This window comes from Polypterus senegalus, chromosome 1, assembly GCF_016835505.1.
Source record: "Polypterus senegalus isolate Bchr_013 chromosome 1, ASM1683550v1, whole genome shotgun sequence".
Classification (NCBI taxonomy): Eukaryota; Metazoa; Chordata; class Cladistia; order Polypteriformes; family Polypteridae; genus Polypterus; species Polypterus senegalus.
The window spans coordinates 77,444,779-77,566,674 of record NC_053154.1 but is presented as its reverse complement, the minus strand read 5'-3'; the positions used below and the strand labels follow the sequence as shown (position 1 = coordinate 77,566,674).

Here is a 121,896-nt window from a genome sequence, read left to right as displayed (position 1 = left end):
TTCTTTTTAGAACTTTCATGAATGCTTCATAAAATTGCCTACAACAAAAGCAATCAGTGTTCAGGTTAACAGTTTGTTTCTTAAGCAATCGGGAGCTTTTTGAAAGGAACCATCGTGTGTACTGCTACAGACATTTGAACTGAAAGGCCATGTCCAATAGGTATTCAGTCAGTCATTGTCCATCCCGTTATATCCTAACACAGGGTCACAGGGGTCTGCTGGAGCCAATCTCAGCCAGCACAGGGTGCAAGGCAGGAACAAACCTGGGCAGGGCATACACACACACACACACACCAAGCACACACTAGGGACAATTTAGGATCACCAATGCACCTAACCTGCATGTCTTTGGACCGTGGGAGGAAACCCACACAGACACGGGGAGAACATGCAAACTCCACGCAGGGAGGACCCGGTAAGCGAACCCAGGTATCCTTACTGTGAGGCAGCAGCACTACCACTGCGCCACCATGCCACCCCATGTCCAACAGGAAAATCATTAATCGTGTGTAATGGGAATCGCTAACAGGGCCTGGAGCACAAGAATAATTTTGTGTGCTTGGAAACCTGGCTAATGACAAGAGAGCTACATCTTGAAAAAAAAGATGAGGTTATTGCACTTTTATTGATTTTGCTTTTATGTCATATCTAAGAATGCATTTGACAACATGAGATGGAGACTGGTATATGTTCATTTAACTTGGACTCTAAGACCACCCAAACACCAGAATGGACATTGCTTATAAACTGCAGATTGTGCTTGCAGTAGTCCAGAGTTTTCAAATTAAATATATATTTTATAGGCTCTAGAATCAATTTACAATCAAATCATATTTTTCATAACTGCTGTAGTCTGGTTTGCAGTAGTGTTTTCTGTCACTCAATTTTTAAAATGTGGACAATGGACATATTAACTATAATACATAGCCTGGGTATGTATTCACTGTTGTCTAACCACCCCTGAACCACATCCCCAACTTAACCCCTTTAAATTGTTGCTGCATGAAACTGTACTGGGATGTGCATGTAAGAACTGCGGACACTAGAGGTCAATCTATACAGTAAAGCTGTTTCTAACATGAATTCCTGAATTGGAAGCTGAAATGAACAATTAGGAGTCTTGTGTTTACATCCCTGGCCTAGTTTCTTTTAAATATATATTTAAAGTATACAAAGTAAACTACAGTAATCCTGCCATTTTTATATTTTTTAGATGTGACCTAATCTATTAGATATTGAAAGACAACTTTCTTGGCTGGAGAGTTTAGTACACAATTTAGCATTCTCACTTCTTAAACTGTTTTAACATGTATCACTTGCATATGAACATCAAATAATAAGAGAATAGTTTGAAAGGCCATAAAGATAAAAAAACAATTTGTGGAATAGTCTTAAACTTACAGGCCAGTGACAGAACCTCATATGAAAATTAAGCGCACACTATAGTTGAAGTACCTCATAAGATAATGGAGCTTCCATGGTCCCTCATAAGACAGACCACTATTGCTAAAGGATCTAGAACTGGTTACAGATCATCCTCCAATGAGCACTGTTCAGTTTGTGTCATTTTCAAAGCTTAATTGCAATAAAGTGACTGAGATGTATGTTCAACATTATTCAAATGACACATTTCATCATGGTGTAGCTTTGGATCAATGGGCAGTATCCTACGTTAAGTACTGATGACCTGACAGACCACTTACTATAGTATCTGTAATGATTCTAAGACCTTCTCTGGTAGTGGCTTTATTGTATGAGGGTGTATTATTCTTTTGGCAAAAAATAACAACGTTTCTGATGTTTTTCATGAATAGGATGACATCATGGTTGTGTTAACAGTGCCTTCAGTCAGACTAGCCACTGACAACTAATGTAATTTAACAGACGTCTCTGGATCAGCCAATTCACCATGTCTACTGCAGAAAATATGTCAACAGAAACAGGACTAAAGATGAATTCCCTTTTAGTGGTGAAATTTTTTTATTTAGATTTCAAAAAGCAGAAACAGCAATTACAGAGAAGGAAATAAAAAGAAGAATCAGCGTTGCTTTTTTACCCAGCACAGCCATTCCTGACATTAGGCAAGTCTCCGTCTTGGACTTCTGTGTTGAGGTGTCAGAGGGAAACATCACATTGGAACTCTTGAGAGTAGGGTTGGTAGCTTATAGTCTGTCTTTTGATAGCTGATCATTTTACAAAATGAATGTATGCTGTTTGCAATATGTAATTGTCATTTGGATATTGTTGATCTTCCCTCTCTGCTGTCTTTCTGGATTGTTCTATACCTATGACTGTGCTTCCATTCATCTACCAAGTGGTGCCCCAAGTGGTGCTCACTGGAACCAGTATTGTTTGGTTGCTGATTAAGGAAAAATCAAACACAGTTCTGAAGCTTAAAAAACAAATCAATTAAAATGAAGGAATAATAATTTTGTTCCATTACCACTAGTAATTGGTTACTAACTAACAAATTGACTGGAAAGAAAACCTGTGACCACTGTGGTACTGCAAGATCAGAGTTTGGCTTCCTTGGTCCAGGCAGTGAAGGTGTATGCAATCCAGATGGAATTTCAGGATTGTCTTCTAACTTTGTGGCTTAGATAGGGTCACTCACAACTTGGCGCATCCAGCAACTCATCTGGGCCTGCACTTTCACACCATTTCACCCAAGATTAGTATTGGGTTCTCTTGATTTTGCTTTCTTAAGTTTGGGGGTTTCCTTGGTATTATGCTTTAACATGATGTACAGAAGCTGTAAGTGATTGCTCCTAGTACTTGCTCCCACAAAGTTCAGCTGTTAGTATTTTCAGATCATTGAAAATCAAAAAATGTCAGGGACAGAGACTGTTCTACATCTAACAACAACATCAATTTTTTTAATCCATCCCTTCTCCAATGGCTTCACAATTTATTTGTATTGTTAGGCACTTGTTAAGTTTTTTTTTGGCTTGAGGAGATTTAAATCAGGAATAACCACTCAGCTGTATTTTCCATTATTGCGTTGAGATGAAACATTGAACAACTATTAAACTCAGACCAGCAGAAGTTTGCTTAGAACATGGTAATTGCAACATGATTAATATCATGACTTTAATATCATGACTTTTACTCAAAAACAGAATTCAGCTTCATTGACACCACCGTTCAACTGAAAGACAACACCCTTGTAACTTCTGTTTTTCACAAACCAACAGACATGTGGACCTACCTGAGAAGTGATAGTTTCCACCAAAAGCATATAATGTGTTCCATTATTTTCAGCCAAGCAATACGATACAACCGTATTTGCTCAGACCTGATAGACCGGGATAAACAACTGCAGGAGCTTAGACAAGATTTCATCAGACAAGGTTATACTCCCAAAACAACAGACACTGAAATAAGAAGAGCTACTGCCATACCCAGAGACAACCTTCTGGAATATAAAAACAAAGACAACAAGAACTGCATCCCCCTTGTTGTTACCTACAACCCACATCTTGAAGCACTTTGCAAAATTCTAAAAGAAATTCAGCCAATGCTAAACAATGATGAAATGCTGAAAAATGTATTTCCAGAAATTCCCCTCCTGGCATACAGAAAAAGGCCAAACCTTCAGCAACTAATTGTCCAAAGCTCCCTAAGTGAACCAACAGAAAATGGCACATCTATCTGCCTACAGAAAAGATGTAAAACATGTGCTTACATTTATAATACAGACCGTATAGTTATACCATACTGCTGACTAGGACATCGCATAAAGAGATCATTTTCCTGCAGATCATCTAATGTGGTCTACCTAATTCTCTGTATGAAATGTCGTGACACTGCACTTTGTGTGGGAGAAACTGGACAAACACTCCACCAAAGAATGAATTTACAGAGGTTCCACATCAAGCATGGTAACACAGATGTTCCTGTAGCAGCCCACTTCAACAGCCATGGACACTGTGAAAGGGACTTCAAAGTCACAGTGCTTATAGTAATAGTAGTAACTGTAGTACTATTATATGTATGGAGTACAGTGAAGTTCTCTTACTAACACATTGCCACTCTCTGTTGCCATGATAAAGAAGAATGTAGTAAAATACAGAACTTAATTTGATGTATCAGAAAACACATAGAAACTTACTTAACATGCTCCTTAACTCGGTTTCCATACCACTTGTGTGAGTATGCTCACTGCTCCAGAAAACTTATGGAAAAAATCCTGTACAGTTATAGGTACAATCCATGAATTTATGCTACTAAGCTACAATTACCTACTAAATTAATACAGAAAGGAAACAAAGGAATCAAAAAATGAAACAAAAAATGAAACAAAAAATTAACTAAGTACTAATAAATACAGCTGTCAATAATATAAAGAACAAGATAAATAACAAACATCAAAAAACAAACCTAATACAGTAGATATAGTTGTATCATGGCCCTCAGGGACCTTGGGAGGTGCAACATAAACTAAAAGTGTGTCCAATAATATAGGTGTCACTGGACAGTGTGGCCTAGGGGTTTAGGTGTTTAGCAGTACACCTCAAATTTTCCAGCTCAGTCCCAACCAGCAGATGACCCTGAACAAATCACCTAACCTAAAAATATTGTGAATGCAATGATCAGGAAGAAACTGAAATCTGAACTTGTCATTTATAAGTCACTTTTGGGTAAAAAAACTGATGTGTCCAGCACATGATAATCCCCTACATAAATCAGTGATTTTGAAGTTCAGATCCCATTACATACGTACACGCATGCAGTGTATGCAATAATGTCTATAAGGGGCTTGGGAATATAAAAGACATCAGCAAAACCTTACATTTAAAATTCCAGAAATTTGACACAAAACATTTTTCTTCATATTTAGGGTTTATTGCATTAGACATAAAAAGAAGATTACTTTAATAGTAAAATGCCAAAAATTACTCATATCAAATATATATTTGTCATGTAGAAAAATACAAAGAAAATTAACACACATGAATTAAAACAAAATGCAATAAAAGTGTTTGGGATACACACCTATAGATGAGGTCATAAACAACAAGTTATAAATCAGTTTTAGTGCTGCATCGAACACTGTGCAATGCACTTTTCAATTCTCCTTTGCATAATGTACATAAGAAAACACAAAAACACAACATTGATTCTATTTTGTTAGTACTTTGCAACTACTCATTTAGAAACTAAAAATATAAAAAAGGCAATTTACTAGAAAGACTTTAAAAAGTATATTAGTGCTGCTTTGCTTCTGTCAGGTTTCATTCAATTCACAATATGGAATTATCTAAACCATAACTGTCTGTTTTGTCGGCAGGCTTAATATGTCCACTCGTGCATCGAGAATTGTTTTCAAAAAGTAAGCAACTGTAAACAAGATTTTAAAATTAAAAAGAAACTGTACACATTACAAAAGGTTCATCTGCATGGTTCTAGAAATATGAAAATAATAATGCAGATTACATTCTAGTGGTTATCAGAAACTTCTGGATGCCACAGCACATTGGGTTTGTGTTTTTATGGCTGAAGTTGAGACATGGGTTTCATTATTTTTACCTTGGTGTTGTAAGGCTTACAGATAGCCATGAATCATTGTTACTAAATGAAATATTCTTTGTAACTGTACCAATACCAAAACTTCAAAATCTGTGCACTATCAATAAATGTGGTAAACAAAATTTATAAACATTTACATAATTTATGGTTCCAATGATATATATTAGTTCTATTATTTGTGCCATTGCACCTAGGCTGAATGACACTAGATTACACACGGTTTGTTTTCTGCAGTGTTTATTTATGTGTATGGTTCAATTGTGTGTGTGAGGGTTATCAGTGATGAACTGTCGCCCTGCCAAGGTTGGTTCTTGTCTTGCACCCAATGCTGCCAGAACAGGCACTGGCTCCTCTCAACAGTTAGATGTATAAACAGGCTAGTATATAGACTGTTGAGCATAAGTTGGGTACCATATATGTATAATACTGAACTAGAAAATGGATAGGTGGATGTTCCATATAACGTTCTTGGTCACAAAAGTTTCCATAGGATACTCTACTTCTTCCCCATACTACGAACTACTGTAAAAAACGTAAATGTGTATTGCTGTTTACTCTACATTAGACTGATTATCTTTCAAAATTAATTTCTCTTAAATGAGCTGTGATGTCAGGAAAAGGTTTGAGATCAAGCAGCTATGAATTGTGTAAGTAGGAGAATCTTCAACCCACTAAACTTTAACTTTGTAAACTGCATCATTTTTACCCACAATTTCTCCTTGCTTGTTCTTATTTTTCCTACAGTTAAGTCATCAGATATGCATGAGGAAGTGGAATTCCAATAGCACAAAGACATTAGAGCTACTAGTGACATTATTAAAATGTATATGTGTAATTAAAAATGGTGTCACTGGAGTATATATAGGCATTGTCTCAAAAAGAAGTAAAAAATTCAACATAAATGAAGAGCCTACTTTAATATGTTATGATAGTTGTGACTGCAGAGTATATAGCATTTTCAGTTCCTGCAGTCAATATAAGTAGAAAAACTCACTGGGATAAAAACTCCAGTAAGGATTTTACACAATATACCACTCCTTTGATGAATTTGACCTGAAACTTCTCATTGTAATTAAATTAATCATTTAATAAATGTTCTAATGACCGCCACTATTCTCTGACTTTCATCCCAGCTACTCTTATTATCACTGATTAATTACTTCAATTGAAACTGTTGTAATTATAGTACTGAGATGTGAGTGACTATGATGTCCGCTCATTGTAAAATGTGGACAAGAGTAGGAAATGGCACAGAGGACTGCTGGAATGTAGATACACACATTCAGATGACTGTTTACTCAAAAACATCATTGTGTAATTAAAAAGACACCTCTCTTTTCTATATTAACTGAATCATTAAAACATAGTTAGGAGTTATTCTACAATGACAAACAGTAGTCACCACAAGCCTGGTTAGACACAGTTGCTTACCTCTTCACAATGATTTAAGTAACAATGCATTCTAGATGTTACAGGTTAGATCATTACATTTTGCATAGTATAATTTTTGAAGTATATAAAAATAAGGCAATAACCCTTTGTAAATATAAAACAACAACTCAATTCACTGTCTGGCAAAATATACATGATGTGCTCTTTGATCCACATCTGGATAAGTCTTTGCAGGTTTGACTAAACTACAACTGTCAGAGAAGCTAATTGGAAATAAAATATCTCAGAAGCCAGCAGCTGCTGAGGTTATGTTTCCTACAAGCTGCAGTACAAACAATTACAACTGCATGTGACATCATTTTTATGAAAAAGATACTATCATGAAATCCTCCAGATAACCTATTACTCACTCATATGTCAAATGTACATAGATTCACTGGCTAATATGTATGATATGTATGACTAGGGTGACTTTTATAGGCCCAACTGCAAACACATATGGAGTGCAAACAGTCATGCTTAAACTAAAATACATGTTAAGCACACTTTAAAGTAAAATGTTAAGAAAATTACAAGATAGCACAGCTACTCAAAAAGTAATCTTAATTTATTTTAAAGACACCCTAGTAAACTTGGCAAAATAGCAGAAGGCATTGTGAAAGTGACCCAGTGCTTTGCTAAATGTTAACAGATTTGCACAGCACAAAACACTAAGAATATATACAGCATGTATATATTGTAGCAGATTGCTGGGTTGGCAAGGCTGTGCCATGTTATAACGTAATGGAGACAAGTAGACAAAACAGTGACCAGGTTAGAGGTAATATAGACCTGAAACCACTAGAAGGCTGTCTAATTCGGAAAAATGTGGCAAGGAGAATCCATTGCACGTAGGCAGCACTTCTGATGAGTGCATGCCCTAAAAGCTTATTCAGACCCCTGGAAATAACTTCACTGTGGGTGCAGGATTCACATAAGTTATGAGAATACATTATGAAGCCTAGGGAAGTTTTCCAAACCACCAAATAACAACACAGGGTCCTTTTGATGCTACAATAGATGGAATAAGCAACAACAAATGAATACTGGAACTTTAACTATGATTTGGGGTTCAGGGATACAATCAAACTGGGAGTTGCCAGAGGTAGATTTGGTGACACAACCCAAGAACCTTCACAGGGTGTATCTGACACTAGAAGAAGATTAAGGGACTGTCCTATTATGAACTCCAGGTTGGGTTTGAAAGGCTGCTTCCTGCCAGTGATTCATTGAGCTTGGACTTGGAAGGTGGCAAAGGTAATGTGGCTAGACTATAGTGAGATAACTGGTAAGCAAGAGGATGAGACAGGACTTAGTGGTGTTTATTCATATCCAGGGACAAACAGGGTCTGTTTTTTCCTTTTTACTTTCTCATATATGAAGTATTGGGAAAGTATTGTAATCGTCCAAAAATTTGATGTCGAGATTTTGATGAATCTCAACATTTTAAACCTCCCTGACTTTCTCGTATAAATACCTTTTTTGGAATTGTGTCTGTCTGTCTGTGTGTGTGTTTGTATGTAAACACAATAACTTGAGTACGCTTTCACTTAGGTCAACCACATTTTGCATACAAGTATTAAGTACAAAATGTTGATTTCTATTAACTTTTGGGCTATTTTTGCTAAACGAGGTGGTACTTTACCTTTTATTCATGCAGCTGCAGAGTCCGATTTATTCAACTTTACTTTTATAATAATTGTTCAATATATTACTAATTTGATTTGATTTGTTGTTGATGGTTCTTTAATGTACATAATATAAAAATATAATCATTGTCTTGCTTTTTACTCCTCAAATATCTATCCCCATATCTGAGTATACGAGAAAGTCTAGGGGAGACCACTCCCGATTTTTATTTGACTCTTTAGTGTTGTTCCTTTGAAAATCTCTACCTATAGTGTTTAATATTAATATAAAATTATTTTTCATAATGTTTTCATTTTGGCACACTTTTTCTAAGGTTAGTGTATATATGTACTTTGTAAACTGCACTTTATTTATAGTCATTTTTATAGTTATATTAAAATTGCAGGGTAATCAACAATGACAGATCATATTATGTACAAAAATTATAAGTGCAGTCTAACACTTATCAGTTAAAATTTTGCAGGATAAAACTTACTGGGTTATAATCTGGGTTATAATAATTGAAAATCTGTGATTAATTAATCAGTTTACTCCACTTATGAATGGTTACAGTGGTGCCATCACTGAGTGAAACAACACTGTAGTCTTTGCCCTCCAAATGAATTGGAGGGGTGGGGGGGTGTTGTACTGTGACCAAGAATGCTGTTCTATGCCCTAGATTTTTTGAAAAATCAGAGCCTTTTACCAATTACTCATAGTCTGGTAATACCAGATGCTGGTCCCTAGCAGTTGGCTGGCAGAGTGTTTGCATTAGAATTGCCCAGCTGCCCAACAGCCAACATAAGGATGTCCTTTTTTTCCTTGTGAAAACGCAGCTCACGGCCTGCCAGTCTGGCTTCTTCCAACTCTCTTTCAGCAGCCCCAAGCTCCCGTGCAATAGTGCCTGGCACGGTCTGCTCCCTGTTCACCCAGTCCGCTGCCATCTGTGTACGCATGTCATCATCCAGCGCACGATGAGAATAGTGTGCCAGCACCTCCTGCAGATTGAACAAAATAAAAAATGACCTGGGGTGTAAAGGAATGCTCAGTATACTGAACGTAAGAAATATGTATGAAAAAGCAAGAGTATCTAAATTAGGTACTAAATTGGCAACATACTTAATAACTTCCTTAATAGCATTATTAAACTACTTAGAGAATCAGGAAGATTTATGAGAAATTATATTGTAAAACCTACTTTGTATATATATTACTTAAACAAAACAATAATGTATCCAAATCATGCAACTATAGAATCAATATTTGCTGTTTGTGTAGAATACTCAACACCCTCTGGTTTTGCTCCCACATCCCAAAGACGTGCTTGTTAGGGTACCTGGTGACTCTAAATTGATCCAGTGAGTGATTGTGGGTGACCTGTGGTGATTGGTAGCCTGTGCAGAGTTGGTTCCTGCCTTGTGCTTGATGCTGCCTGGATAGGCCCCATATCCCTGGGTTTAGTAGGTTTGAGACTATCAGTATTTGTTATGTTATTTGAACCAGCATGAAATATGTATTTCTTTTGTTTTTGTAATTTTATTTTATTAAATTGAACAAAAAGAAAAAAGTTACAATTACAACTAACTTTGAATAAGCAATGGATAAATCAGAGAAACAATCTCTTTCTCTCTCTCTCCAGTCCCACCTAAATAAACACACAGCAGAGGGAGGACAGCAGCCAAAACACTAGACCAAAACTGAAAGGACAATAGGGAGACTAAGCAAAGAAATTGAGATCTCCACCTAGCTTCTCATCGGTCAATCGAGAGACACCCTCTTCTTAATGTTGGAGGTGGACCCATTAATCTGCAACACCAGGAGTTTGAGAAGTACCAGGTTGTAAAAAGAAGACTTCCAGAAACTGGTAGAAAGACATTTTGTGAGAGCTAACCCAAGGAAAAGATCACTTACTGTATAGAAATAAGAGTAAGAACAGAGAGGTTAAGTAGAAGAAATATGCGTGATGAGGGAGTAAAATCAATAGAGGAGATTGAGAAAAGAAAATTAGAGATGAAGGCTCAAAAGGAAAAGATAGAACATGTAGAGCAGTGTGCCAGTTGTAATTAGAGAACAAAGGCAGTATAGCTTATAGGACAGATCCATGGGAAATCACTTATGGAACATAATATTTAAACGATACAGAAATCTGAACTGAATAAGTTTATACTCTCCTACAAAAAGGAGCACATTTTTGACATTTTGATTATAGAACTTCAGCGGTTCTTAATTGATTTAAATTGGTTGCCAGTGAATTAAATTTGCAATACTGGAGCAAGAGTATTTTTATTCTTGAAGAGGAGCTACATTCACTTTTAGTTACAGCTAGAAGTGACTTGCTTTTTAAAAGCTTGTTGATAAAAATTACAAATCAATATCAAACAAACAGGCTAGACAACTGCAATTTACCTAAAGAACCAATAGTAATATTGATAAATCTGATCAATTCTGCAGCCACACTCTGAGTACAAATACAAGACAAATGTTAGCTAAGTAGAAAAATCTGCAGCCACTAAGGCACTCTGGAATTGAGACTCAACAAAAGACCATTTGAGCAATTTTGATAAGAACAGTCCAAAATAACATCAATTCAAGTTTTGATGATTCCTAAAGTCTTACTCCATACCACACTACACGGTAATTTATTCCACCCATCATTCTCTGTGTGATGAAAAAACTTTCTGAAGTTTCTGTGAACTTTACCCATAAGTTTCCAAATTGTCCCCATGTTTTAAAATAATACCTGGGAGCAGCAGCAATGGTTATTACTTAAGTTCCTAGGAAAATAACCTGCACCCACTGCAGCACTTCAGGATCTGAGTTTGACACCCCAGTTTTATACAGTTGCTTCTTTCTTTGCAGCTTCTTTGTAACTATTTAATTAAAAACAATAATTTTTTTACTACTTCTAAATTTTGGGATTAAATTTTCCTAAGTTATAAGTAAAATGCTTTTAACCTTCTCCACTATTCCTTGATTGTTGCCACACTTAAAAGCTTATCCTAGTTTAGAATCTTTAGACATTGCATATCTGCTTAGAACTTGCCTTACTAAAGTTAAACCTCACAGTTTTAATTTTTCCAAAACAATGTCAAATGTATTATATTATGGCCATTAGATCCTAATGGCTCAATCACCTTTACTCCCTGAATTCTATCTTGACTACTATGAAATACTAAATACAGACAGACTTCCCCTCTCACTGGTGTTTTAAAATACTGCATTGACATACAGTGATAGTGTTTTAAATTATTCACAACTAGCTGAAATATCCAGGAAAATAAAGTGTTTTTTTATTTGTTTGAGAAAAACATAATTAAAAAAACACAACTTTAAAAATAACTCACCAATGTGTTTGTTTTGCGGTCTTGTCTGTATGTTATGATCTTGTTGACGCTCGGAACTGGCCAACTCTATTTAATTTGAAAAGCAACAGGGGCACGGTGCTGCTCAAAAATAAAGAATGCTAGCAGTCTCCTGGTATATACTAACTGTGTAAGCCCTTGCTGTTAAGAGCACAGGATCGTAGAAAGTATTTAAATAGTTAGAACTACTCTGGGCAACTCTCTGCTAAAAGGATTCATGTTGCCGAAGTGCTCGCATCATTTGTGCATTAGCAGCTAAGCGACTGTCCTTCTTCAGAGGTTTCCTTTTGCCGGTGTACTGGCCTCACTTGTGTATCCTAGGAGCTGGAGCCCTCACCCTGACCCTACGTCTCACTACTGGGCCAGACAGACACACACACTTCCATGCATAGAACTCTATTTAATTTCAAAAGCAACAGTGGCGCGGTGGTGCTCAAACATAAAGAATGCTGGCAGTCGCCTCCAGTTCGCCCTCTGGTGGTCGTTCCGAGTGTCAACTGGATGATAACATGCATACAAGACCGCAAGATCACCCCCCACCCTACCCAGAAGGGGGTGGGTTAGGGCTGAATTCACCTTACAGTATTTTTAGTTGACCAATCCGGAACATGTGTACCAAGTTTCATGAAAATCGCTCCAGCCATTCAGACGTGATGCTGGAACATAGATACACACATTGACACATTGACTATATATATATATCAGGCCTCCATCCAGTAATGCTTCCTAGCTGGATCCAGATATCCTTACTATAATATCCAACTGAAAAAGAGAACACTTTAAATAAAATGCAGAAGCTAGTAAACAAGAATATACTCAGACCTGGAATTCAATAATGCACAAGATAGTTCCAGCCACAGCAAGAAAAACTAAGACTTGTGTAACTGTATAATTCTGTGTAACTCTTTATGCAGCTACACAAGCCTACAGAATATTGGGTTATATAGTGCTTGACATGATTTTAGGGTTTAGAACAGTTCTATTTCTGTAATTATTTTTTATACATTGGGATTCTCAATGATATTTGCATAATTTTATTTTTATTTTCTCTGATATTGCCATGGGCATTTTGTGCATATATGGTGGGGATGGCCATATTATTATTATACCTATTACCAGTTACGTGACATATTATGTCATCGATCCACACCTATATAAGATAGGCTAGGACAAAGCAAGCCAAATGGACAAAGATATGGGTCAGAAGATGAAACAAAAGCCTTTCCAAAATCAAAGTCCTTTAAAACTCATCATCAGTAACACTGTTGCAAGTTCTAAACATAAAATTTATATAGAATCCCATGGGATCCTTAAAACAATCCTTTAAAACTGAGGTTAAAACACAATGAAGGAAGCAGTCTTTAAAAACCAATAAGCCCTGTGCCTCTGTTTCATTACCGTCTCACCTGCTTCACCAATGCAGGCCCTGCAACAGTCGAGACGCTCTCTCAGCAGCTGACCTTCTCTGTGCCTGACTGGCTCACACAGAGGCACCACAAGACGCGGCAGGACTATTTAAGAAGAGGCATGTTTGTCACGGATGTAAATCGCTGTATGCGGCGTGTAAAACAGTTTGTTTGTTGCGGATGTGAATCGTTGTATGCAGCGTGTAAAACAGTTTCCAAGGGGTTTCCCATGGTCTTAGACTTGGTGGCCGGGTCTCTGTCACTTGCGATTGCGATCGGGCACATGACCAGGCAGTGTGTATGCGAGGGTGGATGCGACAGGACCATCTAAGAAAAATCATGTAGCAGATGCGAATCACTGTATGCAGTGTGTAAAACAGTTTGTTTGTCACAGATGTGAATTGCTGTATGCGGCGTGTAGAGCAGTTTGCGAGGGGTGTCCCATGGTCTTACAGTTGGTGGGCGGGTCTCTGTTAGTTGCTCTTGCGAGCGGGCACATGACCAGGCAGTGTGTGGGCTTCGAGAGTGTGGGTGGACGTGACAGCACCATCTAAGAAGATTCATATTTGTCGTGGATGTGAATCGCTGTATGCAGCGTGTAAAACGCTGTATTATATGTTGCCCTCTCCAGAGTTACATCTTTTCATTCACCTACAGTCGTATACACAATGAAGTAAGCAGTCTTTAAAAAAACTTTTAAAAAGTTTTCGGTTACGACGCACGACTGCGTGAACCATAGCAAACTGTTTTACACGCTACATACAGCAATTCGCATCCGCGACAAACATGCGTCTTCTTAGATGGTCCTGCACTTTGTACACACCCCCCTCCCACCTCGCTGCTACTGTGGTCGGGTGTCTTGGTGGATTATTATAGAAAGGCAGCCAAGACCACACAGAGCAATGAAAAGTCTACGTGAGTCACAGGTGCATCTGGACTGTGCAAAGATGACAACGACTCGAGTGACGAGTTGGAGGTGGGCACATGAGCAGGCAGTGCATATTGGACGAGAAATCAGCAGACTAGCATGACGGAGGGAGCGGAGTGGATGTCCTTCTCCTCTCCTCCCGTTTCACCCTCCGCGCCTGAGCGCCGCACGGACGATTGTGTGTTGGTTCGTTCCGTGCATTGTTACAATGTTGCTTTTCTTGCTGATTTATTACATTAACGATTTTTCAAATGTTAATTTTCTCCCTGTGCTTAAAAATCATTAAAAAAACGGCCTGATTATGCGGCGTATAGTACGCCGCGGGTTGGCTAGTATTTAATAAAAATCTAGAAGCATTTGGCAGAATTTATTGCTGATTTCTACAAGGCATGTCATGTCATAAGTTACAGTAGGTTTACTATATATCGTGAGATTTGTGTGACCCTGACAACCCCCCCAACTGCTCTGTGTGACAAAACTCTGTTGATGCAGGAAGGCATTGCTTGTTCGCCTCCAGTGTAACTGCAAGTTCACAGGCTCACTGCTGACTTGGCCGTGTGCTTATTGCCTGTCTTCTCCCTTGTGCTGGAAGTCTGTTTACTCTTTTAATATAAGAAGGGAGAGAATACAAGATGACATCAGCATCACTGCATGCGGGCTGGGTTTTTGTGAGTGCTGAAGAGACAGTTCCCATTTGGATAATTTTAAGACAACAATAAAGTTGATTTTGCCAGAAACCTGAACTCATCTCCTTCACTCTTATGCAAGTCTGTGACCCACACATCACAAGTATGTATATAAAATGTAAAGTTGACTCACTCACTGCATGCAACATTATTTTTCACTTACTTAAAAATTACAAATTTGGCAGACTTGTACATCTAGGCCACTAGGTATTCACTAAGAAAGGACATTCAGATATATCAATATTTTGGGGGGTAAAAACCTCCTTACAACAGGAAAACTAAATACCTCAAAATCTCAAAAATGCTTTGACCAATTTGATTAAAATTTGGTGATGAAAAAAGAAAATTAGCTGACATATGATATTTTACTTTGTCTATATTTATTATTATGTTAACTTACATGATCTGAATGGCTCTGACAGGGAGCTTTATAGAAATTAAGGATGCTACAAAAGAGATTGATAACAGCACTAGCCAATAGGATGTAAAGTACAGGAAAAAACAGATGCATTCATGTTTGTCATGTACAGTGAGGTGTAAAATGGAAAAAAGAAAGTTTGGTGATGCTCAATAGTTAGAAAATGCTATAAAGCTCAAGTGGTGGCACCAAACACTGTGGCAGTGAGTGTTGGCATTGCTTTACCAGAAACAAAAAGGCAGGGAGAGAGAAGTAGAGGCAGAAGAGCCATCCTTGGATCCAAGAAAAATGTTAAAGATCTTGTAAGTTTAAACTTAACAGTCCCCCATAGGCTATTCCACTGTAATATACATTCACATCTACAGAATTTAAAAGGGGACCTCCACCCTACCCTCCAAAATCATTTACATTTACATGCACGTCTGATCCCACCCCACCCTGCTTTACAAACTTCTTTACATATACTTTCTCATTTGCGGCCTTTAAACGGGAACCGATGATCATTTAAGAAATCTCCAAAACATAGTACTGGCAGCACAGTTATTTTCTTACTATTCAAGCACTAGAGAAACACAGAAGTGAAAACATTCAATTCATTACATGAACTGCCTAAATGTTGCTGCTCGCAAAAAGTTAAATTAAAATGTGATGTGCTGCAACTTTATTGTCTGCCTATGGTAAAGAATATACAAGATGGAACATGCAACTGATTAAAAACACAAAAAGGAATACTCGAGTGAACAACGTAAACAAGTGAAAATCATAAACATATAATAATGATAACAATATACACATACTAAGATTTCACATTATTCCTAATGATGATCCGTCCATTTCAGTTCAAATAAATACACTTTCCTGAAAATGTGTGCAGTGAAATTGGCCATTAACAAAAGCCAAGTCACACGGAAAACCGGGAATTGATCTAATGCAGGAATGTTTTACTGATGCACAGTGGTATATAGCATGAGAAACAGCTCCAGTGTCCTAATAATATTTTTACTTATTATTTGACTGACACTTTCATCCAAGGTGATTTGCAACTTTTGAGATATAACCGTTTACATTTCATTTGTTCTTCTAATTAGAGCACGGGCAGGTGAAGTGACATGCTCATGGTCACACAGTGTCAGTAGCAGGACTTTAACCCACAAATTCGGGATATGAATTCCTAGGTCCAAAGCCTTAACCATTACACCACCTTGCTTGCCAATAATATATTAAAATAGTATTGCTATATTAAAATAGTATATATTGTAAAAATGGATACAAAAAGTACTTAGTTACATATTATAGTACTTCTGATATATATGATTAACTGAAGGCACTATACAGTAACTGAGGTCTATTGTCAGAAAACACAGTTAATTTACAGTAACACTGGTTTTGGGTCACTTTCTCAAATTAACATGAGATGCCATCACAAAAAGACTGGATCTAAGCAATGACTTGAGATTGAGCACCAATGCCTGCATTGTGAAGAAATTTAAATTTTACACCAGTATGAAACTAAAGATCCAAAAATATCAGAGAACAAGCAATCAGTTAATAATAAGGAGATACAAGAATACTTAAGGAAATAATTAAAAATAGTTAACTTGGCTAATCTTACTGTATCATTTTCATTATGATAATTACTTTTCTTTGATAATTTATGCAAAGAAACAAAGACACATGGAATAAATTACTGAAACGTCTGGTGCAGAGTAGAACTGTAGGGACCTTCAAATCTTAAATGTAATGTTATTTTGGACAATCTTGGTGAATTGGATGGATGAGCTTTTTGGGCTGGCCTGTTCTCATCACAATTGTTACAATGTACTAATTTACTTTAAATAAAATCTGACATCATTATAATTACCCATAAAATCAAGGTTGTTAATTCATTATAATGTGCAATGTATGTACTTATGAGGGAATCATATAAAATGGGAACCAGGTTGTATTGGCATTTACTACTCACCTGTCTAGAGCACTGCCTCTCACGCATCGCTTTTAGGCTGCCATTCCAATGCAACAACTGAAAGACTGTCATCAGCTCCTGGAAAGAAAACTGACAAATCTGAGCTCATGCTGAATTAGTAGAATTACACACCTTTCATAGTTATTTTTCATTACAAAACTATTGTACTTTATGATCTTAAAGAAATTTACCTGAAATTCCAACATTGATTTGCCTTTATTGGATTCTAGCATGAAGCGGAAAGCTCCTATACCAGTGTTAGGATTGTCTGCTTCCTCCCTGTTTCCCTGAAATTATAAAGGCCGATATTGGTAACAAAATTAATTGTAAGCAAAAAGAGTCAGCCATCCTGTGTAGCATCAAGAGTCAACTTACATTGAATGAAGCTAGGGCTTCACAGACACTTCGTTCGATGAACTCATCAGTAATGCGTCGTGAAGGGTGTTCATTAAAGACTGAGTTCATTAAGGCAATCTTGGCAGCACTGCGACGGGCTTCAGCCTTTGTGGGGCAGAACTGTAAAAAAGTAAAATTAAAAAAAATAATGCATTCAGACTAGTTCCTTATGGCTCATTGCAAAAATAAGTAGTCCAGTTATACTAAAACCTCTTTAATAAAAGTGTACTGTCTAGCATACTGAATAAGATCAAGTATTGATTTTTAAAATACTCTTAAAATTATTTATTAATACTACAGGCAGTTATCTTTGAAATGCAGGACTCTGGCATCTGTCCACTGAACTTTCTTTCTTGAGTGTTGAATCATTTAGGAAAAAATAGTCAAGACACCTAGGAGTATATGGAAATAATGTTTGTGATGCTGCTACTCAACAAGAACATAACAGATATAATACATGTGTGTTCCTTGCATATTGGATAAGCCCAATGCCAGAGTTAGTGACATCAGTCATTACTCCTGCATAGATAAACCTTCTACAAATGATGTTTGAAAAACCAAAAGCTAAGCTGCATTGGTATGTTATAATACTTACAGTATGTAAGATACTGAGTGCTTAATGACTGCTGAAAGTCTCTGTATTCATGTGATATAATTTCTAATTTTATCTAATTTCATTAAAGTACTTAACTAAACTTTACTATTCAAAAGAGTTTAGAATCATTATATAATGTACTAGCTGTCTCCTGTGGCTCCACCCACGTAGTAGTGAAACAGGACAAGCTTAAAAAATCAATAAACAAACAGGTATCGCTAGCTAAGCCAGAGGTAGACCAATTTGAACGGAGGCTGGTGCGTGAGTGAGGAGGGCCATGCCCGCTCCCTACTCCTGATGTCACGCTTCCCCCTCCACTTGGCCTGCAGCCTGTGTCTCGGATTAGTGTGAATATATCGCTCTTGCAAGTGAACTATAATACTTAGCACAATGAGAGAAGTTGCAAAATCAACAAGAATGTACAAGCAAATTACAGAAAAAAACCTGATATAAATCCATTAAGTAGTTCTCTCATTCGCTAACTAAGAGAAGGCAAGGTACGCTCCGAGGCTGGTGCATGAGTGAGGAGGGCCCCACTCAGCTCTCCATTCCTGACATCACGCTTCCCCCTCCCCTCAGCCCGCAGCCTCTGTCTCGGATTAGTGCAAATAAATCGTTCCTGTATGCAAACTATGATAATAATCGCGATGACAGAAACTGCAAAATCAACCGGAATGTTCAAGCAAATTATAGATAAAAAAACAATCTAAATCTGTTAAATAGTTTTAAAATAAGTGTTACAAAAGTTGCATTTTATATATATTGACACTAGCATATTACCAGCACTTCGCAGTGTGTTAAAGAATTTATGAAAAAGAAAAGGAAACAATTTAAAAATAATGTAATATGATTATCAATGGAATTGTCGATGGGTTATTTTAGTATTGAGAGTGAATCTGATGATTGTCAGTCAGTCATTTTCCAACCTGCTATATCCTAACACAGGGGTCTGCTGGAGCCAATCCCAGCCAGCACAGGGCTCAAGGCAGGAACAAATCCCGGGTAGGGTGCCAGCCCACTGTAGGACAAACACACATACCAAGCACACACTAGGGACAATTTAGGATCACCAGTGCACCTAACCTGCATGTCTTTGGACTGTGGGAGGAAACCGGAGCACTCGGAGGAAACCCATGTAGACATGGGGAGAACATGCAAACTCCACGCAGGGAGTACCCAGGAAGCGAAACCACTGCGCCACCGTGCCGCCCAATTTGATGATTGTAAAGAGTTTCATTTATAATTGTAAATGTTGTGTATGAGAAATGCACATTTTTAGGATGTAAGTTTCTCTTTGTAATTGCTGTTTGCAGTTCTGCCCTCAGGCTGTAAAATGACCAAGCTGTCTGCAAAGCTTACTCTTGGCCATGTGAGAAGCAATCTTGTGTCAAGTCAATGCCGACCTTTTTTAGAGTCTGGCCCTGTGACTTATTTATTGTCATAGCAAAGTAGACACTGACTGGAACTGGAGGCATTTGAATTAGAATGGGAGGTCAGACAGTATGAGAGGGATGCGAGGAATAAATACAGTCTCTCCTGAGACAGTTCCAGTGAAGAAAGTTGCTTCAAAGAGGTTCTTGTGCAGAGATTTGATCTGAAGCCTGGTGCAGTTGCAAAGTTGGTTATAAGTTTCGTAGTAACATAATTGGTGTACCAACCTTCAAAGGTAGAGAATGTGGAGGCATTCCTGGATGATTAAGAGAGTGAAGAAAGTAAATGAAAAGGCAGGAGTCACCAGCAGGAAGACGTGAAGCAAGGCGAACAATAACAGGCTTGAAGGGGTGGAGTAAAGAAGAAAGGAGCAGTGAGCACGACAAACAGCTGAGGAAAGTAAGAAAGCAAGTGAGGAGGCACATGAGTGCGGGATGTCGTTAATGTATATAGGCAGGGAGCCAACTACGTGGTAGGTGCGCAGACAGCGGCTGTGCGGAAAAAGGTAGGGGGACCAGAGGCAGCTGTTGTGCGTCTCTGCCGTGAAATAAATCCTCTGTTAATGGAAATAAGGAATGAAACTGCCAAAAGGAGAGGTCAGCTCCAAAAGTTCCTTATGGCATAATGGTGAGAACCGCCAAAAAGAAGACATTTTCGAAAATCCGTTACAGGGCATGACGCAAAATGAAACATACTTAATGTTTGTAAGGACAGTGTAAAGGATGAACATGGGAAATTTGGGCTTCCTACATATATTGAAAGTCGCAGAAATAGTGAGAAGGGGTTTCCCCTATCTATATATACAGTTTAGGGGTACACACGTTTTTTCCACTTGGGTGTTGCAATAGGACATGAAACATACCTAACTTTTGTAAGTACACTGCAAGGAATGAGCACGCAAAATTTAAGCTTCCCAACTATATGGAAAGTGGGAGAATTAGTGATGAGTTAGTGAGGGCTTTGCCTTTTATTAGTATAGACTAGCAAAATACCCGCGCTTCGCAGCAGCTAGTACTGTTTTAAAATTTTTATTAAGAAGAAAATTAAACCTTTTTAAACTGAGGGAAAATATACCAATAATTATTTGTTAAGGATCTATTTGTATACAACATTGTGAGTTCGGCCCTCCGGTTGTAATATGACCAAGTTGTGCGCTGAGCTTACTCTTGAGCATGCAACATACAGTTGGCCATGTGAACAGTAAACTTGTTTCAGATCTTACAGCTTGGATTGCTGCTGTCATAATCGGTTTGAGTTTCATGGTTTGTTTCAATTACGACAGTATCTGTAGGACTTGTGTTGAAGAGACATTCGGCATCTGTCAAGCGTTGTAAGTATACAACCAGTTTCATCGATAACTTCACATCCAGCTTTTGAGAGTTTAAACATTCATAAACCTCAAAGTGTCTACTACTGAAATTGTCACCTGTCAGTGTAGGATGTTTAAGAGGCATTGGCGGTTGTCGAAAGGTGTAAAATATTTGGCCATTTCAGTACACTTGAAAGCGACAACCAAACAATTCAGCGGCAGCCATCAACTCACATGCAGATGCATAGGTGAAGGGCTTAAGCATTTCACTCTTATAGTGCTCCTGTGTAGTATAATTATCTCCTGTACCGTCATCAGTCCACCCCTTGAACCTGTCCCAGTCATTCAATGCATAAGACACAATGTTCCTCCGGATATCAAGAGTGAGCCAGATATGGCCGTGCAATATGTAATAAAGAGAATGGAAAAGGCAGGTGCCATCTCTGGGCATGGAAACCACTCGGTAAGTGACAGTTCTTTGATCGATGGTGATCACCTCGATAGACATGTTAATGGGGGTACGGTTGGAATGATAAAGGAAATGGGTACCTGAACAATGTAAAGTAAGTCTTAAATACCTGAACAATAACTATAATCGTAATAAATTAACAATAAAACAGCGGAGAAGCCGTGGATTAAATAAAAAGGCTGTAGTTATCAGCAGGGAGACGTGAATCCCGTGGCAAAGCAAGGAAGGGAATGTAGAGACTGGAGCAACAGACGGCCTTATATAGGCAGGTAGCCAACAATGTGGGAGGCGTTGGGATGGGGGACCCAACACCGCCTCACATGGTGACCGAGCTTCAAGCTATGGACGTATATATGTACGTAAGTAGGATTCAGTTAGCATTGGGAACCCGCGTGCCTAATTTCTTGAAATAAGTACGTACATCGGTTTCGGTTTGTGCAGGGAAGCCGCCTACCAAATTTCGTGAAGATGGGGCCATAAATAAGAAAGTTCAACATGGCGGATGTTGTCGACCGTTATCGACTGTTATGACCGTTAAGCGTAGAATTTCGAAATGAAACCCGCTTAACTTTTGTCAATATGCTGTAAGGAATAAGCCTGCCAAATTTCAGCCTTCTACCTACACGGGAAGTTGGAGAATTAGTGAAGAGTGAGTGAGTGAGTGAGGGCTTTGCCTTTTATTAGTATAGACTAGCAAAATAGCCGTGCTTCGCAGTGGCGAAGTACTGTCTTAAAATTTTTATTAAGAAGAAAATTAAACCTTTTTAAACTGAGGGAAAAGATACCAATAATTATTTGTGAAGGATCTCTTTGTATACCACATTGTGAGTTCGGCCCTCCGGTTGTAGGCTATGGACGTATATATGTACATAAGTAGGATTCAGTTAGCGTTGGGAACCTGCGTACCAAATTTCTTGAAGATGGGCCCATAAGTAACAAAGACCGTTGAAAAGTTCAATATGGCGGCCGACAGTGGCATCATACCACCGAAATAAGTACCAAATTTCAGCCTTCTACTTACACGGGAAGTTGGAGAATTAGTGACGTTGGAAAGTTCAATATGGCGGCTGACAGTGGCGTCATACCACCGAAATAAGTACGTACATTGGTTTCGGTTAGTGCAGGGAAGCCGCCTACCAAATTTCGTGAAGATGGGGCCATGAATAAGAAAGTTCAACATGGCGGACGTTGTTGACCGTTATGACCGTTACGTGTAGAATTTCGAAATGAAACCTGCTTAACTTTTGTAATTAAGCTGTGAGGAATAAGCCTGCCAAATTTCAGCTTTCTACCTACACGGAAAGTTGGAGAATTAGTGACATTGTAAACTTCAATATGGCAGCCGACAGTGGCGTCATAAAACTGAAATAAGTATGTACATTGGTTATGGTTAGCGCAGGGAAGCCACCTACCAAATTTCGTGAAGATGGGGCCATAAATAAGAAAGTTCAACATGGCGAACGTTGTCAACCGTTATGCATAGAATTTTGAAATGAAACCTGCTTAACTTTTGTAAGTAAGCTGTAAGGAATGAGCCTGCCAAATTTCAGCCTTCTACCTACACAGGAAGTTGGAGAATTAGTGACATTGGAAAGTTCAATATGACGGCTGACAGTGGCGTCATACCACCGAAATAAGTACGGCGGCTGCGTACATTGGTTTCGGTTGGCGCAGGAAAGCCGCCTACCAAATTTCGTGAAGATGGGGCCATGAATAAGAAAGTTCAACATGGCGGACGCTGTTGACCGTTATGCGTAGAATTTCGAAATGAAACCTGCTTAACTTTTGTAAGTAAGCTGTAAAGAATGAGCCTGCCAAATTTCAGCCTTTTACCTACACGGGAAGTTGTAGAATTAGTGATGTTGGAAAGTTCAATATGGCGGCCGACTGTGGCGTCATACCACTGAAATAAGTACGTACATTGGTTTTGGTTAGCACAGGGAAGCCACATACCAAATTTCGTGAAGATGGGGTCAGCCTTCTACCTACATGGGAAGTTGGAAAATTAGTGATGTTGGAAAGTTCAATATGGCGGCGGACAGTGGCATCATACCATCGAAATAAGTACGTACATTAGTTTTGGTTAGCGCAGGAAAGCCGCCTACCAAATTTCTTGAAGATGGGGCCATAAATAAGAAAGTTCAACATGGCGGACGTTGTCGACCGTTATCGACCGTTATGACCGTTACGTGTAGAATTTCGAAATGAAACCTGCTTAACTTTTGTAAGTAAGCTGTAAGGAATAAGCCTGCCAAATTTCAGCCTTCTACCTACATGGGAATTTGGAGAATTAGTGAGTGAGTGAGTGAGGGTTTTGCCTTTTATTAGTATAGATTAATTACTTTAACTATGTAATCTCTTCTGAGGTACATATTCAATGCAGCTGTTGCACACTGCAAAGCTGACAGAAAGTAATTTAACACAGGCCTGCTAATACAGAGTCCATGTCCACCTTGACTGTGGATAATTGGGTACTAAAATGGCAGATATAAGAAAAAAGAGGTCCCAGAAGGCTCACATTTATTGAAAAGCCATGCTAAAGGGAACAGTGAGACTGCAGTACCTGTTGCAGTTGCCAGGGAATAGCACTGTATGATCGGTTTAATACTAGCTATCAGAAGCTTGTGCAAGACATATGAGTGATCATATGGTCCAAGGGCAGGGGCATACAAAGAGACCACATGCACTATTTTAGGGAGTCTAATATCTAGCGAAAATGAGCAGGAATTAATCCTATGTAGCAGCTGTTGTAATTCTTGTTTGTGAACCTGAATGTGATTTTTTCATAAATGTTTAATGTTCAGAATCACCTTTTGAGATGTTTGATACATTTTTCAATTACTTTAATGTCATCTCAACACCATTTTGTATTCTGTTTTTCTCATTTTCTGGTTGTTTTCCATGACTGTAGCCACATCGTTGATGACAATGATGTCCTTTGCTGGTGATTCATTACATCATGTCATATGATGTCATCACATTGCTGTTATATAAGACTGTATTGTAATATGCTACAATTTTTGTATCCAAGCTCTGGATAAAACTCAAAATCTAACACTGATTTTGGCTTTAGATAGGGAAAGTTTATTAGACAAGTTTGCATTTTTTTGGTTTTGTTTATCTCGACTTTGATTTTCTATTCAACTTTAAGAACTGGTTCTCTCCTGCTTATTTTTTATTGACATCACTTTGATCCCAGACCATTTTTTGAACTCCCGTTATAAAGGTCATTTTTGTTTTCTAGTCAATTCGAGTAGTCAAAGTAGTGAGATACTGCTATGACCGCAGAAGATGACAGAAGTTAAATGAAATGCTTTCAGGAATTATTTAAGAAAATTTCTGGGTTTTCTGAGGTGAGTAAGCAAACATGCCACTGAGATAAACAGAACAGTTCAAGTTGAAATCTAATTTGCTGTAACAATTATTTCATTTGTGTGTTTTCTAAACCTGTATACTAAACGAGTATGAATTAGACTTCTAACAGGTTCCATACTAAAAGGTCTAGCTGAGGTAGGCTGGGGATGAGTGTGCAGCACTGAGTTTAAACTCAAAGTAAATGATGTTTTGTTGACATCTCTCATCTACTGTTTTAAAAGTATACCCTATAATTTTCTTTATTCTGTTCTCTTCCTGTTATGTTTGTAACATGAGTAACATGAGTAATATGAGTAACATGATATTTTTTTCCCAATGGACGTTTTTCATATCGTTTGCATTTGTGCAGCATTGGTCACCATTGACTTATCTTACATCAAAAGCTTTTTTGAACATGAATTAAGATGATTCAGTAGATGGAAAAACATATTGTAAAGGTATGCATCACTAATGCTTGCTGAAGACACTTACAAAGAACCTGTAAAGTGGTTATTCATCAGCAATATGGCCTACTAAAATTTGGAATGGTCAGCGGAGGCTTAAGTGAGATATACATCTGTTGATATTGTATACCTCAATATAAGATTTGTGAATCCTTCATATTCACAAGTTATTTTATCAGCAGTAGTATTCCACACTGAACAGTGATGACTAACCACTGTACTAAGACCAAAAGAAGTTATTGTCTTCTTACATTAAGTTCTTACAGTAAGTGAGTAATAGATGCTTATCTGCAGTAGAAAAAAAGATGCTTATCTTTATTTGTATCATACCATTGCACCACCATTTTGTACTCTCTGTTTTCTTACAGATATTGCCATTTTCTGTTCCGTTTTTTGTGGGCTCCACAATGTTGTTGTCTGTAACTACCCCAGTCATCAGTCTTTCAACACAGTCGTGATGTGTGACGTAATTTAATCACTGCTAAAATACAGCTGTGTGCAGCAGCTGCATACAACTTTAAACTTCTCCCTAATAAATAAATACATTTTTGGACAGCAGTGAAGGAAAGACTTAACAGAGAGAATTAGGAAGTTTAGCTTTAATTTGTGGGTTAATGAATTTATCATTCCTATATATTCCTATATGTTTTAACTATAGGTTTCCTTGTCTTATCTAGTTATTGAACCCCCTGACTGCCTTAGACTACTGTTTTACTTTATGGAAAGATACCTGCTCCTTACCATCTCCATAATTAATTAAGTCAGTCCTCTGGACTTACCATAAGTCAGCTTGGCTTACATCCTGATTTTAAACTGAAAATGCACAGTAACTGAACGTTTTTAAAACTACATTGGTTACTGCCACCTATTCAAGATTTTAGAAAGATTTTGTTGCACGTTATGCTCTAGTAATGTTTTGGCAGCTGGGTAATACTCTATATATCCCACAATATTGAAAAAGTAAAATCATAAACAGCAGACATATGAACTGATGAAGTATTAAGCTCTTGAACTCTAACTAAAACCTTCAGACATATTTCTTTCATTTTCCACATTCACATTTTCACTTTGATGATAAAAGGTCCCATCTGTGAATTTTTTGGTGCAATTTTGTGGTTTGATGAGAAGAGTAATAATCTTTTGGTGAGATCATTTAGCTCATTTCCCATCTTAATTTGCAATGATATGTTGGTTATGAACTCATACCATGTACAATGTAAAGGGGGAGGTGACCCAGCCTTTGTTTTCTTTTTTAACAGAAATCTACATTAAAATATTTTTAGGATAATCTGTAACAAGTTTTGAGTGTCAATAATAAAACTGCACTTTTATCTCCTAACTCAGAGTATCTAAACTATAATTATGAAAAAGGTAAAAAATGTTGAATTTTAATTGACTATTATAAAACAGTGAATAAAAATATTTTTCTGATTTTGGTTGGGCCACTTGCCTTACATATAAATGTAATAATTGAAGACAAAAGTATGCATTTAAATAGTGTATTGCCTGGATTTTCCAGTTAAAGCATATAACCAAAAGGAAGAAAGTAGACCAAAGGCAAAAAATAAATCTCTGGCTGTATGTCTATAAGTGACATACAAAAAAAAATTCAATAACACTGTGGTTGGCTTGCTCTGCACTTGTCACAAGCTCAAATCCTGCTTGACTTACGCTTTATGTCCGCACATAGATCAGCCAAGACACAGAATGGAAAAAAGACAGATTTAGTCTGCTGAATTAAAGAAAAGAAACCTCTATTCATCTGGTTAGGTACAATAACTCTTCTATCATTCTGGTCTCTGCATCTCTCAGTTCAATAGGTTGACTCTTTGATAATTTAGCCCTCTATCGGGTCAGGGCAGGTTGGGGAGCAGGTACTGGTAGAACTTGCTGCCGCACCCACCACATAACGAAACAGCTCGGGATCCTGGTTGGCAACCCCCCAGGCAGACACGCGGTCCAGTCCCACCCTCAGGAAATGACCCTCTATCTGCCACAGCCAGGTGTTACGTGGTGTCCCCTTGGCCTGGTCCAGCCACTTGGGTCCTTAACAATGAGGATCCTGCAAGCCAGATCACCCTCGGGGAATCGCGCCACATGGCCATAGTGCTATGACCGGACGCTCCCTCACAATGCAGGTATTGTGCCTCATTTGGGATTCCGTGAGCAACCGCTCATTCGACACAAAGTCAAACCAGCAGTACCCAAGGATTCTCCAAAGAGTCACAGTACCGAATGACTCCAGACTTCGTCTCAGGTCAATGGATAGCATTCATGTCTCGCAACAATATAGGTAGACAGGAAGCACCAGGATTCTAAAGACTTGGACCTTCGTCGTTCTGCATAGATATCAGGAGCAGTACACACCCCTTTCCAGCAACCTCATGAACCACCATGCTCTCCCAATCCATCTATTGACTTTACAAGAAGAGTCACCAGAGACATGAATGTCACTGCCAAGGTAAGTAAACCTCTTGACATGGTCGACACTCTCTCCACAGACAGATACATCGCTGATGGCTGTGCCTAAGAGGGCATTAAAGGCCTGGATCTTGGTTTTTATCCAATATACTCACAAGCTCAGACACTCAGACTCCTCGCTCAGTTTCTCGAAAGCCCCGCTCACAGCCTCCATTGACTCCGCGAAGATCACAGCATCGTCAGCAAAGTCAAGATCATTGAATCTTTCTTCTTCAACAGATGCCCCATAGCCCTCTATATTATTTAATTTTGCAATCTTTAGAGAAGACCAGCAAACTTCCGATACCAGTATAACTAGTTTTTTTTATCACTGACACATCCTTCTTGAACTGAAACCTCCAATCTCCAGCCTAGACCAGAACAATGAGTCAAAGAAAGGTCCACTGGCCTAACAAACACATCCGAATTTCCTTTGAATAGTAGACCTTATTGCATAGTTCAACAATATATTCTCATTCCTTAACTCCGTTACACTACTTTCAAATTAAATTCATCATCAGTGTCATTATCTGCAAATTACTATGCCATATATAACATCTTACAGCTTTTACATTTTGAAAGCTGACCCCCTCCTGAACTTAAAACTATGAATTCAAGCTTAATAGAAAAATATCTGAATGGAAGAACAAGCAACTTAGTCTAATGTGCTTAAGTAATATTGAGTCCCACTTCTCCTGTCTTTAATATTCATGTTATTTAACATGCTACTTAACTCAATAGTTTCACTCATTAACTGTTACATTCTCCCACAATTACATTCATTAGTACCATAAAAGGGTAGCCATTTCTGCCTCCAAAGGAAAAGGTCTCTTCACTCTATACGCTGAACTATTTCTGCACTTGAACTTATGACATTTCACTTAAAAACTGTCACAGAGCAGAAAAAGCAAGAGTACTAACTTCACCCGATAAATAAACTTGAAATTTATTATTTCTTTATCAGTGCAGTCAGTCATGCTTCCTAAATAGTCGTGGTCAAAAGTTTGATGAATGACACAAGTATTAGTTTTCACAAAATGTGCTGCTTCCGTGATTTTAGATCTTTTTGTCAGATGTTTCTATGGTATACTGAAGTATAATTACAAGTATTTCATCCCTGCCATCCTCCATTCAACAGCTCACTCCTTTGTAGAGCAAAGGGCATAAAATAAACAAAAACAAAAGAATGTATTGTAAGAAAAAAAAACACAGAAGTGCACACAATACACAACATAATAATCAAAATAGATATATTCTCATCCACTTTATTCTACACTCCCTGCACTGGTTACCGGAAAGAGTTCTCAAGCCTAAATCAGATGCTACTTCTAAGGCAGGCAGTGAGATTTTTTTCTAAGATCACAAATTATGTTGCAAACTCCTTAGGCTGTTCTTCTAACATTCCTTTCTAATGGCCCCAGGTGTCTCTGCAATCTTGATCACCACATCTGATTTATAGAACTAGTCATATCCCAGGTCATTTCATCTTTTATGACCATGAACATGGTCTCATTTATATTGCACTTGGTCTTCTTCTTGTCACCAAACAGCAATACAGACTTTTGCAATAATTTCCATTGTACTCTACAGCTCAACACTCATATTGATATTTACTCCAGGAGTAACATGGCAAATTCCAACTGAAGATAATGTAGTGTCATGTATGGAACAGTGTAAGATCCTGGCTGCTGCATCTACTGTATGTCGAATGATGCCTTAAGAGCATGGTTGAATGAATTCCTAGACAAGTTTGGACATTACCTGGAAAAATAATACTACTTTTTCTTTATAAATGTATAAGCCTGCAAATAAATGCACAAGTGTATGCGGTCATGTATCCTTTGTTTTTGAAATACCCTTGTACAAAATGAAATATCAAAGGATAGTTAATAGGAGCCAAAATGGACAAAAGCACCAAAATACAAAGGATTATCGACAGCTCATTACAGCATTTCCAGAACTGACCAGCAATCAGAGCCATACAATAGCAAGTTCCTGGGTTTGATCAACTAGGACAGAAGACTAAATTATAAAATATGTTCAAGAAGGAAATTAATAGATTCAGCTATCTTAATTGTATGAATATTGTATGAATATGAGATATCCTTATTTTCCTTGTAATTTACTTCACTAAGGAGCTAAGTAGGCTGGTTTGTGTGGATGTTTTCTTCAGCACTAACAAAAAATATGGAAGATTTTTTTAATTGTATTTGCTTGATGCTATTTCAGTCGAATGTGTAGGCAACATAAACAATAGGCCACGCAAGTTATTCAGACACCTCCAGGCTTTGAGTAATTCTGACAGTCGTACACAAAACAGAAAACTACATAGAAATATGTAACTTGTGAAAATGAGACCTTATGCAGGTTAATTTTTATTACTATGGTATATGCATTTATACACAATATAATGTTATTTAAGTTATTGTAAATATGTTGGTATTTCACAGTGCCAATAAATATTTAAATAAGTTATTTAAATGATTCTTAATGTCCACAGTCCACATTCTTCTCAGTCACAAGTTGTGCCACTTCCGTTTTTTTTCCTGACACATCTATCCTCCTTTACACATGAACTTTCCTGGAAACTGCTCTAAGATTTTTTGTTTGTATTTCTGATTTCAGACAACAGATGATTTGAATAATTTAGATTATTTATATATGTCTAATATTCCCAAATCCACTCTCTCTTGGTACTTGTGCCCTATCATGTATTGTGAAAGTGCTAGGCTGTTCCTATATTGCTGGCTAAGGAAAGCCATGTAACCAATGCAACTGTGATTTTATGGAAGGCAATTTAATTTGATTCACATCGGGATTAAGAATATAAGAAAATAGACTGGTAGGCTGATTACTTTGTACTTAATTAGCAATTTATACAGTACATACTGTATCTATGCAGCTAACAATAATTTTTCACACACCCATTATTATACCTGATCAAACCAGTTCATGATTGTCAGGAGAAGAACTTATCCTGATCTAATCAAGACAAAGCAGGAACTATCTTAGGAAATTCTCACTCACACACCCACACTTTCTCACATCACATCAGTTTAGATCTGCCAATTAACCTCACCTTCATCTCTTGAGAATTTGGAGGAAACAAGTATATATTACAACACACACACACATTGCAAACAGACAATAACTTTGCCAGGGTTCAAACCCAGTTTTTTGGACCTTTGAGGTGATGGCATAACCAATGTGTTATATGAAAAAACGGGATGCTTTTAAATCCTGCACCAGATGAAGCATAAGCAGCACACTAGGGGCAGTAGTTAATTAATAGTGATTCACAAGTATTTTTTATCAACAGTACCTTTTTATAGTGATAGTAATAATTATAAAAATTAATAATTCTAATTTTAACTTGCAGGTAAGTTAAGTGTGTAGGCTGGAATTGGCTCCAGCAGACCCCCATGACCCTGTAGTTAGGATATAGTGGGTTGGATAATGGATGGATGGAAGGTAAGTTAAGTGATTTTTTGAGAGCTATGCAGTGAATCAGAGGTGGGGATCAAATAAATAGTAAACAAATTAAAACAAAGAGATTACTTCACAAATTCCCACTTCTACCAGACTTCAATTATGTAAATCCTTTACAAAATCACATAGTAAATATGGGTTTTTTTGAGTCCCCCTTTTTAAAAATATTAACTCAAAGAATCATGTTTTAAACAAAGTGACTCAGCAATCTGATTATTGTCTACAACATTATGGTTAACAATGTAATTTCCTACCCTGTATAAATTAAACATTTCAGTACAGCATTAACTTCGTTTTATATGTTGGATACCTTCCAAAGCAAGGAGACACATCCTCCATTAGGGGAGGGGGGTGTTTGGGAGTATGCTGTTGCAGTCAAACCTTAATGAATTGCTGCACTATAATAAATTCCAGATGAAAAATCCTACATTTTTCCAACCACAGCATTGGAAAGATCCATTACTGTAAAAAACAGGACTTCACCCTACTCTTTAAAGCAAGTAAAAAGATAGAAATCACTGAAATACACAAAGAATGAGCATTTTCCATACTAGGGATAATGTTTGGTTGTCTCTATAAACAATAAAATGGGCTTCCTGTTTTAGACGTTTGAAGATACAGCTTTATGGCAAATACCTTTTATAATTCTTTCTTATCTATAGCGGTACTGTATATAAGAAAATGGGAGAATTGCTGAGTTGGACTGTCTCTAAGCGTTTCTTACACAATATTTGTACAGCCAAGATAATAAACCATCTAAAGGCTGGTCAGCAAAATTCTGAAATGTCTCAAATGTCTTCTTTGAAAATGAAGTGGACAATTTTAATTACAGGGAGAGATTTCTTTGAAGATTCAAGTGCTTTATTGTATTCATAAAGTTTACAAGAAAAAGTGAAATGTTACATAAGCTAACAATACCCTGAAATACTTGTTGGAAAATGGAGGTTTGGGTAGTAGTAGTGCCTCTCTCAGATGCTAAAACTCAGATTAGCTTCCACTGTGACTGTCTCTGCTTCTTTCTCTCTATACACTGTCTGCCAGGAAGATTCAGCCACGACCACAAAGTGCTGAGAGATCACTGTGGTCTAAGGCTTACTTTTCTAAAATGAACAGTTTTATTTATGTTCTGTTGAGCAGTACTGGGTGAAGATGATTGCTTACTTTTCTTATCCTTGCAATTATCTCAGCAAGTCACAAAAAAATAAAAAAATCATGTGGATACTGTAATTGTTAAGTATAATATGATGCAATCAAAGCTAAATATGTAAAATAATGTAGGGGTGCAAAACCTTCCACACATTTCCAGCACCAACTTAATCCATTTTAGGGTTGCATACTGGCTCATTCAGGCACAAGGTAGGAAAGAACTCTGGACCAAATGCTAGTGTTTACGCACAGCAGCTCATATGGTCATTAATGAACTGCACGTTTTTGGGATATTACAGGAAAATCTGTATATCTAAAGAAAACCTGAAGAGATACAGGGTGTGTATGCAAACTTTACACAATGACCAGGTCAGGATTGACAGCCATTTTCCTAGAGCTACGTACTGTATGAAAAGCCAAAGCTGACTTGTGTACAACTATGCTGTCCTGGTGAAAACCAGCATTCCTTAAATATACAAATTGGGTTAGTAAGCAAGTGTGGCCACTCAGTCAATTTGAATAATAATTTATAATCATCACCTCTAACTTTACTCTTGAATGTTACTCTGCAATATGCACAATTAAATGTATTTTGTATAGCAAAGTAATGTAACACATTCTAAGTCAGGAGAATGCCACTCAGATCCTCAAGTGCTGCAGTGATTGTAGGCTTTTCCTCTGTCATTTTCTTAGCTAAAATCCAAATCTTCCCATTAATGCAGCATGTCACTTCATTAGTAGATTGATCCTACTTTTATTCTGAGAATTCTGCATTCCCCAAAAAAGTGCATTTAACTTAAAAAATGCCAAAATGTTCAGTGAGTTTTCTTCAATTTATTTCTAAATATTTACAAACATAAAACTGATGAAAAACATTCATAAGGCAGCACTAAATAGCACTAAATTAGGAGGTGACCCATTTTATATGTGATTCATTTGTAACTGTGGTTCTTCAGCACAGGTGTTCCCCACCCTTACTCTAAGGGTAAATGCAATTATTAATGTGACAAAAAATGTCCATTACATTGCATGGCAATATTAGTGTAATATAGTACTGTTTTAAATAATTTAATTCTTGTATAAAGTTGTCAAGTTTTGAACCCTTGAGTCACCTGTAAGTCAAGCATTTATTAAAGAAGTACTTAGAAAAGTGTGGCATGCTTTAATTATTCTTTATGCCCAACTACAGACTTGCATTCAAGAAAAAGTCAAAATTGGTCTGACTGAGATCATGCCAAAATTGGTATAGCAGCTTTAAGCTGTTCTGTTTTACTAAGGGTTGTGAAAGCACATACTGTATATTTTTTCTACGGGTGTCTTTTTTCTGTTAACCCTTTGCAGACTACCTGCATGGCAATACTAGGCACAGGCAGAAACCCAGGATTTGAACTTGGACCATGGTGCAATATATTGCCATGCCTCTGTATTATTCCTTATTTGTTTCATCTTCCAGTTAATTATTTTTCATTACACATTTTTTTTTCTGGATAGTGTCAAAGGGAGTCACATCCTAGCCAGCAGCATTGGATGTAAGGCAAAAAACTAGTCTTGCATAGGACAGCAGTCCCTCACACTTACACATACACAATAGACCTGTACTGAATCACTCCTGACCCCTCAACTTAACTTCATGTCTTTGAAATGTGGGAGAAAACAAGAGGAAGACAAATTATCGATCCATGCATCTATTTTGTGAATCTCCTTTTCAATATAAAGAACTGCAAAACAAACATGGTTATCTTGGTGGAATCCGACACAAGACAAGGTAAGAAACACAGGATGTATTGTGCATACTCATATTCACTTATGTCACATAAGTTTATAGATGCCAACTAAAATAATGTTCAGAATTTCAACATGAACAAAGAAACTAGAGTGGCAAGAGAAAAACTATAATACATAGGAAGAATAAGTGGTTTTCACACACACAGACTCCTGAAACTATGTAACATTAAGGTTAATCATTACACTACTGTATCATTATGAATTAAATAGATGTTGAAATCGCTATGGACCTCCTTATGTGTCCCAATATTCAGTTCATAATATGACAAAATTTAGATTTTGCATGTTTTAAAATATTAATTATTGAGATAAATTACGCTATATTTTCTGCAGTATATATTCTAATATATGATTGACTTTTTATTTGACTTAAGATAAAACTGAAATAATGTAACAATAGGCAAAAATCAGATAATCCTTTCTAATAAGAAAATCACTTGATTCCATCGCACTTACATCTTATTTTAGTTTTTTGGCAGTCTCAACAGTTACATTATATTGTAAAACACACACATTGGATCAAGATCTAAATTTAACTGAGACAGTTCATATACAACATGTTAAAATATGAATTTAAAACAGATGGTGCTACCTAAATATACATTGCTATAAAGTAACTAAAGACCTTTAATATGAAATTTTTTGAAGTAAATCATTAAACTTTCAAACACAAGCAAAACTATGCTATAATAAATAAATGTTTAATCTTAATTAGCCAGGGGAAAAGATTTCCTAATTCCCATCTCCATACTTTTATTTCAGAGACACTAGCGTTATTATCCTTTTGCCTGTACAGCTTTGATGAAGCTCATTCAACATTAACTTTAGAAAACATCCAGACAAGTCAGCAAACACTGCAGCTGTCAAAAGTTTAAAGCAATTTCACCTTAGGTCTCTTGATTCTCCTCTTTCTCCTTCATTACCTTAATTTAAAAATCTTCCTTCAAGCACACCATCAGCAAGTATTTGGGAAACAGACCTACTTTGTAGTGTGATGAACTACTTGATTTTAATAAGCCAGTGCTTGCAAACAGTGTGTTTCATATCAAGTTTTTTTCTTTACATTCTTTCTTTCAGCACTGTGAAAATGAAAGTAAAAAATGCTTGACTTAAAGGAATTGTCCACCCAAAAATGATATTTTTCCTATGTTTCTTACCCGTGTGAGTTATAGTGCTGGCTTAGAAAAAATTTTAAGCTTAGGTTGTCATGGAGAAAAGACATAATGAAGATTCAAACTGAACAGGTGACCAAATTCAGACAATCGCAAAATGTGTACAACGTCCATGGAAAAAAGAAAACAATTCTCACAGAACTTTTGTTGCACAATCCATGTGTTCATTATCCATTCTTTATTTCTCAGAATGTACAAAATACATGCATTTTTTGCTAAAATATTATAAATATGTACTTCCAGAAAACCCAGCATAAAAGATAAAACGGAAAGGCACATTCCCAAAACACTGTGTGCTTGAAATGAAGACAGGATTCGTGACTAATGAATGAGGGGGATCTTCAATTGGTCCCATACAATTTGATTCTTCTTTATGTCTTTTCTCCAGGAAAACATGAGGTAAGTAACACATAAAAAGAAAAATATCATTTTTGGGGATAGCGTTCCTTCAAACCTGGATAAACTACTTTGCACAGGAATTCCCACGACATTACTAATATTTGTGGTATGTTTGACTCTGTTGGAATGTTGAAGGAATAAATTTTGCTAAGCAAATGTCAATAAAAAATGTCTTCATCATTCCCAAAAATATATATTAGTAGTACTGACCAGATTTCTGTGCCTATACAAAAATACAAAAAAGAGCCCTGATATTTGTTCTCAGTGTAATAATGATATATTACGCTGAAAAACATTGCAATAAACAATCTTGATATATGTCCTGAGTGTATTGATAACATATTATATTATTTTTTTCCTAGTCCTCTCAACCTTCATTTTTAAACCATTTTTTCTACTACAAAGCATTATTGGATTGGTATGCTTTAAAATTTAAAAACTTCACCTTGATATGAAAACAAATCACCCTTAAATCACTGTTTCAGTTTATAAAACTGTTGTTATTATTAGAAGCACATGTTGATATATTTTTAAATATTACTAAACCTATGTATACATAGGACCTTTAAGCATGCAGGTAAAAATATTAATCTTTTGGTTAAATGCTGAGTGGTGTTGAGTTGGGTGGGGTCTTTGAATATTTTGCCGTTAAAATGGACGTGTCCTAAATTATATTAAGTACTTTTCAAACAACCAGGAGTGTCCCATCACAATTTTCCCATTGTGCATAAGACTATATACATTTGCTGTGAAATGTTTCATATTATATTCTACAAAATATAACTCTACCAATTTAACTATAATAACAAAACATTTCCATTTTGTATTAGAAAAATTGTAGAAAATTATACATTTGTAAATTCCTTACTTCTAAATTGTTGTTAAAAACTTTCTGAGTAGGAAAACAAAAAAGTTGCTCCTCAAATTAGAATATTTCAAATTATGAATCTAAGCATAGTCAAGTAAGGCTCTCACTGGTAACAAAAAACTATAAACAATGCTTTGTAAATTTCCCCTGGATCAAAATGTCAACAAAATCATGGAAACTAGTCCTAAATGATCACCCTTGAATTACAGTGCAGCACACCAGGCTATTTTATTTTCCTAACTATTTCATTCAGCAAAGACACATTCTGATTTCAGTATATGGAGTTCTAGGATATAAATATCTTGAGTACCTGGAAACTTCCAAAACAGCTGCCACCAGGAAGGCTTACATAGCAGACATATGGGGGGCTGCTTGACGGTACCATCTCATAAACCACCAGGGCACCATTCTTAAGGTCTGCTCCTCGTGTCTGCTTCATCTGCCAGAACTCTTGCAAGGCTTCAACCACATTTACTGTGCCAAAAAAGAGAAAAAATGTGTAAGTCTATACAATAGGTTCACTAAAATAAATGGTTATTGAAAGTATAACAAAATTACTTTAAAAATTGGAATAAACTTGGTTATCTGTTGTGCAAAATGTGCAGAAGTCTTTTAATGTCATACCTTAATGGGAGCTAGCATATTCATAAGAAGTGTGTTTGCTAGATATTTTACCTCATTGCTTGGTCTACTCCATAATCAAGGTGAAGAAAAAAACTGAAAATAGTGACAGACCGCCTACTGCTTACTCTGTGTACCAACACAAGTTCATCATAGGTGTGGTATGGTGGTTTCACATCTCCACACCAGAATATAACAGGGCTTTAAGCAGCCTTTAAGAGATGGGGTATACAGAGCAAAGTGCTCGGTTTACTTACTGGTTTAGTGTCAAATACTCAAATTGATTTATGAGTTAAAAGACTTTACTCTTCAGTTCAGCAGAAAAATAATTTTGATTCAATAATCTGTGTAACAGGAGGCACGGTGGCGCAGTTGAAGCGCTGTTGCCTCTCAATAAGGAGACCTGGGTTTGCTTCCTGGTACTGTCTGCATGGAGTTTGCATGTTCTCCCCTTGTCTGTGTGGGTTTCCTTCCATAGTCCAAAGACATGCAGGTTAGGTACATTGATGGTCCTAAAATGTCCTTGGTGTGTGTGTGTGCCCTGCGGTGGGCTGGTGCCCTGCCTGGGCTTTGTTCCCTGTGTTGGCTGGGATTGACTCCAGCAGACCCGTAACCCTGTGTTAGGGTATAGCGGGTTGGGAAATGACCGACTAACTGACTAATCTGTGTAACAATTGTAAAAGCTCCGCAATGGACAATTAAACTGAACACTTTAATGGAAATGTGTCACCTTTTTGATGTTTTCATGCTGCTTTCAAGTGGTATACATATGCCAAAGCATTCTCAATTGATTATCTTGCCTGAAGAAGGGGCCTTAGCTGACTTAAAAGATTGTATATTATAATCTTTAAAGTTAGCCAATAAAAGTTGTCATTTTGCTTGACTTCTCATTGCATCCATAACGGCTAACACGGTACAACAACCTACTATTACAACACATTCTCAGCATATCATCTGATGTCTTATCTTCAAAAACACTTGTGATATAGTGAATGGTTCCTTATGCCTTGTTCTTTAATACTGTTATGGCTTACAGCTCTACCTGTCTTAAGAGGATGGAATCTGCATCTTCTTCATGCTTACCTTCTAGGCTCTTAAATCTGATCTCTTCTTTGTAAAATTTGTTCACACATTCTTTACAATATGCTTGTATTCGTTTGTCTTCAAGCTACACCAAGCTACTGCTATGTCAGTCTAAAACTGCCAAATCTTTCTTGTCAGCTGCTTTTCACTCCACTGTTCTTTTGATGTTTCTACTAGTTTTTAAGCTTTTCAATTCTTTGTCTACGGAGTCTATGATTTGATCTTTACGTTTCCTCCTTTCCTTCATGTCCTCCGCCTTTTCAGGTGCTATTAACAGCCTACTTATGTTCTCCTTTTTTTCTATTTACTAACTCAGTTGCTTTCTCAATTAAGATTTTCTTCAGATGTTGACACTTTTGTTGACTTTTTCTCCTTTCCTATGCCCCACTTAACTTCAAACCTGTTGGAAAATTCCTGTCTCATTTCTAGCTAGTGCTCTTTATGGAATCTTTTCCTTCCATATTTCATTATTTTTAATTTGTATATTTAAATAAGCATTTAACTAACAAGTGAAATTTGGCCATGTTAATAAATTACAATGACTAACAAATTTGATGGAGATGGGCAAATAAACGGAGCCATTTTAGTAGAACGCAACATAATATTTTGCACATGGAAGGTAAAATATTAACCATGATTATACTATGAATGTGGAGTTTGGAGCAATAATGTTGAGTTTATTAAGAAGCATAGATTAAAAAAGGCATTAAGTGGCCAATAGACTGGGATTCCTCAAATTGCTGTATTCATAAATCTGCACTTAATCTCAACCTGTACACTTTCCAAGAACTTGACAAATTTTTTCCATCCTTTGATATTTTGGTAATGATGCACTTTTGCAAAGAAACATTTGAGTCTTTAAATAAATATATCAATCATATTTATTCTACATAGTGCCTATAATAATATAAATGACCAAATGTTTCCAATTGCCTGCATTTCTGAGATTCTAAATGTTATCAAGTGGTATTGTCCAATTTGATGTTCTGGTGATAAACGATGTGAATGCAATGGGCTGACAGACCCAATTGCTACAGCCAACTCGATGCTTTCTTAGAAGAAAATGCTGATCTGATTTTTAAGTTATTTGCTTACAATGTGAAACACTAGCACAGTGAAACACACTAACTGGGCTTAATGATAAATCCATCTGTTTAGATCATGTAATGCATTTATGAACCTCTGTTCACCAGGTATGCCTTACACTGTTTTTTCTTTTCCTTTGGACATGCTAGCCCTTACACTCCTCTTTCTTTGTGCTTCTTATTGCCTTTCTTCATCAGCCCTGTTTTGGATGATGTGATGAATGGACGTATGCCACATGGTTTACTCTCTTATACCAGCCACTTACCTTTGTTCATAGGACATTCCCTTCCCCATTCTCTTGTGGATGCTGGATACCATTATGCCCAAGCATGGGCACTGATGGCTGGCTGGATTCTTATCGCTTTATATATAGGGAGATTTTTATGAAAGGTTTCTTTGTATATATAGGTATCTGAACCCTTGACAGTCTGCATTTAGTTCTTTCAACTGTTACCTTTAGAAGAAGAAAATCTTTGGAAGTGTGTAGCTTCCATGTAACAAGTGATTTCTATATGCTTTTCACCTGAAACTAGTGAAAGATCAGTTCACCTTCCTTTTATTTGCTTGTTTGCTATACTGATTTGATTCCAAGTTCTGTGTCCCAGGCTTTTCAATTGTTTTCACATGTTCTTATTTACCTTCATATTCCAAAGGCATGTTGTTTCATTGTCTGGTAACTCTATACTGTCCTGGTTTAAGCATGTCTGACATTTTTTTTTGTGTGTAACCTGTATAATGGTGTCACCCAGGGTAGGTTTCTGCCTTATGCCTGCTTTTGGTTGGTTTCTGCTTTGCTGTGATACAGTTTGAAATGTAATGGATTATAAGGTAAGCCATGACATTCAGACATGTTGATAGGCTTTGTTATTTTTTTCTTCTATGTCATGTATATTCCATTATGCATTGCACTCTACAGTGTAGTGTTCCTATAACCCCAACTTGGATAATCAGTTTCAGAAAGTCTAAGGGTGCTTTCAAATACATAAACAAAATAAAACACCTGGTTCTCATAAAAACTTGTTGCGCCACAAGCAATGTTAGATTAATGGGGGTTGGCTGTTGTGGTACCTATTGGGAATAAGCCAGTTCAGAAGCATTTTCATCAAATTAATAACATTTCATTACATGCATGCATTTTCAAACCTAATGGATCCATTTTAGGGTTGAGATTCTCATGAGACAACCCTGTAGCTTCTCTCTCCTGCATTCTTCTAACTATAATTTGGTGAAAATATTTTGTTCAGTTAAGTTCATTATTTTTACATAATACTCTTGACCTTAGACAAGTTTAAAGCACAAGGTTACGTACTGACATACATACGAGACTTACATAACCATACACTTACATACTGTAAATAAGTACAGTTATTTAAATGAACAGTGATCAAAAAATTAATAAATGGTTGATCTGGTCCAGCTGGCTGCTCTCCCCATCTTTGGCATCATAAGTATGACACACCCTGGAGTGCAACTTGTCATCATTATTAGTAATGGTGCTTGAAAAACAACATGGACGCTGACTTGGTACTCAGTGTATGTGTAGCCATTAAAGTTTAGTGACAAAATGTTCAGAAAAAAATGTAAACACTTATTGTAACAATCCATAAAAGTATGCTCAAGTGTTAAGGCTAACAGTGATGATTTTGATGTGAAGCTTCTTGTAATTTCTCATGGAATTCATACAGAGCAAATATTAGATTTACATAGGCTCCCAAGCAGTCAAAATACTATAATCAAAGCACTGCTTCTCACCTATCAAATGTTTATACCACCATATCCTTAGAAGAAAATAGCTACATTTTCTGCCTTCTGTCTTACCCTTAAACTGACTCCACCTTGCTGATTATACAGTATTCTGTCTAGCCAACTGTTGAATGGAATACAACCAGACAACAACAGCAGCAGCGCAATTTGAAATAGCTTCCTCAGCAGATTGTAGCTATACAGTTTAGGCTGCTATATTTTGTTGCCCAATCAAGATTTCTTTGTAATATTTTTTAAATCACTCTGACATTCTGGTTTCTTCTCCATTGCTGCCAATTGGCATTCAGTTATGACATATCATGCTAATTTTTAGGTATTAACTGAATCTGTACAGCAATATGAGACAAACTGCTTTGAAGGATGCTTTATAAAATTGACCTGAAATACATTGTTATCTTCAAACCATTTTGACACATAATCCATATAAAATATTATTTGGTCCTGAATAGTTATTCCCAGTTTGCAAATTTTAGATTATCTTTCTTTAAAGCATTTCCTTAAAATGATTACATCCACATACTGATTTTGTTTTTGTGGCTCTATATGCAAACCACACTTGAATTTGAAAGCTAAACCAAACTTTTAGCTATTAAATTATTTCAAGATGACCCAAGCAGCTCTGAATCAAATAACAAAGAACAAACCATAATTATTAACAGTATTGGGAACAACTGCAAATAAATCAGTAGCATATATTTTTTAACTTATCAACTGTCCCTCCATTTGTTAAACACACTTTTAAAGTATAGTACCTCATCAACAGATTGACCCAACTCAGGAATTTGCTCTTGATGGGACCACCAGTATAGAACTAAGTAAAGAAATTCCAGAATTAGATGGGAAGCTTTCTTAAAACATTATAAGACTTTACTTTTTAATTTTCTTATAATTAAAAAAGTCATGTTTGAGTGTTTAAAATAATTATGCTTATTATCTCGGGCTGCACTCGAAGATCAACAGCTTTGGAGTATTTTGAATAGACAATTAACCAAAATAACTGAATGGTCTCACACTGCTGCAGTCTACTCTCTTCACTTTCTTTACATACTAATTTCTAAATAGTTTTAAAGAATATTTATTATGTTTTTGTCATATCTCCTATTCAGGATGAGCTAAACTTATGTGTAGCTTGAGGTAAAGAATAACCAAAAACCAATATATTACTGTGTTTTGCAAGTGTAATCAGCATACATGTAAAGTATGCTTGATTTACTTATATATACTTGACATACACTCATATATATATATACAGGTCAAATTTCGTTACAACAAATATCTTTACAACAAAATTTTCAAGTGTTTTTAGGATCCCGACAGTTTCCCCATAAGGCATAAGTCTATAAAAATTTTGTTACTACGAATTACATTCAGCAGATACTTTCATTACAATGAAGTGCCCAAAAGACCTTGAAATGCCTGAATGAATCACGCACAGAGCAGTTAGTTCTGTGGTCGCAGCTTAGTTGTGCTCAATGATCCCCAAACAGAAACACTGTAAATTTTTCTCTTTCTTCGAACTTTCCTTGTACTGTTTTTTTGCTGTGTTTGTTTTCCATGGTTGTCAGTGATACCTTTTGCTTATTGCTCGTCAACATTTGAAAAACATCCATTGGAATTTAACTTATTGTCACCCTCCTATAGAAATGGCAGACGTGAAAAGATGACAACAGTTCACAAGAAAAAAAAAAAATCTTGAAATTTTTGCAGCTCTTGATTCCGGCAAAAAGAAAAAAGATGTTGCTCGTGAATTTGGAATTTCGCCATCAACACTGTCAACTTTCTTGAAAGACTGAGCAAAAATAGAAGAAAAATCTTGTGTTACAAACCTTTGGACTCAGAGGAAAAGCAAGCAAACTTCTGCATTTGAAGACATTGAAAAACAGTTTTTATGTCGTTCAGTGATACTCATTACAGAAACATTCCTATTAGTGGGCCACTCATTCAAGAAAAAGCAAAGTCACTGTCTATCTCCTAGGGCCACGAAGATTTTACTGCCAGCTGTGGCTGGCTAATTCACATTTGGGATTGTTTTGGAATTGCAGCCAAAGCAATCAGTGGAGAAGAATCTGTAGTCCCAATTGAAAAAGCAAACAAATCGCATGCAGGTAAAATCAGGAAAATCATTTCAGCTTATGAGTCTGAAGACATCTACCAAGCTAATGAGACTAGAATTTTCTACCAGCTGCTACCGCATCGCACTTTAGCACTCAAAGGTGACCCATGCTAAGGAGGAAAAAAAATCTAAACAAAGGTTGACAGCTCTACTTTGCTGCACTTCAGCTGGCAGCCACAAAGTTATTCCTCTCATCATTGGTAAGTTGACCAATCCTTGATGTTTTAAGCGCATTACATTACTTCCTTGTGAGTATAAAGCAAACCAGCGAGTTTGGATGACTCAAGACATTTTGGGAAACTGGCTGCAACAATTTGACAAGGATATGAAGAAGAAGAAAAGGAAGATTCTGCTTCTGATTGATAACTGTGCTGCCCACAGCATGCTTCCCCATTTAGATAATGCTTGTGTTGAGCTTCTCCGACCCAAATGCACAGCAGTGCTTCAGCCATTGGATTCGGGCATCATTCGCACCCGGAAAGTGTATTATTGCAAGGAAATGCTGAGAAAAATTCTCATCAGCATAACTTGTAGACAGGAGGAGATGAACATTAACATGAAAGAAGTCATTGAAATGATTACAAATGCCTGGATACAAGTTAAAGAAAGCACTATAGCAACAAATGTAGAATCTCATTACTACAAAATATTTTTTAGGTCCCTGGCACTTTGTTGTAACAGAATTTGACTTGTGTATGTATATATATATATATATATATATATATATATATATATATATATATATATATATATATATACAGTAGTATATATAGTCACCCCATGAACTGTTTTTTTTTTCTTTTTTAACATATATATAGACATATCAACATTTGATCTGCATTTGAATAGTATCTACTGTATATATAAAGTGAGGGTGTAAATGCGAACATTAATTTTATTTTAATTCTTTTCATTTTTGTTACTATTTAATTTAATATTGTTTCTTTGTATCAGTATGCTGCTGCTGGATTATGTGAATTTCCCCTTGGGATTAATAAAGTATCTATCTATCTATCTATCTATCTATCTATCTATCTATCTATCTATCTATCTATCTATCTATCTATCTATCTATCTATATAATGTAACAAACTTCATGTCACATTTACATTTTGTTGCTCTTTGTTGTTGAAGTGTATATTGTTACAATTGGAAGAGGCCACACAAATTACATCTACATGGCATGTGTGCCAGGAGGAATTCTTTGCTGTCCAGAAAGAACACTGGGAGAAGGTGCCCAAGGTGCCATGAACACCTAGGCAAAGACCTGGACCTCTGGAACAATGTGCTCTGGACAGATGAGGCAAAGATAGAGTTACTTATCCACAGTAGCAGAAGACATGTTTGTCACAGAACCAAAGACAGTATTTGACCAGAAGAGAACGTGATAAAACTATAAAGCTTGGTGGTTGAAATATTATGGTTAGGGGCTTTGTTACTGCATCAGGGGCTGGGCTGCTCAATATCATAGAAATCACTAAGAATTCTTTATACTTGCACAGTCTGCTTGAGAATAATGTGAGACCTTCATTCATAAGGTTGAAGCTTAACCAAAAGTGGTCCTTGTAACATGACAATGACCCTAAATATACCAGTAAATCTTCTAAACAATCTTGGGAAAAAAAAAAGAATTTGAAGGTTTTGTAATGGCCAAGTCAAAGCGAGATCTAAAACTCACTGAGATTCTATGGGAGGATTTAAAATAAGCTGTGCAAGCAAGGCACTCCTCAAACACCGGACAGCTGAAAGAATTCTACATGGAGAAGTGGAAGAAAAGTTTCTCCCAGTCCATGTTAGAGACTGGTAGAGGAAATACCTACTTGAAGGGGCAATATCAGCTATTAGAGCCAAGGGTGGACTTACTTTTTTTCCACAGATAGAATACTGTTTAAATGACCAAGATCAAATCTTGGTAGGTTATATGTTAATAAAGAAAAATATTTCATGGGGTTTCCTTACTTTTTCAAATGATTGAGCACATACATATAAAATTTTTATACTGTGATGGTCTACCCTGGCAACAGATGGGCTTATGAATATTAAATTGTATAACTTAATAACCAAATAAATGGCAAACCAATCTAATGCATTCATGAAGATGATTGTGTTATACTGTTACTATTGCTTTTTAATGTTTAGCATGCATTGCTGACTTAGGAGAAAATAAAGAGAGAAAACACCTGTTTAGATCTCATATATAGTATTTATAGGCAAACAAATTCTTACTTGATTGGATAGATTTTTAAACAAAAAAATGTACTAATTTCTAAAATAGCTGCCATGCCTTAGTTTTTGAACTCAGCTGACAGACAAAGGAGTTCAGAGACTATATATTGCAATTTCTGAGCTGTAGCCTGCCTCCTACTTAGCTGAAGACAAAAACAACCAAACCACTGTGCTGTTTTCCAATAGCATTCTTTATCTCTTTATAAGAGCTTTTTAAGCCAGCATTAAATTAACAAAATTAAGTACACACTTCCCTGAAACGTTTTATTCCTTTCTCCAGCTTGGGCATTTGTGAAACGGATAACAAAGTAGTTAGCATTACTGCCTCACCCCTCCAAAATCCCAGCTTGAAAATTCAAATCCTGTGTTTGAATCCTAGCTTGAAATTTGGAATCCTGTTTTTGAACTCCAGCTTGCTCGTCTCTATGTAACAATTGAACGCTCTTCTATTGTCTGTGTGCATTTATTTCCAGGTACTGTGATTCTCCTCGCATAATCCAAAGAAATGTTTTGTGACTCTGTTTTTCATGAGTTTGACGTGTGCGTGAATGATGTTCTGGTATTAATTAGTGCAGGAGTCGCCAGCTCCGGTCCTGGAGGACCACCGTGGCTGCAGGTTTTCATTCTAACCCTTTTCTTAATTAGTGACCTGTTTTTGCTGCTAATTAACTTCTTTTAAACTAATTTGAATTGACTTGCTCTTGAAGACTCAGACCCCTTAATTGTTTCTTTTTCCTTAATCAGCAGCTAAACAGTAATGAGATACAAAATTAGCCAAAACAACTGGTATCCATCATATAATATCTGAAAATAAAGAAAGAAGAAGGTCTCAGGAATGTCAATCTGCTCAGGTCTCCAAAACATTTGGCCAATGCTCTTAGAAAAGACAAAATCAATAATTTCTGAAATGTCTGCTATTGCCCCACGAGAGCAGCAACAAGCCATGAAATTAAAGAACAGGTTTTATTAATGACAAGAATTGGCACCTCATTAAGCAACTGGTTGCAGTGAAATTGGTTGGAGTTTGAGGCCCTGAATTACTTGGTCTTCTGTTGACTCCATCACTTCACATTTCATTTCTGTTTGGGTGCCATTTAAGGAAAGAAATGAAGCAATTCAGAGGAATGATGAAGAAATTAAGGGGAGCAAATCTTAAAAAAGAAGTTAATTAGCAGCACAAACAGGGCACTCATTACAAACAGGGTTAGAATGAAAACCTGCAGCCATGGTGGTCCTCCAGGACAGGACTTGGCGAAACCCCTAAATTAGTATGTTATGCGGTGCTACTGCACATCATTAAGTGATGGTTCTTGTCTTGTACACTGCTGCCAGAATGTGGACCTCACAATTCAGAAATGAGCAAATGCAGGTTGGATAATTACAGGTTAGAATAAGTTATGTTCCCATGTGTGGGCCCATGACAGATACATTATGCATAAATGTCTCAGACCACTTATTCTAATACATGGCACGGAGGACAAGCAGTGTTTCTTGGCTGTATTGGGTGCAAGGCAGAAACCAGCCCTGCATGAAGTGCCAGATCACCACAGAACAGAGCCACTCACACACTAACACACATTGAAATAAAAGTCATTCAAACATCCGTATCCATACAGATCCAGTTTTGAGTCACTGTTCAGTCTCTTTGGAATGTGGGAGGAAAACCAGAGACCTGGAATGAAACTTACTGTACAAAAGGACAGTGTCCAGAACTGCATTCTAGCCACTGTACCATTGTGCCACTCAGACGGAGAATTTAGAATACAGTTAAAACGATGTGTTGTACACTGCTATGAAATGTTTTGTAATGATATAGTCAAAGAAGCGAAGACGTGGCAGACTGACCTAATGCATCCATGAGAAGGCTGCTGTGTTATACTGTAGCTCAGTGTAATTACATTCTACTGTTTAGCCTGCTTTACTGCTTGCCCTGTGTACTGCTCTCAAATCTATTTCTAAGGCAAGTGTGCCAAAATCGTCCACACTTGTGAGTACGCTTTTATAACTGGTTTCTACTTAAATCAGCATAAACGGCCTGTCAAATGAGAAATTACTTGTGCATTACAGTTGTGAAGAAACTTTGATAAGCATGCCCAAATAGTTCTCCTTATAATTTATTAAATTCAATGTAAGGAAAAACACCATTGAAGAATTTTGATCCAAAGATCCTGTTTCATTCAACATAAACACAAATTGCTACTGACGAGAAACTCTGTCTGGCATGAGCATTAATTGCAAAATGCACTTCAACAGTTGTGCCTCACATTTGGCTTCCATCATAAAATATAATCCTCATCTTCAAAACTCTTTCCGCTTCCTCTCACTTCTTAAATTGTTTGTTGGACGGCTTCCACTGGAATCTCTTTCTTTTTGTAAAAGGTCCCACAGGTCAATAAATCAGTCGTTTCCAGCATGGTGGTCTCTACACACTTATGTTGGGCATTCTTTTATAGTAGGCAGCTGGAAAATGGCCTTTACTGGAAGTTTTGAATGAACTGGTAAATATTTACAGTTTGAGAATAGCTGATAAAATGCTAATACTACTTTACAATATACATTAAACAATGAATAATAATGAATATTCAGGATATAATTTTATTATTAACTTATGTATTTTGATGTAATAAAGTATTCACATTTAAAGAATAATATGCAGTTGCCTTTACTCACTTTTAAAAGTTAAATGAAAATAGAATAATCCAGTATGAGTTTATCCTGCTTTGTGAACATAATACATTTAGGAAAAACCCTTCATAAGATGATTATTCATAATGAAAATGCATAATAAAAAATGAATTTAAATGGAAAACAATTATAAGTGTCCCCAGGTCCCAAACACTGACCCCCATTTTTGCTCAAATAGCATCAATTCACTGCGGTAGGCTGGCGCCCTGCCCGGGGTTTGTTTCCTACCTTGCACCCTTTGTTGGCTGGGATTGGCTCCAGTACATGAAGATTGCTGATGGGGGAAGAATGATGGCTTAAATTTAAGCACTGCAGCCTCAAGAATTAAGCATTCTGGGTTCGAATACTATGCCTGTATCATTGTCTGTGTGGAGTTTGCATGTTCTCCCTGTGTCTATATACTCTTTTCTCTGTGTACTCTAGGTTTTCCAAATTTATACCAAAGACATACTAGTTAAACTTAAACTTAAGCTATGTTAACATAAGTTTAGTTAAGTTTAACTAGCAACTCTAAATTGGTTCCATGTGAGTGTGAACACAGTGAATACAATAAGTATTCAGACCCCTTTAGTTTCTGCACACTGTATTGTGTGTGATTTTATTCTAAATGGATACATTTGCAATTTTTGCTCATCAATCTGCACTGAATAACCCATAATGCCAAAGTGAACACTTTTAAAAATCAAAACCTGAAATCCCTCATTTATATACTGTAAGTAAACAGACTCTTAATTCAGTACTTTGTAGAAGCCCGTCTGGCAGCAATTACAGCTTCAAATCTCTTGGGAACATCTACAGGTTTTGCACACCTGGCTTTGGGATCTTCCAGGCCGATCCACTCAAGCTCTCTTAGACTGAATGGGAAGTGTCTGTAAATGGACATCTTCAAATGTTCTATGGGGTTTTAGTCAGGACTTTTGCTTGGTCACTCAAAGACAGTCAGAGACATGTCCTTCAGTCTGAGGTCACATGCACTCTTCAGAAGGCTTTATTCAAAGACCCCTTTGTATTTGGCTGTATTCATCCTTCCCTCAATACTGACCAGACTCCCTGTCCCTACCAGTGAGAAGCACACCCATAGCATGATTCTGCCCCCATCAGGCTTCACTTTTGGCAATGTATTAGGCAGACGATGAACAATGCTAGGTCTTTGCTAGGTCATGCTTGGAGTTCTGCCCAAAGAGTTAATTTTTTGTCTTATAAGAACAGAGACTCTTTTCCTCAAGTTTTCACAGTCCTTTAAACTGTCATATGTCATTAACAAAAGAATGTCTCTGTCTACCCTCCATACCAAAAACCGCTGCTGAGATAGTGATCTTTTCAACAGGTTCTCCCATCTCAGCAAATGACTTTTGAAGTACTCTTAAGGTGACTGCTGGGTTCTTGGTCATTTCCCTGCCCAAGGCTCTTCTAGCCCAGTTGCTCAGTTTGGCCTGACGGCAAACTCTTGAAAGAGTCTTGGTGGTTTCCATCTTCTTCCTTTTCACAACTATTGAGGCAACTGTGCTCCTGGGAACACTCAAAACTTTAGAGATGGGAATATTCAAAGTTTTAGAAAATGTTTTATACCCTTGCCCTGATCTATGTCTCACTGAAATTTTATCACAGTGGTCTACAGAGAGTTTCTTGGATGTCATGGTTTAGTTTTTGTCCTGATGTGCAGTGTGAATTGTGGGACCTTATATTCAGGTGTGTACCTTTCTAAATTATGTCCTATCAATTCAGTTTGCCACAAGTGGGCTACAATCAAGTTGCAGACAAGGCACACATGTTTTAGAACTGGTCTGCCATCCGTTGTAATGGTCAATGTTTATTTGCTGTCATATAAGATGGATTAACTGTCTGCTTTTATAGCGGGGTCATGGAACATATAATAATGGTGGCGTTTTATATTTTATGGACAGCAGACTTAAATCTAATTTACCTGACACTGTGTTAATGCTGGACTGATTTTGTCTTATATGTGCAGACAGAGACCCAGTGCGGTGTTGAAAAAAGGCAGGAAGAGGACTGGTCATCATTGTGAATGAGGAATGGAGTAAAAGAAAGCATATTACAGTTAAAACTATAGTTTGTAATTCAGACATTGAAATTCTTGCTTTTGCAATTCATCTACATTATCTGCCCAGAGAGATAAATTACATCTTCCTTATTAATGTTTACCTTTCTCCGTCTACAAATGGAGATTCAGCAACACTTTAATGATGAATCAATCTGTCCCTGCTGTTATAACATGTGGTGACGTTTGACCATTTAAGAAGTAAAAATGTTAGGTTTAAATACGCAATGGGAGGTCTGACAATTGAAAAGTACACTTTATGATAGGTGTAGGCAATGTCAGTCCTGGAGGGCTGTTTTTGTTCCAGCCCTGTTTCATAATGAGAGGTCAATTATTGCTGATGAAGCACTTATTGCTTAAGTGACATTTTGATGCTTCATTTTAGTGGTCTCACTTGTTAAGGTTCCCCATCCTTAATTGCTTATTTCAGCCTTAAACAGCTGCATTCACCATTTTAATGGCTCCTTATTAGCAATAAGATGCCACTGACAAAGGAGCCAGCAGTTCTCCATCTAACTTGTTTCCATTTACAGCTGTGTGGATTCACCATGAACAATTTAGTTTACTAAAACATTTAAGATAAAAATGTGACAGACTGAAAATTATACATTTTAGGCTTCAAATCATTTAGATGATATCTATTGGAAAGGAAAAAAAGCTATGATATAAGAACCTAACATTGCACAGTAACAAGCCATAAAATAGCATAAGGTCTGAGATTGGCAAGGATTAGCAGTTGGGTTGGAACGAAAACCTGCAGCCACTGCGGCCCTCCAGGACCAATGTTGTCTAACCCTGCATTATGACAAGGATTTTGAAGTCACAGGGGACTCAACACTATCAACTTCCAGATCATGTTCAGAAGCCATTAAAGAGGCTAACAGAATGTTAGGTTATATAGCACAATGTGTAGAGTATGTCCAAAGAGGTTATGCTTAAGCTTTATAATGCATTGGTGAAGTGCGTGGTGATCTGAGTACAAAGATAGATAGATGGATAAAAGGAGACAAAAAGGACATAGCAGCACTAGAAAAAGTCCAGAGAAGAGTGACTAGGCTGATTTCAGGGCTACAGGGGATGAATTATGAAGAAAGACTAAAAGAGCAGAGCCTTTTCACTATAAGCAAAAGAAGATAAAGAGGAGACATGACTGAAATGTTTAAAATTATGAAGTGAATTAGTACAGTGGATTGAGACTGTTATTTTAAAATTAGTTCTTCAAGAAAACAGGGACACAGTTGGAAACTTGTTAAGCATAAATTTCACACAAACATTAGGAAATATTTTTTTACACAGAGAATCATAGACACTTGGAAAAAGCTACCAAGTTGTGTGGTTGACAGTAGGACTTTAGGGACTTTCAAAACTCGACTTGATATTTTTTGGAAGAATTAAGTGGATAGGATTGGTGAGCTTTTGTTTGGTTAAATGGCCTGTTCTCATCTAGATTGTTCTAATATAACAACTTTCTATCAGTTTGTGTCATGTTCCACTTTAGGAAATAACAAACTGGACAAGTTATATTCAAATGTTCACGAAGCCTTTAAATGTAAACTACTGGCACCTTTAGGCAGATCTGACCACAGCCTGATTAATTTTATTTCTAGCTACAAGCTTGTTATTAGATGGAGAAATTGGAGCATGCTGGCTGAAATTTTTCTGAATGGCTGCTTCCAAATGACAGACTGGGAAATGATGTGCAAGTCACATGGGGATAAAATTGAGGAACTCAGCCTCTGCATCACAGAATATATTTACTTTTGCGTTGACAATGTGGTACCCTCAAAGACAGTGAGTTGCTTTCCAAACAACAAGCCCTGGATTAGTAAGGACCTAAAAGATCTCCCGAATGAGAAAAAGACAGCATTTAAATCCAGTGGCAAACAGGCACTGAAGAAGATGCAGCAAGTGTGGAAGAAAAAGCTTAGTGAAGAGAAGAGAGTTAACAAAGCTAAAATAGAAAACAAACTCGCTCAGAATAATATGAAAGATGTCTGGAAATGATTGGGTATAATTATTGGATTCAAGCAATCTAGGGTCCTAGTGCAAGAAGAGGATGTGGACAGAGCTAATGCCCGGAACCATTTTATTAAGATTTTCCCTCCCAATGCCACCTTCTTCTAATGACCAGACTCCTCATGCCATCCCTACTACATCAAAAATTCCCACCACTGAAAACTCCAGGATGAGTCCACCTCTGACAAACAGTATGGACTGTCCATAACTGAAGACCAAGTAAGGTGACAACTAAGAAAGCCAATCACAGGAAAAACCACGGGACCAGATGGAGTTAGTCCTCAAGTTTTTAAGGCTTGTGCTAACTAAATTTGTGGTATTCACTGTCACCTGCTCAGTCTGTCTCTAAGACTCCAGAAGGTGTCACTGCTGTTGAATCCTGCATTGACCCTGTTCCAAGGAAAGCACGTTTCTCTTTACCTAATGATTACAGAATAGTGGCACTTATGTCTCACATTGAGAGGCTGGTCCTGGGCTCTATGAGTTCCAGTTGTGGTAGACCAGCTAGACTCGCTGCAGCCTATCAGACAAAGATTGGAGCGGAGGTTGCTTTATCTATCTACTCTGCAAGGCATATTTTCACCTGAACAATGCTGACAATGCTGTGAGGATTATGTTTTTTGATTTCTCCAGTGCCTTCAGTACCATCCAGCCATCCCTGTTAGGGGGTAAACTCAGAGAAATGCATGTGGATTATCTATTGTGTCCTGGATAATGGACTATGTGTTAAGAGGCCCACAGTTTATGACACTCAAGGACTGTGTTTCTGATAGGGATGTGAGCAGCACTGGAGGACCACAAGGAACAGTTGTGTCTCCTTTTCTCTTCACTCTCTACACCTCAAATTATAAACCTGGTCACGTCACTTGCAGAAATTCTCAGATGACTGCACTTATCGGGTGTATTGATAAAGGGGGTAAAATAGGGTATAGGAGTCAAGTGAAAAACTTTGTTTTTTAGTACAGAAAAAATTGCCTGCAACTTAACATCAGCAAAAACAAGGAATTGGTATTGTCTTTCGCCACACCAAAAATCCTCTCTGTCCAGTCTCAATTTAGGAAGTGGATGTAGAGGTGTTACACTCCTACAAGTACTTGGGGCTTTACATCAATGACAGGTTGGACTGGTCTTGGAACAAAGAGGAACCATACAAGAAAGGGCAGAGCAGGTTCTTTTTTATTAGGATACTGTGCTCCTTTTATGTGGGTTGTGACATCCTTCACATCTTCTACAACTCTGTGATGGCCAGTGTGATTTTTTTGCATTGTGGTTTGCTGGGCTGTTAACATCACTTCAAGAGAGGCCCACTGAATCAACACACCAATTAAAAGTGCAGGCTGAGCTATAGGATACACTCAGGACTCCCAGGAGGTAGTAGCAAATGTGAGAATTAACATAAAACTGAGTGCTATTCTGAACAATTGGAAAAAAAACAAACATTCTCTCTGTGACACACTAACACTTTTAGCCAATGAATCATTCAGCAGAAGTGAGTCATGAAACTTTACTGGGGCTGCAATATACCAATATCAGTACAAATGCATTATGCCTCAGTGTGACTGCCAAGTTAGTTTTCTTTCTTTTTAATTTTTTTCCTTTTTAGTCAATCTGGTTTGTGCTCAGACCATAATGTGTGTGTACAGTATATACAGTATATTTCTCCCTGGGGACAAATAAAGTTCTATCTATCTATCTATCTATCTATCTATCTATCTATCTATCTATCTATCTATCTATCTATCTATCTATAGGATAATTAAGTCAAACAAGATGCACAAGGCCACAATTCAGAGTACCACAGCAAACAAGTACAAATACTTAGATAAATGAGAGGTATCAGTTTTTCATTTTGTAAACCTTTCTGAAAACATATTTTCATTTTCTCATTATGGGTTAGTGAGTGTAGATTAATGGGCATTTCATTTAAAATGAAATCTAAAGAACAATAAATTGTGCAGAAGGTGAAGGCCTTTAATGACCTCTTAGGCACAGCCATCATCATTGTGTCTGTCTGCAGAGAGAATGTCAACTGCTTCGAGAGGTTTATTACATCGACAGCAACAATCATGTCTCTGGTGACTTTTTCCATGAAGTTAGTAGATGGATTGGGAGAGCATGGGGGGTCATGAGGTCGCTGGAAAAAGGGTGTGTGGTGTTCACGATATCTCTGCAAAAGGATGAAGGTCCAATTCTTTAGAGTCCTGGTGCTTCCTGTTTACTACATAGATGCGAGACATGGATGCTGTCCAGTGACCTGAGATGAAGACACCTTCAGTACTGTGTGTCTTCTGTGTGGGTACTGCTGGTCTGACTGTGTGTCAAAGAAGCGGTTGCTCACGGAGTCAAGAATAAGGAACATTACCTGCATTGTAAAGGGAGCATCAGTTACGGCACTATGCCCATGTGGTGTAATTCTCTGAGGGTAATCTGGCTTACAGGATCCTCGTTGTTGAGGACCCGAGCAGCTGGACCAAGCCAAGGGGATGCCCACGTAACACCTGCTCTGGCAGATAGATGGTCATTTTTCGGAGGGTGGAACTAGACCGTGTGATTGCTTAGGGGTTTGCCAACAGGGATCTCAAGCTGTTTCGTCATATGGTGGGTGCAGCAATGCGCTGTACAAGTGCATGCTCCCCAACCTGACCTGATCTGATGGAGACGGGTTTGAAATACTTTCTGAATCCTCCGTATATGGGTCTGTAGGCCCATGTGTCTTGTCCTTGTTCATAGACTAAATTACTAATAGCCAAAAACAAACACATTTTTTCTATTGCACATTTTCTTACATAAACATGTTTGTGAATAAATTGTTCCTGGTAAATCAACTGACTACAACCCTTTTAAGGCAAAGACCTTTCACTCTCAAAGTTTTCTGTTGGCTGTTATTTCAAAGTGACATGATTCAAGAAACACCTGTAAAATATATTTATTTATGGGCTGGTTGCCATGACACTGCATGGTGCTAAACATATCAGTTGCAGATGCAATGTGTGATGTTGTGGTGGATGGCTATTTAACACTGAGCCATGTCCCTACTAGTGCCTTAACTTTGTTTAAAAATAAACAATACACTATCAGTAGAAATGCTGTTGGGGAATATTTTTTCAAATTATTTCCTTTAGAGTATCGCAGGTATAAATCAACAATGTTGTAAAATTAAGTTTAGAAACATCTCCCCAGTATAGAGAGAGAGAGGTTGGGAGCATGCACTGATACAGCGCGCTGCAGTACCCATCACACCGCAAACCACTACAGGATCCCAAATTTGGACCCAAGCACAGCTGTGCCACTAGTTTGAATGGAATGGAACAGTGTGAGGATCCTTTACAGTGGCTAGAGTGCCAATCTAACCACCATCCCTCATTTTTTCCCTACAAGTTGGAGGAGTTGCTGGATGCAAGGACAGAGCAATTGCAGGTTAAGGGCCTTACTCACGGGCCTAACTAGACAGACAGGAAGGACAGGAATCACTTCTGGCATTTATGCGATTTGAACCAGCAACCTTCCGATTGCCGGCACAGAGCCTCAGAGCCACCTTTATATATATACTGTATATATACTGCTCAAAAGAATTAAAGGAACACTTTTTAATCAGAGTATAGCATAACGTCAATGAAACTTATGGGATATTAATCTGGTCAGTTAAGTAGCAGAAGGGGTTGTTAATCAGTTTCAGCTGCTGTGGTGTTAATGAAATTAACAACAGATGCACTAGAGGGGCAACAATGAGATGACCCCCAAAACAGGAATGGTTTAACAGGTGGAGGCTACTGACATTTTTCCCTCCTCATCTTTTCTGACTGTTTCTTCACTAGTTTTGCATTTGGCTACAGTCAGTGTCACTACTGGTAGCATGAGGCGATACCTGGACCCTACAGAGGTTGCACAGGTAGTCCAACTTCTCCAGGATGGCACATCAATACGTGTCATTGCCAGAAGGTTTGCTGTGTCTCCCTGCACAGTCTCAAGGGCATGGAGGAGATTCTAGGAGACAAGCAGTTACTCTAGGAGAGCTGGAGAGGGCCATAGAAGGTCCATAACCCATCAGCAGGACCAGTATCTGCTCCTTTGGGCAAGGAGGAACAGGATGAGCACTGCCAGAGCCCTACAAAATGACCTCCAGCAGGCCACTGGTGTGAATGTCTCTGACCAAACAACCAGAAAGACTTCATGAGGGTGACCCAAGGGCCCCATGTCCTCTAATGGGCCCTGAGCTCACTGCCCAGCAGCATGCAGCTCGATTGGCCTTCGCCATAGAATACCAGAATTGGCAGATGCACCACTGGTGCCCTGTGCTTTTTACAGATGAGAGCAGGTTCACCCTGAGCACGTGACAGAAGTGAAAGGGTCTGGAGAAGCCATGGAGAACATTATGCTGCCTGTAACATCATTCAGCATGAGCAGTTTGGTGGTGGGTTAATGATTGTCTGGGAGGCATATCCATGGAGGGTCACACAGACCGCTACAGGCTTGACAAAGGCACCTTGGCTGCCATTTGGTATCAGGATGAAATCCTTGGACCCATTGTCAGACCCTATGCTGGTACAGTGGCTCCTGGTGCACGACAATTCCTGGCCTCATGTGGTGAGAGTATGCAGGCAGTTCCTGGAGGATGAAGGAATTGATACCATTGACTGGCCACCACACTTTCCTGACCTAAATCCAATAGAACACCTCTGGGACATTATGTTTTGGTCCATCCAATGCCACCAGGTTGCACCTCAGACTGTCCAGGAGCTCAGTGATGCCCTGGTCAAGATCTGGGAGGAGATCCCCCACAACACCATCTGTCATCTCATTAGAAGCATGCACCGATGTTGTCAGGCATGTATACAAGAACACAGGGGCCATACAAAGTGCTGCGTACAATTTTGAGTTGCTGCAATTAAATTTTGGCAAAATGGACTAGCCTGCCACATAATTTTTTCACTCTGATTTTTGGGGCGTCTTTGAATTCAGGGCTCTGTAGGTTGATCATTTTCATTTCCATCAAACGATGTGGCATCCTTTCGTTCCTAACACATTACCCAGTCTATATCAGTATAGATATCCAGGTCGATTTCTTTTTCCCATTGAGATCTGATGTGTTTTCAAAGTGTTCCTTTAATTTTTTTGAGCAGTTTATATATATATAGAGTGCCCTTATGTTTCTTTATCTTCTGGCAATCATAATGGTGGTAAACTTTGGTGTACCTCTAACACACACAACATGGATGGACAAACTACATGGATTTCTTGAGACTCACTGAGAACCTTGAAGCAGGAATCAGATTAAGAAAACTGCTATTTTTTGTACTTCTGTTTTTATGACTTAAACACCATAACTGGTCTAACAATTCTTGAGGAGTATCCAAATCAGAACAAAGGTTAACCAACAAACTTACTCATTACAAAACAGATATTAAAACCTCACTGTTTCACACACACATTTTCAATTCCATGACACAGTTAGAGGTACTGGCGAATGAAGAACATTTAGCAGTCTACACAATGGTAATGCTTTTGTTCCTGGCAAATCAAAGACTCTTTCATGCAGTTATAAAAGTAGACATACTATTACAGCAAGGGTGTTTACCACTGCAGAAGACAATGAGCCAAGTGAGAACCCATACTATAAAATGTGTAATAAAGTATTTTAACACTTTTGCAAGAGATTGAAGAGTGGTTGCAGCTAAAAAAAAATAGAATACTGAGTAAAGAAACCCATGACACTTTTAAATGTTCTTATGATGTCTCAGTTTAAAATGTAAAAAAGGTATAGCCTCAAGGTTACGCTGGCTAACTCTGCTAAAGACAATCAGATTCACTGAACCTGACAAGCACTGAACAGCAGCACACTATACATTATTTTGTTTTACACAGTAAGGACAGACATGGTCCATGACCAAAACTAAAGTATGATGTCTGCCAGCATACAACAGTTTCATTCAATTATTCCATCCATCCATTTTCCAACCCGCTGAATCCAAACACAGGGTCACGGGGGTCTGCTGGAGCCAGCCAGTCCCAGCGAACACAGGGCACAAGGCAGGAACCAATCCCAGGCAGGGTGCCAAACCCACCGCAGGACACACACAAACACACCCACACACCAAGCACACACTAGGGCCAATCTAGAATCGCCAATCCACCTAACCTGCATGTCTTTGGACTGTGGGAGAAAACCGGAGCGCCCGGAGGAAACCCACACAGACACGGGGAGAACATGCAAACTCCACGCAGGGAGGACCTGGGTCTCCTAACTGCGAGGCAGCAGCGCTACCACTGCGCCACTGTGCTGCCCATCATTCAATTATTGAATTATCCATTTCAAGCCTAAAGTAATGCTCCAACTAGCATTGCATAATAGGGGAATATCACCGACAACTCCTATATTTTTCTGTCACTGTGCTGTGTCACCTTAGTGGACTTGTGGTGGTAAAGATGACAACTGTAATATTTCAATCAAAGAAGAACAAGAAAAAAAAAACAAGATTTAAATAAAATAAAATTTAAATTAAAAAGTTAACAAACCAGTAATACCAAAAAATGCCACAAGAATTAGACAGAAATATGGTCCTAACCAAACTTTGGCATTGTAGCACTGATGAAATGAAAAGGGCTAAAAGCACAGGAGTAAAACAAAATGAAAGATTGTCCCAGTTAATATAAGAAATAGTGATGAGTAAAAACAAAAGCTTTCTCCAATACTAATGATTAAATCAGTTAATCTATCTGACATGCAAATATTATGGCAACTACTGCCTGGCAGCCAGGGATGCTGCTAGCAGGCTGAAAGTGACATTGACAAAAGAGAACAAGCATTGATATAGAAATACAAAACTGCAAACCTCTCAGTCATGAAATTCCTCTTCCCAGTAATGCATTAAATGATTAAAATAAGTACTCTAGAAATGGTAAAAGCAAAAAACATTTCACACATATATAGCTGTGGGAATAAGGGCATAAGACCACTGTGGAGCTCAGAGAAATGTCCAGGAGGCAAGGGATAAATACTAAATGACTTGCTATTAATAACATACATATGGCAAAAATCTGATGCTTTCAGACCAGGCATCTAGACAGAAAATGTACTGTCTTGAACAAAATTAAGTGAAAGTAATCTTCCTATTTCAGGGGATGAGAGGTGTTTATCTTCACAATGAATTACCCTTTTTTGGTAATGTACGGTACATGTTAACTGCCAGCACAAAGGGATCTAGTTCTCTGTAATGTCCATTTCAAAGGTTTCACATACCAAAAATGGGCTGAAAAAAAAAATTACTGTGCTCCATTATACCATCTTAGAACCTAACAGTTTGTCCTTTAACATCTGATGGGTTACTTGAAGTGGAGATTAAAAAGGGAAAAATGATAACAAGATCATAAAAATCAGAAAAAAAAAACTACATATTAAAAGTACCTGTATAGCTTAAAATGAATTTCTGAGCAATGGTTATCTTCTTTAAAATAAAAAAAAGAAAAAGAAATTGTGTTCATCTAAGGGTGTAACTACACATTTTTATACACCAGATGTAATTCCAAGCAAAACATGATAAAAGTTAAGACTGTGTGTTCCAGATTAAACTCAGCGATTTTAAAATTATAAGTACTTTACTATATGATGTCAGAATATATACGAGTACCTCACTTTCAGTTGTGTACTTTGTTTTTTATTGCATTCCACAGGCCAATACTGATATTGTCACTTTGCCATAAAAAGACACGGGTTAAACCACCTATAAAGTGCTATTTTGATGTGAAATAATTAAAGTATTCTTACAACAATATAATAAAAAGACATTATTTCTGTATTGTTATTTATCATACCGGATTCTTCTATAATAGAAATAACAATGCATTTATGGGTCAGTTTGTACATTCAGCTGGATGGTACATTTTTTATCTAACGGTACAGTTTGGCTTTAAGCCCCGGCAAAACACAAAACTAAAGAATTTTAATATCTTTTTTATAAATCATTTCACTTTTTTGTGGCCCCAAAGATCAACTACATAATTATCATAACAAATAAACGGCATATAACAATTGACTGCTAACACTAATTACAATAATTTCTACAAAAACAATGCCAAACAGTTCTTTCCTCGTATAAAATGGATTCAGTAATGACATACTGAGCACAAGCAGTATAGCACCATATGGCGAGGATTACGAAAAGCCAACCACTGCGCACAATCCCCATTACTATTATTTACCCCTGAGGTCTGTATACAGTATGAAACCAAAACACGCTTGCGTGCAATGAGAAGGAGAACACACTTACCCCGGCCGTAACCTTGCGTGTGTTTCGCAAAGCTTCGTACCACAGCTTCCACTGCCTCCCGTAACACCGCAGGGTTCCCTGGGCTCCCCAGTCCGACCCGGACTCCCGCCGTGGCTCCAAGCCCGGAAGCTCCTGCTACCCCCATCCCTAGGCTATGCAGCTGCAGCGGTGGCGGCGGCGGGGGAGGACCTGAGGCGGACAAACAGGAGACGGGAGGCGGCGGGGCGGTAGGGACGGTCACTCCCGGACGAAGAGATGAACGGAGGGTCCCGCTAGCGTTTCCAAGCCCGATGCCAGGTTGCAACCGCTGAGGACGTAACGACTCCATGACTTCGACGTTAAGCGGATGAATCAAGTTTGGAGCGCAGCTTCATGTAATAAGAGACCACCGAGAAGAAATGCAGAACAATCCCCTAAACTGCGCCTGCTTCGTGAAGGATATACATATCGTATAGCCGTAATTCAAGAATAACGGTACCGAGCAGACAGGGGTTTAGAAAAATAGCCAATCCCTGAAAAGTAGGGGCGGGTTTGTAGCAAGGCAACACAATAGGAGTTTAGACAGCCTTGTCAATCTTTCAGCAGTGGGCGGTGTGAGGCTGTCTTCCAACAAGGAGAGTCAAGACTTTGTTTCAGGTAAATAAATAAATAAATGCTTGGATAATTGTGGTCCCGAGAGCGCAGCTTCTACTACTGTTCTGCATTAGGCTCCAGTCCGTACATTTCATAAACAAATAGTATATCATTCATTAAATTTCACATAGAGTTTATTATATTCTATTTGAGAATCCAGTGTCTTAAGTCTCAGATAATGCTATGTATATTTATTTAATGTTCTTCTTTCAAACTCTAATTTATTAAACAAACGTAAACACTATACCGTTTGACCTAGTGGTTAAAGATTTTGGACTTCAGACGCTGAGGGTATGGGTTCCAGTCCTGCTGCTGACACTGTGTGGTCATGAGAAAGCCTCTCTACCTTCCTGTGCTCCAATTGGTAAAAAAAGAAATGTAACCAGTTATAGCTCAAATATTGTAAGCTGACTTTGATAAAGGCATGATCCCAATAGTATTATTAACTTTAGTTTATTTGAGCTTATATACAGTATGTCATTAAATAAGTGACACACAACTCAGTCAAAATACAATCAGTACAACTCTGTAAACATTAATGTTTAAATTGTTTTTAATCATGTTCAATACTCAGTACTTCTCTGTACCTAGTTGGAGAGCTATGTGAACGGTGAGACCAGTATCACACAGTACCTCAATAAACTGAAGTATCCAAAAAATCTAAAAAATTAAACAGCAATCTAGCAAGCTAATTTATAAAACAGCATTAATTAATTCTTGTCATAATAAAGAAAATATGTTTTTTTTTCCTAGTTTGAAGTTGGGGTGTAAGACTCAGATTCTGGAGTGCTGCAGTGATCATTTTCTTAATTAGTAACCAACCACTAATGGAATGAACGTCTTTTGCCTTAATTTTAAATGACCTAGTTTTAAAATTCAAAACCATTAACTGTTTCTTTTTCCTTATCCTGGAACCAAGCAATAAATGAGATACAAAGAGAGACAACAAATGACCAGCTAACTTAATTACATTTGCATGTATGTACCCATCAAATAATTTCTGTTTAAATAAAAATTTTGAAAAGAAAAAAGAAATTTGGCTCTGTAAATGTCCAAAACACACGTGATGGTGCTTTAAAAAAATAAGAAAGAAAGAAAATCAGCAGTTTTCAAAATCACTAATTTGGTGGAATGAGAGCACTGTCAGGTCATGAAATTAAATGACGTTTCATTAACTGCAAGATTTGAATTTTAATTAACAACATTTATTTATATAGCACATTTTCATACAAAAGATGTAGCTCAAATTGCATGCTCTACAGGATGAAGAAAGATAAAAAAGACAAAATCTAAAAATAAAATTAGACAATACCAATTAACATAGAATAAACGTAAGGTCCGATGGCCAGGGAATTAAGAAACTGGTTAGAGCAAAAATGATGGCCGGCAACCTAGAAACTGAGTTAGAGAGTTAGCTGAGTTACCTGGTTATATTCTAATTGTAAATATAATAATAATTATCAAATATTCTAAGAAATTGAATGAAATGTGACCTATTAATGAAACTAATAATTACTACATTAATGAAATGTGTCTGATGTGCAACACAATTCATTTTATTCAAATTAATTTTGAGTCCCTATAAAATTTGCCCAGTAGCTTTAAAGTAAATGGCAATGATAAGTATGTCTAACTGATACAGAGCACCACATCATCAGCATAATGAGATACTTTCTGTTCAAGGCCTTTCTGGTCTCCTTTTGTTTCTAACTCTTTTTCCAGAGATGGATAGCCAGATAGCACCTTGAGCATGGAAAAGGTAATATATTTAAAAAATGTATTATTATTATTATTATTATTATTCAGTAGCAATTAACTCTTTGAGGGCTGAATATTTTTTTCCAATAAACATAGTTTTCTGAAAAGCAAACAGAAATCAACATAAAACATCTGTTGCTGCATGCTATGGCTGCCAGTTTGCCAAGAATATGTGGCAGGCTTGCTGCCAGGCTGTCTTTGTGTGGCTGGGACAAAATCTCAGCGCACTGCAGTTTGGTTTCTACATCTTATCATTGTTAAGTGGCAGTTCTCCCAGGCAAACGTTGTCAGTATAACGATTGGCTGGGGACCAGTCAGCTGAAGCTGGAACCTCATATTCGTTTTCGAGCACTTGTATCAAAATCTGAGTCTGACAAGTCATCGTCCAGTTCAGAGATAATTGGCAAAGCTTTATCCACGGAGTGTTTTGCTTTACACATTCGCTTTGATCTCTTGCCAGATGTCGGTGCCATTTTTGCCATTGCTGGCAACTTGCTAATCTTGGGAGTGCAGGAAATCTCGATCAACACTTTCCTTCTAGCAACGACAGTCCAACTAAAACATAACGGTTGGTTTTGTCACAGTTTACAGTCAATTACAAACGTCAACTCCTCCTTTTGACAGAAATCGACATCAGCCCTGAAAGAGTTAAAAAAGTATTGGCAATTGTAGACAAACTGGTAGTTTGTCCATGTGTGTGAACCTTAGACTTCTTACACAACTACTTATTTTATTGCATACGTGTTCTGTAATGTAATTTCATTTTCTAACCCTCTTAATCCAGACCAAGATTGCAGGGGGTGCTGGAAGCTATCGCAACTAGCAAAGGGAGCAAGGTGGGAGCAAACATCGGACAAGGCGTAAGTCCGTCACAGGGCAACCACAGTCACACACACCCCACACTAGGGCCAATTTAATGTCACCAGTTCACCTAACCTGCATGTCTTTCGACAACTGGAAGAAACCAGAGCACCCAGGAGAAACTTATGGAGACATGGGATGGACATGCAAAATGGGGCACAAACACTGATCTCCTTACTTTGTGGCAGTACCAAAACTACTGCACCACTGTCAAGGTGGTAATTCTGTTTAAGGTATTGAAATGCACATTCTGTAGTTGCCTTTGTTAAATTGTTGGCAGTTCTCAAAAGTACTAATGTCCTTTTATAAATTATTGTACCCCAAACTACATAATGTTTGAAGTTAAAGTAAAAAGTAATACTTAGTTTGAAAAGCTACTTTTCAATTTAACTGACCATCAGTCTGAGAAGGTGATCATTTCACCATTCATTTTGGTATGGCAGCTTATAAATAGAGAAGATAAGATTGTTCAAGGATTTCAGTACTTGGGCCCCTAAGGTTCGACAGTGACATAGCTGAGAATTGGTGGATATTTCAATATTGATATGACAATGTCAGTGCCATAGTCCACAATGACAACCAAGCTAAAACAAAATCCTACATACTCACTTGTCTTGCGGGACTGCAGCCTATTTAAAGCGGACACCTTTCATATATGCTCTGGCAGTGATGGACAACAGTGGACAAGATGTCACTGCTTGACTTAAATGGGAATCCTGAATTCCTGAGTAGAATGTTCAGAGAAATTTGCAGACCATAAACAAATATCACAATGGAAAATGTTCATTTAATACTATAATTCAGAACCCAGGCAAAACCATTGAAGCATACATGTTACATATTGGGGTAGATTTTGGGATTTTTGGGATGAAATAAAAAAGACAGATTAATTTGTGACATAATTAGGACCAGCACAAGGAAAACACTACTTAAAGAAAGTACACTAACTTTACTTACTGTAATGCTGTTAGAATTGTTCTGATAAGTAAATGAAATGAGCAGCACTCAAAGGAGCTTGCTGAGTCTCATATACCAGTAACTTACCAGTGCATGTCAATGCCAAGCTCAGGCTCAAGCTCAATTCTTTATTGTTATGTGTACAAGTACAAGTACCATGTACAATGAAATGCTTGCTTGCATGTGCCCCTGCAGACAGTGAACACAGACAAAAAAAAATTACACACACACAATAAATAAATGAATATAAATAAGTAAATAAATAAAACCAGAATTCTAGGAATAAATAGAGACAGTGGCAGAAGTATATGTGCAGGTAGTAGTGGAGGTGACACAAGGTTACTGATTGTTCATGAGTCTGATTGCAGTTGGGTAGAAACTGTTCCTGAACCTGGACGTGCATGTCCGAATGGACTTTAGTCGCTTCCCAGATGGGAGGAGGTTGAAAAGTGACAGTGCAGGGTGGCTGGGGTCGTGCCTGATACGGTTCACTTTCCTGAGACAGCGTGTAGTGTGGATGTCATGGATTCACCACACACTGTAGAGCTCTGCAGTCCTGAACTGAGCAGTTACCAGGATGTGATGCCTCCTGTTAGGATGGATTCCACAGTACACCTGTAGAATCTGCACAGGGTTGTTGGGGACATCCGGGCTTTACTCAGTCTCCAGAGGAACTACAGGTGTTGTTGGACTTTCTTGACTACTGCCGCAGCGTGACTTGACCATTTAAGGTCATCAGTGAGGGTGACTCTGAGAAACCTAAAGCTGCTGACCTGCTCCACTGCCTCACCTCCAATGTAGATGTGGCTGTGCTCTGTTGCCTGTTTGCGGAAATCCACAATCATCTCCTTAGTTTTGCTAACGTTGATGGTGAGGTTGTTGTCCTGACACCATTCTGACAGGAGTCTGACCGCCTCCCTGTAGGCCATCTCATCATTCTCGCTGATCAGACCTATTACAGTAGTATTGTCAGCAAACTTGAGGATGGTGTTAGAGCTGTACTTAGCTACGCAGTCATGGGTGTAGAGAGAGTAAAGGAGGGGGCTCAGCACGCTGCCCTGCTGGAGTTTTTTCCACCAATACGCACTTGCATCTATCTAAAAATATCTACAAAAAATATGAGTGCAAAGCATGTGAACAACAATGTCTGTTTCAAGAAGTTCAGCATTTGAAGTTTCACAGCAGTTCAGAATTACAAGGTGAGCATTACAAATCTGCCAATCTGGAAACAGAAACTGCTTGAAATGGTAATGATGTTTCCTTTCATACTGACAGAATATTGCTATATGCCAGTGAGACTGATATAATAATTGAAAAAAAGGAAAACAAGAAATTGATTGTGCTATGTGGTAATCGTTAACCAGAAAAAGAGGTAAAGAGAAACCCACACTGACAAATCATATCTATAGTCTCAGACAATGAAGATGTGTATGGCGCCTTGTACTTTTGAACCATTGATGGCATATACTGCACACTACTGTTTGAACTTACATAACAACACACAGGTGTTTTGATAAAAGCCCAAGGAAAATGCAGAAACTATTAAATTATACTAAACAGCTGATCACAGCACTACTCAGTTATAATGCAGGAATGAATCTTGTCAAGATTTCGAATGACCTATTGATGGCAGTAGAGTCTTGCAGTTTTAAACATCTGATTTTACTCACTACTGCATGAAGTGTCCAGAAAAAACAGCTACCATTTTAAGGTCAATTTCTGTGTCTGATTTTATACACTCTGTGAGTTGGTATTTGGGGGTAAGGTTCATCTTTCTTTATTTTTCCCACACTATGTTTTCCCTTGTTGGTGTACCTGACTGATCGGGTGTTCCTGACTGATACAGGATTCATTTTGTTCATGGAACAGACAACATCCGCATTAATCAGCTTTTAAATCAATATCTGAGCCTGCAGGTGTACATCATCATTCATCTAGCTAATCAGTTCTTGAACACATTGTAGAAGATGGCTGGGGCCTTTGCCTGGCCAGGATGCCCCTGTGATGGGGGGACGGGGGGACTGGGCATATTCAGGGCAATACCTAACCCAAAACTTGGGAGGTCAACCCCCTTGGCTCACAGCAGGGCCACAAGCTTGGAGTTTAGAAACTCAGCCCTGCTGGGGCACGTGGCCACCGCCAGGGGGTGCTTGAACAGTTTCAGAGCCCTGGGCTGCAGCACTTCAGCCACAGCCGGAAGAGGATCTGGGAGCGCCTGGAGCACTTCTGGGTGTCCTACAAAAGGGGCCGCCTCACTCCATTCGAAGTGCCAGAGTTGGGAGGAGGTGGACAAAGCTTGTTGGGAGTGGAGGCGACAAAGAAAGACGGAATGGACTGTGTTGTGCTACTTGTGTACTGTGCTGTGCTGTGAGGAGCAAAGGGAAAGGGCTTCCCCACAGGAATAAACATGCGTGCTAGAATTGAACTTGTGTCTGCCTATCTGTGTTGGGTAGGGAGGCTGGTATGCCCCCTTGGTGGTCCACAACATTTATACCAGTCTAGGGTTTTGGGGAGCCAGAACATACAGTATATGATCATTGGGCAAAAGGCAAAGGCTAATTCTGGACCTTCAATTGGAGGGCACACTCACCTACACGACCACAATCATGCCCAAAGAGCCAATTTGGAGACACCACTTACCTTAACAGACACATCTTGGGGAGACAGGTAAAAATGGCTGTACTCGGAGAAAAGCCAAACAAAGCCCACACAGAATGTGCAAAGATCACATTCAAATTTAGTTTCCTGGTGCCGTGATCCTGCATTGGTAACTACAGTGCTGTTATGCTAATGCGGTTCTCCATCAGTTCAACTGCAGTTTTAGAAATTAATAAGTAGCTGGGTAATCATATTCACCAACCGAACAGAGCGACATTTATTGTTACATCAATGATATCTATTACCTAGATATTTTAGGTTTCTTAATTTTCACTTAGTCTTGCCTATTCTAACACTGCCTTTAACTTTTTCACCTCATTTGCTTACCATAATTGAAATCACATTTTTTCATTCCTGCACATGACATCCAAAGTATTTGGGTTTTTTTGAAAACTTGAATAAGCTATTAGCATTTTTTTCATTCTGCCTGCCAGTAAGCTCAACATGTTTCTGTCTGTGTTCTGTGCTATTACTTATTTTTTTATTCTAATCCAATGTTTTTTATTTACATCAGTCTAATATGACTTAATCTTCCTTAGTCAGTCAGTTATTATCCAACCCGCTATATCCTAACACAGGGTCACGGGGGTCTGCTGGAGCCAAACCCAGCCAACACAGGGCTTAAGGCAGTAACAAATCCTGGGCAGGGTGCAAGCCCACCACAGGGCACACACCTACACACCAAGCACACACCAGGGACAATTTAGGATCGCCAATCCCCCTAACCTGCATGTCTTTAGACTGTGGGAAGAAACCCACGCAGACACAGGGAGGGCATGCAAACTCCATGCAGGGAGGACCCAGGAAGCGAACCCTGGTCTCCTTACTGTGAGGCAGCAGCACTACCAGTGCGCCACCAGTGCGTCCTCCTTAGTTACTGGTTACATTTTTAATTGACTTTATTAATATTTTATTGTTATTTGAAGCTTTAATTGTCTCAGCACTTACTTACACAGCTAAAGACCTTGTTTCATAGATTTCAGCTCTCAAACTTTGGATGGATGGGGTCCACTGTGAAGGTCTATAGAAAAAAATATATCTCTGCACACGTATACTCATTGTCAGCGTTTACTGTTCAGAGGTTGATCTTTGACGGCTCATGAGACTTAAAGGAGATTCTCATTCATGTTTCTAGTAAGAAGCAACTTTGTTTCTTCTAAAATTCAGTAGGAGAAATAGCCTTAGACAAAAAGAAGACATGAGATACAACTAAGGCAAAAAGAGTCAAAGTAAGAATTTGTTTTAAAAAGCATGTTATATTTTCTGAGATCCAGTCTTGTTTTAATCTTTCTCAAGACTTCATATTTTTACTTATTATTGGACTGTTGCCTTTATCCAGGGTGGCTTATAACATATGAGATATGATCCCTATCATTTTTTTTATTTTTCCTTTTGGAGCACAGACAGATGAAGTGTCACTAGCTGGATTTGAAGTCACAGCCTCAGGGTTTGAAGTCCAAAGTCACTATGCCACACTGTCTGCCTTTTATTCTAGAATGAGTTTAATCTACTTGGAGCACAGTGATATGAAATAGAGGAAGTAATAGTATTTTTTGGAAGCAAGCACCACAGTTTTGTAATCAAATTAAAATGTTTTGTTACCACAAACAACTCCATTTTATTTCTTTCTGATCTCATTGTTGTCTAGGGGAAACCAAAAAGATATTAAGGAGATCTGTTCTTTGATTTTTCATTTCTATGGGTAAGCTGTAGAGCTGCCCACCTGCATTAGAGGCTGTAAAGCACTTTAAAAACATCCACAAAGAAACCTTCATTCCTCACTCATGACTTATTTGATTGAAAACACTTTTGCTTAAACATTTTTTTGCGCTGCAATATATTTTTTTTTCTGTAATGCTACCATTACGGGTACATGGTACTCAAATGTGGCACTTGGTGCCATGGCCCACCTGGCAAGTTGTTTTGCCTGCCTACGGTAAAATCATCCCTGATGGAAGATTGCAGGAATCGTTGGGTAGATGGGTCCTTTCATCGGATTGGCTGTCTCAGCTGTGGAATGGCCAATAGGGGGAGACAGCTTGATGGCTGAGGTCTTCAGGACTCTAAACAAATCCAAATCATATTTTGTGATATCATCTGCTGTTACATTCTGCTCCATACTTGTAATAATTTTATTTTACTATTATATTATATTGAGGATTACTTGTGTTTTGTTCTGTGTATTGTACTGTATTGTATTGACCCCCTTCTTTTTGACACCCGCTGCATACCCATCCTACCTGGAAAGGGGTCTCTCTTTGAACTGTCTTTCCCAAGGTTTCTTCCATTTTTTCCCTACAAGGATTTTTTTTGGGAGTTTTCCTTGTCTTCTTAGAGAGTCAAGGCTGGGGGGCTGTCAAGAGGCAGGGCCTGTTAAAGCCCATTGCGACACTTCTTGTGTGATTTTGGGCTATACAAAAAATAAATTGTATTGTATTGTATGGGGTATAACATACAGTCTTTCCATGTATCCATTTTGTGAATTTGTGTTTTCTAGTAAGGTTCACTGAGGCTTGGAGCCTATTCTGGCAGTACCGGGTGCAAGGTAGAAGCAAACCTTTAGCATCATAGGGCACAAGCACATGCACATTCATACTAATTCAAAATGGGCCAACTTAGAGTCACCTCTGGGCCTTTTAGTCTAAAATACATGTGTTAAGTTTGCCCATCCATTCTTAGAACCTATTAAATTAGTTACCAAGTTGTAGGGAATGATCACTGGGGTGAGAAAATAACCAAGTTTGTTCCTGGTGCCTCTCCTTTGCACAATATACTGATATCCAAATTCATACTGAGCCAATTTAGAGTTGTGATTTAGCCTGCCATGCATGTTTTGTGAAGTCTGTTTATCCATTCACTCTTTTAACCAATCCAGTGTATTACAAGATATCAAAGAAAGAGAGGCTACTGAAGCAGCTTTGGCCACCAACATGCAAAAAAGGATGTCAGTCCATCAGAACAACAACAACAAAAATATTTATTTATATAGCTCAAAGTGCTTTACAAGATAAAGAAGGAAATAAAAAAAATATAAAAATAAGATTAGGCACTACTACGTAACAAAGAATAAAGTAAGGCCCAATGGCCAGGAGAACAGAAAAAAAACAAAACAAAAACTCCAGAGGGCTGGAGAAAAAAACAAAATCTGCAGGGGTTCTGAGGCCACAAGACCACCCAGCCCCCTCTGGGCATTCTACCTAAAATAAATGATCTAAATCAGTCATCATAGTTTTCAGGCTTCACGTGGAAAAATTAGACGATTATAGTCATGTGGACATCTGGCATTCAATCCATCATGTAGGGACTGCATGGTGCTTTGATCAGGTGGTGGTGGTGGCGCAGATCACCACCACAGAAAACTGGAAAGAGAACAGCAGAGAAAGTAGATGCTAGTACAGATTGTGGAGCCATGATTAAAACGATAATTACAGGTAAATGCATATACAGAACATCAGGGTTACACTAAAATGAAGCCATGAGAAAGCCACGTTAAAATAATGAGGCTTTAGCAGTTTTTTAAAGTGCTCCACTGTATTCTATTGGTAAATTATTCCAGATTTTTGGTGGATATGAGCAGAAGGCTGCATCACCACTTCTTTTAAGTTTAGCTCTTGGAGTTATAAGCAGCCACTCATTTGAAGATCTAAGGTTAAGATTTGGAAAGATATTCTGAAATATAGGATGGAGTGAGATTATTTAAGGTTTTGTAAACCATAAGCAGTATTTTAAAGTCAATTCTAAATGACACAGGTAACCAATGTAGTGACATCAAAACCAGAGACGTGTTCGGATTTTCTTTTCCTAATGAAGATTCTGGCAGCTGCGTTCTGCACTAGTTGCAACTGATTGATGTCTTTTTTTCAGGAAGTTATGAGAGGAGTGCGTTACAGTAATCTAGCTGACTAAAAACAAAAGCATCTTGCAAAGTTATAAGTGATCTAACTTTTGCTATATTTCTTCATTGAAAAAATGCTGTCCTAGTGATCTGATTAATATGTGATTAAGAATTGAGGTCAGAGTCAATAATTACCCCTAACTTTATCTCTGTCTTGTCTTTTAAGCCTAAGTTTATTTCTAATACCCTCACTATTTCCATTTTTGCCAATCACTAACATTTCTGTTTTCTCCTTATTTAGTTTGAAGGTATACTCACACCAACACTCACTGACACTTGACCTGTTTAAAGTCACCAGTTATCTTATCTGTAGAGTAATGAATATGTGAATTTAATACATGTGATAGGATTATTAAACCTAACCTTTGTCTGCATTGTTTATTTTTGTGCAGTTTCATGTATATTATTATAATGAAATACAAAATGATCTGTCTAAACTACCTCATCAAACCTTTTTAACACTATACCAGATTAAGTAGTTATTTTTATCTTAGTTCAGTTTACATCCATCCATTATCCAACCCAGTATATCCTAACACAGTCATCTACAAAAGAAGTTGACACAAAGCACTGGTATATAATAACACAAAAATTTATATTTTTCACAGAAATATCATTTAATCATAGGAACAGTAAATCAAAGCATTTTTAAAAAATCAAAGCTTTAAAAAGAAACACAACAAACCATTTGTAATCTTGCCAGTCTAAGGCCAACCTCCAATTGTTGCTTTGAGTAAATGTTTACTTTAGTCTTCTGCACAAGGTAACTATGAGTGATCTGGCAACTGCAAGCACTAATGTTTTGTAACAGTGGAATAGCCCAGTGCAGAGTACACTGCATTGTAAGCTGCTCCTCTCATTTATCTATCCTTTATTTATGTAACTGGTCCTATTGACTCATTTAAAAAAACTGAAAACAGATCAAGTCATGGGGTCTATCACAAAATGAAAGGCACCTGATTAATGTTTTATTGTATTTTACTTTTACATATGTGAGCTTTTTATGAGTTGGATGTAATAGGCACTCTGGATTGATGCACAGCTTGGGATCTGACTGTCTTCAGTACTTGTGTAGCTAGGCCCAAGAAATAAACAGGGTGATTTGGTGCTTTACTCCTCAGTTTGTTGATTCCTTCCTTGGTACAGTATGTGTTTCCTTTTTAATAAAAGCACTGTGTTGGTATTTTTGCTTGCTTGGCAATATATAGGGTGTGAAGAAATGTCATAAGGGCATTTTCTTGCTAATACTGTACATACCTGTATATGAGAGAGAGAGAAACTTGTAACCTCTAGAGTGTATTCCAGCCACTGGGAAGATTACTAACACTAGTTATTTTATTCTTTTAATTCCACAAAAACTTTTATTCATTTCCTACAAGACTTGTCAAACAGAAATAGTACTCTTGTAGAGCATTTCAAAGTTGTTTTGTTTTCTCTTTTACTTTCTTCTTCCTGTGGGCTTGATCTCACTCACTACGTATACAGCGAATTCCTCCTCTGGCAGCAGCCTATGTGAACTACTTAAACTCTCTCCATGAGCATCTTTGGGTCACATAGTTGGAATGATGGATGCCTTATGTGCGTTTACATGCTATTAGGGTTTTCTGAGCTCCAACTGGTGATGTTTCACCTTCCCAGTTCAGTGCATTGAAGTTAATTTCCAGTCTATCTTTTCTAAGGAATGTGAAGTTGCTGTTGATTTGTTTAGATTAGGAACTTAAAACAATTAAAGATGAACTGCATCTTTTTCATGTTAATAAAGAATGAATTAAACATAATAAAATTTGTGTGACTTGCTCCACAAGTGATTTGACCACAAATATTACATTTCTGGCTGACCAGGTTACATTATTTATTTAATGCAATTGACTACAGTGAAAGCGCAGTGTTACGCCAGAACTCAGTGATTTTGTGTAGCATTGATTTTCTCCAGATTATTTTTGACTCACACTTTCCATCTGTTCAGTAGCATTTGAATGCAATGTTAGGTCAATCTTCCACAAAGCTCATGAACAGGCCCTGCTGCTGGACATCATCTCATTCCTCCTCTTTGTTACTCCTAAAACTTCTTGGTCCAGCTCATGGTCCTACTATGTGCTCCCAGCCCAGATGTCACAAGTAAAAAATATAGGACTAGTGTGTAGAAGTGAAGCCAGTTGTCCTCCAGCAGCTACACTTTCATTTTAGATTAAACATAAACTATGTTAATTCTCCCACCCCACCCCAAACCAACTAAAACCTTTACCTGAAATGCACACGTCTGACAATATTTATATACTTATCTTCTCAGACAGCCTCCAGGATTGGAAAAGAGCCGTGCTTGTTCAAGTGTGGGAATGAAGGGGCCACTAGGGAACAGTATGTGCATATACCCTGTGCTAAATTCCCAGAAACTGCACTGGAACAGTGAAACCAGGTATTGTAATTGAAACATGCAGGCTGTAGAAAGGCAATTTTCCACCAAAATGTCAGGGGGGTGGGTTTAGGTGTTTAATAGACTGTATGTCAGCAGTTCTTATGTTCTCATTACAATCTTGAGAGCGTTCAAGTTTACAAATGAACAGCTGAATGTCAATGTCCAAATACTGTGAAACCTTGGTACATTCAGTATCTGTAGAGGTGCCAGAGGTTAACACTGTTGACATTTCTAGGAATAATACATTTAAAGGGACCCACAGGTCTGCTCCCTTGGCAGTTCAAATTCCATTGGGTTCTTGAATTTTTTAAACCTTAGCACTCACCTATGAGATGCTGAAACTAAATTTGCTATAAATTTTGAGAATCTTAGGGATTTACCAATTCTAAACCTGCATCACAATCACAATCAATTATTTGATCCCCACCTCTGATTCACTGCATAGCTCTCAAAAAATCACTTAACTTACCTTCCATCCATCCATTATCCAACCCGTTATATCCTAACTACAGGGTCACAGGGGTCTGCTGGAGCCAATCCCAGCCAACACAGGGCGCAAGGCTGGAAACAAACCCCAGGCAAGGCACCAGCCCACCGCAGGGCACACACATACCAAGCACAATTTAGGATCTCCAATGCACCTAACCTGCATGTCTTTGGACTGTGGGAGGAAGCACCTGGAGGAAACCCACGCAGACATGGGGAGAACATGCAAACTCCACACAGGGAAGGAAGTGAACTCGGGTCTCCTAACTACGAGGCAGCAGTGCTACCCACTGCGCCACCATGCCACCCAATAAAATACATACAACATCATAACATAAATAGCTAGTAAACAGCCAGCCTCTTGTGTGTTATATGTTTGCCTGTCTCGGCTATCTTGTGTCCTGTTTTCTATGTCAGTATGTACTGTATGCAGTTATATTACTATAATCCTTATGTTTATCAATAAATTATATTATTCTGTTTCTTAAAATGAGTATACATTGGTTACCTGATTATAAGTCTAACAGCCAGAATCCTGTCATACAGAGCTAAGACAAAGAAAGTTGGAGTCTTACCAAATTATTTAATGAATTACTGACATTGCCAAAGGCAAAACTGATAATTAATTAACTAATTGATTTACATCAAACAATCATTTTTTTTTTCTTACATGTACTGTATACACCACTACCTACATTGAATTAGTGTCCCTCAATTTTTTACATTTATTTGGAGTCTCTGGGTGGATGAAAAAGAAATCCCTCATATTTCCTACACTGTTAAAGAGACATCTCAATGGAGAGCTGTCCTTTTTGACCTCATATTAGAGCCCAGAAATAAAGAAATCTGGGTTGGTCTAAAGATATTATAGCCTGATTTTTACTAACTTTACAAAGTCTCCAGTGGTTACAGAATTAGCTTTGAGGGTTGCCCAAAAGCAAAGTGCTTGGAGAGGCAGAAATGAACGTCGCCTGTAGCCTAGACAAAGCAAATAGTACTTAAATGAATTCACAATCAATTTTCATGCCAATGCCTGCCTCGGATGTGCATGTCTGAGGAACAAAGGGGTGCATAAATTCTGGTCTCCACAATAGGCAACCTAATCATAAAACTGTCAGTGGGTAACTGATTGGTGCCACATTTTTTATTTGGTTGATTAACTTAAATGCTATACTGTAATTGGCTTCTTTAATTCCAAAATGAAATGAATATTTGAGGGTTTTAATTTTTTTCATAAAATGGTTAAAGTACGGCTCTGAAATAGGCTAGTAAATAACAAAGTCATCCAAATACACTACATTATACCTAAAGTAGATTTTTGCCATGTTTTCTCGGCTAGTGCTCCAAGTAACTCAAACAGAAAAATACATTATTGTGTCATTGTGACCTGTAACAGTGCATTTGGCATTTTTCATTATGCACTAATAACAACAACATATATTCATATAGCACATTGTTATAAATAGTAATTAAAGAAATTACAAATGCAAAATAAATAAAAGGTAATTTATCACAGACTGCACTGCAGTTGTATAGCTGTGCCTTTTTGTAGTGTTCATCTTCTTTATGTTCTTTAAATGGGATTACATGTTTTGAAAATTGATGCAGGGGTTGATCTGTAAGGTCAATGATTCTCTTTTCCAAGTATGGCTGCCTTTTTTGCATCTACCTTTCATTAGCTAGTAGCCCGTTTTATTATCTCATTAGCACAGAGCCAAACCCGACAAACCTTTATTATTGTCCTGAACACAAAAAGAAGATTTGAGACAATTCACAGAATTGTGAAATGATATAAAATCCCACTTTTTCAGCAGGTTTTCTAAGACCTTTATAATCCCCATGTAAGTGTAGGTGTGTGCATTAGTTTATCCCTCAATGGACTGGTGACTCATCAAATATTGGTTCATGCTTCGCACTCAAAGGTGATGGGATAAGTTCTTACCAGACCGACCCTAACCAAGATTAAGTGGTATTTGATAATGTTTATTGTTATGTGACATTAGACTGTATACTTTTTCAATTATTTTTGTCTTATGAGCATATGTGAAACTCTTAATAATGGTCAGATATGATTTAGAGTTAGGAAAACTTTGGATCATACCATCCTGTATCTCATGCAACTCTTGTGATACTTGAACCATGCACATGCAAGCAAAAACCGTTGTCAAACAGGAAATCGGTCTGGACTTTGTCTGCTGGTGCAGTTGAGGAGCTCTAAGGCTGCATGGATGTAATAGACTACATTATGTTACCTTTGTACCTTTCTCACAGGTTAGTCCACAACTTTGTGCCTTCAAATGGACATATTGTCTGCCACTTGGCTGCATCTAAAGGCCTGTTAGTCTCACCATCTAGACCAAATATCACTTTTTCGTAGCCCTTGACAACAGCTTCCATATCATGGAACAGACAGACAGAAACCAGCCATACTAAAACATGGTCCCAACTAGCCCACCCTAGTCAGGATTTAATTGAGGAGAAATTTTTTATTTTCTTAGTTGCATTTGCTTTTTCATTTGGTATCAATTTATCGGCAGCAGTTCACTGGAATGAAACTGCATGCTGCTACTAGGCATGTCGGTTGCACACTGTTTGATGTGTGACGTCACTGTGATTAATTATTTACACTTGGACCACATGTGAACTGAACTTTCTGCAAAAAAAGCAATGACCTTTTGGGTACCATTGGTTTGACTTTGTGTCAAATGAGCGGTTGCTCATGGAGTCCCGAATGAGGCACATTACCTGCATTGTGAGGGAGCTTCAGTTACAGCACAATGGCCATGTGGCACGTTTCTCCGAGGGTGATCCAGCTTCCAGGGTCCTCATTGTTGAGGACTCGGGTGGCTAGACCAGGCCAAGGGGAGGCCCATGTAACACCTGGCTGTGGCAGTTAGATCGTCATTTCCGGAGGATGGGACTGGACCGCGTGTCTGCCTGGAGGTTTGCCAACCAGGATCCCAAGCTGTTTTGTTGTGTGTTGTGGGTGTAGCAACCTGACCTAACCTTAACCAAAGCTAGTTTAGTTGAATTAGTTTGGCAATATTTAGGTTTAGTGTGTTCACCTGCTCAAATCCTCTCTAAACATTTAATTTAACAGTACTGTCTGCCTCTCTGTTATTTGGTTTTAATTAGATGTGACAGCTCTATTGTTTGCAGGCTTTTAAGCTAATTACTGGCCCAGTTCGGTGTCCCAGAGTGTTACTGTTCTTGGAAAAAGGACTAAATAATCAATCTAAATGACTACAAATTATGTTGACCTGTCATCTTTGGAAAACATTTAATTTAATTGATTCTGTCCTACCTCAAGGTCACTTCTTCTCATCTGTACTTCCTTCCACCTACAGTCTGCATGCAGAGTTAAAAGATCTGTGGATGATGCTGCTTATGCTAGAATTCTTTTTATTACCTAAAGCTTTTAACACTATCAACACAACACAAGTTGTCACAAATTAAGCTGTATTGATCTATCTCCAATGGATCTAGAACGTTCTGGCAACTTGGAAGAGATATGCATGTCATATTACCAGCACAGGTAAATTACAAGGTTGGGGCCTTTCTCAATAGTTGTACTCTCTGTACACCAAGAGCTGAATTTCAAATGACCCCAAAGTCAAGTTGCTTAAATATTCAGATCAGGCATTTTTGTAACAACAACAACAACATTTATTTATATAGCACATTTTCATACAAACAGCAGCTCAGAGTGCTTTACATAATAAAAAATAGAAAAATAAAAGACACAATAAGAAAACAAAATAAGTCAACATTAATTAACATAGAATAAGAGTAAGGTCCAATGGCCAGGGTGGACAGAAAAAACAAAATAAAACTCCAGATGGCTGGAGAAAAAAATAAAATCTGTAGGGATTCCAGACCATGAGACTGCCCAGTCTCCTCTGGGCATTCTACCCAATATAAATGAAACAGTCCTCTTTGGATTTAGGGTTCTCACGGAAAGACTTGATGATGATGGTCACGTAGACTTCTGCCTTTTAATCCATCCATCATTGTTGGAGCATCATGAAGCTTTGAGTAGGTGGAGGTGGCGCAGGCCACCACGACAAAGAAACCGGAAAAAGAAACAGAAGAGAGAGTAGGGGTCAGTACGGATTTTAGAGCCACCATGAATAGTTATGATGAATTGAACATACAGAGTATCAGGATTAAGTTAAATTAAGTTAAACTGAAGTTATAGAAAGGCCATGTTAAAGTAATATGTTTTCAGCAGTGTTTTAACCTGCTCTACTGTATTAGTCTGGCAAATTCCTATTGTCAGGCTATTCCAGATTTTAGGTGCATAGCAGCAGAAGGCCACCTCACCTATTCTTTTAAGCTTTGTTCTTGGAATTCTAAGGAGACACTCATTTGAGGATCTGAGGTTACGATTTGGAATATAAGGTGTCAGACATTCCGATATATAAGATGGAGCGAGATTATTTAAGGCTTTATAAACCATAAGCAGAATTTTAATGTCAATCCTGAATGACACAGGTAACCAGTGTAGTGACATTAAAACTGGAGAAATGTGTTCGGATTTTCTTTTCCTAGTTAGGATTCTAGCAGCTGCATTCTGCACTCGTTGCAAGTGATTTATGTCTTTTTTGGGTAGTCCTGAGAGGAGTGCGTTACAGTAATCTAGTCTACTGAAAACAAAAGCGTGAATTAATTTCTCAGCATCTTTCAGTGATATAAGAGGTCTAACTTGCTGTCCTAGTGATCTGATTAATATGCGATTTAAAATTCAGATTACAGTCAACAATTACCCCTAAGCTTTTTACCTCCATCTTGACTTTTAATCCTAAAAAGGCTTATCACAGATAAATTTATCAAGATAAATTTATGTACAGAAAGGGAGTTGAACATTTTGATTTTGCCCTTAGCAATCTGGAACTTATTACTGTTCAAATATTAACAAAAAAAAGACTTGCGGAGGTAGTCCTCAACACCAGACCCCTGCAATCAAAGTTGTTAATGTAATGGAGTCCATTAAATTCCTGGGTACTGTAGATGCCACAGGGGCTGGATGGGCATCCCGGTCAGAAGAGGGGATGGTTCCTTACCCAGATAGGAGGGTCCTAACAGGCAGATGGGCATCCCAGCCAGGGAGGATAAAGGGATCAGACCTAGAAGGAACGATGGGAAGAGATGGACGGACAGCCCAATGATGGCAGCAGCCCCAGATATCCATGACCAGTGGGAAGCCTGGGTGCCACGAGAGGGCGCTGTAGGGAGACAAGTGCCCTGTCATAATGGACTTCTGTATGACCTGGAAGGGTTTCCATCACCCTGGCACCGGAAGTGCTCCCGGGTCTGTAGTAAAAAGGACCGCACTCCCTTATCAAGGGGATTTGGAGCTGGGAGGTAGAGAGGCAACACTTGACTGGAGGTGGGCAGTGCAGTGGTGGTGTGAATTGTGGAGAAAGAAAACTTGTTTTTGTGCTTTTGCTACTGGTTGGAAGAATTAAGGTGAATAAAGCAACCTTAAATCGAACCCGGGACTGTGTGTATGTGTTTGGGGCTCGCTGATGCCCCGGTTTCCATCACAGTACCATATTTTCCAGCCAGTTCAAAAACACCATTTATATCACAAAAGAACCAGAGCAATGTATGTTTCTTCTGAAGCAACTAATGTTGAAAGCCCATTCAATGTGTCACTGTAAAATAAAGGGCTTTCATTGCCTGTTGTTGTTTTTTTGGCTTCCTGACTGCAAAATACAAAAAGTCAAACACAAACTACTATCAAGTATGCTGAAGAAGTCCTCTGCCGCAATCTATCATTGATGATATGCAAAAATCAGAGTAAATAACTGGGACACCAATTTTGCTGGTGACACCTCCCATCCTGGACAGCATACAAGGGAAAAATACCACCCTACTGATGATGTGCTACATAATTATGAGGCATAATGCCCCTGGATGATGGCAGCCCATTTCCACTGGCATGATCAAATGTGCTTCCTAAGCAAGTTGTCGCTGTGCCAGACCATCTTAATACCCAGCTCCTGTTGTGTACTCCTTGCAGCACCAAACACATGTATTTAAAATCATGGTCACAACTGGCCAAAACCTACTCTATCACAATTAGGTGCATGGAAGCAACCAAACTTAGACAGGACAACATTCTCTTAACGAGCACAACTCAGTGATTCAGGAGCAATTCAGAGTCATCAGTTGACATAATCTGTACCACACCAACCTGGGAAAAGTTACTCCTGGGAAAGATGTTCAGATTTCACACAGGCATTCTCCTCATGGGAATTTAAACCCATCAAGCTAGGAGGCACCATTTACAACCACCATGATGTCCTTTCTATTTTTCATTTAAAAATGAAATTTTGCACATCTAAATCTGCTCCACACCCTGTCAGCAACCTAGCCATTCATTCATATTTTAATGACAAACTCAATCTAAAAACTCTAAGGAACTGCAGCAACCACACTTCTGAAGTTCCAAGTTATTTAGATAAAGTGCATGCTATTCATGCAGTGGATTCAGAAATTTTTATCAGCAATAAATGTGTGAAGTTGTGTCACATGGAAACAGTATTCTTGAACAAATCCCACTATATTAGGAACTGGTTAAACACTAATGCGGAAACATGAAGCCAGAGTGCACTTCTCCCGATTGTCACTGTAAGCCTGCTCCAAGCTACAACTGCAGTCTCCTTTCAACAGCAAACATTTTGTTATATCATAATTCATAATTATATTATTTCTTTCCCATTTTACTGAAGGTTGCTGAACAGGTGAAATATTTTCTCATAACTATGTGTACAAACTGAACTGGAGTACATAATGTGCCGCTTGATTCTGTATGAAGAAAATGAATACTTTGGTAATGTAGCAGAGTTGCACTCATATACTATTTGATTTTGTAACAAGCACATGGTTATTAAAATTATATACAACAGACACCATGAAATACATGAATATTGGTTGCTAAATGTAACCTTGGTACTTAATTTCATTAATATAAAACTACACCTTCTTTATAAAACCTGCAGAACCAGTGGACTGAAAGTTTATTTATTCCATATATTTGAAATAAAAAAAAACACTCTCTCAGATTAAAACATTTATCTAATCAGTTGACTGTGGCTTGCTAAACATTCAGGGATATCAAGTGCTTTGTACAAATATATACTAGAACTTAAAACAGAAATGCTATGTAGAACCATTTGTATAATGGATATAAAGCCCAAGCGTAAGATGAAAAATGTGCATAAGGTAAATAAATTATTAATACTTTAAAAATAAATAAATTGTTATTCAGAAACATGCACATCTTATATAGGAGTGATAAAGAAGTTGCATAACATGAACTTTACTCTCATAGTTATTATATGTACCTTTGTAAACTTTTAGATAGCATGCACAGTAAGTATTGTGTGCTTTTTTAATGTCATTAATATACCACCATATCATCATGTGCACTATATAGTTTACCACGGTGTATGATTTACCACAGACATGACATAAAATCCTGTGACTTGCATGATATAATAATATTGTCTAACCTGCTGAACTCAACCAATTTGTGTTGTGGAGGGCTGGAATCTATCCAGGCACCATTGCAGTATCTATCTAACTATCTATATTTTATATATATATATATATATATATATATATATATATATATATATATATATATATATATATATATATGTAGGTGTTTTATATATCTATATATATATAATTCGTTTCGCGTTTGAAATGGAAATTGACCACGTGAAATGGAAATTACGTATGACCACAGAACATATTATAATACAGGAACTAATCACTTTGTTTGTGGATGCCATTTTTATATCGTCTTTATGAATTGTTATTATTTGTGTGAGAGTTATTTTACTGATATTGAAAAGAAGTAAACACAAACACACCGATCTATCCCATAGAAGTGTGCCCTTCGTCACCCTCTCACAACTCTCCTCTCTGGACTCCAAAGCTGTGAATGTCGTGGAAACTGCCACATTGTAACTTTTTTTTTTTAATTGCCAGTATTTCATAATAGAAGAGATGAGGAAAACATCTTTGCGTCTTTCTGCTTTTTAACTGTGCCGAGCTGTAAACAATGTGAAGACGAGACCACCTTCAGTGGCGAGGGGTCATGAGAACAAATTGGACGCTGGGAGGCTCGTAAGTCGGGCTGCTCCGCCGGGTCGAGATCTTCGCAGTTTCAGGCAGTGTCCTCTCTTCTTGCACTGTTTTTGACACTTCGAGTGCCCTGTTGGCGCCTGGGAGAGTGGAAATCATTGCGAATGAGTGTAATCGGTGCCATCGAAGCATGACTCTCTTTGTAAATTGCGCTGCACGTCTACTTACTGTCCCTTAAGGTGAGTTCAGGTCACTAAAACCCCGCAACATTCAAGGTTGCTTTTGTGATGAATTCTTTTAAGAACATGAAGGGTTTACATCTAAGAAGATGTACCGACCTCTTCATGTGAAGTATTGGACTTGGGAACTGTTTGGCAGTTAAGCACAGAAGGCCAGTGTCCACATTTCTCAGAATAATTTTTCTCTTAAATCACAGGCACGTAGCGTAAGGTTGTCAGGCAGAAATTTGGAGGATCACATAGAAAATGTTATTTCTATACCACAGCAGTCGTGTAGCGCTTTCACAAGGGACCTGCTGGATCTGGATGATCCAAATACATTTAAGCTGCCGTTAGTGCTACTTACCTGTTGTGTTATTGTGCCTTTAAAATGCACTTTACCCAAAAGCACTCCAGTACCACTCAATGTATCTTTACTTCTTACATGTTAATGTTTTACTGTTTAATAATTTATATACTACATTTTATTTTTTCCCTTGCACACAGTGATCGAAGCCACTGGGTCAGCTATCATATATATATATATATATATATATATATATATATATATATATATATATATATATATATATATATATATATAGTTATAGACAGCTGCACAGTCAGAATGCCTAGGACATGGAAGGACCAGGAGAGCGCCAATACCCTTCCAGGGATGCGAGAGGGCTGGGAGGTGCAGGGGAGCCACAAGATCAGAGCTGGGATGCTCTACCCTATTGGGGCACGTGGCCACTGCCAGGGGGTGCCCGAAAATTCCAGGAAACATGGACTGCAGCACTTCCGCCACAACAGGAAGTGCTACCAAACCAGAAGACAGATATACCTGCTGTGCTTCTGGGTGCTCATGCAGCACTTCTGCCACACCCGGAAGTGCTTCAGGAAGTTAGTCAGGAAGCATCTGGAGCACATCCGGGTACTTTATAAAAGGGGCCGCCTCTCTCCATTCTGGGAGCCAGAATTGGGAGGTAGTGTGATGGAACTTTAAGAGAGGGGAGTGGAGGTGGCCTGAAAAGAAGAAATAGGACTGTGAGTGACTTGTGCATTGTGCTGTGTATTTGTATAGAGAAAGCACAATAAACGTGTATGTTTTTGGACATAGCTGTCATGGCGTCTTTTCGTGGTCGAGGCCCATTTTCACTATATATATATATATATATATATATATATATATATATATATATATATATATATATACAGTATATATATTGTGACAATAACACTGTACAAGTGCTTAAAACAACATAGACAGACGCAGGAGGCACACTGATAAAACACAAATGGTTTTATTTTCTTCACCTCGTGGGAAACTCCTTCCTTGTCTTCCACAGGCACAACATACACTTACCTAAAGGATTATAAAGAACACCATACTAATACGGTGTTTGACCCCCTTTCGCCTTCAGAACTGCCTTTATTCTACGTGGCATTGATTCAACAAGGTGCTAAAAGCATTCTTTTGAAATGTTTGCCCATATTAATAGGATAGCATCTTGCAGTTGATAGAGATTTGTGGGATGCACATCCAGAGCATGAAGCTCCCGTTCCACCACATCCCAAAGATGTTCTATTGGGTTGAGATCTGGTGACTTTGGGGGCCATTTTAGTACAGTGAACTCATTGTCATGTTCAGGACACCAATTTGAAATGATTCGAGCTTTGTGACATGGTGCATTATCCTGCTGGAAGTAGCCATCAGAGGATGGGTACATGGTGGTCATGAAGGGATGGACATGGTCAGAAACAATGCTCAGGTTGCCCGTGGCATTTAAACGATGCCCAATTGGCACTAAGGGGCCTAAAGTGTGCCAAGAAAACATCCCCCACACCATTACACCACCACCCCTAGCCTGCACAGTGGTAACAAGGCATGATGTATCCATGTTCTCATTCTGTTTACGCCAAATTCTGACTCGAGACTCATCAGACCAGGCAACATTTTTCCAGTCTTCAACTGTCCAATTTTGGTGAGCTCGTGCAAATTGTAGCCTCTTTTTCCTATTTGTAGTGGAGATGAGTGGTACCCGGTGGGGTCTTCTGCTGTTGTTGCCCATCCGCCTCAAGGTTGTGCGTTGTGGCTTCACAAATGCTTTGCTGCATACCTCGGTTGTAACGTGTGGTTATTTCAGTCAAAGTTGCTCTTCTATCAGCTTGAATCAGTCGGCCCATTCTCCTCTGACCTCTAGCATCAACAAGGCATTTTCACCCACAGGACTGCCGCATACTGGATGTTTTTCCCTTTTCACACCATTCTTTGTAAACCCTAGAAATGGTTGTGCATGAAGATCTCAGTAACTGAGCAGATTGTGAAATACTCAGACCGGCCCGTCTGGCACCAACAACCATGCCACGCTCAAAATTGCTTAAATTACCTTTCTTTCCCATTCTGACATTCAATTTGGAGTTCAGGAGATTGTCTTGACCAGGACCACACCCCTAAATGCATTGAAGCAACTGCCATGTGATTGGTTGATTAAATAATTGCATTAATGAGAAATTGAACAGGTGTTCCTAATAATCCTTTAGGTGAGTGTAGTCCCAATATACAGAACAATGCACAATACTCTTCTATCTGTAGTTTCTTTCTCCTCCACTCCTCCTGGCAAGCTTTGTCTCTCTCCTCCCGATTCTGGCTCACCGTGTAGTGGCTGCTGGCTCCTTTTATGAGGCATCCAGAAGTGCTTCAAGTGCTGGCAGAAGAGCTGCTCTCGAAGGCCCCGGATCCCAACAGGGCTGTATCCAACTCCATCTTCCACGAAGCCCTGCAGGAGTCCGAGGTCAGTGAAAAGGCATCCCGGTCGCACAAGGACCCCAGCCATCTGCGACAATATATACACACACACTTTATACATACATACATACATATATACATACATCCATCCATTATCCAACCCACTATATCCTAACTACAGGGTCACAGGGGTCTGCTGGAGCCAATCCCAGCCAACACAGGGTGCAGGGTGCGCACACACACACACCCACCCACACACCAAGCAATTTAGGATCGCCAATGAACCTAACCTCCGGAGTACCCAGAGGAAACCCATGCAGACACAGGGAGAACATGCAAACTCCACGCAGGGAGGACCCGGGAAGCAAACTCGGGTCTCCTAACTGTGAGGCGGCAGCGCTACCCACTGCGCCTCCCTATATACATATATATATATATATATATATATATATATATATATATATATATATATATATATATATATATATATATATATATATATATATATATATATATATTTTGTGTATATACAAAATATACAAAAAATATGTAATTACATAATGTTCCTCTGTTTATGTTAGCATTACATTTTGCTTTTATATTATTATATTATATTTTTATAATATATTTGTATTTATTTTGAAAATCCTATGTGGAATTGCACTTACAAAGAATCAATTCACAATTTGCACAGCATTAAAGCACAGCAAATACAAAGTGGGATTTTTAATTTTTTTTTTGCTTAGATTGCTGTCTTCAGTGTTAGGCCTCTTGTGGGTTTGCTGATATTTCCATTCTAACAAGAGGAAAAGCTGTTTCAGCACAGCCAGTCTTTATCTGTGCTGACTTGATAAGATGAGGACAGCTAAAATGACATAATCTCTGTTTACGTAATGAAGGGTTGAACGATAAACTGCATGATGCAAAGACATACACGTCGTAAGATGTGATGGTGGCAAAAAAAGGAATCAAATTTATCTCTAGTGTAAAGGCTGGTTTGCCTGACACTCACTGCAGCACCAATTTTTCCCTTGGACTTTCACAAATTAAAGGAACACTTTGAAAACACATCAGATCTCAATGGGAAAAAGAAATCCTCCTGGATATCTATACTGATATAGACTGGGTAATGTGTTAGGAACGAAAGGATGCCACATCGTTTGATGGAAATGAAAATGATCAACCTACAGAGCCCTGAATTCAAAGACGCCCAAAAATCAGAGTGAAAAATTATGTGGCAGGCTAGTCCATTTTGCCAAAATTTAATTGCAGCAACTCAAAATTGTACGCAGCACTTTGTATGGCCCCTGTGTTCTTGTATACATGCCTGACAACATCGGTGCATGCTTCTAATGAGATGACAGATGGTGTTGTGGGGATCTCCTCCCAGATCTGGACCAGGGCATCACTGAGCTCCTGGACAGTCTGAGGTGCAACCTGGTGGCATTGGATGGACCAAAACATAATGTCCCAGAGGTGTTCTATTGGATTTAGGTCAGGAAAGTGTGGTGGCCAGTCAATGGTATCATTTCCTTCATCATCCAGGAACTGCCTGCATACTCTCACCACATGAAGCCAGGAATTGTCGTGCACCAGGAGCCACTGTACCAGCATAATAGGGTCTGACAATGGGTCCAAGGATTTCATCCTGATACCTAATGGCAGCCAAGGTGCCTTTATCAAGCCTGTAGCGGTCTGTGTGACCCTCCATGGATATGCCTCCCCAGACAATCATTAACCCACCACCAAACTGCTCATGCTGAATGATGTTACAGGCAGCATAATGTTCTCCATGGCTTCTCCAGACCCTTTCACTTCTGTCACGTGCTCAGGGTGAACCTGCTCTCATCTGTAAAAGCACAGGGCACCAGTGGTGCATCTGCCAATTCTGGTATTCTATGGCGAATGCCAATCGAGCTGCATGCTGCTGGGCAGTGAGCTCAGGGCCCTTTAGAGGACATGGGGCCCTTGGGTCACCCTCATGAAGTCTTTCTGGTTGTTTGGTCAGAGACATTCACACCAGTGGCCTGCTGGAGGTCATTTTGTAGGGCTCTGGCAGTGCTCATCCTGTTCCTCCTTGCCCAAAGGAGCAGATACTGGTCCTGCTGATGGGTTATGGACCTTCTATGGCCCTCTCCAGCTCTCCTAGAGTAACTGCTTGTCTCCTAGAATCTCCTCCATGCCCTTGAGACTGTGCAGGGAGACACAGCAAACCTTCTGGCAATGACACGTATTGATGTGCCATCCTGGAGAAGTTGGACTACCTGTGCAACCTCTGTAGGGTCCAGGTATCGCCTCATGCTACCAGTAGTGACACTGACTATAGCCAAATGCAAAACTAGTGAAGAAACAGTCAGAAAAGATGAGGAGGGAAAAATGTCAGTGGCCTCCACCTGTTAAACCATTCCTGTTTTGGGGGTCATCTCATTGTTGCCCCTCTAGTGCATCTGTTGTTAATTTCATTAACACCACAGCAGCTGAAACTGATTAACAACCCCCTCTGCTACTTAACTGACCAGATTAATATCCCATAAGTTTCATTGACTTTATGCTATACTCTGATTAAAAAGTGTTCCTTTAATTCTTTTGAGCAGTGTAGTTAATCTAGACAGGCACTCATTTCTGGACTCCTAGGTTCTAATAAGTGAACCAAGCACTTGGGAGCTTGACCATAATGCTTTTGCCTTTACCAGGCTAGTAATTAGAGTCAGTTGGGGGTATCTCACACAACAAGCTGGTTTTGTTTTGAATATCCATGTCTCTAATAACACTGGTTTCTTTTATATCTTGTGTTATTTTTGACAAGACATGAGAAGATGATAAAAAGACAACAAAGTTCTTTAAAGTGCTTCTCTATATTTTACATGGGCCTACAACATGTGGAATATCATCCAAACAAGTTCAGATATACGGCAGCTGTGGAATAAACTTTCATGTCTTCTCTAGGACTACATATTTTGCTATTGCATTTACATTTATTTTGCTGTCACATTAACACCTGATTAATGCTTATACACTTCTGATTACATCTGTCATTTGTAATTTTGAGGTTAGAAGTTCTGATGACATATAAATCATTTCTGATCTAAACTAGGACACGAGTTCCTTTTTCACAGCCATCCTAAATCTGAAATTTTTTGGATCATACAAATACAATCATTTCAAATAAACAAACACAATTATTTTATGGCCATGCTTGAGATTTTTTTTATGAATCAGTCCTTACTTTTCAGGTATGTATATTTATACATTTGTGGAATACCATACTCATAACATAACTTTTGTGCATATTTGTATCTATGATTTCAAACAGGTTATAAAAGTTATACTTACTACTGTCAACTAGAAGAGTAATTCATTCAAATCAACCTCACATTGTAATAGACTATCACAGATTACCTGACCACTTTAGTTTTGAAATGTCACTTCCGTCACACACATTTGTGCAATTGTTGACTGAAATGACTGATCTGAAATTGCGTAAGGATGCATTCAGAAACATTACTAGCAAATTTGTGCTGACTGCGTTTGGTTTAACATTGATTATGTTTTATTCTAAAGCATGCAGAACAAGTCCAAATCAATGTCCAGGTTACTTAAATAATATTTGGTCTTCTTTTTTCCTTTGTATTTATTATTGTTTAATTTGAAGATTTTTTATTTCCGTGTAATGCCCCCTGAACGCTGAGGCCCATGTGATGTCACACCCTACACACATGGTAGTTATGCCTCGTCTTGGTCATATTTTGGACTGTAATATGTTGGGCATTTACAAAGTTTTTGAAAAGTGGCAGTGTATAGGCATTAGATTGAGGAAGTCATTAAAGAACTATCAAGACTGGATAGGATTGGGTACTAACACAGTCGTTAGATAATAGGATTTTGTTCTCATAAATAACAATAAGTAAGGGCTTTCCACTTTTGCTTCAATTTCCCTTTTAAATCACCAAGAAAGATATTCTTCAATACATCTGGATTATTATAACAAAAGAAAAATGTCATGTGTTGAGTCAGCTTTGCCACCCACAGAATGCTTTAAATGCTCTAATACTGAACATCCTTTTGGGACTCTTTGATTTTCAAATTGTATTTTCTCAGTACTTCTCTGAGGCTTCGAATCCCATAAACATCAGAAGTGACTCTACTCTGTAGGGCCCCTGAGCAAGGCCCTCAACCTGCAATTGCACCGTCCTGGGTATGACATTAATATGCATCCATCAGAAGCAGCTCTAAGCAGAAGCAAAAGCTACTCCTTGACCAGAAGGCCTTGTTGTCTTGTTTTGGAGGAGAGTTGGACAGGGTCTCGTTCTGGGAGAGGGCTGAAGTGGCCAGTGTTTTGGAAAGTGCAGAACAGTTTGAAAGTGAGTGGAGCCTCTGCATAATGAGGAACAGCGGATGAATCAGCTCGCTTGCTAGACAGGGTCCAAATCCCATTAACAAAACTTATTTCAACAACTAGGCTTTAATGTCTTTCTATTTTGAAACCTTGTATTCTCCCATCCACATCAGTTGTATGCATTATTATTTGAGCCAATAATACCCTTTACAGTTCAACTTTCAGGGTTATCCCTTTTGCCTTTCTCATGTGTGCATGTACACTTTATCTGTTATTTATAGTACATGACATATATATCATATAATATTCTCTTACTGAAATAGTCTGCTGCAGTATACAGGGATGCATAATAACAGAAATTATGTTATATAATGTTCCTCTTTTCCTTGCTCCCCAAGTACACTCTTATATGATTACCTACTATTTGGAAGTATTGCTCTCAATACCTTTTTGCTACCCACACTGGATTACAATGGAACAAGCTATGTCACAATGGTATACAAGAACAATAATTAATTATTAAAAACTAAAAAAAATGCATATGAATTGTGAAATAATTGTTTTGAAAGGTTTATTTATATTTTGTTTTTTATCTGGGGCAAGTATTCATTCTTCACAAAGAAAAAAACAAACAGAACTTTATGTGCTGTGTGGTCATTACCCCATAGAGTACCACAAAATGTTTGTGTGATTGTCTTGTTTTTTAATCAAATAAATAAGGGATGTTTGCTCTATCAGCGTTCAGCTGCTCACAGCCTTGGACTTTGGGTTCCTCTTCTAAGTTGCTGAAGTGAGTTCAAGGGTTAGTCCAACAAAACACACGCAGATACCAACCTTTACTACTGTGACTGACAAATGGACAACGCCCAATCACCTGAAACCTTCTTATCCTTTTTAGCCTACCAGAAGGGGGCTTAACCCACCGTGAGGATATAAAAGCTTCAGAATTTCTTCATGGGATAGCATCAAGACTCTTGGCTGCCTCTGAGTAGGTAAGGGCTCTTTACTTCCCTTATTCTGATTAATTAGTTAAAGAACTCATTTGATTCAAATATTAAGAGCTTTTATATTTGTTACTTTGAAAAATGCAATGAGATGTATTCAGGTCTTTATATGTGAATATATGCTTCATTATACTGAAATAGTAATGTTTTATGTTTAGTTTCTTCATAAATCTAAAACAGTAATACTTGGCTTCTACCCTAGAAGATTTGCTTTTAATTTTTTTTTAAATGAAGACTAACAAGCCTAAAGCCTTTATTTAGTTTAAATTTAAAGACGGAGTCAAAACATGAGTGATGTTCATGGTTCTGTGCTTTTGTGTATGAACTAGCTTGCCATTTACTTATTTCTATTTCTGTGATAACTGTTAAGATTTTAGTATTGATTCTGGATTTTCTCATTGTTATAACATACAATATAAGGCTCATGAAATTATGTGACTGATATTAATCGTATTATCTGAGGGCTTACTTTTTGAAATCCAGTGTTATTTTAATTTGACTTTAAGTGCATAATTTAAATTAGTGTGAGATCTGCTATAAAAGAATAAGCTTGTAATCATGACATATGGCAATAAAGCAACCTACAACTGTAACTAATATAAATGTATCATTTAGAAAATGAATAAAGCAGTTTCTATTATAATAAATTCAACTTTGAAGAAAACTGATGTCATACTACTATTTCAGTTTGTGGAAAACTAACAGAATGAGGTCAACATGAAATGGCTGATGTCAACCCAGACTTCTCTTTATAAAAAAGATGGCACTGAATTAATTTGTGTGTTCTCTTCTTTTTAAAAATGGTACTGTAAACTTTAGAGACCTCGGATAGGGGGAAGTGGTCCAGCATTTTGAGGTCAACTCCATGCTTAGTGACTGTCTCTGTACAGTTTGCACATTCTCAGATTTCCAAGCAAAGCCTAGAATGACCAGTGACTGTAAACTGGCTCAGTATATGGACTCCATTATAGACTGGTGTCATGTCCAGGACTGAGTCCTGCCTGGTCTGCTGTTTTTAAATAAGCGGGCTCAGAAAATAAATGAGTTAATAACTGATCTTTTACACGCTGTGTGGATTTATCGTTCAAACAAATGATTTGCCAACATGTGCCATTTTTGATTGGCCTAACGCAGCACTTTTACATCTGCCATTTTGTTAGCGCCATAGAAGAGAACCTATGCAATTTCTTCTACTGTGCTAATGGTATTGCAGATGAGCTTGATGAATTAAAAAGTTACTTCATTCAATTTCTTATGTTTTTATGTTTGTTCAGTTCATTATGCAAGGGAGGTGAGAGGACAAAATTCAAATAAGACAAAATTAATAAGCACTATTGTGAGTGATTAATAGCAAGAAAGTAACTAGAGTCAGTGCAGTCAGTCAAAATTAGAATTATTTTTTAATTTCTTTGAATAAAGAATCAAAAAATAATGAAATAAGTAAGTAAATTCCTATTTAAACCCAGAAAAAAGTGTGAAAGACATTTAACAGTTATTTTCACATATTTAGTTATGTTAAAGAATCACTATTGTGACACTTCATCCAAGTATATAGTATATAGAGTATTAAAGTGATAGATATTGTCTTCCAATTCACTTAATCAGCAAGTGAGGTATGAAGGCAAGTCTAATTTCGTAAGAACATAAAACATTTCACCTAAATCTTTGAAAATATCATCAAGTTGAGATCCCCAAAGTATTGTTTTCTACTATACTTCTTGGTTAAATTATCGCAAGTATCTTTGCATAGAAGGCAATGAGGTAGGCACTTATTGGAAACACCAAGCCAAAACTTGCACTGCTCTTCATGAAAGTCATTAAACAAGAGCATCACATTAAGTAACATCCTGGTGAGCTGGAGCTGATCATATCTGTGAAAGTCCAGTTTCAAGGTGTTACAAAGGGATCAGGGTCCTGATCTCATCCCATGGCAGCAATTAAAAGTGAAAATTAATGTTGGAATATATAAAAAGTTAACATTCTCTTACACTGATTCATTACTATATTATGCAGACTCATAAATAAACTCATACTTGACCAAATTTAGAATCGTCAACTAATATAACTCTGAAAAATCTGTGCAGGCACAGGGAGTGCGTGCAAACTCCACAGACAGTGTGCAGGCCTAGAGTTTAACTTCTGACGTTACTGGACCACCATGCTCCCTGACTGTTACAGTACTGCTAGGAAAATATTAACTGTTTGGTTCTGTTTATTAAAAAGTTTTTAATCATAATAGAATAATTAAAAAACACATGGGGTTACATCTGGAATTCTCTTTATTTACCTTTATTATTTTATAGAATTAATTAATAACATTTAACCTTTAATGTATGTTTATGTCCTGTAGAGATCCAGCAATTCCACAAACATGAAGGTTTCAGTCATCTCTGTCTTGGCTCTTGCCATGGCCATCTTTTATGGTAAGATATCGGCCATTAATTATAAGAGACAATGTATTTGCTAAATTAAGTTCTCTTTTTAGGTTTTTCTTAATTGATAAAATAACATTTCAAATGGTGAGTGAGTTAAGGCAGTCAGAAATTGATATAAGGTGTTTGCAAGTCCTGATTTCCTAAGTTTGCCTCTTTGCTTATTTGATGAACTCCTGTGTGCAGTGACAAATATTCTCTTAACAATATTAACAAATGTAAAAGACAGGGGGCGTCACTGAGCCCCGAAACCCCAAACACGCCACACAAAGCAGCCCCAGGTGTAATTTTTTTTTTCACAAAATACCTGTTTTCCAACCAATCCACAGCCTTTCATTAAATAATAATCTTTCTCCTCCAGATGAGCTTTGCCTTCTACCTCCCGACTCTGACTCCATGGACAGCTTCCTTTTATGTCAGACCCAGGAGTGCTTCTGGCACCAGGGCATAGCCCAATGACAGTTAGACGGTAGCCTTCTGAAACGGGGAGCCCTTCTCCTTGCAGTCCCCCCTTTGGCACCCAAAGACTCTGACAGAGTTGTTCCGCAGGACTACGATTCCCATAAACCCCAGTGGGCATCCTTATTGGGTCCATGCCAGCAGAGCACTGCCATCTATTCATATCCTAGCTCCTTCCTGCTGTCATCTAATTTATCCCTTTGCATGGGATGTTGATTCATCCCCGTTCCAGCCGAGTTATGCCTCCACCCATACTGACCTTCCATTACGGCGTCCCAGCTGGGAAAGGATCCAGAATGGCATTCACACATTTTTGTGACTTTTGACAAAACTATTGATCATAAAGCGAATCACTTTTAGAAAATGCTGTCTCTTTTAGACAAATTATGGAAATGATGTAATTTTATATTTATATTGCTGTTTTTTGATTTTATAAAAACAGATGGATTAAGTGAGTATAAAAACTAATGATGCCAGGGTAAGATTTAGCACCTGTTAATCCTTTTAGGACTATTTGATAGTGGATAAGTGAACTTAAAAAATCCATGTACTGATCATTTATCATTTAGGATTTTTCTGCTTTTATAATATTCATATTCAGGTGATTAACTACATAAGGCTTCCCTTCTTCCTTATAATCCTTGTTCTTATAACATTTTGTCTTTTTTCAGGCAGTGAAGCCGCCTCACTAACAAAAAGGCAAGTTCCAGATGTTATGGCCGAAGTGGAAACTCTGACCAAATACATAGAAGATTTAACTAATTTAGTGAAAACCAGCACCCAGGACTTAGTGACCAAACTGAAAGCAGAGGAGCTGAACTCCAAAGCCCAGTAATTATACATTTTACTAACTGACTAACATTCAATGCAGCTACAAGTATTTGGCTATAACATGATGCAGGAAGGAACTTTATTTCTTGTACTGCTTTAAATTTACGAAATGATTATACTTACCTTTTTTTCATGGCCTTCATTTAAAACATTTAATGACGCATTTCTTTTAGTGAACAGTAACAATAAATGAATTAATCCTTAGTTCTTTCATTTTGGAGATGATTCATGCATTGCAATGGAAGTGCAGTGGTTAGCATAGTACATGGGTCTATGACCTGGGCTGGAAACAGTTGCATGGTTGTTACAGTTCTCTGTATTTTAGTTTTGTTCTTTATTTTTGCCTTATACAATTTCTTGTATTAGAAATTTGTTAGTTTTTGCATACCTCTTAGGGTCTGAGTGCAGGGTCAGCCATTGTATGGCGCCCCTGGAGCAACTGCATGTAAAGACCTTGCTCAAGAGCCCAACAAACTTGGATCTCTTTTGGCAGAAATGGGGATAGCCTCAGAGCTGCCACTATGCCCTAAATTTATTGGCTTAGTACGAGTGAGGACAGACATCTTCTATGGAGGAATATTTTAACCAAAATTTAATCCAAAGTAAATAAATACACAAATAAATATGCAAATAATTAAAAGTAATTTGACAATAAATAAAGAAAAAGGTCATGAAATGTGAGACAATATATATATATATATATATATATATATATATATATATATATATATATATATATATATATATATATATATATATAAACATGTTTATTTATTTAAACATGTCCATAATATTCCTCAAAACACAATGTGAAATATGGCTTGAATTTTAAAACGTAATTTTCACTTGTCAAAGCTGAGATGGCAGGCTTTTAGTGAGTGCTGTCTTTTAATTGGTGAATCGTCAATACACCGGTCTCAAACCTTTAGCCATAAAATGCCACATTTATAGCAGACACTTTTAAAAGGCTTCTAAGGATGAAGTCGGATTTTATAGGATTAAAGTAGCCGCATATTGCAGTAGTTCTACTCAACTTCTCCTTGCACTTGCAGCCGACGTGCACAGTCATAACTCTGAGCATGCACATAGGCCACAGGATTCCCAAGTCATGCAAAACACATACATCCACTCTGTGGACAATTCATCCATCCATCCATTTCCTAACCCGCTGAATCCGAACATAGGGTCACGGGGGTCTGCTGGAGCCAATCCCAGCCAACACAGGGCACAAGGCAGGGTGCCAACCCACCGCAGGACACACACAAACCCACCCACACACCAAGCACACACTAGGGCCAATTTAGAATTGCCAATCCACCTAACCTGCATGTCTTTGGACTGTGGGAGGAAACCGGAGCACCCGGAGGAAACCCATGCAGACATGGGGAGAACATGCAAACTCCACGCAGGGAGGACTGTGGACAATTCACCAATCAAAAAACTGTGCTTAATGGAGCCCATCCACTCAGCTTTGACGAGTGAAAGTGACAGTTTTAAATTTGTTAGGAGGAATATTATGGACAAATTAAATAAAAATAGGCAACAAAAAATGTATTCTATGACACAGTTATTTGCGCTCATATTTCATGTACTTTATTTATTGTCACATTTCACAATGCGTTTATTCATTTTCATATTTATTTATTTAATTGTATCCAAAAAATTCCTCCAAAATCTTCTGATGGGCACTGCAGCCATTCAACACCAGGGACATAGTTATTATTTCTGCCTTGATCAGTGTTCATGTGGAATTCACAACTTCTATTCCAATATTATCTTATATACCAAAAAATGTTTCAGAAAATGTACATATTGTATCACATCATTCTCTGACTTTCTTCATCCCATTCTGGTTTGCTGGGGCCTGTCTAAGCAGCACTGGGTACAAGCCAGGAAACATTTCATCAGAAGAGCCACTCATGCACACATCCACACTAAAACTCACAGGGACTTGTTTGCATTCTCCAGTTAGGCTAACCTGAACATCTTTGGGGAGGAAATCTAGAGTAACTGAAGGAAAACCTATGCAGACACTGTAGAACAGGGGTGGGCAAACAGTGCCTGCAATTTTTTTTTTTGTTCCAACCAGGTTGCTTAATTTCAAAACAATTGTTGCCAATAATTTAATTTCATGGCTTGTTAGTGCTTTAACTCTTCCATGTCAGGTCATTCTCATATCTTAGATTTTCTTCTCCTTTCTAAGGATATCATCCTAATGATTTGAAGTCTAAAACCAGATGAGTAATTTTCAGTCCTTTTCTCTTCACTTTCCCTCCAAGTATTTTGTTAAATCAAATAGTGCACAATAAATACACACAGGTGAAAATGGAAACAAGCTAAATGGAGAACTGCTGGTTTCTTTAGTCATTTGAATGTTATTGCTAATAAGGAGCAATTAAAAACCGGGACTAAAGCTGTTTAAGACTAAAATAAGCAATAAGGGTTCAAATTCTTAATGAGCGAGACATGAAAATGAAGCAGAAGTGTTACTTGAGCAATAAGAGCTTCTTATTAAGCAATTGGGTTGCAACAAAAACCCGCAGCCACTGCGGCCCTCTAGAAACAACTTTGCCTACCCCTGCTGTAGAATGTGAAATCTCCACATAGACAATAACACAGGCCAGTAGATCCATAAAACAGCAGCTTTGGCCACTGTGCTACACTGCCACACAGTTTAGATATTGTAATATTATTTATTTATACATGTGGCAGAAACATTAAAATGTTTATTAAACATATTACACATCTACATGAAACACTGACCATATTATATAATTTAGGTTGACTGGTCATTCAAAATTGGCCCTGTGTTAGTGTGTTCTTAAGTTAAGCCCTGAGGTGGCCTGGTTCCCCTTCCAGAATCGGCTCATGTTTTGCACCCAGTGCTGTCAAGGTGACTGGAGCATTGCAAAGAAGAGGTGACCATAAAGGAAAGCCTGGATCTACTGACATGTAACCATCCTAGTTTAGTGAGGCCTCATGCTGTCTCTGTGGGTTTATTTGTGTACTTCTTTGTTGCTCCTTTCCTTAACTTATCTCTGGTTCTTCATTTATAAAACAAACATCATTTTATGTATTTTTGATTTCATGGGAATTCACTCCAGAGCTCATCCACAATCCACTTATGAGATGTTGTTATAATTATTGATATTATCCACCCATCCATTATCCAACCCGCTATATCGTAACTACAGGGTCACGGGGGTCTGCTGGAGCCAATCCCAGCTAACACAGGGCACAAGTCAGGAAAAAAACCCTGGGCAGGGTGCCAGTCCACCGCAATTATTGATACTATCGGTTATTTATTTTATACTACAAGGGCTGCTGCTTTGTGTATTGACAACACATGGCAGTTCATACAAGAAAAAATAAAGCTTGCAGTGTACTGTCCATTTTTTATGCATGAATGAAAAAATATTTTTTACATTGATCTGCTGGCTCTCATAACCAGGGTTGTTTCCTATAATATGCCTCTTTGCAACTGAAATTCAAGTTTATTACCCACATTGTAAATTGTTTTGATTAAATGCACCTTCTGAGAAAACAAATTTCTTCTTGGATTAATTTATATATTTTTTTTTTATCAAACCATGCTTGCTGTTCAGACATTTCTCGTTAACACAAACCTGATTTTGGGCACTTTTATTATGGTCTGGACCGCTTGCCTAAATATTTTCCTCTGATCAAAGTGTCTTAATGCTTATGCTGATGTACCTTCTTGTTTGTTTTTTTAAGGGAATACATTAAAAGCAGCAGATCTCAGCTGGAAGAGAACCTCAAGCCCTTTGCAGATAACATGGAAAGCCAAATGAAACCTCTGATTGAAAGCATGAAAGCTCACGCAGAGCAATGGCAACCAATGGCTGATTCCTTGCAAAACAGCATGATGGATATGTGGAAGAGTCTTGTGGATTCCACCAAGTCACTGACTTCTGCATAGAAAAACCATCAGGGATGTCTAGAAGATTAATCGGCCTACCTCCGTGTCTGTCAGTCTGCTTACGCAAATTCATTCTGTCATTGTGATTTTGCAATGCTTTGAGCAATAAAATATTTTGTGCACTTTTGCTTCTCGTACATTTTGTATATATGTTAATCCTTTCAGCAATGCAGTATTAATAATTTAATACATAGAATTTCACCATGCTATCCACACACGACATCTTGAAGGATGTCACTCTGTGGCCAAATAGTGGTACTGTTGTATAGTGAAAGAAGATGTCTCGGTGCTGGACTGCTGCTCCAGCAGTAACCCGAGTGCTCTTTGCATTTAAAGGACCTGCAGACTTTTGCTAAATACAAGCAACTCACCTGTGATGCATTAAAGCACACAAAAAATAGCAGCCACACTTTGCCAGATTAAAAAATGCCCACTGTAGTGCAGAGATCAGTTAAAATCTAATATGTTGTTTTATTTGCTGACATAAACTGAGATGATAATAGATTTAGAATGACAAAGACCATTGTAAGTCCTGGTCTGAAAAATAATATTTGATTCTAGTCTGTCAGCACTTTTTCACCTACACAAGCCCAATACTCCTCCCCAATGCAGCATCACCCATCTTTTCCTTGCTTGCCCTCAATGCCCCTTGAGCTCTTGCTTCTAGATTTACTAACAAAGATGGCCTTCACCCATTTTAACACATTTTCAGTTGCTTGATTTGGTTAAACACAAGCAATAGACCAGAAATGGATCAAGACAGCAAGAAGTAAACCTTGTGCGCCAACTGTTGACATGCAAAATAACAGGGATTAAAGTAAAAAAAAATCTTCTGACTGAACTTTTTTCAGGCCAAGCCATGTTCCTTTAACAAACACTTTATTTAAATAGTCAAGACCAATAGCGTTTTAAGGGGAGATTAAACCGCTTTAATATTGCCAGTTTGCATATTTTAAAAGCTATTTGTAATCTTTGAAAAAAAATATACCTTGACAAATAATCAACTATCTACCACACATCTTTTCAGTGCATGTTTTTATTTATCTTATAACACCAAACAATGTTTTGTGAAACTATTAATAATTAACAGGAAAAAAAGTAACAGCACCACCATTAAATTCCAAAAAGTGCTTTTCTTGTACAAATGTCTCTAGAGTGCTTTTCACTTTTTCTGCTTTTTGGCTGTGAAACCATATTCCTGAAGCTTGGCTACACCTGACACCCGTTTTAGTGTTTGACTAGCTACATGTGCAGGAGTGGCTCCAGGAGAGGTGGAGGGGGGTGGAGGCTGTAGCAGCAGTTTTGCCTTTACCTCCAGGGGTGGAGGAGAAAGAGGCTGTAGCAGTAGCTTTACCTTTAACTCCAACAGTGGATGAGGTGGAGACTGTAGCAGCAGTTTTGCCTTTACCTCCAGGGGTGGAGGAGAAAGAGGCTGTAGCAACAGCTTTACCTTTAACTCCAACAGTGGATGAGGTGGAGGCTGTAGCAGCAGTTTTGCCTTTACCTCCAGGGGTGGAGGAGAAAGAGGCTGTAGCAGTAGCTTTACCTTTAACTCCAACAGTGGATGAGGTGGAGGCTGTAGCAGCAGCTTTTCGTTTAACTCCAAGGGTGGAAGAGGTGGGGGCTTTAGCACAAACAGAAGAGGTGGAACCTTTCTTTACTTTTCTAACCCTAACTGCTGAAAGGACCTTCACAGCTTCCCTCAGTTTCCTTTCCTTTTGCTTGTCAAGGTTCACCTTCTTTTTCTTCAGATGATTTTCGTATGTCTCATAAGAAGACAGGCAAAATCTCCTTAATGCAGGGGTAATTTGCATTTTAGATGCAGTTTTGCCCATTACCTTCATGTGGGACAGAATGGCTAAGCCTTCATAAGTCTCAATGTTCAGCCTAACCCTGTCTTTCTCAATTATATCATCCATCATGTTAAATGATCCTTTGACAAGAGGGCCAGTGAACAATGACAGAAGAGCCTTTACCAACTTTCCTAAGATGGGGAACCTCATTCCTCCTTCTGGCATCTTCATGGCAAAAATCTTACTCCACCAGTCAACATCGATTCGTGCATTGTTCTCCTCAAAGCATTTGGCCTGTGCTCCTAGATCTGTATTAATCTGGTAGGCTCGAACCTCTTCATCCAGTTGACCCAACTCCTCTGACTTCACAGCATTTGGCAAGGCCTTGGCCAAGGTGTTGAATGCACCTTGGACTGATTCATGGAGAATCAATGATGGTGTCAGCGCAAATAAAGAGGTGATGATGTTGTTGTTGAGGGGCAGGTTTTTCAGGAGGAATGTTGCTGCCTTTATGTAGCCTTCTCTGAGAGAGCTGTAGACCTTCTGCACCCAGGACTTCTTTTCTGCTCTAGCCTTGTTTAAGGCAAAGAAGCTGAATCTCCCCACAGATAACCTTTTGTCAGTGTACTGCAGGTTTCTCTGGTGAACATTAAGCTTCAACAAGCCCTTTACACTCAAAGGAATAGTTTCAGGCTTCATAAATTTGGAGAGAAGTTCCCTAACCAGTAGCAGCATTTCAGCATGCAGCACATGAATCATGGGCTTTTCATGTTGCAACTCCTTCAGGAACACCTGGAAAGTTGGAAGTACACCTGAAAATCACAATAGAACCAGATTAGAAATGGGTCTGAATATTTTATTCACTGATTAATAATCACAATCATAGTAATGTAACATACTCTTCTTGGAATATTACAACCCTTTAATATTATTTTTTAGATTTGTTGTTGTTTATTTTCATCTGTATTATTTAATTGTCTAGTTTTATTTACATCAGTCCTGAAATGTTTTAATTCTGGTTTAATAAGTCTGTATACTTTGTTTTTGAAAAGTGCTGTATAAATAGTTTATTAGTAGTAGTAGTAGTATTAACCAAAGTGATCTGATTAACAGTGATCTAAAAACTGTATTTATGGTTAACTCAGATTCCATTCCAGGATTCCAAGAAAAATAAGCATATAATAAATATAGCAATAAAGGGATTTCAATAAATAAGAAATCTCTGTTCTTTTCTTAACACTTAGTGAATAAAAAGTGAACATACCTCGATACAAATCAATAATGGTTGTGAGCTTGTCGAACTCTTAAAAAAGCATACAGATGCGTGTCTTTCGTTTTTTGTTGACATCATCCTGGTGTGGCGGAAGTGCCGGGCTCCCAGGATAATTAGGCACCGGGGCGCCGCCTGGCGGTGTCCACGGGTCCCTACAGGGCTGGGCTTCCAAGCCCTGCACCCGTGGTCCCCAAATACCAGGGCGGGCGCCTCGGGTCTGGAGGAGGCACAAGCCCTCCTCTCCTCCTCCTACGCCCCGCCGGGCTCCAGCCCTGGCGGGGACCACATATATATATATATATATATATATATATATATATATATATATATGTGTGTGTGTGTGTGTTTCATTAAAAATCCAAAAAAAGGCCTACTAGTACAGATGATACAAAAATAGAAGTACCTGTGTTTGTGTTGATCATGAGAAGACAGGACGCTGTAGAAGTGCACAGTCAATGGATCCATAAGCTCCCGTATTCTGTTGCACACATCCAACATTTGCAGGAACCTGCTGCTGATGGGACGTATTAGGCTCTTATTCTCCAAATGAAGTAAGGACTGAAAGTCAGAAAAAACTTCTTTATGTTTGGGTGATTTTTCAATGTCATAGTAGCCTATACATCAGAGCAAAATTGTTCCACAAATCCCTGGAAAGGATTTAAAAGGGCCTTGGCTGCATTCGAGACCATATGGACAGTGTCTCCACTGACATCCAGCAGTGATGGATTTTCTCTTCTGACTAGTGTCTCTACTCCAGACTTTTTCCCTCTCATCACACTGCAGTTATCCAACAGTATACCAACAACCTGATTCCAGTTCAGGCTGTATGACTGGAGAATATCTGTCAATGTTTTTGTGATTGTTAAGGCATCTGCAATATTCAGTTTCCTCGAGGCTAGATGCTGGGTTGCCACTTTTCCCACATCTTCATCATAATACCGAACAAGAACATTCAGAATCCTGTCCATGTTTCCATCTGTTGCCTCATCTACATTTAAAGAAAACATCTTCGTTTTCAGCTTAGATGACAATTCGGATTTCCAATAAGCAGCAATGTCATGTGTGCACAAGTAGGAGGCATGTGCATTAGACATAGACAATCTTGAAAGTGCACTCTTGTCTTTGACAACTGATTGCATTAAATTAACTAGCGATTGTGAGACTGTGAACGACAGGTCATGCTCCGCTATAAAAGAACATATGCGCACTTTTACATCGCACACACGGTCGGCCATAGATGCATGAATCTCCGTTGTGGTACTTGTCGCACCAGGCAGGGAGAATGTGTACTGTAGAGCACGAACAGCAGCATTGTGACTAGCTTCTGATTGATGGCGAGCTAGCACTTTTTTGCCATTATTGCCATATTGAAGTTTCCTGTGGCATACTGTGCAAAGACACGTACCTGGTTGTTTGATTTTTTTAGCCCATGAACTAAAAGGCTTGCCATTCTCCTCAATTTCGCTAAGCCAAGCCCATCTCCATTTATTTTTTACACTTTTATCAATCTCCGAAACATCCGAGCCTTCCTGCATTATAAGTGTGTCCATGCTATCTTAAATATAGTTATACCTCAGCCGTAGCCTGACATGTACTTCTTCAGAACTAAATCAAAACCCGGAATGGATCCATACCGGAGTGATAACAAAACGCTTAGAGTGGAGAGAGGAACGTGCATTCGCTCCACTCCAGGCTTTGATCACATCCTCCTCAGCAGGCTGAATACACTTTGTCTTTCCTTAATTTAAGACCTATTTAAACTAAAATTAAGACATTTATTACACTATTTGAGAAATGTAAGCCTATATATACAGCATTAAAATTATGAAAAGTGAATTTAAAACATTAAGGATAGGCGGAACAGTTTAATTGACGGAAATCCGTCGATGACTCGCTACAATTAACGGAAATCCGTCGTAACAACAGAGAACTTTAATCCCTGAAATAAGGGTGAATTGTGAACTGGATAAGTGTGTTAGACAATGAATGGATGGGTGTGCAGCATGCCTGAAAGAAGGGGAAACAACATCTGTAGCAAGATGCAAATTTAGTAGAAAACAAATCCTCATGGAAAGAAAAATTATGATAATCCTAGAGCTGCTGGTGTCTCATGTTCTGCACTCGGTGGCATACAGTGAACACACATTCTTAAAGTATAGAGATGTTTTGAATAAAGTCTATGACTTCTAATATTCTTCCATCATAAATTAAGGTAGTAGCAATCCCAATAACCACAAGTGTGAGCACACTTGCACTACTTTCCATATTATCTGCTCTTAGCTACAAGCAATGTCAGGTGTTTTTACAGTTTTCATGTACGAAGGCAGTGATATTTTTCCTCAGTTTTCTACAATGATTTCTTTTTCACTTTTCCATGATGGCTTCTGTGAACCTTCGTGGTCTGATTCTGCCTTTATTTGTCATTTCTGTATCACTGAGCTAAGAAACTCCTCCTCCTTCTCAAAACTTGATCCTTTATTGCTGGTCCCATTTTTCACATTGCTAATACATCTCTAGATTCTGACTGTGTCCCACCTTCTCTTAAAACTGGTGCTGTAAAACATTTTCTCAAAAGTCTGTTCTTGAGCCATCATGTCTTAATAGCGGAAGGCCTGTCTCTTGCTTTCTGTTCCTAGCAAGATGGTGGAAGGTGCTGTCACTAAACTACTTCATCTGTATTTACTGTTGCTAAATAGATCTATAAAACATTTTAGTCTGGTTTTCACATGTTATAAAACATTGAGACTGCTCTCTTGAAAACTGTTAATATTCTGTTTTAATCTGCCTCTTGGCATTCTTCTGTTCCTTGAGCTTAGTGTGGCTTTTGACACTTTGAATCAAAATAAACATTCATCTCGCCTTTCCCTAATTGGTAATCCTGCCACAGTTCTGTCCTGATTTAAATCATATCGATCTGATAGACAGCATTTTGTTACAATTGTTCATATAGAGGTACTTAGGATTCAGAAAGTATAAAAAGTGAAATTACTAAAATAGATGAAGAACACGCCAGACTACCAAGCGAGACTCTACATAGGAGAAGGCAGGCTCTACATTCGGAATTAAACCTCTTGACAACTAAAGAAACTGAACAACTAATTTACAAATCCAGACATCATCACTATGAACATGGGGAGAAAGCTAATAAGCTTTTAGCTCAACAAATTCACAAGCAAGAAGTGCGCAACACAATCTCGGTAATCACTAGCTCGAACGGAGATAAAATCGTCGAACACCAAAATATAATGCACACTTTCAGAGACTACTATAAATCCCTATATACTACTGAGTTTAAGGAAGACAATACACAATCTAATGCATTTCTGGATACATTACAGATACCACAAGTAGACGCTTCTAGTGTGGAGGAACTTGATAAACCTCTAGAGTTATCAGAATTACTAGATGCTATAAAGTCACTCCAAGGCGGGAAAGCAGCAGGCCCTGATGGCTACCCTGCAGAATTTTACAAGAAATTCTCCGCTCAGCTAGCTCCCCTCCTATTAGCAACATTTACAGAAGCCAGAGATAACCAATCTCTTCCACAAACCTTTCGCCAAGCACTAATCACTGTCTTTCCAAAACAAAATAAGGACTTATTACAATGTGCATCATACAGACCAATTTCACTTCTGAATAACGACGTTAAAATACTCTCTAAAATCTTAGCCAGAAGGATGGAGAAAGTGCTCCTCTCAGTAATATCACAAGACCAAACTGGATTTATTAGGGGCCGGCACTTATCTTCAAATCTTCGACGCCTGTTTAATGTAATATACTCACCAACTAAATCAAACACCCCAGAAATATTATTATCATTGGATGCAGAAAAAGCATTCGACATGATTGAATGGAAATACCTTTTTACTATATTGGAGAAGTTTGGGTTTGGCCCAAACATTTGTGCATGGATTAAATTACTGTATACTAACCCAGAAGCTTCAGTTTGCATCAACAACATTTGCTCAGACTACTTTAAACTAGAACGTGGCACTAGACAAGGATGCCCTTGTCACCGCTGCTGTTTGCGATTGCCATTGAACCACTGGCAATACATTGTCGAAATACTGATCAGATAAAGGGGATTAGCAGAGAAGGACTGGAACAGAAAATCTCATTATATGCAGATGACATGGTACTGTATATATCAGACCCAGAAAATTCTGTGCCTGCAGTCTTAGCAGCACTCACAGAATTTCAAAAGATCTCTGGTCTCAGAATTAATCTGAATAAAAGTGTACTCTTTCCAGTGAACTCTCAAGCATATAATATTAGATTAGATACCCTACCTTCTATCATTGCAGAACAGTTTAAATACCTAGGGGTAAACATCACAAGTAAACATAAAGCTCTATATCAACAAAATTTCGCCATCTGCATGGAAAAAATTAAACAAGACTTGCATAGATGGTCAACCCTTCATCTCACACTAGCTGGAAGAATTAACACTGTTAAGATGAATATTCTTCCTAAACTCCTTTTTTATTTCAAAACATCCCAATATACATTAATAAATCATTTTTTAGGCAATTAGATTCGACAATAACCTCATTTATTTGGAATTCAAAACATCCATGCATCAAAAGAGCGACCTTACAAAGACAAAAGGTGACATGGCTCTACCTAACTTCCAGTTTTATTACTGGGCAGCAAATATACAGGCGATAAGAACCTGGACACAAATAGAAGAACATACACAGGCTTGGTCCGCAATAGAAGTAAAATCCTGCAGTACTTCTTTGTATTCCTTGCTCTGTGCTCCAATAAACACACGTATCGGTAATATACTAATAACCCAATTGTGCTCCACTCACTTAGAATCTGGAACCAATGTAGAAAGCATTTTAAGACGGAGAAGCTTCTATCTGTGGCACCCCTGCAAGAGAACCACCTCTTTCAACCTTCACAAACATATGCAGTTTTTAATATCTGGAAAAAAATTGGAATTAACTTACGTTGAGATATTTATATAGACAACATCTTTGCATCCTATGAACAATTACATTCCAAATTTAACATTCCAGCTACACATTTCTTTCACTATCTTCAAATCAGGAACTTTGTTAAACAAAACCTTCCAGATTTTCCTCATCTTGCACCCTCATCCATGCTGGAAAAAATATTGCTCAATCTCAAGGACTTAGACTCCATCTCTACAATATATAAAATCATTTTACAATGATCAAGAGGATCCGTACAGACTTTTTTCAAAACATGGCAGGATCTAATCAGTAATATTTTAAAATAAGTTCATAAAGCACAGAGAATTTATTAATTTAGGTATGTTTACAAGCCTTAAATTTAACGCCGTTTGGATTGCTCTCTCTCTCAGGGTTGGTGATTGATCTGTCCTTAACTTAATTTTTCTCTTTGTAAAAACTTGATTGCTTTGTATGGATTGTAATAAAATTAATAAAAAATAAATAATAATAATAAAAAAAAAGGATTCAGAAAGTATTCAGACCCCTTCACTTTTCTCACATTTTGCTGTTGTGCAGCCTTATACTAAAATCATTTTCATTAATTTTTTCCTTACATTAGGTAACACTCAATACCCCAGAATGAGAAAAAAAGTGAATTTTAGAATTTTTTTACAAATTTATTGAAAATAAAAATTGAAATATCACATTGACACAAGTATTCAGACCCTTTGCTATGACACTTCTGGCTCAGGTGCATCCCATTCTATCAGTCAGTGAGATGTTTCTACACATTGTTTGGAGCCCTCCTGTGGTCGGTTGCATTGGTCGGACATGATTAGAAGAGGCACACACCTGAGTAAGTAAGGTCCTACATTTGACAATGTGTAAAAGAACAAAAAAAAAACAAGCAATGAAGTCAAAGGAATTAACTGCAGAGCTTTGAGACGGGAAACACATGGAAGCCCACTTGGAGTCTGCAAAAGACCTACAGGACTCTCAGACTGTGAGAAACAAAATTCTCTAATCAGATGAATCCAATACCAGCATCATGTCTGGGGTAAACCATTCCAACATTGAAGAATGGTGTTTTGCAGCATCATGCTGTGGATTTGTTTTTCAGATGTAGAGACTTGGAAACCAGACAGGGAAAGCTGAATGGAACAAAATTCAAAGTTATTCTAAAAGAAAACCTGCTCTGGAGTTGTCTGGACCTCAGACTGGCTCATAAGTTTACCTTCCAACAGGACAATGACTGTAAGCACAAAAAAAGACAATACAGATCTGTCTTTGGGTCAACTCTGCAAATATTCTTGAGTGGCCTAGCCAGAGCCCAAGCATGAACCCAACTGAACATCACTGGAGAGACCTGAAAATATTGTAGCTCTCCACCGGCTGACACCATCTTACTCAACAGATCTTGAGAAGATCTAAGGAGAAGTATATTGGAAAATCTCCAAATTCAGGTGTGGGGAACTTGTTGCATCAAACCCAAGAAGACTCCAGGCTGGAATTGCTGCCAAAGCTGCTTCAACTAAGTACTGAGTGAATGGTCTAAATACTTGTGTCCATGTGATATTTTCATTGATTATATTTAACAAGTGTGCAAACATTTCTAAAATGCCGTTTTTGCTTTGTCATTTTATGGTATTTAAGTAGTGTTGCTTGATATGGTGGAAAATTAATCTAAATGATTTCAGTACAAGGCTGCAACATACCAAAATATGAAATAGTGGAGGGGTCCAAATATTTCTTTAATCCACTGTAAATCCACCAACACCCAGTCACCCAAAATGTACTTATGGGACCTGTGCTCAGTCCCTTCTTTTTTTAACGTTCAGTACATACCTCCCCTTAGCACAAATTGTTCACCAGCATGGTCTCAACTGTCACTGTTATGCTGATGACATTCAGATCTGTCTTGATACTAGGTCTACTGTCTGTTGTATTTGCTAAGTCTTTTTCCACTGGAATAGAACTGAAGTATTCTTAGTTGTCCCCAAGTTGATTGCTGCCAAGACTTTAAACTTCAGCATTTATCTTGATGTTGGTTTTATCCAACCTTCCAAAGTTGTTTGTAATGTTGGTATCCTTTTTGACTCCTCACTTACCTTTGAGCCTCACATCATCTCACTTATCAAAATGCTTATTATCACCTTTGCTATGTCACTTGTCTTCGCTGAAACACTTGTGCATGCTTTCATTACTTTTCCTATTAACCTTTCAAACTCCCTCTTTGTTGGCTTCCCTGTTAAAACACACATTTGACTGCAGAATTTCCAGAACACAGCTGGAAGACTTCTCACATACACCAAGTAGTACTAGGGTGTTGTATCATGGTAGCCATTATGATGTAGTGAGACATCAAGCAAGAATGACACCTTTTATTGGCTAACTAAAAAGATTACAATATGCAAGCTTTTGGGGCAACTGAGGCCCCTTCTTCAGGCAAGATGTAATTAGATGTTTTGTCTGAAGAAGGGGCCTCAGTTGCCTCGAAAGGTTGCATATTGTAATCTTTTTAGTTAGCCAATAAAAGGTGTCATTTTGCTTGGCTCTTACTATACAAATACACCAAGTAAACAGAGCATGTCCCACATGTTCTTTACATTGTACACTGGCTGCTTGCAAAGTTTTATGTGGTCTGTTACCTTCATGCCTGGTTCATTTCATTCATCAGCATAATCAGGGCTCCTTATAGTACTTCAAATTAAACTTTCTACCTGGGGTGTCAGATCATGCAGAGCCATGGCCCCCCCACCCCACACATGGAACTCCTTACCTCAATGTCTGTGTGACTCTTCTTCACTTTCTTCTTTTAAAACTAAATTGAAAACCTTTCTGTTTAATCAATATTTTTCTTGTGTTCCTCACTGTTATGTCATTGCATTGTGTTGGTTAATAATAATAATTATTCTTTACATTTATATAGCGCTTTTCTCACTAATCAAAGTATTTCGTTTCATTTGTTCTATTTTTTTTATTAGTTTCTGGCTTCTTTGTTTTAAAATTGTGTAAAGCAACTTCGAAATTTACAAAGTTCCTATGTAAATAAATGATTTATTACTTTTATGTTGTCTTGATCCCAATAACATTACTGCGTTGTTTCTTTTTCAGTTTTATTATACAGTGTAGTGATATAACATAGTTGTAAAAGGTACAGTTGATGCCAGAAGTGAAACTAATGTTTAGATTAGAAAGTGGCAGTGTGGCGCAATGGTTAACACTTCAGACTTCGAACCCTGAGGTTGCAGGTTAAAGTCCCACCTCTGACACTGTGTGACCCTGAGCAGGTCACTTCAACTGCCTGTGCTCCAAATGGAAAAAACAAAAGAAATGTAACCAACTGTATATCAAGTATTGTAAGTCTCTTTTGGATAAACGCATAAGCCAAATAAATGTAAATAACCACAAAGCAGGTTTTACCAGCTGTCCTGAGCCAGTGTGCCAATAAGCTTACTTTTAAAATGACGAAAAGCCAGAATCTGAAGATCGAGGGAGGAAAGGAAAAATGTTTTGTTTACTGTCACTCATTATTTTCTATCTCGTTGATATGATTTCTTAAGGATATCATCCTTCTTTATCTCATTTTTCCTGGTGAAGACATTGCCAATGTAGGTAAAGCAATCAATGCTACCCACTAGCTTTTAACCAGTAGTGATTTGAGTTATTGCTTGACTGTAACTGATCTGCATTTTCTTTCTGTTTAACTTTAATTGTTAGTCTGGTTTCTCTGGTAGGCTCTTTCAGTTTTGACTGTCAGCTTCTGTAGTCTGTCTCTCATTTCAGCCAGTAGGACAGCATCATCTATGAATTCCAGGTCTTTCAGATGAGTCTGTTCAGTCCACATGTTTGGCCAGTTCACTGCCTCTTGCATTTGATTACCAAAAAGAACACGAGTGACAACATACAACTCTGACATACGCTGCTGAACTAGCCAATAATGCCAGTAGTCGTCTTTACACAGCAGCTGGATATTTTGGAAGACTACTGGGATGGTCACATCATGTAGTCATCTCAGTAATATGTGATACAATTGTCTTCTTTTGTTTAATTTTCCTCCGGTTTTCTGTAGTCATTTTAAGGTACACATTATTTCTATTTTTTTTTTTCTTTTAAGTTTTAGATTTTTCTATGTTATTCCGTGATGCTGTTTCTGTTTTGGTACATTTGCTGCCATCTGGAGGAATTGAGGGGATTGTGACTGCTGAAGTCATCATCTTAATGTTTTTAAGGCCATCATGTGAGAATCTGTTCTTTTTGAGATTTGGACAGAGGCGGGTAGAGTAGGCAAAAATTGTACTCAAGTAAGAGTAGCGTTACTTCAAAATAATATTACTCAAGTAGAAGTAAAAAGTAGTCATCCAAAAAATTACTCAAGTAAGAGTAAAAAAGAATTTGGTGAAAAGACTACTCAAGTACTGAGTAACTGTTTGATTATAATAAATTATTTATTTTTTAGAAATGTAATAAGACAGACAAATACATAAAATAATGTGCAAATTCTGCTATTTCCAAAAAATAAAATAAAAAAATGAGTAAAAATAAATAACATCTTTACAAAATAAAGAAGCACAAATAACACAAAGGTTCGAAATCTCAGTTTTTCACAACAAAGCTTTTGAAGCCAATGCCTACAATAGGTAACATATTTTTTTGAATAGTGCAAACTCCTTACAGTGACAAGATATACTGTACACTGACAGTATAATACTGCATATGCACTTGCCCTCCAAATAGCACAGATGATAGAAAATATCATTAGAACAAGGCAGCTTGTGCATGTACAAGGAGTCTCACTTTACCTTGACTGTCTGTGTCTGTGCATGTTTGGTTAAAACATGTTTGTTCTTCACTCAGTGAAGTGATAATTAAACTTCAGTAGGAGTTGGCTGCCAATTTTCATGTATTATTTCTTTCCCTGTCCACTGTCTGTGAGGAGTTTGTGCTGCTATGCTGCCACAGTTTGTGTGTGGTCATGTGACTGTATGGCTACGTCTGATTGGTGAAACAGAGCCATGTGATTATAGTTGCTACATCTGATTGGTGAAACAGTCATGCAGTAGATCGACTGGCGGCTTCTCTCTGGCAAAAATATAGCGTATATAATGGAAAAAAAAGTAACGATTCGAGTGTTGCCCAATGTAGCGGAGTAAGAGTAGCGTTTCTTCTTCACAAATGTATTTGAGTAAAAGTAAAAAGTATGGTGCAGTAAAATTACTCGTAGAAGTACAATTTTTTAAAAAAAAAGTTACTCAAGTAAATGTAACGGAGCAAATGTAACTCGTTATTACCCACCTCTGGATTTGGATTCATAGAGTGTTACATGTATTTATTTTTGTTTAAGCACTCCCTAGTTACTGAATATCTGCCTGTTTTTTACACATTCTGAATTTCTTTTTAGACATTAGAACTGGCAAAAGATTGGGTAGACATTTTTGTTTTTGACTCTGGTGCATCTCACCATCCTGGTCTTCTTTCATAAAAATTTCTGTATCTCATAGTACTAAGGTGTTGTACTTGTAATTACAATATTGCCTGAAGAAGGGGCCTGAGTTGCCTCGAAACTTTGCATATTGTAATCTTTTTAGTTAGCCAATAAAAGTTGTCATTTTGCTTCACTTCTCACTGAATCTCATAGAGAATAGAACAATACATTATAGAAGAACTTGCCTGATAAAGATCAAAATGTGACACCACACCGGTTGTTGCAATCAGAGATGCTTCGATGCTACTCTTGTTCCGATTAACAATCATCCCATGTATCTATGCTTCTGAGAAGCACTCTTCTTGACAGCATGCATTTAGAAGTCTGGTCAGTGTTGTCAATGTGCCTGTGTAGCCATGTATCAGTAGTTCTGTTGAGGCCTGCAGCCATTCTTTAATACCGTGACTTCTTACAATACCTATTATTGTGGTAAATGGTTGGAACCAATTTTTAAGTTCTGCTTGCTATGTTTTGGCAGTGGAGGTACTTCTGACTGTTAGTTCTTGTCCAATGTTTAATTGTTGTGTCTGTATCACCTTTACAAGGCTGTGGTGTGACTGGCTCCCTGTAACTTCTGACAACCCTCAATGCTGATTTGGTGTTTCTATTTTGTGACTGTCATGTCTTCTTGTGTTATTTTCAAGTAGGTTTTGCTGCCACCTAGGCTTATAATATTATATAGCAGGAGTAATAGTTTTCCAAACTTTGTTTAATGCAGGCGAAATGCATGTTCTAGCTAAAGTCTGTTTTGTTCTCTTATGGTATTTATACACTGTATCAATAATTTGACGTTGTGTCTGGCGATATTATTGACTGTGTCTTGTAGATGATCATAGATTGTACTTTTCCATCAGTCTTCTTCACATACCAAGACTGGAGATGCACTTTAACCATGCAGTTGTTTCTATCTTTATTTAACTTGACACCTTGTACTGCACATGTTGTTCATCATGGATATAGTATACAACTGCTTCACCCACACTGACCATCTTGCCACTACCAGTTCAAATAATTTTGCCTGTTATCAAATTATCTAATTTATTATTATCAGATTCTCTAAGCAGCTGTACTACTTTACCACTGTAGTATAATGCTTGTTTTTTCTATTTTGCTTGTTTATTTTGCATTCAGAATCAATCTCTTCATCCACATTTATAAAAACTGGAGATAAGCTATTTTCCTTGCCTCAATATCTGGCTTCTGTTGCTGTTTCTTTAGCGATTTGCTTTAGTTTTGTGGCGACAGGTTAGTGGAGTTAAATTGGTCAGCCTTGCCAGAGTTAAATTATACTTATGGTATTTTCAGTTAAAAACTTCACCTAACAAAGCTTTAAACAAGTTATAAAAGTGACCTTACCATCCTGGTTTAAAGGCCCAAGGCATTACACCACATGGCCTGCTGAAATGATTTTAGACCCAAAAGTGAGTGCGGCAAAGGTAAGGACAATTTAGAAAAGACAGAGACTGTTATTTTAAAAGTTATGCCAATGGAGAAGTGGGTAAACCAGCCTACCTAACTAACCAGCTACACAACTAGTGTAAGTGGGCAGACAAGCTTTATTATAAATATATCATTATTATTTTGAATTGCCTTCTATGACTTAACCTTGTGGTTTTTTTGCTGCCTACTGTTTTTCTTTCTGTAGTGGATCAACCACAAGGAGGCCTTCTTTAACAGTTTATTAAATCACTGAATAGAGATCTATCAAGCTGTATCTGGCAGAAGGAAAAAAGTGCAGTATATCTGTATCAGGGCGGCACGGTGGCGCAGTGGTAGCGCGGCTGCCTTGCAGTTAGGAGACCCGGGTTCGCTTCCAGTTTGCATGTTCTCCCCGTGTCTGCGTGGGTTTCCTCCGGGCGCTCCGGTTTCCTCCCACAATCCAAAGACATGCGGGTTAGGTGGATTGGTGTTTCTAAATTGACCCTAGTGTGTGCTTGGTGTGTGGGTGTGTTTGTGTGTGTCCTGCGGTGGGTTGGCACCCTGCCCAGGATTGGTTCTAGCCTTGTGCCCTGTGTTGGCTGGGATTGGCTCCAGCGGACCCCCGTGACCCTATTCGGATTCAGTGGGTTAGACAATGGATGGATATCTGTATCACAAGAAAAATGACAGTTTTAGCAAATATATAAAATTATTATGTAAGTTACAAAATAGTGTCATATGTGTAATTAGTGACATTTAAAAAATGTTTACCCTGCTTTTTGAATAAATAATATTGACAGATTACACTTCAGTGAAACCTTATATCTCATTTAAAGAACTTGCCTATTAACTTTTAAATCATTTCCATATTGATCATTTTGTTTTTGTTCTGCCCCTAGGCAGGGATGTCTTAACAGCATCATAGGTCCCCGGACAAAGTAGTGCGCTGGGGCCCCTGTTTTGATAGCAAATAGGCATCAGAAACATTGTTGGCTCCTGGGGCCCTGCCCCTAGGATTCTAATACAGTTATCAAATAAAAGAAGATTAGCTACCTACTAGTTCAGTTTTATACATGTATCCTGCATATACTTTTCCATCCATTCACCCATCCATCCATCCATCAGCCCATCCATTCATCTGTCAATCTATCAATTCATTCATTTTACAACCTGCTTATTTATCTTAATGCCACATGGAGGCAGAGTTTATCCCAGCAATACGATGAACAAGGCAATAAGCAACCCTAAACATGGTGCCAAGTCTATTTCAAGGCACAGTCGTGTTCACACCCACAATCACTCACACCTAGCTAGTTCAGAGTTGCTATTCAATCTAATGCACATGTCTTTGAAAGTGGAAGGCATACTGCAGTACCTGGAAAAGAACTTAAACAGACATGGGCTTTGATAAGACACCCATCCAGGGGTGCCAAATTAATGTGAGAAAAGTGAAAATGAATTTCAACTTGTCCACCCCTCTTCATGTGTTCCTAACATCTTAAAACAAGTTATACCTGAAATATTGTTATATGCAGGTGGTTTTATATTATTGGTTTTACTTTGTCATCAATGCAGTGTGGGGTGCAATGTCTCAACCCAAAGTGATTAATTTGTCATCCTCTTTTTCTTCAAGAGGGCATGTTTCTCCTTCACATACTGTTTGACGTCTATCTTTTCTCTGATATATTATATTGTATGCTGCTTTTTAGTGTCTTTCATCACAAATGTGACGAATAAAAGTATTTTGTAGCACTGCATAATTCTTGGTAGCGCTGACTTAGTGGATTTTACTCATGTCATTACTCTTTTATAGTGCCAATAGAAAGTATTCACCTGCTGGAAATGTTCACATTTTATTGTTATACAATATTGAATCACTGTGCATTTAATTTCGTTTTTCTGGCATAAACATTAATGTTATAAGTACTGACCCTCTTCAAATCAGTATTTAGTAGGCAGCCATTCAAGGCCTAAGTCACGTGCACGGGTCTCTCACTAATGTCTCTGCACAACTGGGCACTGTTATTTTCCCCATTCTTCTTTGCAAAACTACTGAAGCTCCATCAGGCCTCATGGTGATCATGAGTGAACAGCCGCTTTCTTGTCCAGACACAAATTCTCAGTTGGATTAAGCTCTGACTTGACCACTACAGGGCATTAACATTCATTTAAAGCCATTCCTGTGTAGCTTTGACTTTATGCTTGAGGTTGTGGTCTTGTTGGAATACAAACCTTTTCGAAGGCAGAGGCTTCTTGCAAAAAGCATTAGGTTTTCCTCCAGTATTTCCCCATATTTTGCTGCATTCATTTTCCCCTCTACCTCCACAAGCCTTCCAAAACCCGCTGCAGAGAAACATCCTCAGTGCATGATGCTGCCACCACCATGATTCACAGAGGGAATGGTGTGTTTTTAATGCTGTGCAGCGTTGGCTTACACCAAACATGGTGTTTAGACCATCAAACTTTCTTTCAGCTGATTTCATGTCTTCCATTTGCCTTTTGCCAAGCTCTGTGTGTACATGGTTTTTTAGCAATACCTTTTTTCTTTGCCAGTTTCCCAAAAGGCTGTGACTGGTGAAACACCTGGGCAACAGTTATTGTCTCAGATCTCAGCCAGTGTAGATTGTAATTCTTTCAGCATTATCAGATGTCTCTTTTGGCCTCCCTCATTGGTCTTCTTCTTGAAGGATTACTTAGTTTATGTGGATCTGCTCTGGTCAGATTTACAGCTATACCACATGCTTACATTTCTTATGAATAATTGTGGAATGTTCAGTTACTTGGTTATTTTCTTGTATCCATCGCCACCTTGTGATTTTCAAACTCAAGACGTTACTTGAAGTTTCGTGGATCTTCATTGTGTAGGTTAGGCCATGATAATGACTCACCAAAAGTTGGCTCTTCCAGATAAGCTGAAATTATACTACTATTGTGTTATTTCTAACAACAAATTGGTTGGACCAGTGATGATTTAAAGTGTGTCATACTAAAAGATGGTAAATATACTTATGTTATCAACTATGTTATGTTTTACACATGTAACTTTCTGTTGACCAATGTCAAAAAGGCAGCGTTCCCCTGAAGATGCTCATCTGATTGATGGAATGTCCATTCATACTGCTGCTGACACAGTGATGAAGTCATGTCCAGGGTGATAAAATGGATTAAGGAAAAAGGTTTATGCTTTATTTGAAAGGTGACCCTATTGTTATTGTTAGCTGTCCCATTCATCATCTACACTGCCTCTCTATCAATGTCCCTGCTTTCATAAGTCGAGACGTTTTTTCTTTGTGAGTCCAGAATTGTGGTAACTCCTTGCTGGGTTTTAACTATTAACACTGACTCGTCCTTTTAGTTCAAGGTGGACAATTTGTAAAATAAAAACAGCCTTCAAACACACCCAAAGCATGTTTTTTCCATCTTAAAAAAAAATCTTAAAAATATTTGAAAATTATTATGCAGGGTACTGAGAATTAATTCATACCTTTATTTCTAGCAGGATTGACTACTGCAATCCGGTATTCACTGGATGTTCCAAATGTTCTTTATACAGCTTTCAGTTAATTCAAAATGCTGCTGCAAGAATTATTACAAGAATAGGAAAATACAAACACATAACTCCTGTTCTTACATCCTTACACTGGCTCCTGGTTAAGTTTAGGGCAGATTTCAAAATCCTCCTTTTAAAATATAAATCCTTAAATGGCCAAGGCTCGGCTTATTTATCTGAAATTATCATTAATTAGATGTAGATGTTGGTCTGCTAATGATTCCAAGGATTAGTAAAAAAAGTGGGAAGTCAAGCTTTTAGTTACAGGGCCCAGAAGTTGTGGAATGGTCTTCCTGCTACTATAAGAGATGCCCATTTATTCTCAGTTTTTCAATCCCAGCTGAAAACTCACTACTTTAGTTTAGCATTCCCAGACTAGAGCTGCTGATTAGCTGTGCATGCTGCATCTCTGTTGTTAGTCATTAGTACTATAATAACAGCAATATGATATTTATAAACTGTTAATAAGTACTCACCTATACCGTTTCTCTTCTCAATACAAACATGTGACACTTGGTGCCACTGCTCTACTGCCAAGTTGTTTCCCTGCCTATGGAAAGTCATTAGGACTCGTCTTTTCAGTTCAAGGTGGACAGTTTGTAGTGTTTAAATTATCAAAGAAAGACAACAAAGCAGGAGTTAAACAGAAACCTTTTGATTCTCCTTTGTGTTGCACTTCACTTCCGCTCTCAATCAACTCTCAACCAATACCCTCCTGCAAAGTGCAAGACCCTCCTTCATATATTAAAGTAACCAAAAGCAGCATGTGGCATTGCTCAGGTAAATTAAGTTCTGGTCATTTTGTCTGCTAGTCTGGCTTCATTTTGTTTGGATGTATCACTTGCTCTGAGACAGCAGGTGGCACTGGTGTGCAAGCTATAGCACACAGGAAAAAAAAAAAACCAAAAACCCGGACCCCCAGGTCAAAATTAAAATAGTCTATCTTTTCCATATGGTACTAGAAAGCAACTATGCAGAATTTTCTTCCAGCTTGGTCAAAGGGTGTGGAGAACATATAGACAAACAGGAATTCTATTTTAATATACAGATGGTGTTTTTCTTAGGAAGTCTCTTTATCAGGTATGTTAATCCTTTTCTAGAAATGGTCCTACAACATTGAAACAATAAACCAAATATCATTGGACAAATACGATTGTGTTTTAAACCATAATCATTTTGGGTTGAATAATGTCTCCTTGATGGGAAGCCAGTAAAATGGAGGGTTAGTGTAGGACTAAGCACATTTGCTCTTATGAGACCAGTTTAGAATCACTAATCAACCTCAAACACAGAAGAAAACTGAAATAATCAGAGAAAACTCCAAATACACATAGGAGAATGTAGAAACCCCACACAGGTCAGGATCTGAAATCATGACTCTGGAAAACTGAGGCACGAGTGTTAACCACTGCACCACTCTGCTACCTGCTTCAGGGAGTACAGGGACACCAGAAGGCAGCAGAGAGAGAGCCCTAGTCTTTTGTTCCTGTCAAAAAAAAGTACTTTCCCATAATACCAGAAATATTTTAAGAGTTTGGCTGAAAGACAGCCTGGGAAATGATTTAAAGCCTACTTTAGGGAGTCTATCATAATGTGGATAAAGAGGGTCACACTTCTAATGATAGCAAGCTGTCTAAAAAAGCAATGAAATGAGTAAAAATGTATTGGGCCAGCACAGGAAAGCACTCTGGAGGGCTATAATACATATACTGATAAGTTAGAAGGGGAGAGAAATCAGTGAAAGCACACATGCTTGGATTAGCCATGGAAATTAAATCATGCTCATAAACATCTCTGTATGCCTTGTTAGGGTATCCATGTAAGTCTACCAGCAGTCCTGTGTTACCAGTTGCTTAACATTTGCTGCTGCAGAACATATTTTAATTCAGGGCTGCTTTTACCATTGGTACCTGAATATCATAGCTAGTGCATATATTACAACCTCTTTTAACTTATTCAGTATTTATCACATAAAAACCACTAAGTGTCCAGTCCTTTAAACGCTTTAATAATGAAACAGTTTGTGCTTCTTTTGAACTGCTAATACATAAATAATCCCAACAAAACACAATATTTTTTCTATAAGGTTAAATGGAAAAGTAAAGGCAATTTGAAAGGTATGTGTCAACCATAACAAATCGAAAACTGATGCAATACAACACGTTTGCGATGTGTTATGGGTAGTTTGAACACAGACAGCACTGTGCTCTACCATTAGTCTGGTTGAAACCAAGGTGAAATGAACATGGAGACTCTGCTGCGGGATTTCAATATTGTTAAACAAACGCACCATAGTGAGATTTCTTTGGGCAGAGGGAGTGAAATCTGCTGAAATTCACCAAAGAATGTTGGCTTGTGCAGATCAGTAAACTGATTGGGTACTCAACTTGAAGAAACTTTATGATACCCCAAGTCACCATGCCCTGTGGTATGTGCAGATCCATAGCTGATATCCAAATGTGCAGCAACAGAAGACAGTGTAATCTGTCAGTCTTCTCTGATGAAGACATTCGCCATGTCCATGTGGGCTTGTCTGTGCTTTGTTGATGATCAAGCAGATTATACTTTGTTGGTTACACTTGTTTTTCCTGCTTTTAAGCTTTGCTTCAACTAGACTAACTGCACAGCACTGTGCTGTGTGTGTTCGAACAACCCATAAATCATTGCAAACATGTTGCATTGCATTAGCTTTTATCCGCTGTGGTTCCCAGGTAGGATAAAACTCTTCTGAACATTTCAAACCAACTTCTCAATATCTAAAAGAATCGTCTGTAGTTCAGCTAATGTTAAAGAGGAGGAAACTAAGTCAGGATATGCAGTTTTCACATTATGGTGACAAGGGGGATGGCCCCATCTTAATACTCTTTCTTCCTGGTTGATAGGAAATAAGGCATTTGAAACACCTAAAACAGCAACCACCTCGCCTGTGTTGGATTCAACCTTTTGGAAGATGTCTGATTAGTATAAATTCATTTCTAATATGACCAGTTGATTTGCCCCTACTAGGCCATGCAAATCCTCAACTTTGTTGTGTTACAGAAATATTGCGACTAAATGTCGTCATCAGTAATATCTAACACTTCTTCGATTTCAGAATATCACGAGGGTATGGCAGTGAATAGCTTCTTTAGCCAATCAAAAACTTCCTGTTTTTTTTTGTTGTCTATTCTTTCCTATTGACCTTTTACTGGAAGCAATATTTGGTGAAAGTACAATGCCTATTTTCCCCTTGGCAGGTTTCACATTTTAATGAATTGACACTGATTAATAGAAAAACTCTTTAATGAAAAAGTGAAAACAGACTTGAAAAGTGATCTAAATCTACTCTCTCTCTCTCTCTCTCTCTATATATATATATAAAATCCTAAGCCTAAAAAATGCAACGATTTTATGTGACATTTTTTGTCACGCTTTAAATCTGGCTTATTTTAAAACCTACATATATATGTTTGATATCATTCTTTTCAGAATTTATCAAACTGCAATTAGATTTTCAGATTCTAATTCTGTTTTTTGATTATAAACTAAAAATATCAAGAACTCACATCCCGCGAGTCAAGACTTTGTGCCAAGAGATTTAACCACGGCCGGGGCCGTAAATAAAAGACAAAGACTTGGACAGCTGCTGTACAGACTTTTAAATGTTTGAAGTGCCGTGCCAGATGCAGATCACGCGGCATGGCAGCAGCAAGCAGCTGATCGACCAAAGAGGAATTAAAAAAAAAAAAACTGGATTTATTTCCCATTGTATCACCGTTTAAGAGGGGGTTTCGAGGAGCGACCATGTCTCTTTGGGATGCGTTCAGCCCCCCTCTTCACAACACGAGTGGCAGAGATGCAATTTGGCTAGCATGTAGCGCAGGCCGGGGGGAAGGGTTGGCGTGCAAAGCGAGCAGGGGGTGAACCCCCTAGTTAATTATATAAAACACAAAATAATCATTTGCATAAGTATTTATCCCTTCTTGTCAGTATTTAGTTGATGCACCTTTGGCAGCCATAACAGCTTTGAGTCTGCGTGCACAAGTCTCTATTAGCCTTGCACATCTGGACACTGCACTTTTTCCACTTACGTTTTTGCAAAACTTCTCAGGCTCTGTCAGGTTGCATGGGAATTGTGAAAGAAAATCCTTTTTCATGTACAGTCACAAATTCTCATTTGGCTCGAAATGTGGACTCTGACTTATCCACTGCAGGACATTAACACTGCGGTTTCTGTGTAGTTTTGGTTTTATGTTTGGGGTTGTTGTCTTGCTGGAAATAAAATCTCTCAAGTTGCTGGCTTCTTGCAGACTGCATCAAGCTATCCTTCAGGATCCCCCTGTATTCTACCGTTTTAATTTTCCCATCTACCCCTCAACATGATGTTTCCGCCACCGTGGTTCATGGTCGACATGGTGTATTTTTCATAATGTCCAGTATCTGGCTTATGACAAACATGGAGTCTAGTCTGATGGCTAAAAAGCTGGACTGATAAGACAACACAACCTTCTTTTAGCTGACTTCAGAGTCTCCCAGGTGCTTTCTGACAAACTCTAGCTGAGATTTCAAGTATATTTTTTTAAAGGTTTCTCTTTCCCCCTCTCACATAAAGTTACGGCTAGTGAAGCACCCATGCAACAGTTGTTGTTGGCACAGTCCCTCCAGTTTTAGTCCCTGTGGCTTGTAACTCCTTCAGAGTTCTCACAGATCTCTCATTAGCATTCCTCACTCGTCTTCTTCTTGCATGATCTGTCAGTTTTTGTGGACAGCCAACTCTAGGTTGATTTACAGCTATGCCATGCTGTTTTTATTTCTTAACAATTGAATACTTATATGATTAATTATTTTGTGTTTTATGTTTGTAATTAATTTAGACAACTTTGTTTTCACTTTGACATTAAAGAGTCTTTCTTGTCAATCATTGTGAAAAAAGCCACATTAAATCCACTGTCAATGGTATATAATGATAAAATATGAAAACTTAGAAGATGGTGAATACTTTTAATAGGCAGTGTAGTAATCAAATGTTGGTAAAAATCAAATGCATTACTCTGCAATAGCATAAAAACACCATTTCACATATTTAAAAACACCTTATGTTGAGTTAATACCGGTATACTAGAACAAAATACATCA

The 121,896-nt window shown here is 38.1% G+C and overlaps 2 protein-coding genes across 2 annotated transcripts; one reads left to right on the top strand and one right to left on the bottom strand.

Annotated features, from left to right (window-relative positions):
• Positions 1–8,744: 8,744 nt before the first annotated feature.
• lix1l (limb and CNS expressed 1 like) lies at positions 8,745–61,107 on the bottom strand. The gene is made up of 6 exons (XM_039751219.1): positions 60,607–61,107; positions 37,000–37,163; positions 17,728–17,868; positions 17,544–17,639; positions 17,353–17,430; positions 8,745–9,587 (listed from the first exon to the last, which is right to left on the bottom strand). The coding sequence occupies exons 1-6, from the start codon at positions 60,932–60,934 to the stop codon at positions 9,333–9,335; spliced, it is 1,062 nt and encodes a 353-aa protein (XP_039607153.1). The 5' UTR covers positions 60,935–61,107; the 3' UTR covers positions 8,745–9,332.
• Positions 61,108–90,553: 29,446 nt separating this feature from the next.
• On the top strand, positions 90,554–98,466 carry afp4 (antifreeze protein type IV). Its single transcript, XM_039751208.1, has 4 exons — positions 90,554–90,665; positions 93,028–93,100; positions 94,240–94,399; positions 98,135–98,466. Exons 2-4 carry the CDS (start codon positions 93,049–93,051, stop codon positions 98,337–98,339), a joined length of 417 nt encoding a protein of 138 aa, XP_039607142.1. The 5' UTR covers positions 90,554–90,665; positions 93,028–93,048; the 3' UTR covers positions 98,340–98,466.
• Positions 98,467–121,896: the final 23,430 nt, after the last annotated feature.

Excerpts from the sequence above, each read along its gene's own strand:
- lix1l (XM_039751219.1), bottom strand. The coding sequence starts at position 60,934 with ATGGAGTCGTTACGTCCTCAGCGGTTGCAACCTGGCATCGGGCTTGGA. Across the intron at positions 17,869-36,999 it reads GCTGTTTTGGAAGTTTCCAG|TTCTGCCCCACAAAGGCTGA; the intron begins GTACTCAAGATA and ends ACTTTTTTACAG. Across the intron at positions 9,588-17,352 it reads AGAGGCAGTGCTCTAGACAG|GAGGTGCTGGCACACTATTC; the intron begins GTGAGTAGTAAA and ends TTCAATCTGCAG.
- afp4 (XM_039751208.1), top strand. The coding sequence starts at position 93,049 with ATGAAGGTTTCAGTCATCTCTGTCTTGGCTCTTGCCATGGCCATCTTT. Across the intron at positions 93,101-94,239 it reads TGCCATGGCCATCTTTTATG|GCAGTGAAGCCGCCTCACTA; the intron begins GTAAGATATCGG and ends GTCTTTTTTCAG. Across the intron at positions 94,400-98,134 it reads GAGCTGAACTCCAAAGCCCA|GGAATACATTAAAAGCAGCA; the intron begins GTAATTATACAT and ends TGTTTTTTTAAG.